The sequence below is a fragment of the Ambystoma mexicanum genome, chromosome 7q (genome assembly GCF_040938575.1).
Source record: "Ambystoma mexicanum isolate Mex_15411 chromosome 7q, UKY_AmexF1_1, whole genome shotgun sequence".
In the NCBI taxonomy this organism is placed as follows: Eukaryota; Metazoa; Chordata; class Amphibia; order Caudata; family Ambystomatidae; genus Ambystoma; species Ambystoma mexicanum.
In genome coordinates, this window is record NC_090941.1 from 541,289,250 (window position 1) to 541,433,428 (window position 144,179).

Genomic DNA, 144,179 nt, shown 5'->3' on the forward strand with positions numbered 1-144,179 from the left:
CCACAAGAAAGCAGGCGGTAGTGTCCTGCGCCTGAAATAAATGTGCGCCAAAATGTGCGCTAACAAAAAGCACCCATATACAGCTATGATGAATGATCCATACTGTGGCCCTCTAGGACAAATGAGGTGCAAAGGGGTACCGACAAACACGGACACCCGCTGTGTGAAAAATAGCGTGTGCGTGTATTACGGGGTTCGCGGGAAGTTCCACACACGATTGGCCTGGGCACGTGTATTTCGGGGTGCGCGGGAAGTTTCACACGCGAATTTGCAGGGTACGTGTATTTCGGTGTGCGCGTGAAGTTGCTCACGCAATTTCAGCAGGGTACGTGTACTCCGGGTGCGCGGGAAATTCCACACGCGAATCCAGCAGCCTACGTGTATTTCGGGTGTGCTGGGGAGTCCCACACGTGAATTGCCGTGTGGGTCCTCCCAGCTGTTCTCTCTACACCCTCCACGGCCCCTTCAGGCGGCCCACACCACAGGGGACTACCCTGGACCCCTGCACATGTCCCGCAGGCAGCCCATCCACCATGGCCATGCCCCCTAGCCAAGCCACATGTCTCCTTGCACTACTGCCCACCAATGCATGTCTCCCAGCACCCCCACCCCCCAGAATCCAGGGGCACCCTCCACCAGGCCCCCACTCATGTCCCCCTGCACCCCCACCCCCGAGCATCCAGGGGCACCCTCCCCCAGACCCCCACTCCTGTCTCCCTGCACCCCCACCCCCAAGCACTGTAGGGCACCCTCCACCAGGCCCCCACTCCTGTCTCCCTGCACCCCCACCCCCTGCATCCAGGGGCACCCTCCACCAGGCCCCCACTCCTGTCTCCCTGCCCCCCACCCCCAGCACTGTGGGGCACCCTCCACCAAGCCCCCACTCATGTCTACCACCCCCTCCATCCACCAGCAGTGCGATTTGTCTGGGTACGTGTATTTCAGGGGTGCGCGGGTAATCTTACACGCAATTTCATCAGGGTACGTGTATTATGGGTCCGCGTGAACTTCCACACGCGATATCAGCAGGGTACGTGTATTACGGGGTTCGCGGGAAGTTCCACACACAATTGCCCTGGGCACGTGTATTTCAGGGTGCGCGGGAATTTTCACACGCGAATTTGCAGGGCACGTGTATTTCGGTGTGCGCGTGAAGTTGCTCACGCAATTTCAGCAGGGTACGTGTACTCCGGGTGCGCGGGAAATTCCACACGCGAATCCAGCAGCATATGTGTATTTCGGGTGTTCCGGGGAGTCCCACACGTGAATTGGCCATGTGGGTCCTGCCAGCTGTTCCCTCTACACCCTCCACGGCCCCTGCAGGCGGCCCACACCACAGGGGACTACCCTGCACCCCTGCACATGTCCCGCAGGCAGCCCATCCACCATGGCCATGCCCCCCAGCCAACCCACATGTCACCTTGCACTACTGCCCACCAACGCATGTCTCCCAGCACCCCCACCCCCCAGCATCCAGGGGCACCCTCCACCAGGCCCCCACTCATGTCCCCCTGCAACCCCACCCCCGAGCATCCAGGGGCACCCTCCACCAGACCCCCACTCCTGTCTCCCTGCACCCCCACCTCCCAGCACTGTAGGGCACCCTCCACCAGCCCCCCACTCCTGTCTCCCTGCACCCCCAGCCCCCTGCATCCAGGGGCACCCTCCACCAGGCCCCCACTCCTGTCTCCCTGCACCCCCACCCCCCAGCATCCAGGGGCACCCTCCACCAGACCCCCACTCCTGTCTCCCTGCACCCCCAACCCCCAGCACTGTAGGGCACCCTCCACCAGGCCCCCACTCCTGTCTCCATGCACCCCCACCCCCAGCACTGTGGGGCACCCTCCAGCAGGCCCCCACTCATGTCTCCCACCCCCTCAACCCCCCAGCAGTGCGATTTGCCTGGGTACGTGTATTTCAGGGGTGCGCGGGTAGTCTTACACGCAATTTCATCAGGATCAGTGTGTTATGGGTCCGCGTGAACTTCCACACGCGATATCAGCAGGGTACGTGTATTACGGGGTTCGCGGGAAGTTCCACACGCGATTGCTTTGGGCACGTGTATTTCGGGGTGCGCGGGAAGTTTCACACGCGAATTTGCAGGGTACGTGTATTTCGGTGTGCGCATGAAGTTCCACACACGACTGGGCCTGTGAGAGTGGGCTACGTGTATTCTAGGGGTGGGCGGGAATATTTACTCGTGACTGGGCCTGGGAGAGCGTGTTACGTGTATTCCTGGGGTGGGCGGGAAGATTTACAAGGTCGCCTACAACGCGCTAAAAAAAAGGTCCAATCCGGAAACACGTACGCCAGCATGAAGCAGGCGCACGTCCCGCGCAGCATAAAAGAGTGCGCAAACAACAAACAAGCTCAGACGCCAGGATGAATATACCGTTCCTAGCAGCAGTGGCCGTGGGATACCACAGGAGGAGGAGAAGGATAGTCAGGGCCAGAATCTTCACACCCAGAACCAGCCTATTTGGTATGCCTGATGACCAGGTGTATGGGAGGTACAGGTTTCCACCACACATAATACTCGACCTGGTCAGTGAGTGGGAGGATGACCTCACATCACCCACCCTGTGCTCCCAAGCACTCAGCCCCCTGGAGAAGGTCCTCAATGTACTGCACTTCTTGGCTACCGGATCATTTCAGCGGAAAAGTGCCATAGTGGGGGGGTGTCACAGGCCACGCAGTCACGGTGCCTACACCAGGTGTTGGCCATCATCACTGCACGCCCATCAGTTCGCAGGCACATATACCTGCCCAGAACACCTGCAGAAAGGCAGGCTGTCAGCCAGGATTTCTACAGGGTGGCACAATTCCCCAAAGTGCTAGGTGCCATTGATTGCACCCATGTGGCTCTACGTCCCCCCAGGGCATCTGAGCACATCTATAGAAACCGCAAGCACTGGCATTCCATCAACGTCCAGGTAGTATGTGATGGCAAGGGAATCATCACCTCAGTATATGCAAACTATCCAGGGTCCACCCACGACAGCTTCATTTACAGGATGTCAACCCTAAACCGGGACATGGAAGCTGGGCGGCATGGCAATGCATGGCTGCTTGGTGAGTATAAATGCCACAGCACACGCATGCATGACAGATACAGAGTAATGTCACTACCCCACTAATGATCCCCATCACCACCTCCCCAGGGGACAGTGCCTACCCTCTGAGCACCCACATGATGACGCCAATTCGGAACCCCATCATGCCTCCCGAGGTAAGATACAACACAGCCCATATTGCAACCCGGGGCATAGTGGAGCGCACATTCGGAGTGCTCAAGTCACGCCTTCGCTCCCTTGACCGTTCTGGCGGGCAGCTGTTATACGCTCCCCCAGTAGTGTGCAGGATCATAGTGGCAGCATGTGTCCTGCACAATGTTGCAACACGCCGGGGCCTGGCTCTGGACATGGTGGTGCCGCCACATCCCCAACCACATGCACGCCCGCTGCGCATGGGAGGGGAAAGGGCACGGGGTGAGGCAGCCCGTACGCCGCTGGTGGCTAATTACTTCACATAGAAATCACACCCCTGTGGAGTGCACACAGCCCTGGCACATACCATCTGACAATCAATGATGACTCAATCTGACAATTATGATGAATTAAGGGACAGTCAACTGTCAGAACCATAGCAGCCTGAGATTGTTCATCTGGAAGTGTCACAATGTGTGCATCCCTACCTACACAAACACCACCAATGCAGTGTCATCAAAAGACACACTTCTATGCAGCAAAAATGAATACCCACTTGCAAAATACAACATGAGAACAGTGCCATGTCACCCAACCCCTCCCCGGCACCACCACACAACACACCATGGCATGTCATGCTATGTGAGAGCAAACAAATTAATCCCCACAACATGACACAAGTGTCACAAACTACAATGTCCCTAATGGAAACTGGCCACACATGAAATGCTCACAGTAATGCAGGACCAACAACACACATTACCAAATACTTACCAATAATACTAATCACCTACACAACCTCCAACCTACCATAAGCATGACAGTACAGACTTAAAAAATTGGTAGCCTCACTACCTGATAATGCCAGCACTTCGAACACTTCCAACTGTACATTGTTAGCGCCACGCAAAAGTGTAGGTGCACTGCTTACAACATGGACTCCATTTCCAAAGTAGACCGCCTTGTGAAGACCTGACAAATGGACCTGCAAATTAGGAGGATGAGATGGATGCAGAGGCACATATCAATACACCATGCAGTGTACAATACGACAACAATATGCACTAGGAATGTATACACAGTATTGACTACAGACTGCCCACACATCAAATGGGAGTCCAACGTCACCATGTAAGTCAATGTCACTTGGGCACACCCTTTGCAAGCCCAGGGAAACGGGAAGCAGGAGGGGTGTGTGTCACACAAACCCAAGCATCTGACCCAAATTCAGGACAAGCCTGCATGTGCCCAGCCACAATACAGCGTATGCCCACAGGAGCCACACAAGGCAACACACTGTCCAAAAAATCAAAAATCAAAAATGGCCATGAATGGGCCAGGGGGTTGGGCAGGCCACATAAGAGGTCCGAGGACAGGGTGCACACCAAAACCCACCTTTGTGGATCTGGCGAAAAAAAAACACCTCCATGGGCTCATGGCCTGCACGGCTCCCGATTGTGAGAGATTCGCTGCTGTCGCTCTCCTCACCCTCTGCAGCTGCATCAGGAGGTGGTGGCACTATTGGAGGCAGCCCACGCAAAGCCCTAGTCTGGTCCTCCATGGCAGCAAGCATGCGGGTGTGGAAGGTCTGGTTCTGGAGGATAATCGTGCGGAGGTCCCCATGCAACAACTCACAGGATGCCCGGACCTCCTCCCTAGTTGCCTGCATCTCAGCTGAGAGCGTACGTGTGAGCCGCTCCAGCTGCTGTTCTGTCCTTGTGTTAGTTGAAGCCTCAAGCTCAACAGGAGTTACCCTTAGCTGATGGAGTTCCACCCTCGGGGCTTCTCTGTGGCCCTGGGACTCAATAGAAATGGCTTCCCGCAGAGTCTCCAGTGGCGCTCGCCTGTCCCTGTTGGACGCCAACATGTCCTCCCTGTGTGACTGGCTAATGGAGTCTGTTGCCTGCTGTAGTTGTTCAATCAGCCTTTCTTGGGGGACAATGGAAGTGGCCACCCTATCCATGGCCTGAGCCATCATCTCAGATGATGCTGCCTGTTGGTTTGCCATAACGTATATGGATTGCTCCCATGCGGTATTGCCAGGTGGCGTACGGCCACCGCGTCGGCGGGCACCACAACTGTCTGGGGCAAGGCGAACTGCGCCTTGCTGTGCCGGCACTGCCTGAGGCTGCAGGACTGAATTCCCCCTCTGATCTTCTGGCCCAGGAACAGGATCAGATGTTGCGGAGTGTGACCCTGCATCCGTAACCACCAAAGGCGGACCTACCAACACTGACATCCCCATTGCGGGTTCTACCTCTGGTGCAGGTGGGTTGGACAGTACAGAATCCCTCCTAGAAACACTTACCTGCGACGGCACATAGGTCTCATCATCCGAATCGACACCTGAATAGAGCTCGGGGGAGGTGCACCCAGAGACACCCCTTGAGATGATGGTCTGCAGCAAGTGTGGGTTCTCACCCACCACCACACCACATCCCTCACTGGTGCCCGGTCGGGCCTGAGACCCCTCCTGGGTCTGCACCATCTCCACAACCCCAGCAGTATCAAGTGCGTCATCCCCTGCAAAGACATGAAAGAAAAGAAATGGGAACAGGCATTAGCACCATGGCACAAAATTAGGGCTGAGAAGCAACAGAAACAGTACTTCATTGACACATGTCCCACATGACTATAACCCTCCCATGCATACACCGTCACTGCGTATGAAGGGGAGGCAAATGGCACACATTGATGACACCAAGATGGAAGACCAACACATTTGCTGTATGCTGGCTAGCAGTGCCATCATACATTGGCCTGTGATTGGCATGTCCAATACACATACATGACACATGCCATCACACAGATGGCATGTACCATAGCCATGTCACACATGTGACAATAGGACTGAGAAATGCCTAGTGAAAGTGGTGGAATGCAGACAATCAGCCTGAATGAACACAGAATAATACGCAACTATGTTGTGGCAAGATGACACTTCAAGGGCAACTGGCGTGAGGTTGGGCTGAATGTCTACTGTTGCCAGAAGGGATACTGCAATACCCAAATCCTGGTGCGCAGAATGTATTGGATGAAGCACATGGGTGACCCAAACCACTCAGGCACACGCACCTTCACCTGGCACTCAATCAGAAGCCCTCACACACACACCATGCACATGGATGACACACACATGCATGTGCACTCACCGGACAATGCCTCGTAATCTGGCAGGTCTCCCAAGCCTTGGATCTGTTCCTCCGTGACGTAGGTCCCAGCAACATACTCATGTGGAGTGAGTTCTATGTCCTCTGCTGGAGACGCACCTCCAGTCACTAGAGTTGCAGCATGACTTGAGGCCAGATTTTTCTTTGCCCTGCGCTTCAGGTCATTCCAGCGCTTGTAGCAATCATTAGCTGTGCACCTCATGAATCCAAGGGCACTTATGAGGTCCGCAATGGTCTGCCAGTGTGGCTGACGTTGTGCAGGTGTGGTCTTGCATCCTGCAGTAATCACCATTTCGCTGTCATGTACGGACACATACTCAACAAGTGCATCAAGTTCGGCATGATTGAAGCTAGGCTTCCTTGGTGGGCCGGACTGTGTAGCCGTGTCTGGGGCATCAGCCTGTACTGGACGAGCACTCTTCCTCTTCCGCTTGGAAGGTGGTGGGGATCCTGAGTGTCCTACGCTGCTCTGGACACTAGGGGCAGGAGCCCCGGTGGACTGTGGACTAGGAGTGTGGGAATGAACACTCACCATGGGACTTGGTGCAGGCATTAGCTGAAGTGTGATGTAGTCAGGGGGAACGTCAGCAGGATGGACTGGGACCGACACTGTCCTGGCTGGGAGACTCAGAGCTGGGGTGGATGGAGCCGCAGCTGCCCCTGCAGCCTCCCCACCCTGCCTACTGGGGCAGCAGATGACATAGCTGCCCCTGATCCACATGGCCTGGTGACACCAACGTGCACCACCACACATGGCCTAGACCTGCTGACCTGGAAGTCAGCCATGGAGTCATCCTGTGCCAGGTCTGGTGCCACAATGGGCTGGTCCAACAAGGGCTGAGCAGGGATGGTGTCAGCCATGTTACCCTCAATTAGCGGTGGGGGGCATGGGTGTCCCTGACTGGTCACCCACACATGGGGGTCTAGGGGCACCCTGCAAGTCCCGGCCACGTCCCCTACCGTATCCACCACGGCCACCTCTTGTGGCTCGGCCACCTTTGCCACCCTTACCGCGTGCTCACCTCCCAACCATGGCACTGATGTTGTTGTGCGTATGGGAGTTGCAGTAAACTATTCTCCTGGGCAATTGGGGGTCAAAGGGGTAGGGTACTAGATGGAATTCGTACCCTAGTGCTCTAGCAAGGCTGTATGTGACTCCTGGGGGAAGATGAAGGGCCACGCAACGCACAGGCACCCCAAAAAAGGGAGATAATGTGCACGCAACCCCTCCTAGACCACGTGCGTGTAAAAATAAACCTGCACTACGCTGTGGCACCCAGAAACACAAAAATGAACGTATGCATGTCACACGCAGCCTAGACTGACCTCTGAAGGGGTAGGCAACACACAGGGCAAGCACAGATGTTAAATACGTGCGTGACTCACCGTCTGCCAGGAAAAATCGCGTGAAAAATACGCGCGTGTGCGTGTTGGCAACACCCCCGCCAAAAGAAGAATTGTACACTGTCTGAGGAGACAGGACAACAGGAGAAGTGAACGCTGTTTGAGGAAACAGGCCCAGGAAAAAGACAAAAAGAGAAAAAGCTGTCAGAGGTAACAGGGAGTACGAACTTGGAACGCTGTGAAGTAAATCGCATGTGAACCGACAAGAAGCACAGATTTCACCCACTCGCTCTCCACGAAAAGCACGTACAAGGAAACGGCGTTCTACGTGTACCTTTTAAACATGCCCACACGTCCAGCGTCACTTCCGTGTGTACGCGCTAAGGCCCTATCCTCCAGTTACACAAGCTGACACTCTGACGTGCAGTCATAGGGAAATGGCCGCGCACGCACGTCACAGATGCGCATATTTCCACCAATTGCACGCTATGACACTCTGAAGTGCTTATTTTTTCTACGCACCATGGAAAACGCACGTGCGCGTAACGTCATAGACTCGCCTACACGCTGAGGGCCTTTGGGCCAATGAATTTGCGTACGTGTGCTGACGCGCTTAAGCGCTAAGGCCCTTTCCTCGAATTACACGCAGACGTGCTTGATTTTCACGTTCAAAATCATTCAGTATCAAGCTGCTCACGCGTAAGCACACGGAAGACCACGCTCCTGCCCAGAAGGCCGAATTACTGCCCCCCAGAGCCCCGAGCACGCTCCCACCTGCCATCTGCTGCTGCCTGATTGCCTACTGCCCACGTGCCCTGCCATTTGCTGCCTGCACATCAGCCAGGGGTGCTGTTGCTGTGACCACCCCTGCTGGAACCGAAGACTCCCGACTGGGATTCCATCGCTCCACAGACCAACCCCAGGACCCAGTTGCCCACCCACTCCTGCCTCTGGGGTTGTCATGTCGGGCACTGCAACATCTGACACCACTGGCAACCCCCAGCCAGAGAGGCAGAGGGCCACCAGCTTCACTGCCACCGAAGTTGGTGTTCTGGTGGAGCAAGTCCTGGGGCAGTATGATGCCCTCTTCGGAAGTTTGCACGCCGACAAGGAAGGACGGACTCGGATCTGGACGGACATCGTGACTGCCATCAACGCGGAGGGGGTGACAGTCCGACTATTCCATCATGTCAAGAAGCGCTGGGAGGACTTCAGGTCCAGGACCCTCAACAAGGCCCGGCGCCTCTTGAAGGCAGCGGATGCTAAGGGGCGCCGGGGCCACTTGTCGGAAGATCAGATGAGGGTCCTGGAACGCATATCCCCAGCGCTCCACGTCCAGGTCCTTGAGAGGCAGACCCGTCTGGAGTCGAGCGGTAAGTGGCCAAGAATTGCTGTGTGAGACAGGGCATGTTGCAGTGTGCTGGTTGTCTGATACTTGCCTGTATGTGTGACATAGGCCATGCACGCATGTGTGTGTGCAGGGACATCATGATCATGCATTTGAGAACAGTAATGTGTGAAGCACACGGTTGGTGTATGTGTTTAAATGCAACATGGGGATCCCTATGCGGAATGGACACATGAGAGCATGACAGTCTCTGTTCCTGGACATGGGTGGGGGTGAGGGATGGGTGCTGATGCCATGTGCATGTATGGTGTCCATGTCTGTGTGTCTGACCTGCGTGTCTGTGACTTGTCAATGCCATGGATGCATGACACATGTCTGTGACAATGTTCAGAATCACTGATGCAGCCTAGTTATCCTTGCATCCACTGTGTCTGAGGTGTACGAGTCCAGATGGATAAAAGTACGGTGAAGTGTGTGCATGTGATAGGCATGACCCATTATGCATGTGAGTTCATAAACAACATTGTATGTTTCAAGAGTCCCTTGGACATGTTTGCTAATGTCCATAGCATGCGCCATGCCTGTTACTGCATGTGTTTTGCCTGCACTGACCCATGTGTTGTGGAGGGACATGATGGAAGGGATCTTTGACAGTGCCACTCATCTGCTATTGCTTCCTGTCTAGGGGACCATTGTACAGTACCCTGATGCTTGTATTCTATGTCTCCCTCTACACAGCGCAAAGTGAAGAAGAGGGCGGAGACGGCGCTGTGGAGCTAAGCGGCGGGGATGCCCCCACGGCTGCAGCGGAAGGCGTGAGTGAGCCCCCACAGGAGCTTGCAACGGCGGAAGACGGGGTGGAGCCATCCAGGTTGGTGGTTTCCACAGAGGAGGAGGAGGCCGCTACTGAGCCGCACATGGGGCCTGGTGGGGGCATCCCTGCTGGTGCAAGTGGTGCAGTCCAGGGCCAGGGGCAGGAGGCAGCACAGGTCGCCGTGGAGGTGCCTGTGCATGTCACTGTCCCTGACACTGTGACTGCACCACCATGCACCAGCAGGGATGCCCTGTCCCAGGCCCGCCCGCAGGTAGTGGGGATGTCCATGTCATCTGACTCCCCTCCACCTGCGGACGAGGGGACCCCTGGCCGTATGAAGAAGGTCCTGATTGGTGTCGCGTTGCGCACGGGTGTCATTCGTGATGAGGTGCGTGCTTCCCGGGGGGAGCACGCACGTCATCACGAAGAGCACCGTGCCAACGTGGCCCAGTTGGGAGTGGCCATGGTCGGGGGTTTCATACATGTGTCGGGCACTCTGGCGACCCTCTCCTCCTCATTGGAGGCTATGCGCCAGTCATTCTCCATGCCGTCTTCCGGCCCAAATGCCACCAGGGCCCCCTGTGGACCTGCCCCGACCAACGCAGCCAACTCGGTGAGGATCCCATCCCTGCCACTGTCGGGAGTCGGAGGTCTAGCAGGGGTGGACACACCAGCAACTGGACCCCAGCAGATGGAGGATGTGATGGCATCATCGGGCAGGGCATGTGCACGAAGGCGTCGGTGGATTCCATCAGCCTGGATGCCGTCGTGCTGGCACAGGCAATTGCGTCGGAGGCAGCGGCAGGCTCGACGTGGGAGACATCATGCCTCGGGGCCATCAACATCAGGGGTGGAGGCATCGGTCGGAGGGCAGGAGAACCCTGGAATGGGAGTGTCTTCCGTGTGGGAGCAGTTGGGCCAGCAGATAGGTGCGGAGCGGCAGCGGGCAGAGGAGGAACGGCTCACAATGGTCAGGGCGGAGAACTCCATGCGGAGGGCGCTGAGGCGGGCAGAGTGCCTCGAGGGTATTCGCAGGGAGTTGGAGCTGGACACTGCATTATCCCTGCGAGACCTCGGGGCCAGGGAACATGCCCGCCTCCAAGCCATTGAACAGGAGTTCGATGATGCCCTGGCCCATGACAACAACCAGTGAGCCGTCGGACTAGCCCGCTGCCCTTGTAAATAGTTATGTAGTTGTTGTTAGGTTTCCTTTGCTTTTTATTTTTTTTTTTGGACCTTTTGGACAATGGACCGCATTTTTGTATATAGTTTTTTTATTAGGTAGTATTATTAGATAATTTTCATTTCTTCTGTTGGGATCATGGACCCTGGATTGTTTATCTGTATATAGTTGAGTGTTGGATTTTATTTTTTTATTTAGCATTTACCCATGGAGCAGTGGTTTTCGTTTTGGATTTTCCATTGGAATGACTTTTTGGAACTGTGACTTTGGACACCTTTCCTTTGAATTATGATTTGTGGTTTTACTTTATTTTACAGACATGCTGCTTTTGGTTTTTAATTCCCATTGGCGTTTGTTTATTTTTGATTCCATTTATGTTGCTTTTAATACATTTTCTTCATCAAACTTCAATGTGTAGTATCATCTCATTGGTTTCATGCATATCATAATATGGGTTTTGACATTCACTGACACCCATTGTGTGTATGTGAGAGACATGTGTTCATTTACATACTTGCCATTGGTGTTGTATCATGTAATTGCCATTTCTAAGTGGGTGGATGCAATACTTGGGTGGGTGTTTGGCATGTGGAGGCAGCCCATAAGGGCCAGGGATCTAGATTGTGATGACGTGTTGGCTGGGGCACATGAGTCAGGGCCTGGTGGAGGGTGCCCCTGGATGCTGGGGGGTGGGGTTGCTGGGAGACATGTGTGGGGGCATGGTGGAGGGTGCCCTGCACTGCTGGGTCGTGGGGGTGCTGTGAGACATGTGTGGGGGCATGGTGGAGGGTGCCCTGCACTGCTGAGGGGTGGGGGTGCTGGGAGACATGAGTTGGACATGAGTGGGGGCCTGGTGGAGGGTGCCCCTGACTGCTGGGGGGTGGGAGACATGAGTGGGGGCCTGGTGGGGGGGGCCCTGGATGCAGGGGGGTGGGGGTGCAGGGAGACATGAGTGGGGGCCTGGTGGAGGGTGCCCCTGGATGCTGGGGGTGGGGGTGCAGGGGGACATGAGTTGGACATGAGTGGGGGCCTGGTGGAGGGTGCTCCTGGATGCTGGGGGGTGGGGGTGCAGGAGGACATGAGTTGGACATGAGTGGGGGCCTGGTGGAGGGTGCCCCTGGATGCTGGGGGGTGGGGGTGCTGGGAGACATGAGTGGGGGCCTGGTGAAGGGTGCCCCTAGATGCTGGGGGGTGGGGGTGCTGGGAGACATGAGTGGGGGCCTAGTGGAGGGTGCCCCTGACTGCTGAGGGGTGGGGAGCAGGGGGACATAAGTGGGGGCCTGGTGGACGGTGCCCCTGGATGCTGGGGGGTGGGGGTGCTGGGAGACATGTGTGGGGGCCTGTTGGAGGGTGCCCTGCACTGCTGGGGGTGGGGGTGCTGGGAGACATGTGTGGGGACCTGGTGGAGTGTGCCCCTGGATGCTGGGGGGTGGGGGTGCTGTGAGACATGTGTGGGGGCATGGTGGAGGGTGCCCTGCACTGCTGGGGGGTGGGGGTGCTGGGAGACATGAGTTGGACATGAGTGGGGGCCTGGTGGAGGGTGCCCCTGACTGCTGGGAGGTGGGGGTGCTGGGAGACATGTGTGGGGGCATGGTGGAGGGTGCCCTGCACTGCTGGGGGGTGGGGGTGCCGTGAGACATGAGTGGGGGCATGGTGGAGGGTGCCCTGCACTGCTGGGGGTGGGGGTGCTGGGAGACATGTGTGGGGGCCTGGTGGAGTGTGCCCCTGGATGCTGGGGGGTGGGGGTGCTGTGAGACATATGTGGGGGCATGGTGGAGGGTGCCCTGCACTGCTGGGGGGTGGGGGTGCTGGGAGACATGAGTTGGACATGAGTGGGGGCCTGGTGGAGGATGCCCCTGACTGCTGGGGGGTGGGGGTGCTGGGAGACATGTGTGGGGGCATGGTGGAGGGTGCCCTGCACTGCTGGGGGGTGGGGGTGCCGTGAGACATGAGTGGGGGCATGGTGGAGGGTGCCCCTGGATGCTGGGGGGTGGGGGTGCAGAGGGACATGAGTTGGACATGAGTGGGGGCCTGGTGGAGGGTGCACCTGGATGCTGGGGGGTGGGGGTGCTGGGAGACATGTGTGGGGGCATGGTGGAGGGTGCCCTGCACTGCTGGGGGGTGGGGGTGCTGTGAGACATGTGTGGGGGCATGGTGGAGGGTGCCCTGCACTGCTGGGGGGTGGGGGTGCTGGGAGACATGAGTTGGACATGAGTGGGGGCCTGGTGGAGGGTGCCCCTGACTACTGGGGGGTGGGAGACATGAGTGGGGGCCTGGTGGGGGGTGCCCCTGGATGCTGGGGGGTGGGGGTGCAGGGAGACATGAGTGGGGGCCTGGTGGAGGGTGCCCCTGGATGCTGGGGGGTGGGGGTGCTGGAGACATGAGTGGGGGCCTGGTGGAGGTTGCCCCTGACTGCTGGGGTGGTGGGGTGCAGGGGGACATGAGTTGGACATGAGTGGGGGCCTGGTGGAGGGTGCCCCTGACTGATGGGGGGTGGGGGTGCTGGGAGACATGTGTGGGGGCATGGTGGAGGGTGCCCTGCACTGCTGGGGGATGGGGGTGCCGTGAGACATGAGTGGGGGCATGGTGGAGGGTGCCCTGCACTGCTGGGGGTGGGGGTGCTGGGAGACATGTGTGGGGGCCTGGTGGAGTGTGCCCCTGGATGCTGGGGGGTGGGGGTGCTGTGAGACATGTGTGGGGGCATGGTGGAGGGTGCCCTGCACTGCTGGGGGGTGGGGGTGCTGGGAGACATGAGTTGGACATGAGTGGGGGCCTGGTGGAGGGTGCCCCTGACTGCTGGGGGGTGGGGGTGCAGAGGGACATGAGTTGGACATGAGTGGGGGCCTGGTGGAGGGTGCACCTGGATGCTGGGGGGTGGGGGTGCAGAGGGACATGAGTTGGACATGAGTGGGGGCCTGGTGGAGGGTGCACCTGGATGCTGGGGGGTGGGGGTCCTGGGAGACATGTGTGGGGGCATGGTGGAGGGTGCCCTGCACTGCTGGGGGGTGGGGGTGCTGTGAGACATGTGTGGGGGCATGGTGGAGGGTGCCCTGCACTGCTGGGGGGTGGGGGAGCCGTGAGACATGAGTGGGGGCATGGTGGAGGGTGCCCCTGGATGCTGGGGGGTGGGGGTGCAGAGGGACATGAGTTGGACATGAGTGGGGGCCTGGTGGAGGGTGCACCTGGATGCTGGGGGGTGGGGGTGCTGGGAGACATGTGTGGGGGCATGGTGGAGGGTGCCCTGCACTGCTGGGGGGTGGGGGTGCTGTGAGACATGTGTGGGGGCATGGTGGAGGGTGCCCTGCACTGCTGGGGGGTGGGGGTGCTGGGAGACATGAGTTGGACATGAGTGGGGGCCTGGTGGAGGGTGCCCCTGACTACTGGGGGGTGGGAGACATGAGTGGGGGCCTGGTGCGGGGTGCCCCTGGATGCTGGGGGGTGGGGGTGCTGGAGACATGAGTGGGGGCCTGGTGGAGGGTGCCCCTGACTGCTGGGGTGGTGGGGTGCAGGGGGACATGAGTTGGACATGAGTGGGGGCCTGGTGGAGGGTGCCCCTGGATGCTGGGGGTGGGGGTGCAGGGGCACATGAGTTGGACATGACATGAGTGGGGGCCTGGTGGAGGGTGCCCCTGGATGCTGGGGGGTGGGGGTGCTGGGAGACATGTGTGGGGGCATGGTGGAGGGTGCCCTGCACTGCTGGGGGGTGGGGTGCTGGGAGACATGAGTGGGGGCCTGGTGGAGGGTGCCCCTGACTGCTGGGGGGTGGGGGTGCTGGGAGACATGTGTGGGGGCCTGGTGGAGGGTGCCCTGCACTGCTGGGGGTGGGGGTGCTGGGAGACATGTGTGGGGGCCTGGTGGAGTGTGCCCCTGGATGCTGGGGGTGGGGGTGCTGTGAGACATGTGTGGGGGCATGGTGGAGGGTGCCCTGCACTGCTGGGGGGTGGGGGTGCTGGGAGACATGAGTTGGATTTGAGTGGGGGCCTGGTGGAGGGTGCCCCTGACTGCTGGGTGGTGGGGGTGCTTGGAGACATGTGTGGGGGCATGATGGAGGGTGCCCTGCACTGCTGGGGGGTGGGAGACATGTGTGGGGGCCTGGTGGAGGGTGCTCCTGGATGCTGGGGGGTGGGGGTGCAGGGAGACATGAGTGGGGGCCTGGTGGAGGGTGCTCCTGGATGCTGGGGGGTAGGGGTGCAGGGAGACATGAGTGGGGGCCTGGTGGGGGGTGCCCCTGGATGCTGGGGCGTGGGGGTGCAGGGAGACATGAGTGGGGGCCTGGTGGAGGGTGCTCCTGGATGCTGGGGGGTAGGGGTGCAGGGAGACATGAGTGGGGGCCTGGTGGGGGGTGCCCCTGGATGCTGGGGCGTGGGGGTGCAGGGAGACATGAGTGGCGGCCTGGTGGACGGTGCCCCTGGATGCTGGGGGGTGGGGGTGCTGTGAGACATGAGTGGGGGCATGGTGGAGGGTGCCCCTGGATGCTGGGGGGTGGGGGTGCAGGGGGACATGAGTTGGACATGAGTGGGGGCCTGGTGGAGGGTGCACCTGGATACTGGGGGGTGGGAGTGCTGGGAGACATGTGTGGGGGCCTGGTGGAGGGTGCACCTGGATACTGGGGGGTGGGGGTGCTGGGAGACATGTGTGGGGGCATGGTGGAGGGTGCCCTGCACTGCTGGGGGGTGGGGGTGCTGGGAGACATGAGTTGGACATGAGTGGGGGCCTGTAGGAGGGTGCCCCTGACTGCTGGGGGGTGGGAGACATGAGTGGGGGTCTGGTGGGGGGTGCCCCTGGATGCTGGGGGGTGGGAGACATGAGTGGGGGCCTGGTGGGGGGTGCCCCTGGATGCTGGGGGGTGGGGGTGCAGGGAGACATGAGTGGGGGCCTGGTGGAGGATGCCCCTGGATGCTGGGGTGTGGGGGTGCAGGGGGACATGAGTTGGACACGAGTGGGGGCCTGGTCGAGGGTGCCCCTGGATGCTGGGGGGTCGGGGTGCAGGGGGACATGAGTTGGACATGAGTGGGGGCCTGGTGGAGGGTGCCCCTGGATGCTGGGAGGTGGGGGTGCTGGGAGACATGAGTGGGGGCCTGGTGGAGGGTGCCCCTGGATGCTGGGGGGTGGGGGTGCTGGGAGACATGAATGGGGGCCTGGTGGAGGGTGCCCTGACTGCTGAGGGGTGGGGGTGCAGGGGGACATGAGTGGGGGCCTAGTGGACGGTGCCCCTGGATGCTGGGGGGTGGGGGTGCTGGGAGACATGTGTGCGGGCCTGGTGGAGGGTGCCCTGCACTGCTGGGGGGTGGGGGTGCTGGGAGACCTGTGTGGGGGCCTGGTGGAGTGTGCCCCTAGATGCTGGGGGGTGGGGGTGCTGTGAGACATGAGTGGGGGCATGGTGGAGGGTGCCCTGCACTGCTGGGGGGTGGGGGTGCTGGGAGACATGAGTTGGACATGAGTGGGGGCCTGGTGGAGGGTGCCCCTGACTGCTGGGGGGTCGGGGTGCTGGGAGACATGTGTGGGGGCATGGTGGAGGGTGCCCTGAACTGCTGGGGGGTGGGGGTGCTGTGAGACATGTGTGGGGGCATGGTGGAGGGTGCCCTGCACTGCTGGGGGGTGGGGGTGCTGGGAGACATGAGTTGGACATGAGTGGGGGCCTGGTGGAGGGTGCCCCTGACTGCTGGGGGTGGGAGACATGAGTGGGGGCCTGGTGGGGGGTGCCCCTGGATGCTGGGGGGTGGGGGTGCAGGGAGACATGAGTGGGGGCCTTGTGGAGGGTGCCCCTGGATGCTGGGGGGTGGGGGTGCTGGAGACATGAGTGGAGGCCTGGTGGAGGGTGTCCCTGACTGCTGGGGTGTGAGGGTGCAGGGGGACATGAATTGGACATGAGTGGGGGCCTGGTGGAGGGTGCCCCTGGATGCTGGGGGTGGGGGTGCAGGGGGACATGAGTTGGACATGAGTGGGGGCCTGGTGGAGGGTGCCCCTGGATGCTGGGGGTTGGGGGTGCTGGGAGACATGTGTGGGGGCATGGTGGAGGGTGCCCTGCACTGCTGGGGGGTGGGGGTGCTGGGAGACATGAGTGGGGGCCTGGTGGAGGGTGCCCCTGACTACTGGGGGGTGGGGGTGCTGGGAGACATGTGTGGGGGCATGTTGGAGCGTGCCCTGCACTGCTGGGGGGTGGGGGTGCTGTGAGACATGAGTGGGGGCATGGTGGAGCGTGCCCCTGGATGCTGGGGGGTGGGGGTGCAGGGGGACCTGAGTTGGACATGAGTGGGGGCCTGGTGGAGTGTGCACCTGGATGCTGGGGGTGGGGGTGCTGGGAGACATGTGTGGGGGCATGGTGGAGGGTGCCCTGCACTGCTGGGGGGTGGGGTGCTGTGAGACATGTGTGGGGGCATGGTGGAGGGTGCCCTGCACTGCTGGGGGGTGGGGGTGCTGGGAGACATGAGTGGGGGCCTGGTGGAGGGTGCCCCTGACTGCTGGGGGGTAGGGGTGCTGGGAGACATGTTTGGGGGCATGGTGGAGGGTGCCCTGCACTGCTGGGGGTGGGGGTGCTGTGAGACATGAGTGGGGGCATGGTGAAGGGTGCCCCTGGATGCTGGGGATTGGGGGTGCAGGGGGACATGAGTTGGACATGAGTGGGGGCCTGGTGGAGGGTGCACCTGGATGCTGGGGGGTGGGAGTGCTGGGAGACATGTGTGGGGGCATGGTGGAGGGTGCCCTGCATTGCTGGGGGGTGGGGGTGCTGTGAGACATGTGTGGGGGCATGGTGGAGGGTGCCCTGCACTGCTGGGGGGTGGGGGTGCTGGGAGACATGAGTTGGACATGAGTGGGGGCCTGGTGGAGGGTGCCCCTGACTGCTGGGGGGTGGGAGACATGAGTGGGGGCCTGGTGGGGGGTGCCCCTGGATGCTGGGGGGTGGGGGTGCAGGGAGACATGAGTGGGGGCCTGGTGGAGGGTGCCCCTGGATGCTGGGGGGTGGGGGTGATGGAGACATGAGTGGGGGCCTGGTGGAGGGTGCCCCTGACTGCTGGGGTGTGGGGGTGCAGGGGGACATGAGTTGGACATGAGTGGGGGCCTGGTGGAGGGTGCCCCTGGATGCTGGGGGGTGAGGGTGCAGGGGGACATGAGTTGGACATGAGTGGGGGCCTGGTGGAGGGGGCCCCTGGATGCTGGGCGGTGGGGGTGCTGGGAGACATGTGTGGGGGCATGGTGGAGGGTGCCCTGCACTGCTGGGGGGTGGGGGTGCTGGGAGACATGAGTGGGGGCCTGGTGGAGTGTGCCCCTGACTGCTGGGGGTGGGGGTGCAGGGGGACATGAGTGGGGGCCTGGTGGACGGTGCCCCTGGATGCTGGGGGGTGGGGGTGCTGGGAGACATGTGTGGGGGCCTGGTGGAGGGTGCCCTGCACTGCTGGGGGGTGGGGTGTGCTGGGAGACATGTGTGGGGGCCTGGTGGAGTGTGCCCCTGGATGCTGGGGGTGGGGGTGCTGTGAGACATGTGTGGGGGCATGTTGGAGGGTGCCCTGCACTGCTGGGGGGTGGGGGTGCTGGGAGACATGAGTTGGACACTAGTGGGGGCATGGTGGAGGGTGCCCCTGAATGCTGGGGGGTGGGGTGCTGGGAGACATGCGTGGGGGCATTGTGGAGGGTGCCCTGCACTGCTGGGGGGGGGGTGCTGTGAGACATGTGTGGGGGCATGGTGGAGGGTGCCCTGCACTGCTGGGGCGTGGGGGTGCTGGGAGACATGAGTTGGACATGAGTGGGAGCCTGATGGATGGTGCCCCTGACTGCTGGGGGGTGGGGGTGCAAGGGGACATGAGTTGGACATGAGTGGGGGCCTGCTGGCAGGTGCCCCACAGTGCTGGGGGGTAGGGGTGCTGGAAGACATGCGTTGTTGATCAGTTATGCAAGGTGACATGTGGCTTGGCTGGGGGGCATACCCATGGTGGTTGGGCTGCCTGCGGGACATGAGCAGGGGTGCGGGGTAGTCCCCTGTGGTGTGGGCTGCCTGCAGGGGCCGTAGAGGGTGTAGAGGGAACACCTGGGAGGACCCACATGGCCAAATCACGTGTAGTACTCTCCGCGCACCCCTGAAATACACGTACCTGCTGAATTCGCGTGTGAGACTTCCAGCACACCCCTGGAACACACGTACCCAGGACAATCGCGTGTGGAACTTCCCGCGCACCCCTGAAAGACACGTACCCTGCTGAATTCGCGTGTGAAACTTCCCGCGCACCCCAGTAATACACATACCCCGCTCGCACAGGGCCAATCCCGTGTGAAACTTCCTGCGCACCCCAGTAATACACGTACCCTGCTGAAATCGCGTGTGAAACTTCCCGCGCTCCCCAGTTATACACGTACCCCGCTCGCACAGGGCCAATCGCGCCTGAAACTTCCCGCGCAGCCCAGTAATACACGGACCCCGCTTGGCGTTTGCTGTTTGGCAGCCCTGTAAACTGGTCCAGGGTTAGCGCAGACATTTGCGATGAATTGGGGATTTGGATGGATTTTCCTTGCGCGAGGGCGTTCTTGGGGGCGTAACTGGCGCTGCTGCAGTGTCGCTGCACCACTCTGCGCCAGGGCTGGTTTTGGGGGCTAAAATCCATGAATACGCTCTGCGATGAAATGGATTTTATCGCACGTGGCTGGCGCAGTGTATCGCACGGGGACACTGTGCGCCAACCGCGTGCCCCACTTTTGTGCGAAATTCTATGAATTACCCTGATAATTCCATAGGCCACACCCCGTTTAAAGGTTACTTATGTGTGGAATCAAGAAGGCCCTAACCTTGGGGAAGGCAATGGAGCACTGTACATAAAGGACGCGCCTAGGGTAGGCGGGGGACAGTATGTTATGTTATACAGTTAAAGGCTCTTTACGGTTGTGGTTTCTTGGTGCTCTACGTGGTTTCTTGGCACTGTTAACTGGTAAAATGGTCAAAGTATTCCAAGCAAAAAGAAACCACACCCTTCCTGACCACTGCTGAACAGACTGAGGCATACAGGCAACAAACAGTGCCGGCAACTTCCTCAGGAAAATGGTGGGCCCTGGAACTTATTTTTTTTATATAAATTAAGCACTGTAGCAGGGGACACACTCCCCCACCAGTGCCCACAGTAGCAACAACCACACAGCGAGGGCAAGGGAGAGCAACGACCAAAGAAGGCTAAGCCAGGAAGAAGAGAGGGAGACAGAAGGAGAGAAGTGGAATAAATTATAAACGAGGTGCAGAGTGTCATGTGGTACCGAAAGCAAAGAGCAGGAGCTTTGGGGTGCAGGGAAGAGAGAAGGGCTCTCAGTGAAAAGCGCCACAGCACGGTTGTCATTTCACCAAAATGCCAGGAGTAGCGGAAGTGGCATCACACGACCCTTGACCTCTGATGGCATCACAGGAATTGATGTCATTTGACACCACCCCGAAGTGACATCACAGGACTTGATGGAACACGAGTCACGACCTTTCACCCCTTGGCAAAACAGGAAGTGGTATCACATAGCATTGTTCCTAAGTACACTACGAAACACATTGTTACAATATCACTATAATGTGATATACATTTCATACAAGAATAGAGAACCATATGTATCTTTAATATCAATGTATATACGCCCATATTACCAGATTACTGTGAATGCAAGCAGACATCCAAAGCCAAACGAGAATGGTGTGTTTATTATATAGCACTTACGCTTAAGCGCTGTATTTAGAACAAATACATACAATATCACCCAACCTGTACTGGTACTCAGCTGCGACCCCTGGTGACTCCCAAATGACATCACTGCGACAGAGTGCACTCACTGGTTGCTGACTCAAAGAAATAAACAAAACTCATACTTGCATCAGAACCTTTTAGTTACATATTCTCAGCTCTCACAGTAGAGATCTTCAAATGTACTGATTATGTACAGCCGTCCTACATAAAAACATGGCCTTTTCCTGTTAATCCTCTTAATGTTCCTGCACCTCTACCTCTCTTCTGGGTGATAGCCCCCTCCCCCAACTCCTCCCATTGGCCTATCCTGATCTATTTAAGTATCTTGTAAGCTTCACACTCTCCTGCCTGAGGGCGCTCCTCTTCCCATGTCCCCGTGCGTCCTCTCCTTTCAGGCCTCGAGGCGTTTGCCTGTCTGCTCGCTGTTTATCCCCGTTGGACAGGGACACATGAATCTATAATGGCCGTGCGTCATGCCATTGTTTGTCAGTAATTGCTGGGCTGTTACCTTACTTGGATTTCTTGTGTTTTCCCTAAGGCTGCCCATAATCCCTCTTGGTGAAACCAGCATCTGTACTGATTGCATGTTAAAAAACATTACATAAACTATCCCAAAAATATATTTTCAGCAGGGAAGCTTCAGGCGCAGAAATGTAAACAGAATTGTCCGGAATGAAAGCTTCATGAGTATGTGGAGTTCCAGTGGTGGAACAAGCATTTTCAACGCCCGAATTAATGCTATGGAAACTGCTACTACGCTATCAAGGGCATGGTGGGAAATATTTTCAGAACCGCAATGGGAGTTTTCACAGAAAATCACCTAAACTCCTGTTATGTAAAGCCAGTGCCTTTAACAGAGAGCGCTAGTTAACATGCAGTCACAGGTTCAAATCCTTCACCCTTCTCTGGCTGCCTCAGACATCAATCTTACAAGCTATTACATTGTGTATAATAGCTGGGTAACATTAACAATTATTATTACAGCTCTTAGAAGCGGGAGACCAGCATAAAGGGCTGTATAAAACGTTATATTACTATTATAAGACAGGGGTCTGCAACCTGTGGTTCTCCAGATATTTTGGACTACAATTCCCATAATCCCTCCCTATTGACTAGATTGACTTAGACGGGAGTCGTACAGTCATAGGTTGCAGACCCCTGGTGTAAGGTATATACGTCGGCTGCCACAAACCTCACAGTCATCCAAAAATGGCCCAACAACTGGGTGGTAAAGCACAAATGCTTCATTTAATATACTGTAGCACCGGTGTCTGAAACCTGAGTCTCCCAAATATTTATGACTACGAGTCTTCTAGGAAGCAGTAACTGCTAATAGTTGAATGTGTTCTTCTGTTTCTCATTCTTATGTTATACGCCGTCCCTTTATGCATATTCTTTTTATGACCAAAAACTCTCGCAAGTGACCACAAGGCGACGGGTGCTATTAAAAGCTCCAAAATATATAAATAATTCATGCTTGCTCTTGAAAAATACACATTGATAATAAAGGCTCTCCCAGTTTCAACTCCTTGAGCATAGTCAGCAACTTTTCTACGAGAAGCTGCATCAAGAGCACCAGCAGAGAAAGGATGGAGCTCTACATTTCAAAACAATGCCATTTTGCTGCCTCACTGCCCACATGGGCACCTGTAAATGACAGCACTGGGTGCATTTTCAGAAATATACCACCTAGAAGCCATACAAAGAAAGTATATGTGTAAATCAGATTGTCAAGAAGAAATTAAGGTTAGGAACAAGGTCAGTGAATAACCCGTGAATCAGTGGCGAAGGCAGCTTTTGGGGGGAGTCACTGATATTCACTCATGGCAGGTGAATATTTTAAGTGGGGGACCCTAAACATTTTCCCAAATTAGCACAGGCGTCAGAGCTCGAAATAGTTAAGGAGAATTTGGGGGGAGGTTCTTCCCTCAGAGAAGTTTTTTAAAATAATGTGTTGAAATGGTGCATTTTACAGTACAATTTTTTAGAATCAATTGGGTGAAAAGCATGCAATTTGCAATTGGTTCTCCACAATACAATACAAAAATACAATAATTGCCGTGATTCGTGGTCAGTCACAACTGGTGAATATTTTCAGTGGAGAGGCCTAAATATTCTAATTAGCGTAATCAATCACGTGAAGCAAGAGAGCTCAAAATAATTAAGGGAGAATAGGGGTTCTCCCCCAGAATATTTATAAAATATTGTGTTCAAATGGTGTATTTTACAGCACAATTGTTTAGACAAATGGGGTAAAAAGCCACATTTTACAATTGGTTATCTAGGGTAACAAATTAAACAAATCTAGTGAATTCCATTTCACCAGGAACAGGAACATTTTATAACATGTTGATGTGTCTGCAGACACACTCTATCTGTGTTAGTAATAATGATCACTGCAAATCATTTTCAAGAGGCTTTGGCCATTATCTGTCTATGCCAATAAAAAAGTCCCTGTAAATCAGTTTCAAGAGGCTGCAGCCTCAGTCTGTTATGTCCTTAAATAATGCCCACTGTAAATTACTTGCATGAGACTGGGGCCATAATGTAGATGTGCCTATGTTAATGATCAATGTAAACCACTTTCATGAGGCTGTGGCCACAATTTATATCCATGCTAGTGGTTGATGGAAATCGCCTGAATCAGCCTGCACCCACAATCTCCCTTTGCCAATAATTATGATCAATATAAATCACCTGTATGAGATTGTGGCCACAATCTATGTAAAAAATACTGGTCACTGTAAATCCTTAGAATGAGCATGCAGCCAGGACCTATAATTATCAACAATAATAATGGTCAGTGTGAATCACTTGCATGAGGGTGTGGGCAGAATTTACATATGGCAATAATAATATTCAATGTAAATCACATGCATAAGGCTGTGGCCATAACATTTCAATGGCAGTAATAGTTCACTTGCGTGTGGCTAAGCCTGAGCCCACAAAAGAAAACAGCATTGCTACTGTGGGCCCCCATTATACAAAAACATGCCCACATTGCATTGATGCTCACACTCAAACCCAGACAGTCACTCACTCACACGCACACACACACTCAGCCGGAAACACACACACACACAAACACACACACACACAGACACACACACACACGCCTGACACTAACATACTAAACGTGGAGGCAGCTTTGCATGACAGGGGGTCGGACTGCTCCTGATTAGCCACAAGAACTATAAATAGTCGTAGGTCAATTAGGGCTGGAGAATATTTTCAGTGGAGGGGCCTACATTTTCCCCCAAATTAGTGTGTGTGACAGAGTGTAGTGAGGAAGTGCAACGTGAAGTTTGAGGGATTTGGGGGTGGTCCCTTGGAAAGATTTTAAAATCATGTGTTGAAATGGTACCTTTTACAGTAGAAGTATGAGTAAAAATCAGCAAGAAGCCATACAATTCACAATTGGTTCTTTAGGGTAGCACATGAAAGATAATCCTGTAAATTCCATGTCACCAACTGGACACAGGAGCATTTTAAAACATTTTAATGAGTCTGCCGACACAATCTATCTGTGCCAGTAATAATGATCACTGGAAATCTCTTGCATGAGCCTGTGGCCACGGTGTTTCTATATCAGTAACAATAATCATAGTAAATCGCTGAAAAGAGGCAGTGCCCACAATCTGTCTATGCCAAGAACAATTTTCACTTTACATCAGTTGAATAAAGCTACATCCACGATCTGTCTACTCCAAGAATAAACTTGAATGATGCAGCGGACAGAATCTAATAATTGTTGTCTTAAATCACTTAAAGGAGGCTGTAACCACAATCCATACCAATAATAATGGGCATTGTAAATCTCTTGCAACAAACTTCAGCGATAATCCATCTTTGCCAATAATAATGGTAAATGTAAATCCCTTTCATGAATATGCAGGCAGATAGTACGTATGCCAATAATGATGGTATGAGCCTGCTGCCAGAATCTATGTCAAATATCAAATGTCAATAATATTGGTCAGTGTAAATGACTTGCATAAAGCTGTAATTTGTCAATGCCCGTAATAATAGACATTGCAAATCACTTACATGGGCTGAGCCTGAGCCCACAAATTAAATCAGCACTGCTACTTCATGCCCTCCAGCATACATACACATGCAAATGTTGCATTCATTTTCATGCTCATACCCACACACTAACTGACTCACACTCAGACACATGCATGCACACCCCCACACACACACGCATAGACACAGACTATTTGACACTAACACGCACACATACACATGATGCACAGCTACCGACTCATTGAACTCTTGCACACACACATGTACAGACACACTGCATAAATCACATACAAACCCTCCAGCATGTATACATTACAAATAAATGCATACATTTAGGTATTTTGCTACACAGCAAAGCTTCTCTCCAGGTGAAGGACAGGGAGCGGGCAACAGGCACAACTTAATACAGGCAGTGCTGATGCACACAGAAGACACTCTGGCACTGCTATCAACATGGTTGCTGCTAAGCAACCTAGAGGCATACAGAATGCACACATGCACCATTCACTCTGTTGTGCATGCTTTTATTTTATACAAAGTGCGTGCCTTTATTTTATACAAAAAAAATCATAATGTGAGTGGTGAGCACCAACTCTGCAGGAGGCAGGGTGGGTTGCGGGGTGAACCGGGCAACGGGAAGGGCCAAGTGGGGCGACAGCCTCACCTGCCCCCTTCTCTGACTCCACCACCGACATAAATGAGGTTAAATCAGAAAACTGGAAGCATGACCTACGCTTTGTTCCCTGCTTGGACAGATGGTTCATTCAAGTTGTGATGCATACTTCTGATAGAGCACATTGGGGGAAGGGTAATGGCTGTAGTGGTGATCTCTATCAGAATGTCATAATCAAACCTCGATTTTTCCTAAGTAATCCGATTTTTTCTCGAAGCAGTTCATTATCGCCAGTATAATATTACAATTATATTCAGAATGGTGAAATTCACAGATATGTTTCTCAAAGCCACGAAGAGTAATTTTCTGAAAAATATGAGATAAAGATAATACATTTGGTTTAGCACTATGGATATTAAGTGCTCCAGGTATATTAGGATTCAATAGGATCTGCATCCAGGAATGGCAGCAGTTTCACTTCAAGATTAAATGCTTCACTGCGCGGACACTGCCTCTTCAAATTCAATCCTGATGGTCATCGTGTCACTCACCATTCAGATAGGAAAATATTCTGTGACAGGGCAGTATGCTTTTATGTGCAGCAGTAATGTGGATACTTGTGCAGGTGTGAGTCTAGCAGGTTGATATAGATTGATTAATATGATCAGATTCAATCTTGGGTTTTTGCAAGTAAACACAAGATAGAAATTGTATGTAAGCACTCAAGGGCCCCCATTATGAGTCTTGTGTGTTGCTACACGAGAAAACAGGAAGTGGCTTAGATGACTGTATAATTCTCAGCGTAAATCATGTCAACAAACACAAGCAAAATGGAATTCTGCGAGTTTTTTAATTAAAAATGCAGACTATTGACAATGTAAACTGTGTTTACATTACAAAAGGTTTGATATCAGAAAGTTGATATTAGTTTTAAAAGTGCAACTACAAGTTTCTTCCCCCAGGAAACCACACACGTAGGAAAGACACAGTCTGGGGAAATAGCTTCAGAGGCACCCCATAGTTTTTGGGAGCATTCATCAGGGAATGATTGCCTCAGATCTACACTTCCGCTCTTCTTAATCACACAAGTGGCTTTTCAGTAAATTGATTGGTCGGTTTTTTTCATAATTAAAGTACATCATTTGAATATCTGAGCATTTAACCATAAAATTGCAAGACACTGAGTCGTCACTTGTGAAGGAATCACAGGAAGGGGCGACTCAGAGATACGCTACAGAGATACATAAGGTTACAGAGATACGCTACAAAGATACTCTACTTTTCAAATTATTATAGGTACAGTCAAGAAGATATGGCCAACATAGTACCCTTTCCATTTTCTATCTGTGTTTAAATGAATTATTATACAAAGTCAATAGAATACATGCATTTTAATGTTACAAACACTTTCAAGTACAAGAAAGGTAGCTGACCAGAGAGAGATTTAAATCAACACTCACTACTGGGAAGTGGAATTCAAGTTTCCAATTATTTATTTTATTGTATTTCATTGTACTGTTGTTTTGTGTAGTGCCATCAGAAATCATTTCACATCAAAAGGGGAAAGAAGAACATGGTAGTGAATTCAAACAATCCAGGTGCCATAAAGGCATTGATTGGTCGGTTTTTTTCATAATTAAAGTACATCATTTGAATATCTGAGCATTTAACCATAAAATTGCAAGACACTGAGTCGTCACTTGTGAAGGAATCACAGGAAGGGGCGACTCAGAGATACGCTACAGAGATACATAAGGTTACAGAGATACGCTACAAAGATACTCTACTTTTCAAATTATTATAGGTACAGTCAAGAAGATATGGCCAACATAGTACCCTTTCCATTTTCTATCTGTGTTTAAATGAATTATTATACAAAGTCAATAGAATACATGCATTTTAATGTTACAAACACTTTCAAGTACAAGAAAGGTAGCTGACCAGAGAGAGATTTAAATCAACACTCACTACTGGGAAGTGGAATTCAAGTTTCCAATTATTTATTTTATTGTATTTCATTGTACTGTTGTTTTGTGTAGTGCCATCAGAAATCATTTCACATCAAAAGGGGAAAGAAGAACATGGTAGTGAATTCAAACAATCCAGGTGCCATAAAGGAGTAAGGTACATTCCTAACTGAGATTGAACATCTTGAAAAATGAACAAACATTTAGAAAAACATTGTAAGGGCATTATAGGGACCTAAATTGAAGTCTGGGGGTCACTGCCAGAGGTGATTTCGAGCCAAGTCAAGGGAGAGAGTGTAGAGGCGACTCAAGTGGGGGATCAGTCTGGGTTGGGTGAGTGGCTCCCGCAGCTAACTCCAGGTGTCCGGGAAGGCTACCTTTAACAAGGTTGATTCACAGATATGTTTGATTAGCTCAGATGATTTCACAATGATGGGAGGCACTCACATCTTCCAAAATTAATTAATTACACTACATTTAGAGCCCGATTCATGGAATTATTTGCGCTGAAAGTAGGGAACTTGCGCAGCAAACTGCGCGCAAAGCTGTGTTTGTCAATTCATGGAACCGACTGCGCAGGACTTTCTTGGGACTTGCGTGGAGTTTGCACAGGCCTGGAACGTCTGTACGAGTCGACGAGCGCCTTGTGTGAAACTACACGCAGAGTGTGGGCCAGGCCTGCGCATCGACCAAAATAGGGGGCCAACATGCAGAATGAGGAAGAACACGCAAAAATGTGGGCGTGTTGAGGGACGGTACTCGGCGAAGCAATTGCATGCTCGTTGCTGCACAAATATAAACATATTTATGGATTTGAACTGGGAACGTCATGTTGCGAAAAAGTACACGCAAATCCCATATGTGTTAGGCAGAATCCTATGCAGTTCATTAGGGAGCACTACAGAAGATTAGGACTAGAGGCATATGCAATACATCCCCTTTGGTATCACTCCGTACCACACAGATTTAGTTGGTAGCTGTGGCTAAGCAGTCAGACTTATCTCAAGAGGGAGATGAGCAGTATTCAGGGTTTACACAATTGGTCTACAGTACTATGGGACAAGAAAACACTGACTAAAGCTTTGTATCAAAAAGAATATATATATTTATTTTACATACTCTTAACTCAACACACAAGTCACTATCATTAAAGCAAGTTAAAACGGTCAAGAAAAGTATACACAACTCCTTACTTAAATTGTAGACAGGTTTGAGCAAGAATGAAAACGGAGCAAAATGGCACAGTGTAAACCAAGCAGAAATGGCACTCTAACAATTTCTTCAGAGGGAGGGAAAGGTCAAGTTATACAGGGTTAGACTCCTAAACACACCAGCAACACTTCCCAATCGGATTAGGAACAAGTTAGGCACGGTAGTACTTTAGCATAAGCAATACTTAGGTGAAAACCGAGCAAAATGGCACTTCAACAATATATAAAGGGGAAGGAAAAGGTGGTGATAAGAGTTTACGTGCACTAACACATTTCTTGATGAAAAGCAATCTAGAGAAGGCAGTTGTAACAGAATTAGCCAGAGTCAATAGGCCTGTACCAGAGTCAGTGGTACGAGGCAGAGTGCCCAGGTTCAAACGGTTCTAGTAGCTTCAGTCAAGTCTTTGTTTAACGGTTGAAAAGGAGGGTGCAGAAGGTAAAAAGACAATGTTAGACGAGAGGGACGGCCAGCCCAGAAGGCAAGTAAAGGATTTAAAACACCTTTAGTAGTACCCAACGAAACGGGAGGCCTGGCGGAACAATGTACCTTAAAAGTGGAAGAGGCTCCGGCGGTGGCGGTAGTTCCTGGCAGTTCCTGCAGTTTGGGAGATCCAGCAGAGGAAGAGAGGCTCTCGTTGTGGAGGAAGGTTCGAGTCACTGCACTGCCCAGGGAAGAAGCCGGCCGCAGTGATGCAAAAAGGAATAAAAGGTATGCTCCTTTAAATCGTGGTCGTGGTGGACGGGTGCCTGGCTATCCGGTCCCCTAGTGCTTGGCACTGGCGATTCGACCAAGGCAGGTCTGGGAACACGACTGGCGAACTGGTTGGCCCCACCAGCTCATGGGAAGAAGGCTCTTGCAGGTGAAGATCTTCTCTTGTCGTTGGAGAAAAGTGGTGAGGATCTGCAGCAGGGCTTTGCCAGTGGTTCAGTCATTACAGATGTCTTCGGCTTCTCTCCTCTTCGGATTTCTCAGATCCAGTGGCAACGTCTCTCTTCCAGTCCGCAGATCCCTGCTTGTATGCAGAAAAACCCCCATTCAAACAGCCTAGCTGTCACTCACACAGCGGGGTGGTTATCCTGGCAGGATAACCCCCCCAGTCTACCAGGGCAGAGTGCAACTTGGGTTGCTTAGGCAACCCTGTCCAGGGTGCCTACTCCCCCTCTCACACATCCTGTCTACCCCAGACTCACTGGTGCCTGAATGAGGGCTTCTGTCCAGAAGCCCGCCAAAAGGACGAACAAAGGGCCCCAACCACGGTTTGGATTACAGAGAGAGAAATACGAGAAAGAAATATTATCAAGCATCTGGCAAAAAAAAAACACCGGAGTAAAGTTAATAATAAAATGACCCTGCGGTATGTTAAAGGCTATCATAAAAAGTGGTAACCTCGAACAATGGGAAAATCCCATAGGAAAATATTTACGGTTGAATATTAATGGTAGTAAACACTGCCACCAGCCAGAAATTTTGGACAGAGGGACTGGACTGTACCCACTCGAAAATGAACATCAGGGAAAAACTATTAACCCTTCCCAGTACCTCCATAGTAAGATGGGTTGTACTAGTTTTGTTCACAACTATTGATTAGCAAAGTCAATGGTAACTTTGCATGCCCTGGGAGACAGTAGTCAGTGGGAGACAGTAGTCAGTCCCAGGGTATGAAGTCTATGTTTTGGGGTCACTATGACACCCCTGTGTTACTGCATGGAGGGTGCTGTGTAACACACATGAATAAGATGATACCTATGGGGGTGAGAAAAACCCCATAGACCATAAGCACAAAAATAGCCTCAAACACACATCAAAAATATGCCTAAGAGTGGGAAAAAGAGACTCACTCTTAGCAGGATAAAAAAAAGAAACCCTGGAAATCCAGCAAAGCTGCTGGGGCACTCTATAGGTAAGGGACATTAGCCTTGAAAGAGAATTCTCCCTAACACTATGCCACAAGATAGCAGGTGTAAATGTCAATGTGCATTCAACACGCATAGGAACAAATGTGTATAAAGCACACAATAATCACAAAATTAATGTCTACAGCCATGATGAATCCAGCTGCACGGACACCGCAGGAGCAGGAGGATGTCCAGGGCCCAGATCTTCACAACACGCACCACACTTTTTGGATGCCTGATGTTCAGGTCTATGGCAGGTACAGGTCCTCTCCCATGTAATCCCAGACCTTGTTGGGGAGTGGGAAGATGGCCGAACATCACCCACCATGTACTCCAAGGCCCTTAGCCTACTTGAAAAAGTGCTGACTGCACTACATTTCCTTGCCACTGGGTCCTTGCAGCAGACCACTGCAGTAGTTGGTGGGATATTGCAGGCCACCCAGTCATGCTTTCTACACCAGGTGCTGTCCTGTATAACAGCATGTGCATGTGTGCACAGGTGCATATATATGCCCCAAACACTGGTGGGAAGGCAAAAACTCATGCAGGAGTTCTATGCAGTTGCATGCTTCCTCCGAGTACCAGGTGCAATAGACTGCACCCATGTTGCGCTACGCCCACTCCAATTGACAGAGCACATCTTTTGGAACAGAAAACACTGGCATTCCATCAATGTGCAGGTAGTGTGTGATGCCAAGGGAATCATCATGGAAGTCTATGCTAATTACCCTGGCAGCACACATGACAGCTACATCTTCCGCATGTCACCTCTCCATCGGGCCCTGGTATCTGGAAAACATGGCATCACATGGCTCAATGGAGAGTATGGATGCTCATCCACATGCATACACGCCACCCACTAAACAATAGACCCTACAAATAAATGTCAATGACAACCATGTACACATTTTCTGGGGACAGTGCCTACCCGCTGAATACCTTTATGATGACACTGATCCGGAACCCTACAACACCAGCTCAGGTGAGGTACAATACTGCACATGCCACTAGGGGCATAGTTGAGCACACATTTGGAGTGTTAAAGTCACAGTTCTACTCCCTTGAGCACTCTGGTGGGGTGTTGCTATATGCACCACCAGTAGTTTGTAGAATCATTGTGGCTGCATGTTTCCTGCACAATGTAGCCACACAGCACGGTGTACCAGTGGACATGCATGTGGGACACCGGCCGCACCCACAGGCACCATCCTTGCTCATGCCTGACCAAAGGGCACGTGGATAGGCTACAGGCACACAGCTGGTGTAATCATACTTCACATAAATATCAGCCCCACAGTGAAGTCACCTCCCAGGTTCAATAATCGGGTCCTATCCTCTATCCCCAAAACAACACCCTGAGAATGTGCCACCGGGAGTGGAAAAATGTGTGTGTCCATTAGACATAAAACAACATGCACAAGCAGAGGCCCCAGAAAAAACGTGTAATTGGGAGTATACCACTAACACTGTGTGAAGTATGGAGTGAAATCATTCTGGAGGCACAACAACTGTACAAATGCCAAAAATATAAGAACAATTACAAATATGTTGAGAATGAAAAATGCATGAACCAGGCAACAATCAAATATTAGCACCCGGACATTCATGCCCACCAAAATATCAATACCACCAATTCACATAATCAAAAAACAATCTGATTAAAGACCTGTGTGACCATGTGCACTACAGGCACAAACATATCCATGCAGCTGTGAGCGTGCAAGCAGGGGTGCAAGATTGCACATGTGACATACATATTGGGAGTATGGATACATTGTCCCCATATCAAAACAACCACTAAATAAAACACAATTTGTAAGTGACCAAAAGTGTTTTTCACACCCCAAGGGCCACATTTACAGAAGCGCAAAATAATGGTGCAATCACACATGACAACAGCCTATGACTCATGGCCAAACACATGTGGCAATGCTTAAACGAACACAGGCATAGCAACTTGCACCAACAGTGTCCATGTAGTGCACCCAAAATCACACACAACAAGCAACAAAGTTACTGACCACCGTCACATGGACAACAACAACTGTATTGCATGTAGACACCAAACCACACACATCAGACCACAAGTAGGATGTCATAGTACAATATAGATGCTAACAAACTCAGGCAATGAGAGCTCTGGATCCACAATGTGTGTTACACAACAATTAACATTTTAATTGGCCACCGCATTCCCCAACAAGCACCATGCTCACAATACAGAGTCACATCAAAACGTTAATATTTAAGCATTACAAAAAAATGCACAGCAAGAGAAATGCACATCTTACCTCATCCCATGTGAGCCAGCAGCAGCTGGACTTTGAAGTCCTCCTAAATTCTGCCGAACTGTAAACCAACCAACACGATTGCAGTGCCCTGTGTATACATCCAGCATGAACTCCCTCCACAATTGCTTCATCCATCATTCCACTGAAAATTGATCTGCAGAGAAATACAAATCAATGTGAGGGCAGGCAACACCTCCATGCACCCAGGCATATACCAACATGTGCCTCACTAAGTGACCTGCAAGAAATGCAGCTCACCAGTCTCCCATCACCATGTGTCCTGTCACACATGCAGCCACATCCACCCACCTCACGGCAATGAAACAATTACCATCCCCACAGTGACACCTTACCCCCCCATCTCACGGTGACACCTTAACCACACACAACACTAACACTGCCCCCCCGAGTGCCATGCAGTGAAGGAATATGTCACACTTATCTAGCATGACACTGAGAGGACCCCCAAAAAGAGACACGTAGGGGAAGGAAACCCAGGAGCACCGTCATAGTATTCTCAATGCCATGATATGCCTGTATACCATTCTTTCCTTAACGGCTATATTTCTGATGGGTTTTTTAACAAAAACGTTTTGCTGGGAAAGAAAACGACGAAAAATATAGGTGGGAAGGACATATTAAGGGTTGGGGGGTTGGGAATAGTAAAAAAAACAATAGGGGAGGGGATGGTTGGGGGGGAACATCCCCCAAAATAAAACGTTTTTCGATGGATTTTTCCGGCAAAAGATTTTCATAAAAAAAGAGTTGTTTATGAAAGAACATAGAACTGACATGCCATACCCTCATCAATGCGGCAGTGGGACAATGCAGCAAACACTGTCAGTGTAGCCGATGATGAAAAGCCCAATATGAAGTGAAACAAAAATCTAACCAATTGCACAAAAGACAGGATCATGCAGAAGGCAGCACTTCACAGAGGCAGCTGTCGGACTGGAAAGCAGGGCACCAGGTCAACTGTCCTGAAAGACACAAGCAGACATGATAAAACAATGACAGACGCCAAGGACAAACACACACAAAATGGAGCAGGCAACAGGAAAGCAACACAACCACAAAGGCCTACAATGACAACCACCCCTAATAGGATCCTGCAACCCGAACCACCATCAATGTGTGTCCAAACCTCATGTATATACACACCAGCCTAATAACATAATGTGTGACATGCACCCATGATGCTGGACCCCTACCCACAAAAAAACAAAACAAAACCAACCACACACAGTGCCAGACTACCTGCCACAAACTACAAGGCAAGTGACACCCTGAGTGCCCTTCAACTGCATGCACAGGGTACCCACCTGGCTTGCAACAACTGCATCACACCTGGAGATACATTTATAAATCGCGAAGACATGCATTACAACAATCAAAAGATGCTGGACATTCATGACAACTCATGTAGTGAACAACAAATTTAGCTTAGAACACCCAGTGTACTTGGATCACAGAGTGCAAGAGGTAGACAGGGCACAAAGTGACACTTGACTAGCATTGGAGTGGAGCGGGAGAGACAGTTAGGGACAGGAGAAAAGCATTTCAAGGAGGAGACTGTCTGAAGCAGAGATGAGGACGGACATGTCGGACAACCTCGGGATGAAGATGTAGACATGAACACCTCTGGAAGTAGCATCCTAGTTTGAGAGCACGGAACGTACAGAGATGGAATTGCACCACATGTAGTAGTCCATGAAGGACAAAAGAGCGGGCAGCTAAAGTTCAAACTGGCATAGAATGTGCACATGTGAAAGGTCAATCATCAGCTCTACATCAGAAACAATACGGGCAACACCCAGCATGGCATGCAAATCACAAAAATACCCATGTACGCCACATCCCTGCTACAAAGGCACTCCAAACATATACCCAGACCATACAACAAACATACACACCTAAATGGACCTACAGACAACATGCAGCCATTCACTCACCCCCCGACACACCACACACCCTGATTGAGGCTGTCCCAGTAAGTGAGCATGGATTTCAGGATGCACTTGCTACTCACACGGGGAGAACAGATGTAGACACGCTATGGGGAGTGGACAATCTCACACATGCATAGGTCGCCAGTGTGGGCATGCAATGTTCACTCACTGACATTGGCAGATGACATGACCAATGAACAAATCAATGAACATGGAACACACCCTGGTGCAGATAACTAACATAATTAAACACTGTAAACAAGTCTCATCATTGCGTAACACAGAAGCAGTCAGTAATGGGAACACATGCCGACATTTGGCCAACCCGACATGCATCAAGTGTGACAAACATGTCCTGTTGAGTCAATGCAAGTAAAGGCCAGAATGATTCTCCATAGGCTACGCAATGAAGTGCTGCAGCGGAGGAGGAAGAGACATGAGAATCAATGTGTGTGGCACATGTTGAACAGTGGCAGGTCTGGGCAGGTCAGGTAAGTGGAAAAGGGATTGTATTGTGAAGGGGCACAGAGAGTACACATGCAGGCCACTGTAGAAACATTGTGATGCGAGTAGTTGAAGGGTGGCAGTAAGGACATATCATCACTGTTGGTTATGCAGATGCACAGTGAATGCATGGCATCAATCAGTACATACATTCAGACTGAATAACATACTGCCAATGGCTAAAGTGTGTATTGTGTTGTCCATTCACTTCCAATCATGGTGTCAAGTGCATCCACCCAAACAATGCACACGCATCGAAGTGTAACTGCACATACTCACACATGCATGTGTACAGACTCTCATCTGCCCAGACATTCCCTGTGACACAATGTTAATCCACCAGTATCTCAAGATGTGTACAAATGCCATGGTGACCAATAACACTGACACAAAACGCAAGACAACAGTACACATGCTTACCTGCTTACTGACCTGGCATGAAGTGGTTCCCTCATCTCCTCCACCAGGAACTGTGCATCCAAATGCACGATAAGAGGGCCAGTGCCTGGCAGAGGGCATGGGGACCAGGGATCTGAAAGTGTGCCGGGTGGACCTCCCATGGAGTGCAGTCACTGCATGATTCTGTAGTACTGCAAAAACACAGGACAATGCATTACAACAGCCATATTTCACAATCATGCAGACAGCACATATACAGAAAGATTCACTCAACCCAATGTTACCTGCACATGCCCTCCAGTTGACCATGATGCAAACATGCCAGTTGACGTCACTGTGCTTGGCTGCTTGTCCACAACTGCATTCATCATGCCCCCGAGAGTGCAACTGCACATCTCAGGTCCAAAGAAATCAAAAATAAAATAACCCATCATGGACTGGAGGGAGTCAACATCCACATGAGTGAACACAAAAATAAGACAACAAAATAATGGCCCTCCATGTGCTCATGGACCTCACAGCAATGGTGGACGAGGAGTTTGATATGTGCTTGGACCCCCATCATGCGTTTGATCTGCAAGTGGCTGTGGTGTTGGAGCCCTACCATGCAGTGCTGCGGCCTGGTCTTCAGTGGTCACGGTCAGCTGTGACACTGTCAAATGCACCAGCAAAGTGTGGTTGTTGATGTCTCCATGCATTCCCTTCAGGATGGCTGCAGAGTATGTATGGGTGCACATCCGCAATGTATTGAGTTGTTCAGAGAGTGTCTGCCTGAAGGCATCCATCTCCTCAAGTATCAGTGTCCTTGTGGCTGATGAGAGTTCTTCATGGATGGCAGTTCTCATGGCCTGCATCTCACACCTCAGGGCCTCTCTGTGTGCCTGAACATCTGCATGTAGGGACTCCTGCAGACACCTTAGATCAGCCCGTCGGCCCTCGATGTTTACTTCCATTCGCAGTCTGTGGGAGCGGCATGAGGACCACATGACCTGCAGCTGTTGCGCTACCTGGGTCACTGGCGGGGTCATGGACTTGGCCATTTTATCCCCTATGATAACTTGTCCAAAACATTCCCACGTTGGAGGGGGACGTTAGGAAAGATTTCTCTTTACTGCATCTTTCCTTCCATTTTTATGGAACCCCCAAACTTTATGCTTTTATTTTTGAATCTGACCTGTACTTTTTGCAGTGCAATGAAGCCTTAGGCTTCACCACACTGGCCTTTGCTCATATTTTATAGTGAAACTGATATGCCCTTCAGGCTGTCATTATTGGGAAATCCTCTTTCCCTTAGTCTTGTTACTGTGTTATTACTTTTGGTACTTTCGTATCACTTGTGTTAACTTTTTATCATTGTGCACAGCAGCTTACACTGCAGTACAATGGGGTGCATTTTTGTTTTGCCCTAGACTATCACCCAGAGGATTTTTGGTTACTCTAGGTGTGCTAAAACTATAGGCTGGTGGCAGCAGTGACTTTTACCCACTTTTTGGGGATTTTCATTTTAGCTTTACTGTGTTTACTGCATTTGGCTACTAACTGTGGCTACTAGTCAAACATGGCCGTGCCACGAGATTTCTTGCCTGTTCTTTTGCCATCTTGTTCTTTAGCTTTCTTCCTGGCCTGGGGGGCCAGGAAAATCCATTTAAGGACTTTCAGTGCCTGGGAAAGCAGGAAGCTTTTGGTGGGCTACTGGAGGGCTGTGCGTGTTATCTGGCAGGATGTGGGCTGGATCTGACTGACCCCAAGCTACAAACTGGTTTCAGTGTGTCTGAGTGGCATGCATGAATGTTCCCACCAGTGGTCTGATTGGACCACTTTTGGGGTGTGTGTGTGTGTGGGCTAGTCCTGCTATTGGCTAGTGGGAGTTCAGCTCTTACTTGGATTTTAGGAAGAAGAGGACCCCTGCACCCATTCTTCAGAGATCCTGGAGAAACCTGAAGGAGCCAAGTATCCTGTCCAGCTGTGAGACCCACGAAGAAACCTGAGACCTGACTGAAGGAGGCCTGGCAACCAACTTCTGCTGCTATCCTAGAGGAGTCCTGTCTTGCTCTTGATCTTTAGTGAAGGATTGGATTGGAGGGGCCATCCATTTCTGATGGTTGCTCTGTGTCCTGTCAAATGAAGCCTTCAGAAGTGCCTCGGAACCGTCCTGGGGCTGATGGTGCTGCCAGCATCATTGTACTGGGTTTTGGCCTGCAACTTGGGAGATCCTCAGCTGGCCCTACAAGACTACCTCCTACAAAATATCGGCATCCTAGCATGAAGGGGACACGAGATAGTAGGAAAAGTCCGACCATGGCTGCTGAGTCCTTGTACGTCACCCTGCTGCAGTGACAACTGTCCGATATAGCTTACCTGGCCCGAGTCCCATCCTGAGAGGGGTACTGCATTGAGTTTTTCTGGATTCTTCGAATGAGAGTCCTTGCAACATTGCAACAGTAAAAGACACCAACCGGAGATCAGCTCGAACCTGCAACCCCTGTGAATCAAGGACTTGGTGAGAAAAGCAACGTTGGACCCTCTTCCTTTGTTCTGCCAAGTCTGGGGAAGAATTGGAGTATGGGGTAAGTTACAGAGTTTCTAACCTACCCCTATACTCCCAGTATAAGTCAACGGGCTTATATAAAACTTAAGTATGACAATATTGGCTTTGCCATTGCTTGCTTGCACAAGACATCTGTCGGTTGGGGCTACTTTTGAGCATTAGTCAAACTTGAACCCTAACCCTAAGAACCCTTCACTGGACCCCAGAGACACTACCTGCATTTCTTCCTGCATTTTAACTTCTGTGGAACTGTAACCTGAACTATTACATAAAAGGCACCAGGCAAATTAGGGCTGGACAATTTTAGTTAGGGATCAGCTCTGTGGACCTTTTTGTGCATAATACTGTTATAACCTTTCCTTTGCAGTAGTTTCTGGTGTGTATTATGCCCTATAACAAAGTGAATGTATATATGTATTTAGTTTAATAGTGTTGTGTGATAAGTCTACCTGCTAGTAGTCATTTCTCTGTAGTGTGTTCTGGTCAGAAATAAATAGCTGTATTTGTATACATCCAGTCTAAGTGTAATCTGTGATTCCCATTGTGTGACCTCATTGTGGACCCTTTACAGGCTCACCAACTCTGACAAACTTAGCTTAGACCGCCTGTCACTGCTACCTAAACTGGTTTAGCTACAGCTTCCCAGAGTTGTCCCTGTCACAAAAGAGGTTGGCCTTCTATATATCTGTCCACCAGGCCAGAGTATAGAAAATCAGTACTAACAAGCGGCACACAACATCTGCTGCTCCCCCTCTGTTTTCTCCGCCTGCAGATGTCCCACACGTGTGTGGGGGGCCCACGGAGGCCTGATGCAAGGATCCATGCCCATTGCTGTGGTGCCCCTGTCGTGGGCTGCAGGTCAGAAACCTTCCCTTCAACATAAGCCCCAGGACCTGAAGCCAAATCCTGGGAGGCTGGCCTTGCAGCCGTAACCACCGCAGTTGGGGGGGGCTAACCAAAGACTGGCTTTGTGAAGCCAGCTGGCCAACCACTGACTCACAGGCCCCATCTGATCCGCCTTTTGGGCTACTCACCTGTGCCCTCTTTGAGGGATGCACATCAGGTTCAGCATCAAAGCCAGCTGAGTCATAAGAGTCCGAAGAGTAAGCAGCTTGACTCAGGATGGTCTAGAGCACCAGTGCGTTCTCACGACCTACCACACCACGTCACCCACTGGTGGTCTGACGCACCATGAACCCTTCCTCCTCCTCTTCCTCCTCATCCTCTGCATCTGGTCCATCCTCACCTGCACATGCACAGAGAAAGACATATTGAGAAATGTTGAAAGGGACAACAATGCACATATGCTTCAAGGTGCAGTCTAACAATAAATGGCAGGACATGCAGCAATCAGACATTGTGCATTCACACACTTTGTTCAATACAGCATTTGCTGACAAGTTACCACCACCCCTACCCACAATGGCCATGCCAGCATTGGACACATTGACATTCAACAGTAGAGTAAACGCAGAATGAGGGGCCTTTCAACTGTCAATTCGCCATACATAGCAGGGGAAAAGTAATGCACATGTGACATTTGAATATTCAGTGCCATCACATGGCAACAGCCAGACATCCTTATCCACAGACAACACCACAGCCAAAACCTGACACACTAATCAGGTCTGTTGCAGGGAACTGGATACAATGAGGACATGCATGAGAAGAAAAGGGAAAAAGCCCATTAGCAGGTGCAGTTGAAAGTGTGCCTTATGGTCAAGGTCCCTGAAATGCAGAGAGGCGCGGAGTGGATTGGGCAATGTAAATAAGGTCCACTGAGCCACAAGAGGGTGAAGGTAGTGGCCCCAGAGTGTGTAACTGTAAAAGGGAGCAGGCATCATAGTGAGTGGGCTCTCTGTGTCACAGGAATTGAGTCACTGTGGATGGTGTCGGTGGACACTTCTGCAACTCCACTCTGGGAACACCACAAGGTGCATTGACAAACATCTGTGATATGCATCGTGACAAATAAACCCATAAGTGCAGGTGACAAATGGAACATGCAACTCTGCATGACATGGCATAAAAGTTAAACTTTGTCTGCATGCACCTGTCTAGCAGTGCAGAGTGAAACACAACAAGAATGTAGCACTCAAAAGTACAAGTAGGTATTACAAGGTGCACAAGTGCCATGGGAGTTACCTGTGGGGGATGCGTCCTGTCACACAGACATGTGCCACAAATGGCAGCCACACGGGGGACTCCCAGTATGATGGCCATTTGACAGGAGTCTGTACATCACAGGACATGCTTTACCCAGGGCTGGCAGACAAATGCAGCCAGATGTGCCAATACACAGATGATGTGGGTGATGCATGATTGTCAAAACACTGGAGGCGCAATGACGGACACTCACCTGATGTGTCCTCATAATTCTCAAGGCCTCCTACGCCTTGCACCTGCTCAAGGAGGATGAATTGGCTGCTCCTCCTCTGCTGGACCCCCTCCGGTTGTCATTGCAGAGGCCAGGTTGACACTTAACTTGTGCTTGGTGCGCTGGGTGAGAACATTCCACTGCTTCCCAACCTGTTCAGCAGTGCGCATCTCCACCTCTAAGGCATTTATATTTTCTGTGACACGCTGCCAATGCACCATACGTTGTGCGTGTGTATGTGTGCTCCCCGCATACAGGCACATGTCATCACATAGTCAATGAGGACCTGTGGACACCACAGGCGTAAAGGATGAATGGAAGGCACACCAACGTATTGTCCTGGGCAATATGAGTCAGGGAACAGTCTATGTGATGTACGACGTGAATGTGTGGTCCAGCAAAGCTCAAATGTACCCGAAAAGGGAATAAACTGGTACACGATATGCAGTGGCACCCTAAAAACAAAATGCTTATGTGATACCTGGAAAGCTTCCAATAATTGAAAAAGCAGTACGCAATACGCACTGGCACACTGAAACACAAAGATTGCATATGCGGGACCCAGAAAGCTTCCATCAAGTAAAAAGAGTGGTATACGATACACAGAGGCACCCAGATATACAGATATTGCGTACGTGACACACTGTATGCCTCATAAAGTATACAATTACATTCACGTATGCGCAGAGGCAAAACCCCTTCCACCCACCACAAAGAAAAATTGGATATTTGGAGGCAATGATTTTGTAGCAAAATGCAAATACAACTTTGTAACTCCTCCAGATCGTAACCTTCGTGCACAACAAGTGATGAAATTTGCTTGACTTATCTTTCAGCATCACTGCCGTGAGCCGTGTAGGCGTGTCGCATAGGTGCACAGTGTCACCACATGCAGGGCATAACTTACGCGTTTAGGGCCTTTACTCTGCTATCGGCAGCTGCAGATCCAACACACACACCACTGTTCCTCCTGCCTAAACTGCTGCTGATTTTGCCTCCTCTGGCCGCGCTTTGCCTCATTCAGTCCTATAGTGCTGCTGCCTGCTCGAGAGTGGGTGCCTACCTGCAAACTACACTGTCTTGGTGTGCCAGCTGCCCCACTTTTGCCTGGACTCCTGTTGGCCTTGCAACCTTCTCCTCTGTACTTTCCGTGACTTCAGCCTCTACCAGCACCGCTGTTGCTCCACAAAACCTACCCAGGTCCCAGGAAGCCCATGCCAGCATCGGGTGTGCCATGTCTGCCCCATGCATGTCATCTGGGGGAGGGCAGCACCCCCATGTTGAGGCAGAGGGTGGCCAACTTCAGCAACACTGAACTTGGCATCCTGGTGAATCGGGTTCCTGGGAACCAATGATGCCCTCTTCAATCCAGCTACACAGCTGGGCACCAATGCAAGGCAAAGGATCTGGGATGACATCACAGCTGCCATCCTCATGCAAGGGGTGGCAGTCTGGCCCAGGGAAATGGTTCGGAAATGCTGGGGCTACCTCAAGAACTGCAGCCTTATCAAGGTGTTGGCAGGCCTCTCCACGGAACCCACCGTGGAGGTGTACCGTGCTGGCTGCCACTGGTTCAGCCAGATACAGCTGCGGGTACTTGAGAGGTTCTGGCCAGACCTCCACTCCCGGATCTCAGTCATCTGAATGCCGCTGGTGATTAGCTATGTGGGACAATGCTCTAAGGTGCATGTGTGGCTTGCATGTTTGCAGATGCCACATCCTGTTTGCGGCTTGTGTGTGTTGTGAGACACAGCTGATTGCTGACTCATGCATACAATGCCTGATGCAACAAATGGCTTGCATTGGATTGGAGGGGCTGCCTGAGGTAGAGGTGGAGGAGATGAAGGCTGATCGGTGGTGCCAGAACTTGAGAGGGCTGTCTGGGGTAGTGTCAAAGGTGAGTAGGGCTGGTGGATGGTGTGAGAGCTGCCTGTGGTAGTGTCAGAGGTGAGGAGGGTGTAGAGGAGGTGCCAAGTACCCCACCCTCAACCACCTCACCCCTAATGCCTATATGGTGGGAGCCAGAATGCGAAAACCGTGCAGTACCAGTGGGTATACCAATATCTAGGAGATTCCTGGAGGAGAAAACCATACCTGCATACAAGAAAATATGATGGCCATTTGAATGAAATCCCGGAAGAAGCAGCGCAAATGAATAGCAAAGACGAATGGTGACGTCACGCAGAGCTGAGCTGACGTACAGTAGAAAAGATGCTGAGATCAGAGAATGCAGATATTCTATAAGGCATCAAGAAAGTATCAAAGATAAGTGGCATCTTGGGATCAAGATAAAGAAGCTTATGCTACAGAACTGATAGAGTCATGAAGTCATTTTACACGTGTATAGATGCAAAAGAAACAAAAGCAGACGAAGTAATACTAAGGCTAGCTTTGTAGTGAATAAGTTGCGGCAAGCGCCAACCTATATGTATGAATCTGAACAAGTGAAGGATGGAAGTTTTCACTACGTATTGTAGCAGTGCTGGACTTTAGAAAGAAGGCCTAATTTCTAGTGTGTCGCAGCTAACAAAAGTTGAAATAACAAAGTGAATCTCAAAAAGGCGAGGTTGGATGAGCCATGAAGCCAAGCCAAGAAGCCAAGGTCTTATCAGGCTGGATTGAACTGATATCGATACAAAATCGTGTGAAAGAACAGCTCCTGTTTAGAAGACATGAACAAAACAAGGAAGACATCAGAGGTCTTTTAAAAAATAGTATTCTAAAGACAGCAGAAGCTCGAAATTATGGTCTTCAGTCACGTAGAAGGATGAAGTTGGACGAGCAAAATGCTCACACTTACGCATGAGGATAGCGCTGCCTTCACTCCAATGATTTCTCCACAGTACAGAACAAACTCAAGGCTGAGCTTCAAAGCCTAATTGGCTAAGCAGACCACTGAGGTGATGATAGATTGATATGCTAATTGGTGGGAAGCTATGGTTAAGATGAGCTCACCAGCTGTCATGAACTAAGGGAGAAATGAAGATTCTGTCATAAACTAAGGGAGAAATGAAGATCTGCCCCTTGTTGACTGTCTTCAATCTCAAAACGGTTCAACAGTAGCAACATAGACCGTAGATAGAAAAACCTTCCCCCCAAAAGCGGGGCTTGCAGGAGATGAAAATACACCTGACAGGCCAGGGGCTTGGGTGAAAAGTCAGAAGCAGCAAAAGAGCTAAGGGAAAAAAGGTAAGTTCACAAGATCAATGTCATAAACATTGAATATTGGAAGATAACCACAACCCCCTCTTGTAAAACCCAACTCTTACCTGCAATGAACTTGAGAAAGGCTGTAAACCTACTTGATTGTGAAGGTACTGACGTTAAACAGAAGAAGTTGATGCAAAAGGGAACAAAGTTGTAAAGTCCGAATAACCTAACCCAAACGGCACAAGGGCGCAGCCAATATTGTCCACACAAATCCAAAGGAAACAGCAGTGCATCCAAACAAATTCCCAATGAGCAGCAGAGTTCACCAAGAAGTGTTGAGATTAAAGTGACACAAAGGTATACCAGCAGAGTGTCCAGTTGTCACTTAAGAAAGAAAACAAATCCCAAAGTGTACAGTGAGCTAAGGCAGCAGATTGTCCAGAGGGCGTGAGGGTACACACAAGAGGTGTGTCTGCAGGTGCTCGGAAAGTACCGAAGTGAAGGAGAAAGCAGCAAGTTTGTGAAAAGAACAATTACAGACTCCTGTGACGAAATGCAAGTTCAAGCAATGAGTTCGGGAAGCAATAGACCTGAAGCGAGTCTGCCGAATGCGCGTTACACTAAGGGCTATCACAGGAAGCAAGGTCGAGGGCAGGTAGAGATTCAGCAACCAGGTAAGCAAGTCAGAGGGAAGGGACCAAGCGTCAGGAATCAAGAGCCAACAGAGGCGAGGTAATCCAAAAGCAGTCCAAGGTCAGTATAACGGAGCAGGGGTACATAAACAAAGCGCAACTTAACAGGAGGAAAAACACAGTTAAGGAGCACTTGAGAAGCGTTCTCTTGCTGTACTTATGGTTTACCTATGGAGGATGATGGGAGGCATGCCACCTATGGATCACGTGACTCTCCTTGAACCAGGAACACTGGGAGTTGTAGTTTACCGGATAATGCCGAAATGAGAGGCGCCAAGGTAATTTCCAAGTTTTTGTGGCAAAGTGCTTAGAGAACGCAGCCGGTCGCCAGGTTGTGACACCAGCACCTGAAAGGCCAGCCTGCGTGCTGCTAGACATGGGTGGAAAAGTACTGACGAAGGTTAGAGTGCCAACCAATTGTAGGGGACTGCGTAATTAAGGGTCCTATAGTTTGTGTAGCCAATGGGACGTCGTTTATTTATTGACGTTCATAGTGGTCATTTTGAGGGGAGAGCTTAGTTGCCTCACCTGATGTTAAGAAGCCTATCACTTTCACTCATTATGCCATACTAGTATAGATCATATACTTAGATGTTCACTAAGAGCTTATCAGTTTTTGATGTATAAACTCAGTTTTTTATGAAACTCTTTGAGTAAGAGGATCGAGCGAATTCGTTGATGTTCGTTGTACTCCCTGTTTTATATAATTGACAATAAAACAGCTATGCTTTGTGCCAAGTAACAGAGTCATTTTGATTATTGATGTATGAATAAAATCTGCATCCCCATCCACCTCCAGGGTAGTTGCTACTCATCTTAAAGGGCTGAGGCTATTCAATTCACTTGGTAGCAGAGGATGGTTTAAAGAATCCATCGACATGAGTAAACTTTGGAGTCCCAGCAATATCGCACAACCTCCGCCATTCGGCTAACAGGACGTGAGGCACCCCGTGGATAGTAGTTTAGTTTAAATTGCTAAACTCTTGCAAGTAGGGTGTGACAGGTCCCTCCGGTTTCCGACAGAATCCCCTCCCACGGTCTACAAGAAGCTGAACGAATGGGAAGTTGAAGAGGCAGTAAAAGAGGAGTGCAATCCCGAGAGTCAGAAGACGAACAGGTGAATGGTGAGTAAAAACTGAGAAAGGTATCAAAACTGTTTATGGGCAATGAGTGACAAGAAGTGATAAGGGAAAGACGTGTAATGGAGGGTGGTGGGGCAAACGTAACTTGAGAATAAGAGTGCTAAATATTGAATAGAAAATTGCCTTGTGAGAGGCCAAGCAATTAAGAGGTATCGTGAGGAGAATACCACAATGATAGAAACGCCCTGTGTCTGTGTTTTAAAGAACGTAACAGAAGAAATCTGAACCTAAAATCCCATAGCGGATGACGTAGACGATGAGTTCGGTTAAAGACGTAACTTAAAGAGGTAGATTTAAACTCTGTTGAAGTATTGATGTAGAGGGCAACGAGTCTTAGAGAAAAGATCGTAAGAGATAAGAGAATATTGTGATCGTTCGAATATGTCTGTTTGTTCTGTTTTATGTATTTATGTGTTGGTGATCAAGTAATAGTCAAAAGTGATTGATGAGAAAAGAAGAAACACAAGGTTGAAAAATGTAATTGTTTGTCTGAATTTAAGTTGATGGTGTTTATTTAGCAAGATTAAAGTAAAAAATGTGATTGAAAGGGATTGGAGCCTGCGACGATTGATGCACGCTCATTGTTTTTCTGAAACGTATTGTTTTTTAAAATCTGTGACAAAAGTAAACGAGTATTGATGGTCAAGAGTGACGAGTCAAAAATGGAGGATGCTACTCAACTTGTGCACCTCTGCAAGCAATTGCTGAAACATGCACCTAAGCTTAGACAGTATACTGCGGAATGGGTTAATAGAACCGCGGACAAAATGTTTATGCCATGGCCGCAAGGAGGGTCACTATCGAAGGTAGTCCTGCAGCATATGATGACATATACGGGAAAAAAGCTAGACAAGCGACTAGCGAGCTTAGAACTTTGGAAATTGTACCAGTAGGAAGGAGAAGAGCCAGTTCCTATAGATTGGATACTTAATATATGCAAAGAGGGGGGTGAGGAGCCTTCTGCTCCACCACCCCGCCTGAAGTAGACACAAAAAAAAAAGAAAAACGATGAGTTATACCCATTGAAGGAGCTTAAAGAAGCAATAGGGTATAGCAACCCGGCATATGAGTCGCCTGGGCAAAGCGGTGACAAATACTGAGAAAGATGTAATTCTTAAGGTCCTGAGGGACAAGGAGAGACGCGACAAGGAGAGAAGTGATTGAGCAAGCACATCTTTAGATATAGGAAGAGAAATAAAGAGATGGAAGGGAGAAAGAGATAAAGCTGATGAGTTAGCCCTTTTACAGAACGAATGGATGGGTGGACAGATGTTGCTCAAACTCAATGTTAAAGGCATTGAGGATGTAAGACAAAGAGAAGTTCAAGATGGGCAAGATAAAAAGGATAGAGAAAGGGAGGAATGATCGAAAGAAGAAGAGGCAAAAAAGAAGATATAGACAAATACGGGAGCAGTTATATCAAGATGAACAGTTGAAGAAGCAGGAAAGAGCAGTGGAACAAAGAAAACAAGATAACAGACAAAAGGCAATTGATGAACGGGAAAGGTTAGAAAGAAAAAGAATTGAAGAGGAGGAACAGAAGTTAAGGGATAAGAGAATACAAAGATGAAAGGATGAGGAGATACAAAGGGCAAAGGAAAGAAGGAATATGAAGAAAAAAGAGTAAGACATGGTAAGAGAGGAAGGAATATGAAGAAAAAAGAGTAAGACATGGTAAGAGAGGAAGCAAGGAAGTGTAGAGAGCTTGATGATGACATAGAATGAAAAAGAAGGCAAAGAGCACGCAATTTCGATCACCTGGAGAAAGAGGCAAGGAACCCTGATCCAGAAGTAGCATGGGAGGACATAGAGGAGTTCCTCTCATCAGAATACGAGACATTACCAGGCCGATCTAGAGTAAATCTAGAGAACGAGTTTGACTCTAGAAGCATTGGGGAAGCGATTGATAAAGTTTATCATGACATGAGAGCCCAGAAAGAATTAAAAGGGAAGGGAAAAAATGATCGACTTGACAGTACACAGCTATATGATACAGAGGGAGCCTCATGTAGCACAAGGCCCAAGGAGTTGTCTTTAGATAGACTGACTCTATACAGAGGTGAAGAGGAGAGAAGTTATATGAGTTGGGCAAAGGAAATGTCAAACAAAGACAGAGACACCTTCCGTGGAGAAAAGAGAGGTGTCGTATGTGGTCCTGAGGGTTGTTTTACCATGGATAAGGAAGTGAGATGGTCAGATTTAGACATACCTATACCTCAGACGTCAAAATAATTGGCGCAGTCAGAGCAACCTAAAGGGCAACCCCATGGTGAGAGGGGGAGTCACCACCTTATGTGAGCAGATTAATGTCACTGCCAGGAAGAAGGCAGTGTAGAAATATTGCCCCGGCCTTGAATAGACAGACGATGGGAGATGAGAGTGAGTTTCAGGTTTCACAGTTTTCCCTTGCTAGAGAAAGGGGGAGCTAGACCACAGTATATACCTTTGCCCCAGATGGGCAAGGATAATTTAAGATGTAAACTTCTGGGTTTAACTTCTGGCGCTGGGAAATGGATACATGAATTATAAAAGATGACAGGAGGAAATACATTGGCAATAGGGGACATTAAGGGTCTCCTGATTGCCATCCTTGGAGAGAGAGCTGATGACATTTGGTCCAGAGAAGGGTATGCTGGTGTTACTAAGGTTAACACTGCTCATGATGGAGCACCATTCAATAACTGCAGAGCGGCAGTCTGGAAAGTGCTTAGAGTACTGTATCCAGACACGTCTGCTATGGGAGCTATGATGGCAAAAAAGATGCAGGAAGGGGAAGACCTGCTTGTTTACATTCAGAATTTCCAAGAGGAATGGGCCTTGGAGACATGCAAGGCTTGGGGGAAATCTATACCTGTGTTCTATCATATATTATGCCAAGGGCTGCCAGACCCAGTACAGAAGCAGCTCAATAAGTTAGTGGGTATGGAGGCAAAACCGTGGTCAGAAATTCAGCTGACCATTGCACATTATTGCAGACTCTTGCAAGAAAACAGTCACAAAATAAATGATACTAGGAAAGGCAAAGTGGCAATGTTAGTGCAGAATAAGTTATCTACGTATGCCATTGAAGGGGCGATGATAACTAGTGGAGATGGATCAAATTCACAGCAAGTAACAAACATGCCGCAGGTGAATAATCAAAGGCAGATTGATTAGGGCAATAATGGATTTGTTCCACGAGGAAGAGGAGGATTTCGAGGTAGATATTTCCAATATAATTAAGGGAATTGGCAGAATAATCAGGGAAACATTCAGAGCAATCAAGGTAGGTTTCAAAATATGCAGAATGACAATCAAGATATGCAGAATGGGCAGAATAGGAGCTTTCCGCCTCCTATATGTTGGGCATGTCAAGGGTTTCAGCAGAATGGTCAATTTTCACGAGGGGGGACTTCAAACCCACCTTCGTATTCACAGCAGAGTGGAGGTGGGTTTGCTCAGAGTCAAACAGTGCAACAGGCACAAGCGCCAACAATGAAGCAAGGTTTGCAAACGCAGCAAGCAGCAGTGAATCCACCGCAAGGGCAGTCGCAGCATTCACCTATGCAGATACAGCAAAGCACAAGCACAGGGCAGTTAATGACTCCTATGGTAGGGGGTGTCACTGTAGAGGGAGGGAATCCTTTTACATTTCATTTCTGGGGTAACGTTATTGACATAACGTACTTTTCTGAGGATACTTTGTGATTTGGGAAATACTTGTAACTTGAGAAACTTCCATTGTGTGTTTAAAAGTTTTAAAGTTTTTCTGGTCATATTTGCGCAACGAGCAAGCACTAGTATTTTGTTTACTTTCCTGCATTACTATTAGGAACGACAGTTCCCAGGTGCCCTTGCCGCCTACTTCCAGATACGTCAGGCGCTTTCAGCGCCAGCGCTTTCAGGGGCAAGCCGGTCTGCGCCGGTCCTCGCCGGTCCTCGCCGTCCGCGGTCTCCAGGGCAGAAACCGCTGCCCGTTTCCTCTCATAAACCGTAGTTACATCTTCACAGGCAAATATGGGGATGCTCCCCATTGACAAGCTCACATCAGACCTGTGTAAGTATGCGCGCATTAAATTGGTTAAAAAAGCGGTGGACTCCGTCCTTGACCATACCAGTCAGGACACTAGGGAACAACTTGCCATCAAAAGGCCCGCTAAGAAGAAAAAACTGATCGCTCCCCCCCGGAACGGCCCCGAGCCTCACCCCTCAACTAAGCTAGACCTAAAAATTTGCCGGCTAAACACATGCTCTCTTAATAAACATGCACAATGTTGTCATGACAGGATTGTCGATGAACAAATAGACATCTTCTGCATAACTGAAACTTGGCTTAAGGACCCTATCGGCCCCACCTGCGACATTGTAGTACCGGAAGGCTACTCCATCTTCTACTCAAATAGAGATGAAGGACAGGGGGGTGGTGTTGCAGTCATTGCAAGAGACTCCATCCACATGTTCCCCAACAGCATAGCATGCACAGGCTGTGAAATACTGCACCTCAAACATACCCCCACGGCTAACAGTAGCCTAAACTTGATCGTACTCTACAGGCCTCCCACATCCACTCCAGACTTCAATGACGAAATAACTCACCAACTTAACATGCTCAAAGGACCCAACACAGCCACATTAGTCACAGGAGATTTCAATCGCTGGTATGGCGATTCTAAGGAAAAAGAAGCTGGTAAACTACAAAGATCCCTAAACAACATTGATTTTGAGATCAATAACCAAGAGCCCACAATGGGCAATGGCCATCTTCTTGACTGGGTCATCTCTAACAATCTCGAAACTCGAGAGTTTAAGATGGAAGCGTGCATATGGTCAGACCATCACAGCATATCCTTTCACATCACTCTGCCCCTTCCCAAACCTAAAACCCCCAATCGCCCCACCCTCTCGACATATCGTAACTACAAAAACATCGACAGGAGCCATCTCATACAATGCCTGGCTGAGGTGGATAAAAACCAAGCTGAGAATGACACCTGTGAAACTATGCTAGCAAATTTACTCAGTCATCTCGAAAAACTTACGGACCAAGTAGCTCCCCTCCAAACCAAGTCATCTAGATCCATCCAAAAAAAACAACAATGGTTCTCCAAAGAACTAGCAGAACAAAAACGGACAAACGAAACAGAGAAAATGCTTGGCTAAAAGATCCCTCATCAGCCAATAAAGCCCTCTGGAAGGAAAGCAAAATAAAATATAAACACATGATAACAGAGGACAAGAAAAACTTTTATAATGAACAGATTTCTACAGCCGCTAACTCCACCAGCAAACTGTTCAATATTCTTAAATCTATAGAAAAACCTAAAGCCATCACCCCTCCTTTCCTACCTTCACAAGAAGAATGTGATATTACTCAGATCGCCTTCTTCAACAAAATTTCTAACCCAGGGACACTATCTTAAACTCATTGACCAACAAACAAACGACAGTCACCTTGCCAGTTTATTGAAACTTTTAAGTTCGCAGAGATCAACAGCAGGGAAATGATCAAGCTACTGGCATCAATGAAACCCACGACATGCGCAGAGAACATCATCCCGCCCAAAATAATATTGGACAACACAGACATATTCGCCCCCACCTTGACAAAGATCATTAATGCCTCTTTTAGAGATCAGAAAGTTCCCGATGCCATCAAAAAGGTTACAGTAACCCCCCTGGTAAAAAACCCAATCTTGACCAACGGGACCCGAACAACCTTAGACCCATAACAAACTGCAACTTCATCCTCAAATTCATGGATAAGATTGCCACTATGCAACTCGAGACACATGTGGAGGAATCAAACTCCCTCCACCCACAACAGTCCGGTTTCCGCCCTGCACACAGTACCGAGGCAGCCATTTTAGATCTTCAGACCAAAATGCTCGGTATTATTGACAAGGGTAAGACGGGTCTTCTCATCCTACTTGACCTCCACGACCACAACTTACTCCAGAATGCTTTAAAAAAGTCCACCAACTGCTCTGATGAAGCCATCACCTGGATAATGTCCTTTTTAAAAAACAGAATATCCAGGGTGCACTGGGGGGACAGGTTCTCATTGGAAAAAGAAATCCTTTGTGGAGTCCCCCAAGGGGCTAGCATGTCACCACTGCTGTTTAACCTCTACTTGAGGTACCTATGCCTTCTTCTCGACCATATCAACACCTATTTCACTAACTACGCTGATGATACGCAGCTTGTATTTGAACTAAGTGGCAATTATCAGAAAGACAGCGAGCAACTCACCACGATATATAACTACGTGGAGCAATGGATGGACTCCAATTCGATGTGCCTTAATGGGAAAAAAACGGAGCTCATGATTTTTGGCTCATCCTCCGCTCGAGCTAAGCTATCCCCATCCTACACATCCTCTCAGATCAAAGATACATCCATACCGGTTTTAGGCAAGGTTAAAACCCTCGGTATGCTGCTGGAAGCATCGTTGGGGGCGGATGCCCAAGCACAATACATTAAGAAAAGCTGTGCCTACCACCTCCGATTAATAAAAGCCATCAGACCCTTTATATCAGAGGACAACTGCGCGACCATAGCAAGAGCCACCATCTTGTCGCGCCTCGACTCTGGCAACGCCCTAGTCCTGGCTGCCTCCAAGCAGTGCCTACAAAGTTACCAAGTTGTACAGAACAACGCCGTAAGAATTGTCAAGCTTAAATCTAGAACAGAGCATATCAGCAACTCCAGAAGGGAGCTTCACTGGCTGAAAATTGAAGATAGGGTGCACTTTAAGTCCTTAACCATTGGTCATAGATGCATTCACGGAAAGGCACCAACGTACCTAAAAACGAGGATCAAATCATACGTTCCCAATAGAACACTGGGATCGTCCCAACTTGGCAAAATTGCAATGGCCCCACACAAACTCAAAAGCGGCCTAGGCAGAGCCTACCCGACTCTTGCAGCCAGTCTCTGGAACAACCTTCCGGATCACCTTCGACTGGAACCCAACTATACCCGCTTTCGCAAAATGGTAAAAACCCACATCTTCAAATAAACTGCTACCTTTTCAACCCCCAGTCAGAGTAATTTTTGTGTTCGTCCCGTCCTATCTGTCCTACCACTTGTCTGTTCTGTCTTTGTGTTCCTGTTTCTGCGCCCCGAGGCTCGCGAGCTTCCGGCGCAAAATAAATATTAAAATACATAAATAAAAAATAAAAATAGAGGGGGCTGTCTGGAATAGTGGCAGAGGGGATGGGGCTGGTGAGTGGTGTCAGGATTTCAGGGGGCTGCCTGGGGTAGTGGCAGAGGTGAGGGGGGCTGGTGGGTGGTACCAGGACTTCAGGGGTTGCCTGGGGTAGTGGCGATGGTGAGGAGGGCTGATGGGTGCTGTGAGGTCTGCCTGGGGTAGTGTCGGAGGTGAGGGGGGGCGTGTGGGTGGTGTTGGGACTTGAGGGTGCTGCCTGGGTTAGTGTCATAGGTGAGGGGAATAGGTGGGGGGAGTGAGGGCTGCCTGGGTAATGTCAGAGGTGAGGAGAGCTGGTGGGTGGTGTGAGTGCTGCCTGGGGTCGTTTCTGAGGTGAGGGGTACAGGTGGGTGACGTGAGGGCTGCATGGGGTAGTGTCGGAAGTGAGGGGGGGCTGGTGGTTGGTGTGTGGACTGGAGGGTGCTGTCTGGGGTAGTGGCAGATGTGAGGGCGCTGGTGGGAGGTGTCTGGTCTTGAGGGGTTCTGCCCGAAGAAGTGGCAGAGTTGAAGAGGGCTGGTTGGTGGTGTCAGGCCTTGAGGGGGCTGCCTGGGTTAGTTTCGGAGGTGACGGGGACTGGTGGGAGGTGTAAGGGCCACCTGGGGTAGTGTCAGTGGTGAGGGGGTCTGGTGGGTGGTGTCAGGACTGGAGGGTGCTGCCTGGGGTAGTTTCAGAGGGGAGAGGAGCTGGTGGGTGGTGTCTGGACTTGATGGGGCTGCCTGGGGTAGTGGCAGAGGTGAGGGGGGCTGGTGGGTGGTGTGTGGACTGGAGGGGGCTGCCTGGGGTAGTGGCAGAGGTGAGGAGGCCTGGTGGGTGGTCTGAGGGCTGCCTGGGGTAGTTTCAGTGGTCAGGGGGGCCGATGGGTGGTGTGAGGGCTGTCTGGCATAGTTTTGGAGCTGATGGGGATTGTGGGTGGCGTGTGGACTGGAGGGGGCTACTGGGGTTGTTGTGGAGATGAGGAGGGCTGGTGGGTGGTGTCCAGACTTGAGGGGGCTGCCTGGGGTAGGGACAGAGGTGAGGAGGGGTGGTGGGTGGTGTGAGGGCTGCCTGGGGTAGTGTCAGAAGGGGGTCAGGTGGGTGGGGTGGGGGCTACCTGGTGTTGTGTCAGTGGTGAGGAGAGCTGGTGGGTGGTGTGAGGGCTTCCTGGGGTCGTTTCTGAGGTGAGCAGGATTGATGGGTGATGTGAGGGCTGCATGGGGTAGTGTCGGAAGTGAGGGGGGCTGGTGGGTGGTGTGTGGATTGGAGGTGGCTGGCTGGGGTAGTGGCAGATGTGAGGGGGCTTGTCGGAGGTGTCATGTATTGATGGGTTCTGCCTGGAGAAGTGGCAGAGGTGAAGGGGTCTGTTGGGTGGTGTCAGGACTTCAGGAGGCTGTCTGGGGTTGTTTCGGAGGTGAGGGGGGTAGTTGGTCGTGTTTGGACTGGAGGGGTTGCCTGGGGTAGTGGCAGAGCTGAGGAGGTCTGGTGGGTGGTGTCAGGACTGGAGGTGCTGCCTGGGGTAGTGTTGAAGGTGAGAGGAGCTAGAGGGTGGTGTCTGGACTTGATGGGGCTGCCGGGGTAGTGGTAGAGGTGAGGGGGGCTGGTGGGTGATGTTTGGACTGGAGGGGACTACCTGGAGTAGTGGCAGAGATGAGGAGGGCTGGTGGGTGGTCTGAGGGCTGCCTGGGGTAGTGTCTGAGGTGAGGGGGGCTGGTGGGTGGTGTGTGGACAGGAGGGAGCTGCCTGGGGTATTGGCAGAGGTGAAGGGGGCTGCTGAGTGGTGGCAGGACTTGAGGGCGGCTGCCTGGGGTAGTGGTGGAGCTGAGGGGGCTGGAGGGCTGCCTGGTGTAGTTCCAGAGGTGAGGGGAGCTGGTGGGTGATGTGTGGACTAGAGGGGGCTGTCTGGGGTAGTGGCAGAGGTGATGGGGCTAGTGGGTGGTGTCAGGATTTCAGGGGGCTGCCTGGGGTAATGGCATAGGTGAAGGGGGCTGGTGGGTGGTGACAGGACTTCAGGGTTGCCTGGGGTAGTGGCGATGGTGAGGAGGGCTGGTGGGTGGTGTGAGGGCTGCCTGGGTTAGTGGCTGATGTGAGGGCTGCCTGGGTTAGTGGCTGATGTGAGGAGAGCTGGTGGGTGGTGTCTGCACCTGAGGGGGATGATGTGCAGCGGGGGTATGTGCCAGCACTTTGTGTGCAGTTGGAGTTGGGGGGGGCGGTTCACAGGGGTGCAGCCATTAGTTACGTGGGACCACAAGCAGAGTAGCTGAGGTGCAGCCGTTATTTACGTGAAACCTCGTGCAGAGTTGCTGGGGTGCAGCCGTTACTTACGTGGGACCTCACGCAGAGTAGCTGCAGTGCATACATTATTTACATGGACCCTCGCGCAGAGTAGCTGGGGTGCAGCTATTACTTAGTGAGACCTTGCCCAGAGTAGCTGGAGTGCATCCATTACTTACGTGGGACATCGCCCAGAGTGGCTGGGTTGCAGCTGTTACTTACGTGCGACCTCGCGCAGAGTTGCTGGGGTACTGGATGTTGTCTCAGAGGTGGACACGGAGCTTTGCGGAAAGGTTGGTCTTCTGCTATGTTTTTGGTTTGCGTGGGGCATGTTTTGGGTTTACCTCGTGCAGCTAGATTCCACTTGCGTGTCTGCTAAAAATGCCTGTTTACATCCATGAAAAGCAGGGCACACATTTTTTACTATGCGCGGAGGTGCGCGCAGTGTCATTCTCGGCACGCTGCCTTTGCGGGGTAAATGCACACTTCCATTAATTCTGGCCCTTTGGGTGTGTCACAACCCAGTGGCTGCCCAACACGTTACATTGTGCAGGTTTTATCGTATCTTAAACGTCGCTCATCCAGAAGACCCAAGAATGGTGGGCATCTATTTAATACACCGATTTCAACAATTACACTCCGCATTTACAAAGGATGTCAAACAAAGCAAAATTTTATAAGAATAACACAGCCAACACGTAGTTCGACCATAGGTCTTTTCCAGACTGTACTGCGTTCCTTAACTTAGCCCCACTTTTGGTTCATTGAAGTGAGCTGAATTATATGGATGATTACACCGCCAGTGCGGAAAAACAAAACTCTCTTGTCTCTTGCCGGTAGCCAAACATTAAGGATATCGCTGAAGGCCAAGAGGTTTTCTGTGGGATAGGTCGTATAAAGGGTTGGGGGGGTCGAGAATAGTAAAAAAACAATAGGGGATGGGGGATTGTTATCCCCCAAAATGAAAAAAAATACATTGTTCGAAGGTTTTTTCGGTGAAACATTTTTGCAAAAAAACCTGTTGAAAAAATAGCCGTCGATGAAAGAACATAGAACCGCAAATTCCACTTGCATCATGTTCATGGAGTTCACCGTTATACTGGAAACTGGCTTGTAGGAGATGCACACGTGTGAATATAACCACCCCTAAAAAAGAAATGGTGCAGTTGTAACAGGCCTTCCCTTACTTGGCAGGTATAGGATCTGGCCACCAGTTCAGCCATTGTACCTAGAGCCAAGTGACCAAAGTTGAACTTGGTGTGGCTCTGGACACAATATGAAAAAAACGATAAGAGAGGCTGCATACCAGGTCTTGCCAATTTGCGGGCAGCAAACAATAGGCACTTCCGAGTAGTACTTCAAGTCCATGCTCCAGGTTGGACACCAATAGCCACACCGGAATGAGAGACTTTCTGTGTTATAGTTATGAATACATGCAGCTGTTCCCAAGGGAAATGTCAGCCATTCCCTGCATCTCTGCCTGTGAAGACACTCAAGGGACCCTCTGAGCATGCACTACACCCTCAAAACATAAGTTGCATGTACGACACCACTAAAAGGTTAGCAGTTGACACCAGAAAACTACATCCGCAAAACAATAAAGGGGCTTTGCTACACCACACCAACAAAGATTAAATGCCCTATATCTCCCATTTTGAACAAACAATGTAGTCACATGACTAGAGGAGTGCCATCAGCCATCTTGGATTTGCAATGACAGTCCCACAAAGGAAAGGGGCATCCATGTTGAGATTGGGCAATCAGACTGACATGCACTCTGCCATTTAGTCAGACAGCATACTGTGTGGGACCAATGATATGCAGCCCTGCGGTCTGTTATCAAATGGACTAGCATTCATCCGGGAGATTCCTAATGGTGAAGTGAACTTATTAAGCCGAAGTCTGTACCACCTATTTTATACACATACTAGGGTGGAATTCTGGTTCATAAAAACGTCCAATTTTAACATTACAAGCATGTTTCCTGTCTTCAGCTGTAATGATTATAGAATACACCAAAGCCATGTAAGCAACCTGGGCAAAGTAAATGGGTACTATAAATAGCAAAAAGTGGCATAGAATGAACATCCGCCCCAGCCACTGACAGAATATGATTACTCCTGTGGGGGTTGCAGGTCGAGGTGATGTTGATTCTACTTAAGCAGAACTAACAGAAGGATACATACTTCCAACTTGTGAGCCCTACAAATTAATGCATTTGCCAAATGAACCTATGTTAAAACTTCACATGTAGACAACTAAAGTCGGAGCCATTACAGCTCAACTAGGGCTGTTGCACAGTTACACATGAAGGTAAGACAAAGGTTAGGCATAATCACATGCAGTACCCTTGGGGAACAATACATATAATTAGGACTACAAGTGTAAACACAATTTCACCTTTGCTACAAGCCTGTACTACACAGTAAAGTGGTAGCGATGGCTGAGCAGCCAGACTTATTTCAAGAGTTTACGTGAGCAGTAGAACAAGTTACACAAAGAACCAACACATACAGTGATTCAAGTAAACACTTACTCAAGGTTTCTTGGTCAAAGAATATACATTTATTTACTCAGTCATTTAGAAAACATTACTCTAGCATAAGCAGTTCAATATCACACATTAATACACCACAAAAATCCAACCGGTAAGTAAATGAACAAGTTCAGCTCAAAAATGAAGTAGGAGCAAAATGGCACTTCAGATACTTAATAAAGGAGGGAAAAGACAAGGTTATGAGAATAGATAGCCCAAATACATTCATAGGCAGGGAAAAGGGTTTCAATTAAATACAACCAGCAATTCTTCTCAACAGGCCTGGGCCAAAGTCAATGGTTCAGAGTCTTTTGTATAGGATAGCAGAGTTCTGGTAGATAACGGTTAAGTCTTTGTCACAGATTTTTAAAGGATTTGGCTAGGCGAAAAGTTTGACGAATGTTTAGGGAAGGACAAGTCTTCGTAGTTGAGGAAAGTTTCACGCACTTTCTCGATGGCTGAAAATATTTCCAAACCATTTGCACAGTACCTTGTCAATGAAGAAAGCTGTAGCTGAGGCAGTTGTTCCTGGCAGTTTGAGCAGATCTCGCTGTTCCTGAGCTTCAGTCGTGGGGACAAGAAGGAGGACGTTGGGAAGTTCCTGCACTGCCCAGGGAAGCTGTAGCAAGACGTCAGTTTAAGGTGTGAGTGCCTTAAAGTCCACACGCTGGTTTCCTTCCCTCTGGCTATCTGGTTTTCAACAGCACTCAGATGAAAATTCGACCAGAATAGGACTTGTCCAGGTGGCTTGTGAGTTGGTTGTTCCCACCAAACTCAAGGGAAGAAGTTAACCTTGAAGGGCTTCTCTGTCGTCAGAGTTTCAGGCAATTCGGACCTGCAGCAGGGCTTCACCGGTCATCCAAGAGTTGCAGCAGTCCTCTTCCTTCCTCTCCTCTTTGGTTCTTTTGTTCCAGTGGTTGAATCTGCTTTCCAAGTCCCAGAGACCTGCTTTTAAACAGTTTCCCCCCATTCATTCTGGCTGTCACTCACCCAGCAGGGTGGCTGTCCTTGCTGGACAGTCAGCCAGCCAATCACATCAAAGTGCATTCAGGTCTCCTATGAGACTAAGCACAGGGAGTTTCGGGCACCTCCCTCACATCCTGTCCACCCCAGACACTCTGGCACCAGAGGATGGGCTTCAGCACTGAAGCCCGTCAAAGGGCACGAACAAAGGGACCAAACCTGGTTTGGCACGCAGAGTTAAACACAAGAAGGACTTTTCCTAAAAGAAATGGCGAAAAAAGATGACCGAAATCTGTTTTTAGAGTTAAGTCTGGGGCGCCATATTGAAAAACATGGCTGACCCGATTTTTAGCTACCGTTGTTTAGCAGTCGTGAAAAATCACGGTAGTTGATCTAAACCACTGCCACCAGCCATTTAAAATAGGAAAAGGTAACATTTTACTGTTACATGAGTGTTTTGACTCAGGGGAAGCTAAGCAACCCCTCCAGCACTCTATTGGAAAATAGTGGGCCTCATTACGAGTCAACCCCGCCGCCACCGTTGTTTCCATACCGGGTGATCTCGAGTCCTGCAGGCGAAGGTGTCATTCCTGCCAGGTCTGACCTGGCGGGTTTAAAACCGCCCGCCTACAGGCGGACGTGGAAACACCGGCACCATCACGAGATCGTGCCTGTGTTGGGAATGGGGATTTACCGAATTCCGCCTCCGGAATTCCCAGGTTACCGGGGTTGTAATGCCCTGGTAATTCTGGGAATCACGGAGGCAGAATGGTAATACGAGTCTGGCGGTAACCGAGCCGGAAAAACCATCAGGTTACCGCCAGACTCGTAATGAGGCCCAGTGTGTGCTGGGTCAGTAAATTTTAAAAGACTAGTAAATTCAATTTAACTTTACATGCTCTGGGAGATGGTAGTCAGTCCCAGAGAAGGAGGTTAAACCTTTGGGGAGTCTGAAAAGACACCCCTGTGCCACTGCACTGAAGGTGCTGTGTGACAGACAGAAAAAGATGATGCCAATGCAGTTGTTTTAAAACTGCATAACCAAAGAACACAAAAGTAAAACACATTGAAAATGAAAAGTTCAAAGCCCCAAAATATAGCAAAAGAGCTGGAGGTCTCTAAGGTAGAGGGAATTTAGCACTTGTGTGAGAATTCTCCCTAACAACAAGGACTCGTGAAGAGCTTTCAAATTTAATTTCAAAGGTAGGCGCAAATGCACCAGAACCCTCATCAAGAAGTTTCTTCATTTGCTCAAGAGCCACTCCAGAGCTTTGGAAGTATATTGAGAAGTGTGGACATTTAAGTCCTCAGCGGCCGGGTGTAACCTACGCCTTTGGCAGTCACACACCTGCACGCATTCCGATAGCATTCCAATGCATGGCACATACATACCACATGCAGTGGCAGCCGGAGAAATGTAACAACACAACAACCAAATGAATTTACCATCAATACCTCAAGCGACACACCTCAACAAATGCCTGGTGGCACTTAGTTCTATATGGGAAAACATGTTCCATGTTGCAAAATCCGTGAATTAGAGGCAAGTTCAATAATGGCATTTTAAAATATATTTAATGCTGGGTCCTGCCAACATTATTTTCCATTATCAACCCACCCTTTTTATTAATCAGACCAGAGGTGATAACATGATAATGCTGTTTTCCTTTTGTAGCTTGTCCTTGGGTGCTCCCTTTTCAGGGTGCAAGTAGACATCACGGCAAGTACTTGCTATCATGCAATGCATGTTCTTTGAGAAATTAATATCGAATGATGAGTGAAAACCCCACTAATTTTGTTATATGTTGCTTTGCAGAATCGGACAGTGCTGGAATATTAGTAGCCGTGATTGGCAACTTAATGTGCTTACCTTCTGCAACTACTGTATGCCAAGTGCATTTGTGAATGCTTGAAGATGGCTCTACATTATTTCTAATATTGTTTTAATGGGAAATTAGTTGGAATTGCCAATAGTAATTGTCAGCTAAAAAGTACTCTCCATGGATAACTTGGGGCACTATTTTTCATAGACAAATATATTGTTGGGCAACCGCTTCACTTGTTTGAGATGTTCTTTATCATTTGGCCATTAAGTGCCATTCAGTCAATCACTCATCTTTATTTCGCAGATATATAGGAATCAATGAAACATATAAACATTTGCGTAAATACATCCTTAAATCGCATGAGTACGTCATTTCATTCAAGTGAGTGCAACTGCCTTCAATGGGATTTGCCTCTGGCAGCCAGAATGCACTGGCAGCAGCCATCATTGCAAAGGGCAGGGGTGCATACATGCTTCTGTCTTTTCTGGTTGTCCACTATCGATCTCTATCAGTATTCCCTTAGGAATCAATGAAACATATAAACATTTCCGTAAATACATCCTTAAATCGCATGAGTATGTCATTTCATTCAAGTGAATGCAACTGCCTTCAATGGGATTTGCCTCTGGCAGCCAGATTACATTGGCAGCCATCTTTGTAAAGGGCAGGGCTGCGTAAATGCGTCTGTCTTTTCTGGAAGTTCACTGTCGAGTTCTATCAGTATTCCCTGTTTTGGGTCTCTTTTGAAATTGCTGAAATTCACATGTTGACCACTGAGAACTTCAGTGCAAAGACCCATTTTGTGAAGTTACTTTACATTTGAATTGGCCGTTCACTCCAATGGCACAAAACTGACGAGTCACGACGACACAGGCAAGTTTGCACCTATTAGTAGTGTCAAACCTCTACAATGTTGGACACGCTTTAAGAGATATAACAGTCATTTAGCTTGCTTGTGTTTGGCACACTGTACATGGTTCTCAGCCAATCAACATGCTGGTGAATGTCAATGCTGGGAACTCCAGTAAGCTTATGAGGCTACCAGTCCACGCTATGCAAGCCTACATACCAGAAATCATTATTATGAAAGTCATTGATCATTTATGTTGGCCTTCATACCAGACGTCTCCAGCTACTAAGTGGTTCACCAGGACCCAACATATATTGCATGACATCATCCTGCTCCTAAGCGCTTCAACACTGAGCTATCCTTCCTTCAAAATGTTCACAATGTAATGGGCTCTGAATGTAGGAGTTAAACTATGATATCAAAATATCTTATGCCCAAGGGTATCGGTATATAAATGTATATACCTGGGGACCGATTGATAGCGTATCTACCTATGCCAAGCGAGAGCATGATTCAATCACTCCATGGCTCAGCGACGACTGGCCGGAAAGAAACCAGGATTTAGATTGTAACTGACTTCTAATGGCAATACTGAGCTGTTGAAAGATGGCTGCCTGGAAATAACAAGTATGCCCATGATAGCCGAGAAGCATGTTCCTGGTTGCACATGCAAGAAAGGGAGGTTAGCGAGGGGTCTTGCAGAACCATAATGTTTACCTTGCCTGCCCCGTGCACATCTGTATTGGCCGCATATCATGGCCGACCTCAACATCACCTGGCTCACTTTCCATGGATTGAGTTCTAGCTGCAACAGCTTGTGGGGTGCCTTGCCTGCTGTGTGTACCCTAAGTATGGTTTTCTGCTAGAGACACCATGTTCCCCATATATTCACATCTCAGTTCCGAATATCTCTTGTGGGCATATATTTTCATTGATGTTTGTATTAAAAAAAATAGCATTGGTGTGATACCATAGAATTAGAAAACATTTTTATGTTATAACATAGTGATTGCCACAGAGTCCCCACAGCCATTGCTGTGCCCTCGAACCGTTGCAGGGGGGTATGTGCAGTACTGCCTGGGTGCGGATTTCAAAGATGATAATCTGACATTGCATAATTAATGGCAGTACATAAAATACTTACCATGCCTTTTGGTTATTGCGTCTTGACATTAACATAACAAATGGCGGCGCTTAAGACACATTTCCGGTTCCCATTTTCGGGAACATTTGCAACACTTAAGAGAGTGACAACCTGTCTGGGCCTAGTAAACATGTAATGCTAACATGGGAGATGCTGCTCATCACTGCATCAGCATAGAGGTCTACTCCTTACCAGAGCCTGGCAGCATAGTAAGCCTTCACATTGCAAGGCGAATGGTTGTGGCGTGATGTGTGAAAGGTTATGTCAGTTGCCAGTGTCGGACGCGCATCTGGCTGCATTGACGATGACGATGACACAGTGTGAGGTGAAAGGCTCTGTGACTGGAACCTTGTATGTGGTTCCACTTGATGATTGCTAAGGGATGCCTGTTGAAGCTGTGTGCAATTTCAGCCCTGCCTTTCCTTTGCTGGTGAAGTTTTGTTCTGGATCTTTTGATAACCATTGCTAATCATTGGCCACCACTGACTAATGTGAGGGTCTTGCTTTGGCTCTGTCCACGAATAACTGTGCAGAAGGGCCTCCGTTGAGACAATTGGGTAAATACGCAACTCCCACCCCACCAAAATATGTTTCCTTATGACGTATCCCCAATCAGATGTCCCTTGTGTAATGATCAAACAGGTAGTAGTGCACCCTGGAGGTAACAGTGGGTGACCAGGCCCCATCCAACTTGGCCAACTGGAAGTTACAGGGAGCCTTCAACTGATAGATCCATTGCTGACTGGGCAAGACTAGATGGGTTTTTCTGGCAAAACATTCTTGTTTAATAACCCATCTAAAAAATAGCCTTCGATGAAAGAACGGTGTACGGAATTTGCATCTGTTGCATTTTTGACTGTCTGTGTGTGTATTTCATTTACGCAAACGCTCATCATTCATTCTAAATGTGTTGTCTTAGTTTCAACATGGGAAGGGACAACTCTTCTCAGTGATATTTATCACAAGTTAGTCCACGCGCTTTACTCATGAGTTGTATCATAGAGCGGGCAGCAGAGCATGTTGGTTCCTGCTGTCTTGCATTGTCCAAAGCAGTATCTAGTCAATTCATCTAAACCCATTGCATCTAATACCATTCCATCTAAATGTTTCCATATAAAAGATTTCCATCTAATGCATGTTTTTGGGGGGTAAAGGGTTAATTTTTGTTCAGGTGCATTTTAAAGGGTAAAAAACAGGGTTTTGGGCGGGCGGGGGACCCCACTAAAATAAAAAGAAAAAAAAGAAAAGAAATGCATTAGATGGACATTATTTAGATGGAAAACTTTCGATGGAATGGCATTAGATAAAATGGTTTTAGATTAAATGACCATAAACTGTTCAAAGCCCACAGGAGCCAAGCACAGTTGTGTCGCTTGCTGGTCCTGCATTCCACCCCCATGCCATTCTGGTGGCGAGTACCGTGCTCTTCTTCAGCTCACAAAAGAAGCGGGCAGCGGAGTGGGCTGTTTCCTTCTTTTTTGCTCTTTTCAAAGCCCACACAAGCTGAGTGCAGTGATGTTGTTTGCTGGACCCACCCTTTATGCCACGCCACACCTGTGCCTAATACCACGCTCTTCTTTGGCTCAAGTGGAGCAAAGCTGACAGTAGAGTGAACTGTTTCCCACTGTCTTGCATTGTTCAAATCCAACCGGAGCTGTGTGCAGTGGTGTCACTTGCTGGACCCGCCCTCCACGCCCATGCTACAATGTCGCTGAGTACCGTGCTCTTCTCTGGCTCACAAACGCAGCAGAGTGGGCTGTTCCCCACTGGAGCCATCCTGGATAGCTGGAGAGTTGGCAGTCTTACTCCTTTGGAACACCATCAGATCAGCTACCAAATAAATAAACTGACCATTGCACCTAAATTGAAAATGAAAGTGAAATTGAATTTGAGCCAAATACAGAGCCCAATCGCTTTGTTCCGTTTATTAAGCCCTCATATAACTTTTTTTTAACCAACCCTCTCATGAGGACCATCCATGTCCAGTGCAGCAGGAGCCACATTGTATGTATCCTGATCATTTTCATACAGTGGTCTGGTGTCTATCAGTTCTTGATTTTGATGTACTCTGTCTTACCGAGACTTGATTTGTGGCCAGTCCTGTTATGAGTTTTGACACTCTCCTTCCTGATGGCTACAAGATCCTCTCCAAACCCAGAACCAACCATCCCGTTTGGGGCGTAGCCTTGATTTTCCCAAAGTGGATTCCTGCTTCTATCATTCCAATGCAGGGCTTCTCTTCCTGTGAATGCCTGGTCTGCAGGGTCTCTATCTCTCCTGGCCTCTCTATCACTGTGGCTACTATCTACAGCCCGCCCGGCCCAGTCACCCTCTTCCTCTTTGAGTGGGCTGATGTCTCCTCCTCCCTACTTGCCTCTACTTCTCAACTTCTTCTCCTTGGAGACCTGAACATCCACCTGAATGCTACTAGCCCCTCTTCAGGACTCTTTTGCAACCTCTGCAATTCTATATATATCCATCCCTCTGGCCTGACTCACTCTGCAGGGCACACCCTGGATGTTCTGATCTCCTCAGACCTTCTCTTTTCTAACCCTCCCACCACTCCTCTCTCTTGGAGTGACCACTTTCTCCTTTCCTTCCATCTCTCCCTCTCTATCCCTCAGATCAAGCTGACCACTGCAGTGCCCCCTACCTTCTTGGTCATCCGACTCATGAAGCGTGTGTCAGTGGAGGCTTTGGCCTCTACCTTCTCTCCTCCCCCTGCACCTTTGGCTGACTCACACCCTGACACGGCCCTCTCTAACCTTCATCTCTCTATTTCTAACACTCTGAATGACCTTGACCCTGTCATGAGGATCCGCTTGAAGCCCAAATCCAAGTGCAACTCTTGGTACAATTCTGACCTCACCACCCTTAAACGCAAGTGTAAGGTGGCTGAGAGGAAGTGGAGGGCATCAGTCGCACCCCATGACAAACTGGCCTGCCGCCTGCTCCAAAGGCAGTACAAACTCTCTGTCCTCTGTAAGAAGAGAGCCTATATCCAAGCCTGCATCTCTGCAGCATCTAATAACTCTGCCAAACCTTTGAAAATCTGCAAGGAGCTGGCCAATGCTGCTGCTGTCTCTACCACTCCTATTCCCTCCCAGACCCTCTGCATGGCCTTGGCCTCTCATTTTACCACTAAAACTCAGGCCATCCTGTCCACCCTCTCTTCCTCTAACTCCTCTTCTTCTTCCTCTACCATTCTGGGCCCGTCTGTGGCCGCCTGTCCTCCTCCTTTCTCCTCCTTTCCCTTGTTCACCCCTGACAATGTTTCTAGAAAAGTCTGATCTATGAAAGTCTCATCAAAGGAGGTTCTCTCCTGCTCATCCAGAACATTCAAGGGCCACATCGATACCATTGCTCCAGCCTTTGCCAATTTCTGCAATTATTCCTTTGCCACTGGAACCTTCCCTTCCGCCCTTAAGCACTCCCTTGTGCGCCGTCTACGGTTAACTATCGCCCAATCTCCATCACTCCTTTTCTCAAGCATTAACGTCAAATGCATGGTCCCGGTTGGTAAAGGAAGTTGTCAATGAATTGTGTGATCTGGATAGTATCTGTGCCCGGCTGGGTGTCGTTGTTGTCTATGGTCTCGCGGGGATCAACTACCAACAACCGGGACCACGCATTTTACATGAATGCCTTGAGAAAAACCTTAAGGTTGAAACATGTGTCGTCACTAGTAAACTGAAAACATGTTGCTTTTTCTCAAACCCGTGGAAGCCTATACCAACTAGAACGTATGTCACAAAAGTGACAACTATTGTCAATTGAAGCACGGGGCAAAAAATAAAAACCAACAAATATTGCAAACACAAACAAAGTGTGGAAGTTTACATTTCTTGAAAATGAAGTATCACTTTGGCAGCGCCAAGATATAATTTGTATCTCATTCACACAAAAAAGTATCCATAACACTTGGACAGCAGGAGCTCTGTCCTTCTGAGATCCACATACAGGCAGCAGACAAAAAACAGAAGGCGTCTAAGTAAGCACTGCGTGAAAACAAGACAATAGCGCAGAGATCCATAGTTCCCACAAGCTCTAACCACCTCTCCTCTGATTAACTGCAACTCAGTCTTTCCTTACTGAGTGAAATGGTACATGGTAAAACTTTGAGTTATTGGTTAGTCCTGCGCTTGTCTGGAGAATAAAATACATTATTAAGTTATGGACATTATTGACTATGTCAGACCAAACCGATGATTGGTTATTACTTTATCTTTTCTTGACCTCTGGGGTGTATGATTTTACCCCAAGCTGTTTTTATCTGAATACATAATCACAAATATATTGACAAATGTTTTAATGTCTTATTTTACTACTTAAGTTTGCCAACTTTTTCTCCTTCATAGGAAACTGATCAGAAGGAAAGTGACAATTTACCCTCCTTCAAATAGGCCTGTAAAACTCTTGGCAGCTGCGAGTAAACCTATTGCGGAGGCTATTGTCCTGATCAGTGAAAGAGAAACTCTTCTATACTCATTGGATCAGGACACAGGAAATCAGACAAAGGTTGGTATCCAATCCTCCTGTAACTGTGGCATCCACTCTAACTCTACTGTTATTGAGGAAGTCGATGCTAATAAATGCCCCCACCTAATATCTACACTAATTGCTGAATTGAGGTTAACAATGAATCAAAGTGAAGGGTATAAGGGAAAACCCCAAGGTAAAAGGCAAGCCAACCACTAGCAAGATGATAACTTCGCCTTTATTAATGACCATGGGTGATGCACTAGATACTTCTGAAGTCGCTAAAATGGCTTTAAGGAAGGTGGACAGAACTATGCCATCCCGGTGGAACTCTGTGATCTATTTCCAAAACAGATTCCCAATCCCAATGGAAGCACCTCCCTGGGTGATATTCCCGATGGGGAACCATGGAAAGCAACACATTGTACACAAAATATTCCTGTCCTAAATAGGTTTGAAGCACTAGCTATAGAAGATGAGATGCCCACCCTTCATTTAACTCTGTCTAAACAATTAGCTAGTCTAGAAAAAGCTTGGTACATTGCTAACTATTAACAAAGAAATCTACAAACAGACCATGTTGAAATAGATACTAGCTTGGTAAAGAATACTCTTAAGACTCCCTCAATTGTTGCAAGCCTAGTGTGCCCTACGAAGATCTTAAGTCCTATGGGACCATCCACATCTGGGTGTACATGTTCAGTACGGATATCTGATGAAATAGTAAATGTAAGAGAGTTGGTTAACACCATTAATAAAGAGATCACTTTTTTTTAAAGCATAGAAGGTCTGAAATACAGGCAATTTGAAACCACAAGTATAGAATTACTAAGATACTAGAACATACTTGCAACCAAAAATTAACAAACAACAAGGTTCTAAGATCCTTTTTGGGGTACAAATAAAACAGACCCAGGTGGAGTCCATCTTCCATTTCTATGGCTGAGGAGGCAGCGCCAGGGAAGAAATGGGAGTGGTTGTTGGAGGAGTAGGTAAGTTGGGGTGAGGATTCGGGAAGGGATGGTGTGGATTCGTGGAGAGAGGGCATGGGTGCAGCAGGCAGGGAAGGTGGTGAGGAAGTGTACTGAGGATATAGGAAGATGGCACCCTCGAGGGAAAGTGCCTGACTCCGGATGGATTGTGAATTTATACGTGAAATTTCGTCCTGTGTTTCTGACATGCTGATTGGCTGGTTCTTCTGCTCAGGTTCTAATACATGTGAACGATACCCATAAGGGTTTAGAGTGATTTACATGGTTTAAAAAATGGTAATACATAATTCCTACAGTTCTGGAAGGAATTCAATAACCTGCTCTTCAGGGAATACATAGGAGTTACGTATGTCCTGATAACCCTAAGTATACACTACACCAATAGTGTGAGGTATCCAAGTTTCCATCACCTGTAACCTCTCCTTCGACAGACCTCCATTAACCCCAAATTACTTGTACAGTGCTTTGTTGCTTCCTGGCTATATATCTGCTATATCCATACAAATTGACATACACATACAAGCTAGTGACTCTCCTAGAAACCCTCACAGCTGTACCTCGCTAACGAAGGTCACTTGAGCTTTATGTTTGCAAAATCAAAAAAGCTGCCCCCCCACCCCCTGCTCCTTTCTGGCTTACAACCATTCTTTGCTTAAGGTCTTAATCCCACCCTTTACAATGCCTCTGTCTCCCTACTAAGGAAATTGACTTTGGATTGTTTGTTCATGTCATTCATTTACACCCCTCTGAAAAGAAAAGCCATCGTCCCTAAATTTGCCATCATTTGTTTTCTTACCGTTTTTTTTTTAGGACGTTGCTGGTGGGACTCCTAGATTCCCCTTCACCGCCCAATGCTTTGCTTGTGCTCTAAACACACTCCAAACCTCAAACAGGTAGGTTTTCTTTCTAGCCAACTCCATGTTCTGTGTGCCCACTGTAGTCCACTTCATCGAGATCACTGGTTTTCATAAATTTAGCAGATAAACTGGCCATCTCCACAGTCTAACATCACGTAGAGTTGTAATATATATTCAGCAATACCTAGATCCAAATGGTTGCTGTTAGCCAATCAAACAATTTCTGCTGCTGCACAAGGCAGTCCCCTTTACATCTCCAGAAAACTTTGTCTATATTCAGTTTGCCAGACCATTAGGGCCTGATTCACAAAGCATTTTGCAATGGAATTGCGCCATTACAAAATGCTTCTGTGAATCAGGCTCTTAGTTTGACATGCATTAATTTCTTCATGTCTTTACTTTGTCTGCATCCTCACCTTGTGAAGATGGCAGTGGTTGTGGTTAAGGTTAGCTTAAGGTTAGAGTTATAGGGCGACAGGGGGGAAAAATATGGGGTCGAGAACAAGGGGGGTTTACAAGGGCTGTTCCCCTGTAATGACAAATTGAATTCTAGGAGGAGTGAAAGGCAGGAGAAGTAAAGGTATGGCGGAGTAAGAGTGTCAACGTGAATGTATGGCAAGGTGAATGCAGGCAATGTAAAGACATACATCGGCTGGACAGCAGCGTTGTTATTCTTTTCTCTTGGCTATTCGACTTGTCCAGATCTTCAATACTCTTCGGAACCTTTCGTTGTCAAGGCTGCATTTATTTCATTGCCTTTATTCTTTTCTTGCTATTATATTCCATATTTCTTTCTGTTATTATTTTAATTCATGACATTATAATGATGGTTCTGCTGACTGTTAAGAAATTGTGGGATCGTCTTTTATAAACTGCCAATGTACTCACACTACAATCTTGACCTTTTGCCTATTCCACAGGCTGTAGAATCACTCAATTCTGATCTTCTGGGTGAAATGATTGAGAATATGGAGGACTTGGAGCATTGTCAGCACCAGCCTCCCAGATCCACTCTGAGCACCACAGCATCCACACCTAGTGCTGGCCAACACTTCATAGCAATATATTGTCTTTTGACAGTGCTTTAAATGTGCAGTCATGTGCAGGATCTGGATACATGCAATTTGATTATTTGAAAATGCACTTCTCAGTGGCAGTGACATCATTTCCATCAGGCAACAAGAGCTCCCGAAGAAAGCATCTTTCCGTTGTAATCACTGCCTTCCTGGCCTTTGTAATGGGTAGGGAGACAGCCTTCTATTGTGTGGTCCAGCCCTAAATGTTTAGGCCACCATGATCCAGGAAAAGGGGGTTTGAGGAAAGACTTATTTGTCTTGCTGTTGCTGACTAGTTACCCACTCCCATCAATGTTGGGCAGTGGATAGTAAATCTATGACCATGATCAATTTAGGTTGCCATTGCATGCACAATGACTAAAGAGTTATCCCACAATATCACAAAGCTCATTGCTCCAGACTGGGCAGAACATGTGACTCGATGTTGCGTTTCCCTTGATACACTATTCTTTTGCACACATATTAGTTCATGGATTTAATATCAAATACTGTTTTCCTCAACATAAATATCCATTGACATCTGTGGGACATGTACATCCAAGGGATTGGTGAATACTCTGCAGCGTCACCCATGCAATGGGTGCCACTCCAGTGAAATAACAATTCCCTTGCTCATATGTAATCATCAAAGACATCATTGCAAAACAGTATGCTCTATCATGTAAGCAGAACATCAGCCCTCTGTAATTGTGTTGTTCAGTGTCTTTCAGCATTCAGACATACAATACTGGAAAAAAGAAGTTCCATGTTTTTTTTTAATCCGAATTTGCAGCTCCAGTCCTTGCCCCCAGTTTTATTTTCACAATTTCTCTGGGCCTTAGCACACCCAGTGATTTTACATTGGGTACTTATAGTCCTCGTATCTGTTACTGGGCCATAATGGCATTAACAGCTCATTGCCTACAATACCCAGCGTGTGGAAGACTCCTCCGTCTGCTATCAGCAGCGAGCGTGAGTAAAGTAACAGCAACAGGCAGGAGAATAGCCACAAACAGTGGACCAGGTTTATACCAGGGAAGCTGTCCATCACACGCTGTCACTACAAACAATTTGTGACCGGTAAAATACATCAACAAAGAGGTGCTTTTCGGTCCCGGACACTGGATAAATCACGTACCCAGCAGTCCCAACTCAGTGGTCCCAACTAGATGGTGCGGATCACAGATTTGGCACTTTATGTGAATGGGGAACGAAATTAATCTTCTAAGAAAATATGATTGTTCTGAAGATGGCCCAACAGTTGTTTTTCTGACCACCGCAGACAACGGTGGTACTCCATCAAGGGCCAAAACATATCTCGACCTAAAAGTGAAACAAAATGTTTTTTCCTATGTCATGCATATCAAAAACAACCAATATGTTGGAAAAAAATTCAAATTGTACAACCCCGTTTTTGTAAAAAGTAGGAGTGGTATGAATGGTATGATCGCTTTGAGTAGAAGTTAACAATGTGTTTTAAAATGTTTTTATAAAACAACATTAAGGAGATAAATGATTTTGTTACATTGGATTCAGTCGAAATGTTTTTTTCCCTACATGGTGTTTCAGTCTGTATAATAAGTATGCAGTCTCTCTGTATCTAAACCTGTGTCTGCACAGGATCTCTAGAGAGAGGTAGTCAGTCTGTTATGCACTTTTTTTCTCTACAATACTCAGGGCCACAGGCCTTTGCCATCTTGTATGGCCCTCAGAATGCTGCATTATCGTTGAAATAAATTACTGACTGGTGTATCATTCCAAGCTGTGTGTATTTCCGCATGCATGCAATTGTGTTATATGGGTTTTAATGCATGGGAGATGAATAGCCAGTACTTATAATTGTATGGCTCACAGCCATTGCAACCATGTCCTCCTCTGCCACAAACTCTACACTTTTAGGATGGAACTAAAGGTCTAACTCATCACCCAGTAAACCCTCCATAAGACCTTTATATACCCTCTACCTGCAAACACATTCCTTTTGTGTCATGTCTCGATGTGCACCCTTATTTACTGACACCTGAATACCCCCATAGCCCTGAATATAGCCTTTAAAAAGTAAAAGTCACAATTTGCATTTGCAATCTGCCTCCATATGTAATCCCTTTCTGTTATATATATAGCACTGGTTTGTCTCTTAATAACCTGTGGTAATGTTATGTTATGTTACTTTTCATTTATATAGCGCCTTATGTGTATTGGTATGATCTCAAAGCGCTGCCAGTAATGCTCAGCACTGTTGGGTAGTGCACAGAATCTCGGTCCTGAATGCTCTTCCGAAAAATAAATAAAAACATGAAAAGGGATATGAACAAGGACAAATATCTTTAAGATACACACAATGTAGGCACTCAAATATACACAATTAAAGGCGTTTCTCGGGGACCAAAGATATATTAACGCAAGCAAAGTACAATTGAAATGGCCTTCAAGACTTTTAATGGTAGGTCTATGCCAAATAATCCAAATTGATATAAAGCAAGCTGTTTACAATGATCAACATGCCCAGACAGTAAAACATATCTGTTTTAATTAAATATCACTGTGTACACCCAGTTCAGCAGGCTACAACAAGATACAAGTCAATACATTGCACTCAGAAGTAATCCAGTTGTGAAAACCAATGTAACGGTAAGTAAGGACGAACATAAGGCACAGGTGCAACAATATAGATACACAGAATAAATGGCATATGGCTAATGGACTACAATTCATAACAAAGTATTTAAAAAAGAAAATAAGAATTAACAAAGACTATATTAAAGAGCAATGTAGCAATTGGAGTGCTTCATCATTAAATCGAACAAGTGAAAAATAGAGAATTAGGCCCTTATGCAAAAGAAAATCAATGAGTTTAATTTGCAAACCAATCTTAAATCATTCAGGTAAGTCCGGTTGGTCGAACAACAACTGCAATGGTGAAAGTATCAATAGAACCTGTCAAAGGGGTTTTTGGTCCAACTCGTAGAAATGAAGCATTAGGGTATTCAAACAACAAAATCCCAGAATAGCATCTGTGCTGAGTGGCTGTACACTACCACTGAGCAGGAAAGCTCTCAATAAGGAGAAGAGTAAAGACAACACATATGACACTGTAGGAAAATAACACAGATCCAAACAGAGTAATTTGCACCAGGGTCGCTGCTAAATCCATTAAAGATCCGGGGCTAGAGCAATGCCATGGAAGGTTTAGACGTCACATAACTATATCATCTTAAGGGACGCGTTGCGTCGCTCTTTCAAGCGTTAATATTACATACTAAACTACTCATATTCATTTGGAAGTAATGCTAACATGTAGCTAATCTACCATTCCAAAGTGAACATTCATCCAATAGTGGTAGGTTATACTTTCTGAGGTTATATAAAACAAAAATAAAGAAAAGCTTTTGTACAGGACAGCCAAAGACTTACTGTGGATTGAGAAAATTGTATTTAAGCAGCAGCTGGAGAGCTACCTGTTTGCCACATTCGCCATACAGTCACCTGCTGCTGGTAATTGGGCTGCCAAACTGACTGGGGGTAGCTAGTGGGCTTAAAACGTGGTGGAACATAATTCCTTTAATTATACAATGTTGAGAGCCAGCGCAATGAGCGAGACTGAACTTGACCTGGGAGGAACAGGGGGGGTATGGGGGGAGGGATTTTCCCCTAGTGAGAAACGTTTTGAAAAAACCCTGTCAAAATTACACATATTTCAGCATGAATTTTCAAAAACAACCAGAAAAGTACTTATGTTTTTTTTTTTTTGTGTGATCTAAAGGGCTACCGAATACTGAACCACTAACAATTGTTCATGTGGCTGACTGTGGTGCTGGTCAGAGTGGTGTTTTTATTTATTTTATTTTTTATCTATTTACTTGTACCGCGCCGAAAGCCCGTAGGCATCTGGCGCCAACACAAAGACATGGACGGTAACCTACCGAGTGTGGAGAGTTGTGTTGATGTATATGTGGTGGTGGGTTAGTGTGGTGTTTGGGAAATTTAGTGCACACCTTTGTCGTCTATTGGTGTACATTCCATTGTATAACCTATGTTTTGCTTCTGGAGTTGTGTATCGAGATGTGTTGCTAGGCTATGGGATGCTATGTTAGGCGACACTATGCCATGACACAAAATCAAGGACCACATTATGTAGTCAGTTTCCTGAGCCCTCCCTTCATACTACACACTGACACCTCAAAGACATTACAACTCTAATGCTACTCAGCCTTAGATGAGATTGTGCTACAATGCAGCTGGATATGCACCATGGAATACAAACTGACAAATCCATATATTCACCACATCACAACTACAACAATATCATGCTGGCAGGTATCATCAAAATGTGCATTTTGTATAGAAAACCGATAATGTTCCGGGTCAATGCGCACCCATACATGTCAGCACCAGAATGACATGTCAGTACCAGAATGCTCCTTCTGCAGTATGGACCCAAACACATTGCTTTTTGCAATTTCTACCATTTATTTCCACAATCTTTGCTACCAAGAACTGTATATTTATTAGTTATCTATCACATTATTTTTCAATCCATTTCTTCCGATGTGCATAATTTCACTGATTGCACAACCGTTTGCACTACTACATTTCATTCAAGCTCCAGCATTTGATATATCAACAAATGTTAACATTACATGCTCAAATCATCACATCATAAAAGACCCTTGTCCAGTTTTCGAGGAGCAAATTTGTCCATCAGTGTGAAAACATGTTATGTTTGCTAAATGGCAATTATTTTCAAAATAGGTGGGTAGCATGACAACCTAGTTTAATAGCATCCATTGGGGTGTGTTTTGGCACTCTTGTCCTACTTTTGGACACATCATGAGTAGGTTAACCTGACATTTCAATCTACCAGCATATTGAAAGTGATCTGTTATGAAAAAGGGGGGGAACACAATAGAACTTGTGGCTCTCTCTTTCGTGGCACCTAAATGGATGCCAGATTGGTATTGCAGATACAGAATGTACATGCAAATAATGTGTGCTTTTCTAACACTAGGGCACATATGTCACTCTGTGGCAAAAGCTAGCACTTTAAAAGGTTTGATACTATAACAGTCTTGGGATTACATATTGTGCTGGGAATGCATATTAATTTTACCAAAACTGTGGTGTTGAGATTTATTTCAATTTTAAGGGTTAAGAGATGTAATGCATCTGAATTCAGGTGGAATAACCCTCAAAATCATAAATGAGTTGAGTAGCAATTTATAATTGTATCATTAGAACTCTAACTTCTGGCAGTAAAGTTTTGTCTTTTTTAATACCTGTGACAATGTGTGGATTTTAATAGCCGATCAATATTACTTTCTCAATAAAGGATTGCTATTTTTTGGGTGAATTAAGTGTTTCTGTCTGGTTTGTTATGATTCATGGTGATTTTGACTATTTCATATTTCTTCTATGTTTTAGTTTACTAATAGGTATTCTTTAACACAGGCATAATTCATTAAACGTTTAAATTACAGTACATAATCGTGTTGTTTTTCAAATGACTACTATTTCTAGTTGGGTTGCTCTTAAAATGTGACTGTAAGCACAAATAAACCTAGATTGTTTGTTCATAAGTGATCACTTTTCATAGGAGTTGGGGAGCGATATAACTTGTAAAATGCCTCCAACTTAATGCATCGTGTGATGTTCTGCACAAGTGCATCCTTACACTTGCTCTTGTATGATTATGCTGAAAGACCAATAATTCCATATTGCCAGCTAGCCTTTTGGTTGTAGCCCCTGAGCTTCTATCTGGAACTATAATTATAATTATAAACTCATTGGCTTCCATTTCTCGAGAATGCGACATGGGAGTCTCTTGAAGCGAGAGGAGTTTCTGGTTACCTCTTGGTGGCGAGCCCCAAATGCTATTATCATGTTGCCTTTTTTTGCAGTAACAATCAGCCTCTCTTGGGTTTTCCTGCCTGGACCTCAGCTGACATATTACAACTTCTTCTCCCGGGTATATAACACTACTCTGTGCCCCTCGTCGAGAATCAGCTCTCTCCTTCATTTTCTCCTTTTGCTCCTGATCACGATCCTTGACTTGTTCTTCAAGAGGTGTGAGTGGCTGATGACTTGAACCTTCTGGCAGTCTTGTCATTGTGACTCTTTGGAACATAAGATCGGAGGGACTGATGCCTGTAGCGCTATGAGGGGTGTGGCGATAATCTTGAAGAAGTTGATATAGTGCCTGCTCAAAAGGTTTATTGATTAAATTAGCTATCTGCAGTGCTCTCTTGATGTTGGCCATAAATGTTTTAATGATTCCATTGGCTTGAGGCCAACGTGGGGTTATCTTACAATGTAAATCCCATGTATTTTGCAAAGTTTTCAAAATCATAACTTGTGAATGGGGGTCCATTGTCTGACTTTAGCACTTTTGGTATTCCATAGATGGACAATATTTGGTCTAATGCTGGAATGAGACATGTCGCTGTAATGGAGTCAATGAGTTGTGCATCAGGAAATCTAGAGAGTTCATCAATGACAACTAATACATATTTTCTATTTTTCAGAGGTCCAAATAAATCTACTGCTATTTCTTCCCAGACACCTTCCGGAAGTGTGGACATTTGTAGATGGTTTGGGTCTGGCAGAGGAGCTACTAGTGCACATAGGTCACACTTGCCAACCACCTCTTCTACCAGAGTGCCCAACTTTGGAAACCAGAGTTTCTTGGAGGATATCCCCCAGTGACCTTCATGAGTTACCATGACCACATGTTTACATAATGAAGAAGGAATTACAACTTTAGAGCCTTTCATCAAGATGTAGTCATCAACTACTGTCAACTCTTCCTTTACTAGTTCCATCGCCCTGATGTCTTCTTTAACGGTATCATGTTCTTGTCTAGCCTGTTGCTTAGCATGTGACAACCGGTTGGTTTTAATGCAGTGAGTCATGATGGTTAGAGCTTTATCCTCTTTTGACTCTTTACGTATGGTGGTCTATTCCACTGGTAATGGTTGTAGATGATGTATGAGGTAGTTGATGTAATTATCGCCTACCGATGCACCTGTGTGGGCTGAGCCTATAGGGTGACTGGAAAGGTAATCTGCTTCTTTCCCAGGGCAGTGAATGATATCGAATTTATAGTCTGGAAGGCGTAATCCCCATCTGGCAATACGGAGAGGCATTCTCGCCTTGGGATCACCAAATATTGGAAGAAGTGCATGATGATCAGTGATAATTGTAAATGCTTTTCCATGTAAGAAGAGGTGAAAATATTTGCAAGACCATACCACAGCTAAACTCTCTTTTTTTGCTTGCGAGTAAGCTTGTTCTGCTGTTGTTAGGCTTCTGCTTGCATATGCCACAACTAGTTTTGCAGAGGGATTTGTAGGGTCACACTGTGTCAAAATGGCACCCAGGCCTACTGGGTTTGCATACACTATCACTTTTGTTTTCCTGCCTGAGTCAAAGTATGCCATGTCTTCAACTTTGGCAATGTTGTCACGGATGGTCTCAAAGGCATTTTGACACTCAGAGGTCCATTCAAACTGTTGATATTTCCGGGTGAGTAGGCGTAGTGGATTGCTCACTGTCGCATAATCTTGTAGGTAACGTGAACAATAGCTTGCCAGACCAAGGAAGGAACATAGTTCTGAGACATTGTGTGTCGGCTGTGCAGAGTTCAGGGCAATCACTTTTTCAGGGTCCGGTTTCATTCCTCTTTCTGAAAATATGTGTCAGAAAAATCTGAGTGATTCTCTTCTGAATTCACACTTTGTTCGATTAAGTTTGAGACCTGCTGCTTCAAGAACTGCACACACTTTGTGAAGAGCAGCATCGTGGTCCCCCTTGGATTTTCCATATAGTAGCACATCATAAGAGTAATTCAGACAGTTCGGGATGCGGTGTCAAGATTTTGTATTTCTCCAACAATGTCTCTTACTGCAGGACCCACTGCCATGGAGAGCGTGTTTTTAATCCTGGTGTCATCTTGTAGTCCAATGGCACCTACATAGAAATGAAAGTCACGTAGCCGGGTTGCCCATCGTGGCCCTAAGCTGCAGGTATCCCTAATGTCAAAAGCATTAGGTAGATGTAGAATTTGTGAACCTCCATTGGTATGAGGTGTGGTCGCAAGTGATGGACCTGCCCCTGACATGGAGACAGGCTCTTCCCTTGACATGGTTAGATATTTGGTCCCTCACAGGTGCTTCTTCACAGTTAAGACTTATCCTGTTTTGTTTTATGTATGTTTTCTTTAAATCAGTGTTTGTTTGACTTTATTTTCCTGAGGATATGTTTTTTTTGTTTTTTTTACACAAGGCTGAGCTAAATTGCTTTAACGTGCAGGTTTGCGAGTTGTCACACGTTAAATGCTCGGCCACACAAGGCTAAAGTTACTGTGCTGCGTTTATGTAACATTTCACTTTTCTTTTTCTCTTTATTATTATTAGCGCCAGGCTCCCTTTGTTTCTCTTCCTCCTACCCCCAGTCTTTTTTTTTTCTTGTAAAGTAGGTCTGAGGGAAAACGTGCGTTCTCATGCAAGTATGCAACGTTTTGTTTTCTTTCCTTGCCAGTACTAGGCTTCCAATATCTATATACTGCTTAAATACCTGTCATTCTTGTCCTGGCCAGCAGCATATGGAGGCGCAACAACATGCGTTATCCAGTGCACGGCCGCACCCTCCTTGACAGCTTTATCACCTTATGACGCACTGATTTTGTGACGGTTTTAAATCTCGTTCATCTGGTGATCCTCGTCGCCGAGTGTAAAGTCCCCTGTGTGCGCACCACACAGGACGTACATGAACGGATCGACAAGTGGGGCCCCAAAAGGGCCATAAATACGCGGACAGGAAGATGGGTCAAAACATATCTTCTTTATTATCGACTGTCATGGCAAACTGCCAAAACACATCCCACATGATCCCTTCATACAACCCCCTCCATAGCCCAACATCCCTCATGATGCCGTTTGGGCCAAACTCACAGCCGCCCACATAACGATGTGGGAAGGCAGTAATAGTCACGTCACAACGTGACAAAGACCCAGCGCTATAGCCCCACTAGATCCCTCTTAGCAATGTCTCTGATGTGCACCAACATCAGTGTTGTTCCTTCAGACCAAAAAAAACGAATGCAGATGAAGTCTCCTTTATCAGGAGCAACATCACTGGCCTGGTGCTTCTAAACAAAAAAACCAACCTGAATATTCTTAAATTAATATTTAAAATACTACTGGGTGAACAAAGTGAAAGTAAAACCTTAGGGTGATTAACAAATAGACACAGAAGATAAACAAGAAAAAAACACTAGTCAATGAACAGAACTAACAAAACCAACAATTTAATGAAAAATAGAAACCCTGAGGAAAAAAAGGAAAAACATACTCATAAGTCTTCATAACAAAGACTAACAATAAGACACAGGGCTCACAAAATCGTATATTACAACATATAAATAAATGAAGTGTAAAGATAATCTTGTGAACACCTTCACATGTCTTCCAATTAAAACAAAATCAGAATAAACGTATTGTCAATGAAAAACACATTAACTTCAATTTCTTTTTTAATCAGGCTTCAGACATTTCCACGGAATGGAGTAGGCCCTTCCAGACATTAGAGAACAGCACCAAGAAGTTAACTCTGGCCAACCTGTCATGCTCACCTTCCTTGACCTATGAGCAGCTTTCAACAGAGTTGAGCCTCCAATCATACTCACAAGTCTCCATGACAGGTTAAAGATCACTGACTCTCCACTAGCACTGACAAAACCCTTCTTCTCTTTCAGATCGCAGCAAGTTAAAATGTGTCTTTTCTTATCACTTTACAACAATCTTGACCTTGGTTTTCCACAAGGCTCATGACTGTCCCCAAGCTCTTTACTGCCTATATGAATTGATAAAATCATACTACCTAGACTTCTAAATTTATACAGAGGACACACAGCTTGTTGTGAGGACCAGTAGACATTCTAAAAAAGCAGCTACTTCCCAAAGACCACCATTTGAATCCCTCCCTAATTGTCTAGCAATACATACATGGATGAACTTCAGCAAATGTTTCCTCAATGGAGACAAATCAGAAATCAGAGTTATCGGCCCCCAAATCCATCATCTCTTTTATCCACCTGGCCTCAATGAGGTCCAATGCCACCTAATGATAATGATTTGTTATTTATATAGAGCCTTAATCCAAAGTACTGTACAGAGAACATAATTACATACATATTTACATACATTAATCATCCCAACCAAAGTTGGTACTCATTTATCCACCTCGGAAGGATGAATGGCTGAGTTGGCCTTGCCAGTATTCGAACCTGTGACTTGCAGATCACACTTAGATCGCAGCAGCTATCTTCTACATCCAAATCAGTTAGAAACTTGGTTTCCACTTCAATGACAAACTGGTCATGCACACAGAGATCTACTAACTAATCAAATAATGCAGCTTCTAACTTAAGCTTTCCTATAACATTACACATTTAATTTCCTACACTCAAATTGCATCGCTTCTCGAAATCATTATTCTATACAAGATCGAAAATGGCAAGATTTTGTATGCTGGCCGCCCCCTTTCCTCACTGGTGAAACATCAAAACATCCTGAACAAATATGCATTTCACTGTTAGACCACACAACCACCTGTACTCATCCAACTTCATTGGCTTCTTGTCGCCTACAGAATCAAATTCAAACTTCACTGTCTGACCTGCAATGCTATCCGTGGCAAAGACCCATCTACCTCAAACCCCATTTCAAGACTTATCTGCGTACAAGACCCCTCATGTCTTCAGGTCCATTCCTCCTAGATTTAGCACAGTTCTCCAAACGGCATCTATGAGGTCGTCATTTTGCAGATACGGATGTCATCATCTGAAATCACTAACATCTCATCTTCGCCACGAGGTCCACCATGATCACTTCCGATGATGCCCAACAACTCTTCTTTTCTTACAAGCTTTTTAATGGTCCCCTCATGCTCCCTATCTGCCATCTTTCTCTCTATCATGCTTTGAAGTGATCATCAAATTGCAGGGGCACGCTACAAGGAATTTAAATAAACAATTAGATCCACAAGGTCAAAGGGTTTGCAGATACATGAACCACCAAGATTTGCTTTGTATTGTTTTTTTATAAGTAAAACATGTTCAACGGCAACCTCGCGAGAGGGACACTCCTTCTTGGAGAACTTGGAATTTCATCTGTCCAACAATATGGCCTTTGCTGATGAAATGACTGGACTAGTGGTGATGTGCAGTACGTCCTGAAATTCTTATGGTATTCGTTACATCTAGTTTTGACTTTGTGGTTTGTTTGATGTAGCGGATATCAGTTGCAGAATCACATGTAACATGGAATTTCAGTTGGATCTGCTCTCAAGTGGATTAATTAAAAAAATGATCTCTCTTGGTGTTACATGTTATTGAAGTTCCGACACTGAAGACATAGAAAGGTACCATAGCTTGGTACACACAAACACCTTTGGTTTGATTGTTATGGCGTCTCTGCATCACAGGAAGATCCAAACTGTTGCAATGGCAGTATGTAAAAACTGATGGAGAAAAAGAACTCAACTAGGTCGGGTCTGTATTTAAACACTGCCAATTACAGTTCAAACATACACTTGATCGACAATGTGGTGATAAAGGTGATCCCTGGTGACTGGTGTTTAGGCAGTTGTTTCAAAAGTTGACTCATGAGAAATCTGTGAGCAATTTCAAGTTTTTTGTGCCAATGATTTATGATAACCGTGTGTATGTATATTCTCACACACTGTTCTTTGTTGTGTACTCCAAAAAGTATTATGAGACAAAAATCATTTACATCGCGGTAATTAACAGCATGAAACATTTCCTATGGAAAATCTAGGATGAACATTCTAATACCATACTGCAGTATTTCGATCACTACTTTTAAGATATAACTTGGTGACCAATTTCGTTTTGAGAATTGAAACATTAATGACCACTATTCTCTCTGGCCAGTTTTGTGCCACAGATATCCCAATAAAACTATATATTCCAGTGCAGGAATATTATGTTATGTCGTCTAACATTTTTGTTATGGCTGCAAAGCACTAAGGGCTTCATTACGAGTTGGGCAGTAAGTGGCAAAAGTGGCTGTAACGGACCGCCACCTTTACCACTCTGCCGAATTAGAGGTCCCAGAATATAGGTTCTAATTCCACGGGCAGATCTAGCCCTTGTGGAATTACCGCTGAAAATCAGCAGAATTATACCTAGCGTTTGTTTGTTTGTCTGTTTGTTTTATTATTTATAATGCGCATCAGACCCGGGGGTATCAGTGAGCAGCAGTTACAAGATATGCAAAGCTTAGTTACATGATTATGGTATAACATACCTTACTTACAAAGCATTCATTACAGGAAAGGTATATTACAAGTGTTGCAGATAATACAGGATAGGCATAGATAATTACAAATTTTGCAGACAATGTGTAAAAGAGTTGTGGTTGCCACTGTGGGGGTAGCCAGTCGTGAGACGCGAACAGGGATGCATTACATACAAGGCATAAAATGTTGATTGTTTGCCGTTAGCAGAAAGTCATTGCTAGTTGCTGTACCGGATTCAAAATTGTGCATTTAGTGGTCATTGGAGTTCAGCAACAGGATGATGTTAGTTCTACAATGTTGGTAAGATTGGTCTATTCTCGGTATAGGAGGCAGGGAGTTCCATAATTTGGCCGATTTCACAGGGAAGCTGTGGCCTCCAATTGTGGGAAGTTTGAATCTGGGGATGGACAGGCGATCTCTATTTACTGATCTGGATGGTCTCAGGGAGGTCTGTTTGTGGAATCTCTCAGCAAGGTATATGGGGGAAGCTTTGTTAAGAGATTTGTGGGTGAGCAACAGGGTTTTTAGAAGTATTTTGTCATTAGTCCAGAGTCAGTTATTCTGACGACTGCTCTCGGAGATGTGATCTCTTCTGGAGATGCCTAATGCTGCTCTAAGGGCATTATTTTGTAAGGTGTGGATTCTTCTGATGGTGGATTAAGTCGAACCTAGGCAGAGGGCGTTGCAGTAGTCCAGGCGGGACAGAATGAGGGCTCTGGCCAGGATGGTGCAGCTGCTGTTAGAAAGGAATGGCTTACAGGTTCGGATAAGTTTACATGTATAAGCCGTAGAGGACGCTAGTGAATTAACCTGTTTGGCGAGAGTTAAATTGAGATAAAAACCCAGTGTTTTTACCTCGTGTTCTACCTTAATGCTATTGCCGTCAATTATGAATGAGGAATAGTCAGGTCCTAGTTTTTTTAGGTTTGAGGGGGTGCCCAGGATGACGAGTTCTGTTTTTTCATCATTTATGAATAGACCATGCCTGGTCATCTATGCCTGGTTGATGGTGTACACTCTGTTCACCAAGGCTAAATCCTTGTCATAATCCCCTGAAAGTGGTAGGAGTATCTGGGTATCATCTGCATAGTTGGTGTAGGGGATACCGAGATGATCCAGATCATTGAAAAGGAGCTTGGTGAAAATATTGTACAGTGTGGGCGGGACACAGGATCCCTGTGGCACACCGTGATGTGTGTGTATGGGTGATGGGTATGGGGTGAGATGCTGCTAAAGGCGAGAAGACTCTCATTGTTCTACTGCTTAGGAAGGATCTGATCCATGTGATAGCGTTGTTGGAGAAGTGTGCTGCTGTGTCGAGGTGGTTGCATAGAATTGCATGGTCGACCAAGTCGAACGCAGACGATAGGTCTAGTAGGAGGAGCAGAGCTGATTTACCACTATCGACTTGAGTCTTGAGATCGATGAGGGCTGTCTCCGTTCCATGTTGAGGACGGAAGCCTGATTGTCTGGCTCCTAATAAATGGTGTAGTTCCAGATATTTTTGTATTTGCATATAGGCCACCTTGTCCAACATTTTTAGGAGAAAGGGCACTTTAGTAATTGGCCTATAGTTAGTAGGTGTAGATGGATTCAGGGTTGTTTTATTTCAGCAGCGGGAGTACCCTAGATTGTTTAAGGTTGGTAGGGATGATACCAGTGGAGAAGGATGCATTGATAAGCTTAGTTATGAAAGGTGATAGGTCTAGGGCCGCGTTCTTGATGAGCTGCGCAGGGCAGAGATCACCCTAACAGTTGGAGGGTTTGAGGGACAGAATGATTATTTCCACCTCAAGAATAGATACTTTGGAGAAGTTGAATCGGGTAGGTTAGATTTCATTGGTATTCCCAATTATTTCAGGTGGAGGGAGGTCGTTTAAAGAAGCTTTTTTATTGGATATTTTATTTTGTAAGGTGGATATTTTATTGGCTAGAGCATGTTGCATTTCTGAGCACCATTTTTTATCTTTGGTACATGTGTCTGGTATTGCTTTGGGCGTCTCTGTTTCTTTAAGAATGGTAAATAATTCCTTCATATTGGACTTGGCTTGGGATATACGAATGTCGAAAGAAATTCGTTTAGCTAGACATATTTGTTTTTTGTAGAGGGATGACACTTTGATAAGATTGAGTTTGTTCGCTTCTGACGGTAGTAGTTTCCAAGCTGCCTCGCAGTTTCTTTTTTGTTGCCTTAGGTTTTTTATCAAAGGTGTTAACAATTTATTCAAATGGATTTTCGGCTTGCTTGGTCTAAGTTTGAGGGGGGCGATCTGGTCCAGGGAGGAGGCCATCATTTTTTTATACTCCTCGACCATGCTCTCAGGGTCAGTACTGTCGGGCAGCAAGTTAAGGATGGGGAGTGTGGCAGGGATAAGCACCTATCCACTGTGATACTCCTTTTGTTTCTAGTTAGTTTGGTTGGAGCTCTGGGGGTGGGTGGAGGTGGGGGTCTGTTGGTAAAGAGCATGAATGAGAGTAAGTAGTGGTCAGTCCAGGCTAGCAGTGAGATAGAGAGGATGTTGGCATGGCAGTTGTAATCTGCCACCCAGTCGAGTATTCTGCCTTTGTTACGGGTAGATGTTTTACTTCTTTGGGTGAATCCAAGTTCTGATAGAATATTTGCTGTTGCTAAGGCAGGCTGGTCTGAAGGGTCATTAAAGCCCAGATTAAAGTCTCCAAGTAGAAGTACTTGCATTGAACTTTTAAGATTACTGGATAGGATGGTGTTCATATCATCCTCAAATGTCCCCGATGGGCCCGGGGGGCAATATATCAGATGGATATTAAGGGTTTGGGCATTAGTCAGTGGTACTGTTACGCTCACCTGGTATCCACGGGGACGCCACTCAGCCGGGTTGGTTGCTGGTATCTTCTTCCCAGATGTGGCCTGCGGGGAATGTTCTGCCTGAAAATACAGGAGGGCTGTGTTCAAGACTGACCGACTGAGGTAAATATCCTCCCACCACCCTGTGTGACTTCAGCCCCTCTGGGCCCTCTCCTCACCTTGTTGTGGAATTAGGCGTGCTCTCCTTCCTGCCTTCTTGGCATGGGCGCGTTGTCTTTTCTGGGCGTGTACGGCCAAGTTACTTCACTGGCGCGGGTCCGCTTGGTGTCTCTCAGGTAGGTCTTATTGCAGCTTTTGTATAGCGTTGTTATTCTTGCATGCCTTTCTTTGTTTAATAATGTCTTTTTTCTCCCTTAGGTGTGTGGAGCTTCAGCGTGGCGAACTGGCTGAGTTGGGCCTCGCCGGTAAATGATGGCGTGTGATGTGCGCTACGATGTGGTAAGTAAGCGTTATGCGCAGCGCTGCATTGTCTTGCCTTTGCTGACCTGTTTTCTTCTTTCCTTGCAGGTCGCAGTGTTCCCCCAGCGGGTGTGGAATTCCAGAGCGATGCCGGCCGGAAGGCGACCAGCCAGGTAAGCTTCTTGTGCAGTTTGTGGTTTTGCAATGTCTAATATGCCTTCTTTAATATTGTCCTTTCCCTTCCTCTTTCAGGTCTTTTCGGTCCGGGAGGCATGTGGGACCAGAGGAAGCTGTTCACAGGAGCTGCGAGCGGATAATAAGATGGAGATTGCAGGTAAGATGCTGCTAACGATGTTCCTTTTGTCTCCTTGCAGGTTTGCTTCTCCGAGGCTCGTGGGTATCGCAGGACATGGTGAGCGTCACGTTGCAGACTGCAAAGTAACATGAAGCGTGCATTCTTGTTCGGTGTGGTTTAAATAGCCTCAACAAAGTAGTCCAGGTAAAGTAGTCCCTAGGCCACCACACACAAAACACTATACCACATAGCTTGGTTCCTAGGAGCCAAGCTATGTGGGTGCCTCCATGTTGGTTGACGGCCCCAAATGAAAAAAGTAGTCCCCTGCACACATGTTCTTCAAGGTGTATGAGCCTGGTGCCATAGGCGCCAGGACTGGCCCTAAGAGAGCCTTGGGAGCGGATGCCAGGCCTTCAAGGCCTTAATAGAGACCCGAGCCCTGATCCCACCTGGCAAATGGGCTTGCCAATGGGGGTCTGGGTTGAGGGTCGTGACAGGTACTTTAACTGATAATAATTCACATGATTTGATGTCGATCGGGGTGGCTAATCTCATGGAGAGGCTGCATTTGCAGATAATGGCGATACCTCCACCTCTGGATCCTTGTCTGTCTTTTCTCAAAATAGTGTAGCCGTCAGGGACTGCTAGCATAAGCATAGGACCTGCTGCAGTTTGTAACCATGTCTCGGTGATGGCGAGGAAGTATAGGTTATGACTCTGGATCAGGTCGGCATTTTCCGTGGCGTGTGCTACTAAGGTTCTGGAGTTTATTAGAGCTCATTTAATAGGAAGGCTCGTAGCAGTTATGGTTGTCAGTTAGGGAGCTCAAAGGGTTTTAGGTTTACAGTTCTGGGCTATGCAGTTTTATGTCCTACGGAGACAGTTGTGCATTAGGTCTGTGCTTGCAGGCGTTGGGCTAGGCAGGATTTTGGGAATCCTTTTTCCTATAGTGGTAGGAAGTGAGCTAATAGCAGGCTCAAATATTTTGGCTAGCCTAGCTCTAAGGCGAGTGTTCCTAGCCTTGGTAGTGCAGGGATTACTTGGTATTAGGGGTTTAGAATCATTCATATCTAAGAATTTTTTGGTAGTAGTATTACTGGCCAAATAGGAGGGCACCATGGTGGATAGATTCCCAAAGGTTGGGTTGGTAAATGGAATTTCATGAGGTAGATCATAAGACTCTGTATAAGAAATGCGATGTAGACAGTCTGGCTAGTGGCTGTAAGGAGCATACTAGTATTTGGTGGGGGTGTAAATTTCTAGGGAGCTGGAGCCTGAGGGCGAAAGGAGAGCTAATATAGGTATTATTATTAGCAACATAGAGCAACTCTTAAGTAGTAGCAGCAGCACTTGAGCCTCATGCAATATTTAAGATAATGGCATCAGCACGAAGCAGCATTTTGAGTAGGGGCACCAACATAATATGGCATCTGACGCATGCAGCATTCAGGTAGGGTCATGGGGCAGCGTTCAATAGTGACACTAGCAAAGTTCAGCAATGCAGATTAGGGCAGCAGCACAATACATCAGCAAATCAGAGTAGGGCCATAGTATAATGCACCATTCAATATAGGGCACTAGCATAGTATAGCAATGCAGATTAGGGCAGCAACACAGTACATCAGCAAATCAGAGTAGGGTAACAGTGAGGTGCAACATTCCGGATGAAGTTACAGCGCAACAGTTCAGGTTAGGATAGTGCAGCATGCGGAGGGACACTAGCAATGACATGGCCACAGCACTGCTGAGAACATAAATGACGGGCATCAATAATGTTTAAGGCGGGTTACCGACGGGCTGAGGCTTGTGTGATGGTAAAGTCTTTGTCCGATGAACGTACCTTCGGTATTGTGCAGCGGCCAGGTGTCTAACAGGGGCTGGGAGCCTGTTGTGAGTCTGCAGGTGCCGGTAGGTAAGGATGCGATCTGGTCGGCGAGGGCTGCCCTCTGGCGATGATGCCGCTATGGTGAGGGTAGGTGGTAGGACGCATGTAAGAGTTGGACAAATCTTATGGCTTGAGGCTAGTTATAGTGCAGTTAACTTAAGGAAGGGAGGTTAGGCAGTGGAAAGTTAGTTAGGGGCTCATCTTGAGGATGCAGGTTGGCAGAACACGAGCTAAGTTGGATCGCCCGAGCTCGGCAAAGCTTGGTTAGGCTCTGTCAGGTGCAACCTTTTTCGGTTGCCTTCGTCGGGGGCTGGCTTACGCCTGCCGGTGCCCCACGATAGGCTATCAGGCCAGGGTAGGCCAATCAGGAGCCAGCTGGGCTCAGAGGGAGTTAGATTTGGTCAGAAATGCGGCGGCAACCATCTTCGAATGGCACAAACCTTGTGTTTTTGAATGCCGTATTTAGTTGCTGCACACTTCGTTTTCTTAGCCCAGGATGCTCAAGGGGCTAGGAATGGGCATGCAAGCAGCACGAATTAAATGCCTCATTTAAAGTATTCTAGGGGTGGAATTACTGCCAGAAATGTAAATGGTAATACTGTCACATTACAAGTTGAAATAGTGCTGAAAATACTGCCAAAAAGGGGGTGGTAATTCTGCCAAAAACACAGTGTAGTTACCTCCACCTAAAAGGAACCAAGTGAAAGGTGGAGGTAAAAGCATCCAGGTGATGAAAATGAACTCACAAGTGCCAATAACAGCCCCCAAAATGCCCCATCCTTCCACAAACAAACTTCCAAGCAACATGCAGCTACAACCAGACATGAACTACAGCATTCACAGCCTACAGCAGCATGCAAGGCAACAGCAGGGAAGTTTACAGGCACCACAAAGGTGGAGGAGACATGTGTATTGCGGAGCCCGCCCATACCACATGCCCATTATTATCATTATTATTATTATTATAGTATAGGATATGAATTGAAAAAATGGTCTGCCAGTATGTGTGTCTGCGCCTCTAAATTGGGGATTTTAGCCTACATGTTTCCTCTGGTATTGGTTGCTTAATGGAAAAGGGGCTGCATTGCAAGAAAAGTAAGCCGTAGCATACAACGCTTATGGCAAATACATTATTTATAGAATTCAAGAGACAAGGATCCGTTATGGATGCGCCCTGGTTCATTAATTAATGTATTCATCAAAGAGAGAAATAGATTCGGTATGTGATACAGTGTTTATTGTTTTTTAGCTTTACATTTTTTTTTATATTCATTAGTGTGTACAAATTACCATAATGAATATGTAGACATTTACATTTCCACAAATTGACAATATTATAGCCACGTGTTTCATCCATAGGGCTTTATCAAGGGTAACACATTGTTATCTCCATACCCTTCGATAGTATTGCACCCCTATGGACAGATTCAATCCTGTAATAACTGCTATAGGTCTTGGTGCCCAAAACAGATCTATATTAAATTCATGGTCATTCTAAGTGTTTGGAAAAAATCGTGTTGTTTCTCTGATTCAAATTATATCTTTAGATTCCATTTGGTCAGTTTGGCACTTTAAAAAAAAAAATCTTTATTTCGGCATGCAAATGCCATAAATGTGACAAACATATACATACATAACCTTGCTATAAAACAGCTGCAATAAAATGAAACAACATTTATAAATCACAGAAATACATATAATACAATAAATACAGACTGAGAAAAAAAGACAGAACCCTCAATAAATCAAAAACATTCAAAGTAACATACAATAGCTTAAAATAACTCATATATCAAAACAAATACAAAAGAAATTAATAGGTACATTAAATTCCAAAATCGGCCAAATAAAGCAGATCATTAACCTGAGGCAAACCCCTATCTAGAGTGGGGAGCCAGTTACACTAGGCTTCAGAAGCGGGATTATATGACGTTTCCTCAACCTCAAGGCTCAATTCAAGTAAGAGGGCATTACTCAAGCCACATAAGGAGAATCACCCTGTAACAAATAACAAAGAGCAGGTCGAAACTGAACAGAATTGAGCTGTCGGAGGACAGGCAAAATTGTCTGCTGACGAATGGAAGACTACAAAGGGCCCAACCTACCGGTAATAATCGCAAAAAGGACAACTGGGCGAGTTGCCAAAACCCCTCCACTCAACTGTATCTGTTCTTATATTCAGTAAGTCGAAGCAAGCCCTAGTAAGAGCCCACAGATCAGAACATCGATCACCCAAATGTGAGAAAGGGTTGCATAATATCCAAGGAGCTAATCATCGTCAGCCTTGTATTGGAAGGAATTTGAAGAGCACAGGATTCCTTAAAACATGTAGCAAAAATGGGAAATTGCACACTACGGTCTATAGAAGAAGCACAGATAGAAACTCTTTATTACAGTTTCAGAGTTTCCACCCTATATCATTAAAAGCTAACCTTCTGTTTGGACAGCATTTACCTTTTAGGCGTAACTGCTCAGAAGTAGAACATTATGAGACGCAAGCAAAGGTACTAATGACCCGATTGCGAGAGAGAGGCTATCCGAGAAAACATTTGAAAAAAATCAATGACACGGGCAAGAAACATCCCACAAGAGATTACACTGCAACAAGATAAAAGAGCAATACGAGAAGAGCACATTACAGCAGTAATGAGTTACTCATCCAAATTCAACAGGATTAAAAATTATATTTTGAAGCTGTGGCCTATCCATAATGTGGGCACTCCCTATTTACCGTCCCCATGTTTTGTAATTAAACGCAGGAAAAACATTAGGGATACGTTGGTACAATCATACCAGCCTAACGCACCACCCGTCTACCTCATTACTTGTCAATGTAACCTGCTGCATAATGCTATGACCAGTAGACCGATTAAAAAAAGAATACAAGGACGGCCACAGGGGGCATGTGGATGGAGGATGCGAGTTAGTGCTCCTCCGTGTTCCAGACGCCCCTAATTCGCAAATGTGCCCCCATTTGCCCCTCAGATGATGTCCCAAGCTCTACTGGTGGAATACTGAGCCCGAGGAGCGTTTATCCAGCAAAAACCTGATCGAAATCGCACCGTGGAAGCCTGAAAAAAGTGTATATTGACTTCGGAGCCTGGGACCTGAAAGCAGCGCGTTGTGAGCTTCCCGCCCGCACCGGAGCACCGGCTGTCCAGGCTCCCTGGACAGCCGGGCACCGCAGACGTAGGAATCTTGAGGGACCAGGACGCCACCAATGTACTAGCCGGCATGGGGGCTCCAGTTGCTGCCCTGTGTGATGGAGTGGTCTGCAGTGTTGGAGTCTCAGCTCCACCGCATGGACCCACACACCCCTGGCCCTGTGGATCTGGACAAGGTGTATGCCAGAGAAAAAGGTAAGCGTTGCCCCTCAAGACTGACAGCAACACAGAGGGGGGCCCACAGAGCCTATGACCGGGGCGGGCAGCCTTGACGTTGCAACAGAACGGCGCACTCACCGAGAGACTTGCTTCCTAGCAGTTGGGTTCAGGTGCCAGCCCTCGCTTTTGGGCCACCTCCCTCCTTCGTTCGTGACAGGTGCCTAACTGCGCTGGGCTGGTGCAAGCCCCAATGGCGATTCTTAAATAAAGCCCGTAAGCAATCATTCTCCCCAATCGGCCGTACGGACTGAGCAGCAGCCTTCAGAAAACCATGTGCACCGTGCACTCTGCTTGAGGCACACCGCGAACACAGCGGGTTCCAGCACAAGGCCCGTGCAACATAGGCACAGAGGCTAGGCCTACTTGGAAGGACCTCCAGCCCCAGAGACCACCGGAAAGGCAAGGCGACCTCCCACATGAGTGGCAGCCACTCTCGCACCAACAGACCGCTCACGTGGTGGTGCGTGTGAGTGCCCCACACTTGATGCAGCTACCCCCAATCCAAGGAAAAAGCACTACAACCTCTCTTACAGTGGGATATATGTGCGACAGCACCAAAGGTTCTCAAGAGGTGATTACAAGGTGCATTACCCTCCGGCAACCCGGAGCACCACCACTGAGGCACTGCTGCAAGGCAAGGGAGGCCTAACAATAGACAATACAAAAGAATGCCTGAGAAAAACAGTATAAAGTGGAGACGCCAGAGCGTTGCGCATCAGGTGTGGGGCCCCTCTTGAGGGGCGTGGGCCTGCCTCATGGAATAACAAAGCCTGCCTTAACGTGACACATATAGGAGGTTGGCCCTAAGCAATCAGAAGAGCATCTCTATCTACGAGCCCAAAACAGCAAAGCCTACTCACGCAGGCAAAGGCCTGGAGGCCCCAATACGCATCACACAGGAGCAATCAAACTGACAAGAGTCCACCAGTGCCTTGGCTCATTGGGGTGCGTCAAGATTCAGAGCCTTAGGGAAAGGGAGAGAGTAGAACTCCGGACCCTCTGATTGGGCAGCCAGAAGAAATCAAGCGAACATAGTGAGGAGGTGTCCCCGTAGCTGGAAAGTGAGAAACCTCAGATTGAATGTAGGCATAATGTGAACCCTCGGGCCATGCAGGAAATCGAGGGTGTGTGGCCCCCAGCCTGGGGCGTGTGTCTGCCCGTCAAAGCTGAACAAAACCAAACAAAGTTGCCTTAAGGTGGCCAACCCCACTGCGACTTGACCGGAGAGCGCCCCCACGTATGCCTCTCTATAGAAAATACAGTTACTTAGGAAAGCAACAGTCCATGCAAAGACAATACAATGGCGACAGGGAACCAGGACAGAATGGCCACCAAAGGAGACATTGCCTCATTTCTAGAGGAAATATGAGGCATGCAGGCCGATATTGGTGGTAAAGTGGATAAGATCAATGTCAGACTTGACAAAATGGAGAAGAGACTTCAGGAGGTAGAACACAACCAGTTCTCCCTTGACACCATAGAAATACAAATGGACATCCGGCTAGGTGAAATAGAACAGCGAGAAGCAGAAATGGTCCTAAAGATGGATGACTTTGAAAACCAAGAAAGGAGGAACAACCTCTGCTTTTACAGAATCCCCCTGAAAGAGGGAGAGACGGAGGGAGACCTCAAGAGTGTGAATCATCGGATTCCGCATGAACATTTTGAGGACGACTCCATTGATGTCACGAAGATCGAAAGACTCCACAGAACTGTTGGACCGACTGGAGGCTGGAGATCTGTTCTGGTGTGTTTTCACAATTACCCCGATAGACTCAAGATCCTAACGAAGACCATAATGAAAGGATCAGTGATGATGGAAATGGCTTGCATCTCTATATTTCAAGACCTATCATCCCTCACTCTCGCCAAGAGACGTCTATGCCAGCCCCTAACTAAATGGCTTAGGGATAAAGGAGTACGGTACAGATGGGGATTTCCCTTTTCAATCACCTTTGAGCTAGACGGACACAAACACAAACTCATTACGGAACCTGAGATTAAAGATGTAATTCAGGAACTACTCGGTGAAGAAGGTTGTGTCTCGGCAAATGGGACAAAGGGTGAGGGCGACGCAGGTTGGAAGGTGAAGGGTCCAAAGAGAAGAAGGATTCCAGTCTCGAAGAAGTTTATCAAATTAACTACATCCTGACCCAATGCTTCATGAAGAGGCATTCGATTTTGACAACGGCGCACTGCAGTGACATGCTCGCACAGACGTATATGTTTGCAGGTCATCGATGGTGAGTGAAGCATTGCCTTGTGGGCAACGAACATATGAGTCGCACACAGCCCCAAACGGGGCCAAGTAGGCTAAAACAGACTAAGCAGAGTTAAGAAATGTTTTAAATGTTAGAGTTAAGCAGTACGTAGTTAAGTTAGAGGAAATGGGGCACCCATGAATGTGATGTTTGGAGCAGGGGTCTGGATAAAGGACCTCGCTGGTGGCTCGGACTCAGCTTGTGATGTTAAGTAGGAGGGACCGGGCGCCCCGAAGGGAGGTGGGTAGCGGGAGGGGAGGGAAAGGGTTGAGAGGGGGGAGGTGGGACATGATAGGGAGTGGGAGGGATCATGGGGAAAACTCATTCAACAAAAAGGCTCAAAAAGCATCTGCTACCATTTTTGAACACGCTAAAATTGTGGGACTTGTTCTTTATGGGGAAGTCTCAACAAACTAGACCCCCGGTACCAGTCTTTTACAATTGACGTAACATCATAATAGTCTCAAAAGAAGTTAAAACATTGGGAGTGTATCTTGACACCACACTCTCACTCAAAAGACAAATCAACGCCATTATCTCATCCACTGCTTACACTAATAAATTAATGAATGCCTGTAAGCCATTTTTATCCACCAACAGCTGCCTTACACTGGCGAGGGCTCTGATACTGTCCAGAATGGATTATTGTAACACTCTCTTTCTTGGCACCACTAATGACAATTTGAACAGATTAAGGGTTCTCCAGAATAACGCCCTTAGATGTGCCCTCAACCTTCCCCGCAAAGCCCACATCTCTACCCTTAGAAAGGAAGCCCATTGGCTCCCGATCCACGACAGAATCAAACTACGATCACTTGTTATCATACACGAATGCCTCTCCCTGACAGCCCCACGCTACCTTTCGGACAAATTCACTAGACACAGCACGGTCAGACCTACCAGAATATCATACCTACACCAACTAAACATTCCCAGGTTCAACTTGAAATCCGCAGGGAGTGCAAACTTCCATGTGTTAGCAGTGAAATGCTGAAATGCCCTTCTCACAGAAATCAGAGCTGACCCATCATTTTGGTAATTTAGAGCCAAGGTGAAGGCGCTACTTTCTAGCCTTCTGTAGCACCTCCTAGGACATTGCCTGACACAATTCTAGCCCACACCACAACTGTGCCCATCTCGCAATGCTAACGCCTCTTGTATATTCGGACCACAGTGTAACCCGGTCCAGTATGTTATTCCACTTTTGCTTTTTATCACTGTCATTGATATTTATGATTGTGTAACCTTTGTAACCTTATGTTTTATAAGACTTATGCGCCCAGTTACCTCAGGGTTTGGCCGCGCTATACAAATAAATAAACTAAACACAACTAAGTGAAGCCCCTATACACCCCACATGGCGGCGTTAAGGACAGCCTGAGTATGTGACCACCTCTGTGTGTGTACATTGAATGTCAAGGGTCTAAACTCACCCACAAAAAGATCCTAGTAGCCAGAGAGTTTAAAAGATCTGGAATGGATGTGTTATTCTTACAAGAAACCAGATGTCAGAAGGTAGATGAACGTAGGATACAGAGTGGTCTCATAGACGGCACATATTGGGGCTCGACATCATTAAGAGGGCTGGGGTGAGCATCCTGATGAGAAATGGGTAGAGTGTTGCCAGTAACAGGCATCATAGAGAACATACAGGTCTCCCTCGCCACAGATTATGCTCCGAACCAGGGCCAGAAGAGATTTTTGCAAAGGACATTAGAGAAAACAATGGTGCAAACACAAGGTCATCTTATACTATGGGGGGACTTCAACATATGGATGGACTTAAGGTTAGATAGGCAAGTTGGACGGGAAGTGCAGCCGGGGCTCACGGGTCAAAGAGAGGTGGAGTTAAGAATGGCCTTGGAGCTCTATGGCCTGAGGGACACCTACACCCACAAGAAAAGGGCTTTATTTTTTACTCGCCTCCCCGCGGTACTCTTACAAGGATTGATTACCTTTATGTTTACAGGGATCTATGGGAGGTAATGGAAAACTCACATATCCACCCGATCTCATGGTCGGACCACGGTATGTGTCCATAGATATAAACTGGGAGGATCTGTGCCCCCAGAGTTCAAAATGGTGATGCAATGACACACTGTGGAAAGACCCGATCTTCAGGGAAGAATTAGAAAATGAAATTGGGCAATTCTTTGTGACCAATGACACAGGGGAAGTGAATAAGACTTTGGTCTGGGACGCAGTGAAAGCCATGTGGAGAGGTATCCTCATCATGGAGGGAGCCCGCAAAAAGGGAGAGCACACGCTCATAGAGAAGAGGCTTACAGATAAAATAGTGGTGACAGAGAAACTTGCTGAGTCCTCCCCCATGGACAGACAGAAGTACCTAATGGAGACCAGAGGCTTAATAGAGGAACAAAAAATATTGGAACAGGGTAGGATCATCCAGAACCTACAGTTCCTCAAACAAAAATTCAACGAGAAAGGGGACTAAGCTGATGCCCTCCTGACAGCACGATTACGAAAACAAAGGGCTGATAGGTGGGTGGCCGAGGTGGAGGGAGCAGATGGTAAAAACATGGGCACAGCAGAGGGAATTCAAGAATTGTTTGCTTCATTCTATGAAGCTCCATATAGCAGTGCAGGCACAGCACCAGCAGGTGCCATTGATCGCTACCTAATAGAGTCCCACCTCGCCTCCATGTCCGAGGCAGAGGCACAGGCCCTAGAAACCACAATCACAGGAGAGGAAATACAGAAATCCATTGGATGCCTTAAGTTGGGGAAAGCTCTGGCTGATGATGGCTTCACCCCAGGCTTCTATAAGACATTTCTAACAATTCTGACCCCCTTTTTAACAACACTCTTTAATAATATCATGGAAACAGGCAGGGTACCCGACTCCTTTGCCCAGGCTTTTTCATGGTGATACCCAAAGAAGGCAGGGACCCAAAATGCTGTGGATTCTACTGACCAAATTCCCTATTAAACATCGATGCAAAAATATACGCACAGGTCATTGCAGCTAGACGGGAGGGGCATCTGCCTAAATTGGTACACTCCAACCAGGTGGGCTTTGTAATGGGACGCCAAGGGGCAGACATCATGAGGAAAACTCTCCACTTAATAAATTAAGGCCAAGGGATACAGGAGGACCCCGCCCTTCTCTCGATAGACGCCGAACAAGCGTTCGACAGGGTGGCATGGGACTTCCTAGACAGGGTCCTGTCAAAGATAGGACTGGGGCCGAAAATCCTCCAGGGCATTAGAGCGATCTACTCCTATCCGAACACCTCAGTAGCAGCTAATGGGGGCCAGCCAAGATGGTTTAATTTGTCAAGAGGTACCAGGCAGCAGGGCTGCCCGCTGTCTGTGTTACTTTTTGTTCTCTCTTTAGAGCCACTCGCGCAAAGGCTAAGATGGGATTAGAGGGTGGAGGGAATTGTGGTAGGAGAAAAGGTATATAAACTGGGGCTTTACGTGGGCGACTTATAACTTCATGTAACAAACCCGCTTACATCTATCCCAGCAGCGATTGAGGTAATAGAGGTATATGGTTGACTGGCAGGACTCAAGATTAACAGCGGAAAGTCGGTCCTCTTCCCAATAAGTAAAAATAGAGAAGCAGAATTGGAGCGGTTTGCTCCCCTGGTCATGAAAATAAGCTTGAATACACTACGATACCTGGGCATCAATATCACTAGAGACCTTGGTGGACTATACGAGGCAAACTCCCATTCCCCCGACGACGGTCATAGAAAAAGACCTTGAACGGTGGAACCGCCACACAATTTCATGGAAGGGTCGACTCAACGCTATTAAAATGGTGATATTACCTAAGATCTTGTATCCCTTCCAAATGCTCCCCATACAAATACCTGATGACTACTTCAGAAGAACCAAGGGTTCCCTGACACTCTTCTTGTGGCAAGGCAAAAAACGAAGGGTCTCCAACAGGCTATTGCACTAGCACAAGGACAATGGCGGGGTGGGGCTCCCAGATCTATACATGTATTATAAAGCCTCTCAGTTGAGAGTCCTGATCCCACACCTTAGGCAACAGGAAGACTTGCAATGGGTGGGTCTTGACAACCACCACCTCCACCCTGCAATGGAAGGGGAATGGCTATGAGTCCCCTGATCAAAACTACTTATGAGGATACGAGTTTACCCCATACTGGGTACCCTATGGAACATTTCGTGACAGGGAACGGGGATGAGCGGTGTCACAACCTGGCCCTCTCTGCTGGGCTACCTGTGGGTTCCAGGTGTCCGAGGCGCCATCCCGGATCCAACGAGGTACCAAGTGTGTTACGAGGCTGGTCTAGAAAGGGCAGGTCAGCTCTGGAAATCTGGATCCTTTCTTACCATACAGGAACTTGAAGAAGCGCTGGGGCCACTTCCAGTATTCTTATATCTACAACTAAAGGGCGTCATGAGCAGAGAAATATGGAAGGACAAAGAGAGCTAATGCCCTTTGAGAAAGTGTTCAACACTGACACCGGCACCAGGGGTTTAATAGGCTCAGCCCTAATTGAAAATGAGAGATCCCCAGACGATAAATTAAGGGAAAAATGGGAAGATGACCTGCAAGGGAACTATCCCCAAACAAAAGGCTCCAGATGTGTAGAATAACCTCACAAACTTCAATCGCCGGTCATTACAAACTTCATTGTATAAAACTCCTCCATAAATGGCAATATGACCCAGTTAGATTAGGAAAGATGTATCAAGGAGTGAGTCTCTTTTGTTGGCATGATTGTGGGATGAAAGACAATTACTGGCACATGTAGTGGGGTTCTCGTTGTACAGTTATACTGGGACGAGGTCCTAAATTGGATCAAAGATCTAGATGGGGTGTCGAGGAAGAAAGAACCATTGTTAATACTGTTTGGATTAGAGGAGCTGGAAGATGAACTTAACAAATGAACACATATGGCACATGGTCTATTAGCAGCAGCCAGGGCATGCCTTACCATGTTCTGGAAAAGAGCACTGCTTCCAAGGCAAGCAGAATGGATCAATGTAGCTCGCAACTTATATCGGATGGACCGTCTAACTGCGGGCATCCATGGTGACCAGAGCTCTGTTGAAACAGAATGGGCTGACTTTTGTGCACAATATGACTACTGAAACAAGGCATGCAAAATCAGTCAACCATGATACAACCCCAGTGAGTTGTAAACAATGACACATATGCTGATGAACGAGTGCCCATCCATTTATGGTGTAAATGTTCCCCACACAAAGTCAATAATGTCAGTGGCAAATGTCTGAGCCTGCGTGAATTGAAAATGATGGGAAGGAGGGAGAGGGCAGGAAGGGGAAGAGATAGAAGTAGAGATGCACTTGCATAACTGGTTCATTTATTTTCTCATTATGTTGTTGTTGGGCTATGTTGTAGACCATGTGTTGCACGTGTATAATATGACTTTGGAAACTTAATAAAATTCAAATTAAAAAAAAGAATACAGGATCATAAATCATGTATACGAGCCAAACAAACTAATGCGCCTCTGGTGCATCATTTCCTGAAAAAAGTCATACTGAGTTAGATCTGAACTGGACGGTAATAGAAAAGGTGATACGCCTGCAAGGAGGCAGTGACACACATGCACTGCTACTCAACAGAGATGGATATTCCATCTCAAAAAGGATCAAAAGGGTCTCAACTAAAATATAATGTGGCAGACATTATCCACTCTTTGAAATTATGGCCATACTATGTGTTTTATAATGACATAAAGTGACATTGAAATGGGCAAAACAGTAGGTGATCATGAACTATGGTCAAATAATTGGGGTCTATACCCACAAGGGAACACCACAATGAGGAATCACCTTACAAATAGAGAAAATAGCAGGGCCTAGTGATCTGTGTTTCAATAGTCCTCGAATGTCTATCCAAGGAATCTCTCTACAAATTATGGGTGGCCTCTGGTTAGTCCTTATGAGCCACAAGAGATGAATTGTGAGTTTATCAGGAAGTAACAGTATGTGGCTAGATTGATACAATTTGTTATACGGCAGAAACATATAGGAATGCTAGCATACACACTTTGTAGAATCCGCACCAAGATGGTGCCCACTTTCACTAATGTGCAAGACTCTCCGGCTCCCGTTCTAAATCTAAGCCGCAACCCTTTGGTGCTCCGGGGAGTGGGGAACAGTATCTTTCATGAGTACGAACCAGTGCATGATGCGCCCTGATCCCCCACTCATATGGTTACTTCAAAGTCACACTGAGTACAGCGTAGGGTAGAGGGCTACAGTGCACCATGTAAAACATGCTGCATATTTAAGCAGCTGAGTCCCTGACCTAACAGAGGTTCTGTATGGCAGAAAGACCACGAGATGAATATTCAAATACTTAAATATATTGAAATGGGACTCGTGTGTGAACACCAATGAAGTACATCAAGACTCGATTTAATCAAGACCTCATACTACCACCACTATCACTGTTCAACCCACGTTGAGCCACACAAACTGTAAGTCTATGTTATGTTAATGATAGCTGAGTGTTTTTTTAAGAAAAGATATATGTTAGAATCTTTAGAAGAGAACACTGACTGATTGATTGCATGTTTGCATTTTCAGGGTTCCCCATGATGTGACATAACTCACCACAGACGCTTAAGGTGAGATTATGTTGATTTCTCTGCCAGTAGGCGACTGGCACTGGCAGAGTAAAGTGGTTGTAATGTTGGCTACACTGACAAAAATCCATTGATTTTAATTATAATTCTTTGCAGACTGTCCTGAAGAAGGTGGTAATAATTAATCAACCACCTGCACTGGAAGACTCAAAGTTATTGGAGGCTCACCAATAATTGCCATACACTAAATAACAGCAATCAGTTTTGTCCGGGTAACACGCCACTCAACTGATTGGTGTAGTCTTCTAACATAGTAATTCACCTTTTGTTATGAAAAAGTGTTCTTTTAAATCCTTATCTGGTCCAAAAAAATAAACTGTGATGTTGGCTATTAAAGTGAAAATGTTGCCATTAGTATACAAATAGGGGTGAGGACTATGGACCCACTCTTTTTATTGGAATAAATACTGTGTGAGAAGAGAAAGAATAGACAGCAGTGAAGAGACTGCAGGTCTAGAATAACAAAACAACAAAAAACATCACTTTGGTTCCTGTATCCTATCCACTGATATACAGGCGGCCCAGCAGCATATCCTAGGGCAAGGATACATGTATAATGTGCCTTTCTCTCTCGCACAGTATATTGCAAGTTTATCTCGTCCGGTATCTATATTGATTACAGTCAATTTCACAGTCTGTGGAAGTCACAGCCAGCTAAACATTAGGTTTGTCTGCCCTATTTTTGTGTTAAAAAAAAAGCATTCATGTACAGACCAGTAAACTTGGAAACCATCATCGTCACGTGCGCAATGATGCACAAAAGTTGCATAGGGCGGAACATTTCGTTGCCTCCACATGAGGACAATGCACCCCCTAGCTCTGATGATGTTGCAGATGATAACAGGAAACCTCAGTATAGATGTGAGAAAGTGAGGGAAGGACACATTGTCCTCCAGGACATAATAGAGAACTACTTTTGAATACACACATATGCACATGCCACTATGCAGTAAACATGCACTAATGTCATATGCATCACTGAAATGAAAGGACCACTGGATCCATTGCCTGTAGTCCAAAGTGATTTATTTTATAGTTACATACCCTCATCCACAATAGCAATTCTCTCCCACCACCCTCATCCCCAACACCAATTCCCTCCCACTGCGTGATCCCCAACACCAATTCCCTCCCACCACTTTATTCCCACACCAATTCCTTCCAACCACCCTAATCCCCAGCACCAATTCCCTTCCACCACCCTCATCCCCAGACACTATGACAGAGACATGTCCATGGCTACTTTCGCCCGCGCTTGTCATTGGTAGTCAGAATAACCTGCAATACCCTTTGGGAACACTACAGGCAATTAGGACTACAAGCGTAAGCACAATTTCACCTTTGGTGCATGCCTGTACTACACAGTAAAGTGGTAGCGATGGCCGAGCAGCCAAACTTATCTCAAGAGTTTAAGTGAGCAGTAGATCAAGTTACACAAAGGACCAACAAATACAGTGATTCAAATATACACTTACTCAAGGTTTCTTGATAAAAGAATATACATTGATTTACTCAGTGAGTTAGCAAACATTACACTAGCATAAGCAGCTCAACACCACACACTAATCAACCACAATTACACAACTTGTAGGTAAATGAACAAGTTTAGCTCCCCTGAAGTGGGACCAAAATGGCACTTTAGATACTTAATAAAGGGGTAAAAAGACAAGGTTGTAAGAATAGACAGCCCAAATACATTCATAGGCAGGGTAAAGGGGTTCAGTTAAATATAACCAGCAATTCTTCTCAATAGGCCTGGGCCAAAGTCAATGGTTCAGAGTCTTTTGTATAGGATAGCACAGTTCTGGTAGATAACGGTTAAGTCTTTTCCACAGAGATTGGAAGAATTTGGCTAGGCGAAACGTTTGACGAATGTTAAGGGAAGGACAAGTCCTTGTAGTTGAGGAAAGTTTCACGCACTTTCTCGATGGCCGAAAAGATTTCCGGACCACGTTTGCACAGTACCTTGTTAATGAAGAAGAGCTGTAGCTGAGGCAGTTGATCCTGGCAGTTTGAGCAGATCTTGCTGTTCCTGTGCTTCAGTCATGGGGACAAGAAGGAGGACTTCGGGAGGTTCCTGCACTGCCCAGGGATGAGGCTAAAAGCTTTAGCAAGACGTTGCTTTAAGGTGTGAGTGCCTTAAAGTCCACAAGCTGGTTTGCTTCCCTCTGACTATCCGGTTTTCAACAGCACTCTGATGAAAATTCGACCAGATGGGGACAGTGTCCAGGTGGCTTGCGAGTTGGTTGTTCCCACCAAACTCAAGGGAAGAAGTTAACCTTGAAGGGCTTCTCTGTCGATGGAGTTTCAGGCAATTCGGACCTGAGCATGGCTTCACCGGTCATCCAGGAGTTGCAGCAGTCCTCTTCCTTCTGCTCATCTTCGGTTCTTTCATTCCAGTGGTCGAATCTGCTTTCCAAGTCCCAGAGACCTGATTTTAAACAGTTTTCCCCCATTCATTCCAGCCTGGCTGTCACTCATACAGCATGGTGGCTATCCTTGCCAGACAGCCAGCTGGCCAATCACGCCAGAGTGCATGCATTCAGGTCTCCTAGGAGACTAAGCACAGGGAGTTTCGGACACCTCCCTCACATCCTGTCCACCCCAGACACCCTGGCATCAGATGAGGGCTTCAGCACTGAAGCCCGCCAAAGGCCAACAAACAAAGGGACAAAACCTGGTTTGGCGCGTGGGGACAAACACAAGAAGGACCTTTCCTAAATGAAATGGCGAAAAAAGATGACCGGAGTCTGCTTTTACAGATAGGTCCTGGCTGACCCGATTTTTAGCTACCGTTCTTAGCGGTCGGGAAAAATCATGGTAGTTTGATCTAAACCACTGCCACCAGCCATTTAAAGTAGGAAAGGGTAACATTTTACTGTTACATGAGTGTTTTGACTCAGGGGGAGCTATGCAACCCCTCTAGCACTCTATTGGAAGATAGTGTGTGCTGGGTCAGTAAATTTAAAGAGACTAGTAAAGTCAATTTAACTTTACATGCTCTGGGAGACGGTAGTCAGTCCCAGAAAAGGTATTTAAACCTTGGGAAGTCTGAAAGACAACCCTGTGCCACTGCACTGAAGGTGCTGTGTGACACACAGAAAAAGATGATGCCTATGGAGTTGTTTAAAAACTCCATAACCAAAGAACACAAAAGTAAAACACACATCAAAATACATGAAAGAGTGGGAAAAAAGGCTCACACTCTTTGCAGGTAAAAAAAAATGAAATCCTAGAAATCCAGCAAGGTTGCTGGGGGTCTCAAAAGGTAAGGGAAATTAGCACATATTGAGAATTCTCCCTAACAGTCATTTTCTGGTGTAGACGGTGGGGAGTGAGACAGCATTCTCCATGATCTTGTACCGGAGTGTTGGCGACAGAACTCTCAGTGGGACTGGCAGCGATAGAGCTGGCTGCATCACCCCAGGTTTGCTGAAGTGTGAGGGTGATGGCCCTCAGGACTGTCTCATTGCTGGCTGACATGGCCTCTGTGAGCTCCTGCACTGTCTTCACAACCAGCGTGATAGCAGCTGTGCCATCAGCTATATGCCTGCTCTGCCTTTCCATGGCATTGGCCTGTCCATGGCAAATTACCCTGTTGTTTCTCTACTATCCTCTCCATTGCCTCATGCTGCTGCTCAATCCCACTGAGCCTCTCCCATATTGTTTTCAGGGTGATCTTGGGAACCGGGATGATGGGTTGAGGCTTTGTTCCTTCCCCGAAGGATGTGCACCATGCACAGGTGTGCCAGCCCCATCAGTGCAGGTGTTGAAGCCACTGTAGTGCACAACTACTGGATAAGGGTGAAGGTGTATTGAGGATAGTGGACAGGATGGGAAGGGGAGTGGAGAATGGTTGGCCAATGTCCCTGCTGACCATAACTGGGGCACTTATCATGGTGACAGTAAAAGGTGCAGAACATGCCACAGTGGAGGTTACTATGGGCACAGTGGTGGGAATTGCAACAACCACTTTCTGGACAGTAATGATTGTAGCCAATGCAGTAGTTTCTTCAACAGTTTAATTGATGTCTGTGGTGGGGATGGTGCTGGTGGTCTATGCCACAGGCTCTGTGGATGGTATTGTTGTGGGTACCGGCAAGGAGATGGCTGTGGACGACTTGCCTGCAGGTTTCTGCTGAATTGCAGATCCCTGCTCTGCGTCCTTTGCTGTGTGGCAAGAGGATGGCAATGTAGCGGAGGTGCCAGATGCTAGGGAGGGTGTAGTGGGTCCCTCATCTGCTGCTTGGCTGCCTGCAGTGCCTGTTGCAAGAGATGTAAGACGCTGTCACTTAACATGTACCTTACAGGACTGGCTAATATATTCATCCTCATTGTGAGTGGCTGGATGTCACTCATTCGGTACTGTGTGTTGATGTTACACATGGGCTCGCTGTGAGTGGTATCCTGCCATACATGCACGTTCATGTTGCTGCTATGGTGTGATGCTGTGTTTGACGTCTGAGTTTATGGACAGGTTGGCTTGTGCACATTCTTACATGGTCATGGTATTTGTTTACATGATACATGTGGTCAATCTGCATGCCACATGTGGGACTTGGGAATGTTTTGACAGAATGTTCTGAGGGCTTGTAATGTGCCCCCTGATTGATGTGTATTTCATCTTGCATTACCCTTGTGGCAGCTGTTGGTTGGCACCGAATTATATATTTCTGACAGACATGAGATGTCAATCTGTTATGTAAATTGTGCATCACATGGCTGTCTGCCCAGACGTGGTAGTCATGGGTCTTCATGTTTTTGGTCCACATGTGTATGAGGGAGTCGACCCATGGTTACTGAGTGGGACTGCAGACCTGGTAGTCAGGGGTCTTCATGTTTTTGGTCCACATGTGTATGAGGGAGTCGACCCATGGTTACTGAGTGGGACTGCAGACCTGGTAGTCAGGGGTCTTCATGTTTTTGGTCCACATGTGTATGAGAAAGTCGACCCATGGTTACTGAGTGGGACTGCAGACCTGGAAGTCAGAGGTCTTCATGTTTTTGGCGACATGTGCATGAGGGAGTCGACCCATGGTTACTGAGTGGGACTGCAGACCTGGTAGTCAGGGGTCTTTGTGTTTTTGGCGACATGTGCATGAGGGAGTCGACCCATGGTTACTGAGTGGGACTGCAGACGTGGTAGTCATGGGTCTTCATGTTTTTGGTCCACATGTGTATGAGAAAGTCGACCCATGGTTACTGAGTGGGACTGCAGACCTGGAAGTCAGAGGTCTTCATGTTTTTGGTGAAATGTGCATGAGGGAGTCGACCCATGGTTACTGAGTGGGACTGCAGATCTCATTGACACGCCATGTAAAATGGCACACCGTGTAAAACATCGCTTTTGAGTATTTGCTGTCATCATTTGCAAACAGAATGTCAACATGTATGGGTATGTCTTTACTTCAGCACTCATTGCTGGGGCCGCTGGATTGATTGCTAACATTGCTCGTGCGATGGCGTTAACAGTGTATGCCTTGCTATTGCATATTGGTTATGTAAATGGAAATTGGCTATACATTTACTCACCATGGTCTGCAGGAGTTCCGGCACCGACCTCAGCCGCATCTATGCCTTCCAGGCCAGGATGGAGCTGACTGTCTCCTCCCATGGGATGACCTAAAGGGGCTCAACTGTGCCTCCGCCTGTGGCTGCTGTGTCCATTCGGTGTTGTGCTAGCATGGAGTGTACCCTGACTTTGAGGTTGTTCCACCTCCTTTTTAATGTCCTCAATGTCTCTAGGTACCATCCCTACTGCTGCCACCTTGTCTCGCACTTCTTTCCAGATGGCAGAATTCCTCTGGTGTGAGGTCTTTTCGCTCTGGGCCCCATACAGCTCCTCCGAATGGGCCACAACCTCCTCTAACAATGCTGTGAGCTCAGCCTCTGTAAACTTTGGCTTCGTGAAATGCATTTCTGGTGCTTTCTTTTCCCCACCCATTTGCCAATCTCTCTCAGCCTTGGATGGCTACAGGAAATAGGTTATTTTCAATGCATTGTGTCTTTCAAGTTGGCTGCCGAGCAGCTTCCCATTTCCTTCAAGATGCTATTTCAGCCAGTCCTAATATTTTCAATATTTGGTGTAATTACTGTTCGATAATTCCTTCAAATCCTTTGGCTTTAAAGGTATCTGTGCGAAATATTGGCAGAATTAACACCAAGCAGTGGATTTTTGTGGTAATTCTATGAGGCAGAATTACTGTTACCACTGATAACGCTAATTCCGCATTAATAACGGCAAACACGTAATGAGGCCCTATGAGATTTCAGGGAATTTAGTAGACCATAAAACTTGAATATTTCATGGCATATGTGATAGTGCAGGGTTGTGTGTGTAAGGGCCAGTGCACTTCTGCATGTGTGTGTTTGTGAAATAGAGCATCAGTGCAAGTTTTTAAGTGTGTCTGTGTATTAGTAAATGCTAGTAGTTTCTATTTGCAATGCCCCTGTGGTAGCTCCTGAACATATAATCCCAACCGCCACCATTTAAGGGAATTGCTAAGGCATATGATAGCACAAAGGTAAATAATGCGAATACCTCTGCATTTGATGGATGGCAATATCTGACATGCAGTGGGGGTACCTTGCCATATGATAGAACTATCTGGCACATTGCATGACTATGTGCGTTTTTCGTTCATGTCATTACAGGGCGATAGTTTTGGTTCACCAGGATATCATGGCATTACACAGAATTTGACGGGAAGGCTAGGAGTACCTGGGCATACTAGTAATGTGTGTCATGTAATTGTAGTGCCAGGGCATAAAATACTATTAGCTGAGCCTATGGTGAACATTCCTTGGCATATGAAGAAAATAACTGCGATGTGCTGGGATTAAGTAGCATATGATCTGGGTGCCTTCGGCATATTATTGCAGTTGTTACATTGCCTTATGATAACAGTTCACTGTATTTCTGTCAGCGGAGGGTTATGTGGAACCCTGCAGCAGTGCACTCTTGCATGTGTCTATGTGTGTAGAGTACTTTCATGCAAGTCTGGTGCACACGTAGCCGCCCAGACTGAAACATCTGACGTACCTCAACACCTCTGCCACTAGCATGCAGCGACCACCACCCGAAAGGAATTTGGTATAGCTGGCCACACATAGACTCAACAACAGCATACTATCTCTAACCCCCACCAGCACCCACCCACGTGTCTGTCCTCTCTTGGGCTGCTTAGTCGGGCCTTGCCAGCCACCCAAGTCATAGAACGGCAACATGCACACACGCATCTACTAAACTAAACCCCTAGAACTTTCCAACCACACCGACTACGGTCACCAAGGGCATTCAACCGAGGAAAAAAGCACATTGAGGCCACACAAGGGGGGAAAGAGCGCTATATAAATATACAATACAACACAAGTGTGAGAATTAATGGATGTCAGCATGTGGGGGGTTGTTGAGCATGTATAAGTGCTGGTGTTTGTGATGCTATGTTTGCGTATGTACATACATGTCTGAGTGCCAGCATATATATGTGTGTGAGCATACATGTATGAGCATAAGTGCAAGTGTATGTGTATGGTGGAATATATAGTGGGAGAACATGGGTATATCATGTCAATATGTGGCATGTGAGGGGAAGCATGGTGGGACTGCCATGGCATAGGGGGTGAATACCTTTGAATTAGCTGTCAATCCTTGAAATAGAAGAGGATTAAATGGGCTTAAAATGGAAATATGTTAGGAGAACCTGGTTGTATGATTACAATGCATGATGTATGGTCTCAGTACCTGGTCCTAACATGGTAGTGCCTGGCAAATGATGCATGTATGTGGGTGAACATTTGGTAGAAACATCTGGCATAAAATATGTGAACCTTCAGAAAATGTATAGAGAGAGTGGGAGTATTTGGCAATATGATGACTATACATTGCATAAACAGGCCAGATCCATGCCTCTAACTTTCTCACTTCTGGCCATCCCCTCAACCTCCCCTCCATCCTCCTTGATCTCCGTTCAGTCTGCAAACTATGCATCACCTGTCCCCTTCTAGCACTTTCTAAACTCGATATTCCAGACACTGAACGTGTCTGGGGTGCTTTCTACTTTTCTGATTGAACCATCCCCATCTCACTGATTGAACCTTCCGATCTCGATGATTGAACCTTCCCCATCTCCTTGAATATGGAAATCACAGACTTTTGCAGTGCATTGCATTGATGGTTTTCCACCTTTGTGCTGCATTCATATACATTCTTCATATTGTTTGTAAAGGGAGCAGCCTGATCCATGATGCATGGCTAAAAACGGACAAATAATGATCCAGCATTTCCCTTCCTTCACTCTCGGCTTGAACAGCTGATAACATTCAAGAGGGAGGCCAGAAACACAGAAGAAGGCAATCTGCCAGAAAAGTGCATAGGATCAGCCATTTTGTAGAATCCAGGACTATTTCGTAGGTTTGGGCTAAAGTTGTACAATGTATGTAAGAGCTCCTTTAATCCACCCTGCCTAGTGCACTCCTTTTCTTCCACCTATGTGCTGCATTTTTATGTGTAAAGGCAGCGGTCTTCTCCTTTGCGAAACTCTGGCAATGATTTGTGTATATGGGTCACGCTAGTGTGCGTGGGTTATACAAGTATTTGAATGGGTGTGAAATGGCATTCTGCAGTACCATGGAGCAAGATCGAGGAATTGGCATATACGAGGGCACTGCCACAGCCTTTAATATACAGCACTGAGGAAGATGCACCAATATTAGATATACAAAGTCCTAGTGCTGTGGGCTGTTCATTGGTGGCACAGTGCAATCCGGCACTGGCACGTGCCTACAGCAGTTGATCATTCTACATGGTTAATAGTTGGCGCTGCACTGTCTCTCACAAGTAATGTACCAGCCAACACCTACCTCCATGTCACTTTTCCTCTGGTGAAAAATAGGGCTTCTAAAAGCCGAGCTAGTCCACTATTGCTGGTCTCTAATGAACAGCATTAAGCACTTGGGGGCCAGCAGTGGATGCATGGACGTGCACTCCTAAGAGCAGTTAATGGGGGTTCCGAGCAGAGTGCAAAAGTATCGGGAGTACAACCAAACCAATCCTGTGCCTCTGTTTCCTTTGATTCAGTGAAACATTGGGTTGTGAATCTGTGTTCCTTATTTTTCACAGGCCTTGCACCAGCCTGACTGTAGATTTGTAGTAATGATATCCTCTTTATGTTGCTGTATAAGAACAGATTTGGAAAGCACACACACGCATGTAATCCTAAATGTGTATTTGCTAATGCAAATACAATTCTGATTCTGTTTGTTGCTATTCACATATCTGCCATAGTACTCAAGTGTTTCATCACCTACAATGATTGCTAAACATTTATATATTTATAACATAGAACACAGATTTGACTCTTAAACATGTATGGTCCTGGACACATTTGTCTAAGGAACCCTAACAATGACAGCTGTTAAGCATATTCATACAAGACACAAAAATCGGGGGCGATGGGGGTGGGGGGGTGGGGGCAAATGAAAGGTTTTGCTAATGACACATCTCAGTGTAACCCAAACCAAACTGAATATTTATTTGTTCCTTCTGGGCCCAAGTGTGTATTTCTGTATTTACTGGGAACAACAAAGCATGCCAGTTTTTAAAGCAATTCTTACCTGATCATTTTCAATACAGAAACTGTACAGGACATTGGCCTCGTTACAAGTTTGGTGATATTTTGGTAGTAATTCTGGATTTACAGTTACCGCCTTTTGTCTGCTGGAATTATTGCCAGATTACAAGTGACAGTATGGCGCTGCTGGTCCCCATTTATGGAGTCCATGGGAATTTCGACGGAATTACCACCGGTGGTGATTGCGCCGTAATGGGAATTATTGGAATTACCTCCAGCACTTTGTGGTTTTTCCTCCACCCCACCATCAAAACCATAGTGGGCTCCATTACCGCTGCATTACCTCCCGATGGTGGTCAGTCAAAATCTCAAAAAAAAATCTCGAATGCCAATTATGCCTAAAAAAAAAAGTCAAAAAAAAAAAGTCGAATTACTCTTTTTTTAATTATATATTTATTTTGGGGTCCGGGATTAAAAAAATGGGTAAAAAAAAACAAAAAAAAGGAGGCTTGGGGGGGAAACCCCCCCATTTCGAATAAAAAGTAATTTAAAAAAATCGAAGTATTATGGGATACCAGTTTTTTCAAAACAGTGGTTGATTAAAGAAGACTTTGGCAGTCCTTTTTCCCCCACTATTGTCAGCTCAGTAAAATGAGAGAGTGAAGTCTCCCTCTAGCCCCCGCTCAGTAAAGTGGGGGAAAACCCGCCATCCCTCTGCTTCCTACTTCCCACCCTACATGAATGTCATTTGATAACGTCAGGAAAAACTACACGAATTTAAAGTAAAGTGACTCTTTGTACAAAAAAGATATATGCTGTATTCAAATCAAATTCTCAGTCGTGGTGTGCGCACTGGCTGATCATTCAGCAAATACTTTTTAGCTGAAACGAGTCCTTGAAGTCATGGTTGGACAGTAATGATGTGCCAATTTCTTTTTTAAAACAAGCATTGTCAAAAATGTGAGATACCAGACCTATTGGCTTTGCCAATGCTTGTTTCATTCACGGGCTATCAGCTAAATACATCTTGTGTTGTCATAGCATGGATAATTGCATACTCTGTGTGTTTTCCTTTAGCATTAATACTAGTCACATGTAAGCGCGTGTCTTCATGGCATCGTGTATACATAAACACATTTGGTGTTTCTGCTTAGGGCCAGGGTGAGGACAATGAAAGGTGCACGCACTGTCTGACGATTGCAGGCAACGTACACAAAATCAACAAACAACGTGACCCAGACATTTAAGAAACGATGTAGAAAATAATGCCAGGAGGAACCAAAGGTTTGCTTATTCAACCGAACACCCACTGCACAGACACCCACCATACAACCGATTTGATCATTATGCCCCTTCTGTACATGAAAAGGTCACTTACGCATGACTCGTTGGCGGCAAGCAGCACGCGCTATTTTGTTTTTCTTTCCAACTTGCTCTCCAGATCCCCCATGCCTTGAGGCTTGCCAGGGCACAGCAGTCCTTCCTTTCTTTCCTTCAGTCTTGTCTAAATGGACAACAGCCTTCCTCTTTCCTAATTAAGACTGTAAAGTACAAAGAGACGAAAAACCGCAGAACAAATCATTTCTGTTTCAAGGCATTTGCCACCAGATCCCTGATGAATGTTTGCTAATTAGCTTCTGGGCGGTTATATATTATAGTAAGGGAAAACTTGTTTGCATTGACTTTTTACAAGATTCCATTACTAATAATGACTTGCTGGACATAATTGGATGACATTTTCCAAAACAAAACTTCTGGCCAGGCCCCTCCAAAATGGACAATGTTGTGACAATTTGTTAAACAGTTGAAGTTATTAAGAAAACAACAAAACGCTGTTTTCGTCACACTCCTTTTAATTTTCCCATAGAGAAAAGGTACTTTTATTGAACATTCGTAGCGCTGGACGGATTTGCAACAGATAAGAAACAAGTTGAGCACAAAGCGTTGCAGATGTGCTGTTTTTGGTTTGGTGCAAACCTGTCCAGTACTTTTTAATGTCCAGTTCTTTTTAAATAATTGGACAGAGAAGGGGGTGCCCCTGGTTCCAAACTTGTTTATATATGGCCTTTGGTGCAGTGTAGCAACAGAGGCTTTCCAAAAAAAAAAAAAAAACACGTGTTTTATATCGATGCAAGCTGTTATTGCAATACGTTTGCTGTACGTTTGCAGTAATTTCACAGTAAATTTATAGGAGAACAAACAGAGGGTACCAAAAACTTTCATAATGTATGTTAAAATACCAAGGAGGACATTTTGCAAAAATGCCCATGCATGCAGGAGAACACTAGCATTAATAGTTGCAGGATTTTGCGTCCCCTTCTTGGAATTGTTAACTTTTACAAAACGTAGCTTAAATGTGAAGAGCAAAACGAGGCAAAATTGCCTTAACTCTTCATTTTTATTGTCGGTTTTAAAATAAATATAAATGCCATCTGCAATTGAGATTGTTCTGATGGAATCTTCTTGCTTTCATCAGGTGATAAAAGCTGGAAGATTCCATAGGACTCTGCTCCATGGGTTTAATGTCTGCAGGAAAATCATTTATTTATTTATTTTTTATTTTATAGGGCGATGACAAGGTAAACCCTACTTTCATTGGCATTTCTCAAATTCTATCGCTGATGACGTTTGACTCCTCCAACATATTTAGATGAATTTTTCCATTAAAACTCGTTTAACAGTTAAACAGTTATTAAGGGAAGAAAAATGATTTCAGCCTAGTTCCATTCATTTTCCCATAGAAATAAGTGCTTTCATTGAACACTCATAGACTGAAAACTGCTGGACATACTTGCACCGTATAAGAAACAACTTGGTCACAGAGCAATGCAAATGTGCCATTTGCTGTTTTGGTGCAAATATGTCCAATCATTTATAAAGAATTCTTCAGAGAAGGGGTGGCCCAAGGTCCCCAAAAAGGTTTATATATGTTCAATGTGTTGCGTAGTAATACGCTGTTGGGTGCATGCGTGAGCCAGAACGAGGCTCACGCATGCGCAGTGTTAATAAACACGGCCGGTGAGGCAGTTCGCGCCGGGGACCCAAACCATCCACATGTCTCCGGCATAGCTCCTTGGACGTATGTGGAGCGAGTGTGTGTGTGACTGCGTGGGGCCTCCCAACGCCCCCACGATACCCAACACTGGCGGCGAGGACAGCGTGGGAGCCATCCTCCGCTCCGGCAACGTTCTAGGAGAAGAACGTTGACTCGCGTCCACACGAGTCCACGCGTATGGCCGGCGGCCATCTTGGTCAACACGTGAAAGGCAGTGGTAGCGGCCCGTGAGGGTGCTCGTGCACCACTTGCACTTTTGCTTTGCCCAGCAGCAATTTTTGGAAATTCCACAGCCCTTACATTTACAGGGCTGTGGCACAGGTGACCAGGAGGAGGAAAGGGTGCAGGAAGAGCACCACATCGCAAGGGGACTCAGCACACCAGCCCAGCAGCCACAGAAGGTGTCCAGCAAGTACCTGTGAGTGCCATTCACCAAGATGGGGGAAGAAGATGACCTAGATGGTGCAATTGCCCCCATCCCACGCAGGATGAACAGCACACTAAGCCCCATGCCTGAATTTGATACCACAGGCCCTCCATCTAAGCTGGGTCCAAAATGGCTGCTGTGGGTGAAACGGCTAGAAATGTTTTTCACGGCCGCGGGGGTCACGGAAGATGCAGAGAAGATCGCCATCATGGTATACTCGGCAGGGGTGGAGGTACACAAGATCTATGACTCGCTGACCATCCCTGTGGCCACCTACATTGCAGTAAAACAAGCACTCAGGGATTACTTCCTTCCCATGGCAAACGTAGACTTTGACAGGTTTGTCATGTGCGCGGAGAAGCAGCGAGAAGATGAATCATTGGACAAGTTCTGTGCGCGACTCCGACACCTAGCAAGCTCCTGTAGATGGGGTAACGAAGAAGAGATGGTTCGTAACCAGTTGCTGCAAGGGTGCAGCTCCGGAAAACTGCGGAGGCAGGTTTTGAGAGAACCTGGGCTAACCCTGCAACAAATCCTAGACATGGGGAGAGCGTATGAACTGGCTGATGCCAGGGGGGCAAAGATGGACGCAGCTACTCATGTAAAGAAGGAGGAAGAAGCTTTTGCAGTCGGTCGCTATGCACCAGGGAAGGCAAGATGGGCGCCAAGAGGTGGAGACCCATCCACAGGTCACAGCAATGCTCCATCATGCCAATACTGTGGATCTGACCTGCCACATGTAGGCGAGTGCCCCGCCAAATCAAGAACCTGCGGCAGATGTGGCATTCTGGGACACTATGCGAGAGTGTGCAGGGCAACGACACCAGTCGCAGCGTCAAGAGGTCCGGAGAGAGTTGGCCGAGGCACCTCTAGGAGGATACGGGGTGTGTCGTCCATTGAACAGGTCATGCAATATTTGAACATCGTAGAAGAAGAGGAAGAGGAGGACGAAATCTTCTTCACCTCCAGTATCGCCAAAGGCCCAGGGAAACGGCGCGAGCCCACGTGCACAGTGAACATTGGGGAAACACCCACGCCGGTCCTGATAGACACTGGAGCGTCCATCTGTGTGCTAGCGACTGAAAATTACAACGCGTTGCCTGGCCCACCAGGGTTGGCAGAATCCACGGCACGCATATATGCTTTTGGTGGACACACTCAGCTCCCCATCCAGGGGGTATTCGTAGCACCAGTGACTCATGGACAGACCAGAATCAAAGCAAGATTCTTCGTCACAAGTGTGAGCCCACACTCACTCCTAAGTTGCGCCGCCGCTGAAGCGCTAAACATTGTCCACTTCTCATTTGCAGTGTACTGCGCCTACCTGGAAAACCTACTACAACGGTTCGAGACAATCTTCAATGGCATAGGAAAACTGAAAGCTGATCCAATACGCCTCAACATAGACGGGTCAGTGAGACCAACAGCTCTCAAACACCGCCGTATCCCGTTCCATCTGAGAGCACAGGTGGAGAAAGAGTTGCAGTCCCTGATTGACCGAGACATCATCGAAAGGGTGGAAGGCCCCACCCCTTGGGTCTCCCCAATTGTAGTGGCCCCGAAGCCTAAACAGCCAGGTGCGGAGCGCATCTGCGTGGACATGAGGCTACCCAATGTAGTCATCAAGAGGGAACGCCACATCACGCCCACCTTAGATGATATCGTTGGGGAACTCCAGGGAGCTAAAGTATTCTCAAAACTGGACCTACGATCTGGATATCACCAGTTAGAGTTACACCCCGAGTCCAGATACATTACGACCTTCATGACTCATGAGGGGTTATATCAATACAAGCGGCTCAGTTTTGGAGTCTCGTCCGCGGCAGAAGTCTTCCAAAATGCCATCAGGGGAGCTCTGTCAGGACTCAAGGGAGTGATCAACATATCGGACGACATCCTGGTCTTTGCCCGATCGGAGGCAGAACATCTGAAGCGCCTAGAGAACACCCTGGAAAGGCTGCGCACTCTAGGTCTAACACTACACAAAGAAAAGTGTGAGTTTCTGAAAGACAGGTTGGAGTTCTTTGGTTTCGTTTTCCATGCTGGAGGGATCTCCCCTGATCCAGAGAAAGTGAAGGACATCCATGAAGCCGCTTCACCAACATCTCCAGCAGAGATTAGAAGCTTCCTGGGGATGGTGAACTATTGCGGTCGCTTCATCCGTGACCTAGCCTCGCTATCGGAGCCCTTAAGAGCGCTCACCAGGAATGACGTCGCATGGAACTGGAGTGGAAAAGAGCAGCGGGCGTTCGATGACATTAAGAGCGCCCTATCAGGGCAAGAGACCATGGCTTATTTCAACTCGGCCCGGGAGTCTGAAATTGTGGTTGACGCCATCCCCGTGGGCCTGGGAGCAGTTCTTATGCAGGCGGACAATCAAGGAACCATGAGGCCCATCGCTTATGCCAGCAAAGCCCTCACCGAAACAGAGAGGAGATACTCTCAGATCGAGCGGGAGGCCTTGGCCATACTGTGGGGGTGCAAACATTTCCGCATTTACATTCTGGGGAAACTGGTTGTCGTGGTGACGGATCACAAGCCCCTAATCCCAATTCTATCAGGGACCTCGTCCAAACCACCACCTCGCATTGAACGATGGATGCTCTCGCTAATGGAGTACGGGGTCAAACTACGGTATTGCCCGGGAACACTTAACCCGGCAGACTATCTGTCCCGCCACCCGGGCTCGGGGAGGCTCCGAGACTCCATTGAAGTGGCCGACTGCGTAGAAGCCGTACACCTGGCTGTCGAATCTGTGCTGCCCATTGCCCTGGCCCGCCAGGTAATTGCAGAGGAATCCAACAGGGACGAAACGTTCACCAAAATCAGACAGGCGATAGCGAGTGGGGAGTGGCGAGAGGTCCTACAAGACAACTCCAGGAGGATCATAGGGGCTCAAAAGGACCTGCAAGCCCTCTGGAAGGCACGGCACAAGTTGACGGTGGCGGATGACGGCCTCCTGCTGAGGGGTCACCAGATTGTGATCCCGAGAACATTAGTTGACAAAGTCCTACATCTCGCCCATAATGGCCACCAGGGGATGGCCAAGATGAAAGCTCGTCTGAGATTAAAGGTCTGGTTCCCGGAGCTGGAAAGCAGAGTGGAGGAGTTTGTGAAGAACTGCATTCCCTGCCAAGCTGCGAGTCCGGTGGAAAGAGGGCCGCCAATCCAAGCAATGGTAAGGAGCGACCAGCCATGGGGGACGGTACATGCTGATTTTGGGTCCACAGGCCGGGGAATGTACTTTCTGGTGGTGACCGATCAGTGGTCACGATATCCCGAAGTTGAGTTGGTCGAGTCCACAGCCAGCGAACACACCATCATGGCGTTGGAGAAAATGTTTGCCACGCATGGGTTTCCAAGGGAGTTGTGCTCGGACAACGGTGCCCCGTTCCAAGGGCAGCAGTTTGCAACCTACTGTGAAGAAAGAGGGATAAAACATCGTAAGGTCACACCCCTCTGGCCAAGAGCAAATGGGGAGGTAGAGCGATTTATGCGAACGCTCAACAAGGTGTTCGGCATATCAATGAATGGAGGGGAAGATCTAAGACGCAACCTGTTCGACTTTCTCCGAGAGTACCGCTCGACCACGCATCAGTCCACTGGGGTCGCCTCGGCGGAGGCGCTCTTCAAACGGGTGCCAAGAGGATTGTTACCAGAAATCGAAGGTCGACATCCGGGAGACATCAATAACGAGCAGGTGCAAGCAGAGAGAGCCACTCAGAATGAAAGAGAGACCGCCAGGAGGAGGCTCCCAGAGAAAGACATTGCCGTGGGTGACACCGTGCTAGCGCGAAACAGAAGGCCGGAAGGAAAGTTGTCACTACCATATGAGACGCAGCCACTTGGGGTGACGCACGTCAAAGGGTCTATGGTCACCACTGCCAATGCACGAGCGACTGTCACCGGAACGTGTCCTTCTTCAAGCGCATCGGAACTGCGAGCTCGGAGGAGACAGTCACACCCGACCCGGAGCAGAATGCCAAGTCAACACTGAGACACGATGAACCGCCTGAGACTCAAGGGACGCCCGATGTACCTCAGGATGAAGCACGCAGGTACCCGAGCCGGGCGGGGCGTAGGCCGCCGCAGAGGTTCCAAGACTTCCTTATGGACCCTGCTTCGTGATCAGTGATACACTAACAGTTTAAGTTGTATTTGAGCACTGTTAATTCTATGTTTGTTCATGTTTCTGTTTCGGGGGGGAAAAGGAGGGATGTTGCGTAGTAATGCGCTGTTGGGCGCATGCGTGAGCCAGAACGAGGCTCACGCATGCGCAGTGCTAATAAACACGCCCCGTGCGGCAGTTCGCGCTGGGGACCCAAACCATCCACATGTCTCCGGCGTAGCTCCTTGGACGTATGCGGAGCGAGTGTGTGTGTGACTGCGTGGGGCCTCCCAACGCCCCCACGATACCCAACACAATGGTGCATTGCAGAAGTAAAGCTTTTCAGAAATGAAAGCTTCCATCTTTTTGTTTTTTACTTGATGCAAGCGATTATTGTGGTAATCCTGAGAGAGACGAAAAAGAAAGGTGCTCGAAATCATATTTGGAGAGGGGAAAGTGGTGTTTTCCCATTAGGGCAGCGGTGTTGAGGTGGAAAGATGACCACATGGCAAGTTGGAGCGTTTGGGGTGAGCTGGGATGCCCGATTGTGGTAGGATGTTTTCATTTTACCGAGCAAACTGCAGGAATCCCACAGGATTGTTGCGGTAACATCACTAGACACACCCGGAAAAAAACAACTTGTTGCTCGAAGCAGAGTGTTAAATGGGGTAATTTGAGAGTATCAGAGAGACTTTACACAAGTGGCTGAGTCTGGGGGCAGTAAAAGGAGGAGAGGGTGCGGTGTGTGGGGTGCCTGAGACTGTGGGACATTTTTTGCTTGCGTGTGAGAGGCATGTTGAGGAGAGAGAGTTGATGAGGGTTCGGTTGTCTGCGCAGGGAGTGGCTGAACTGAGTGGTAAGGCTTTGCTGGGAGGAGTCGGGGTGAGAGGCAGGGAGAGGAGCAGTGTGCTGCTAGATTTTGTGGGGCAGACGGGGCGGTGGGAGGAGTTATGAGAATGTGAGGGCTGTGTGTAAGTTTGGTGGGGTAGGTGCACATCATCCTTTTGGATGGGGAAGCGCCTGCATGGGTCCGCCCACACATTCGATAATAAGAAAGAAAGAAAGAAAGAAATTGCCATATGCTGTATAACAGCAGTAATTGGCATAAACTGTATTACTGTGGGAATGATTACAAGGGAACATTATCGCAGGAATAGAAGACCTCATTGATGTAACCATAGATTGCTAGCATGATCATTTCGTGTGGGAGTAAAAGAAGGAGGAAAAGGGAGCTGAAGGACCAATGTCCTATGGATCTCTGCCATAGTCTCTGCCATAGTCTTTTGGGCAAATTGGTGCAATATGTGTAGTGGCCGCATCCTTTGGGCCACAAGGAATATATTGCATAATTGTTGCAACCTGGACAGAGGACATGGTGGAACTGGGATCTGGTTACTTCCTATGGAGGGGGATATGGGCCACAGCTGGTAGGTTTGGGCCACTGCCTTCCCTATTTTTTAATAATCGGTGAAATATGTACCGTGGCCACAGCCGTAGGCCATGCCCTGTGGGTCCTGAAGAAGATGCAGCACAGCGAAACCCTTGAAATTCAGTGAAAAAAATAGTTACGACAGAGTTAAGATGATCTGATGTGTCGCAACAAAACTTGAAATTCAGCAAGTGTGGAAAGTGACAAATATCTAAATTTAAGTCCCCCATTTCTCGGCCCATCAGCACATACATTTTCAAGGGTTTCATTGCAATAAATGGAACCATCATTATTCTATTTTTAACTGAATATATATATAGTATAGGGTGGCAGTCTCCACCTCATAGTTAAGGTGAAAACTATGAGCCATAGAAAAATCCACAAATTCTATTGCTAATGACCTTTGATTTGGTGGACTGATTTGGATGACATTTCCCAAACAAAATGTTTGCCACGGCCCTCTGGCAGTGTGGAAACTTTGGGAACGATTCGTGAAAATATGAAAAAGTTATTAAGAAAGCAAAAAATCACTATTTTCGCCTACTCCTCGTCATTTTCCTATGGAGAAAACGTTAAATATTTAATCAGCCACCGTACAAATAACACTGGTCAGAAACAACTTGGGCACAAAGTGTTGACTTGATTTCCGAGACTGGTTTGGGGTAAATCCGTCCAGTAGTGTCACCCCTGTCAGGTCCGTCACTTAAATCAGATAGGAATTCCTGTTCCTCACCTAATTATTCTTGACTTGATGAAGACTCCTTATTCCTTCCCTTCTTCTTCTTCCTTGTGGATCTTTTCTTCTTGAAGAGATATGGCCTGCCCCGAAGGGAAGCCACTATGTCTGCCTAGATAATTGGCGGACTAGTGGCCCCTTTCCTGAGGCAGCCAGATAGGGCAAAAGCCTGTGTAGGCAGAAAAACCCTTGGGAGAGCCTGACTTAGGGAGAATCCATTCAGGGATCTGTCAGAGGTCTGGAGCGTGAAAGGCAGTCCTCGGTATACATGAATCAAATAAACAAAGCTGGAGCGAGTAAGAAGTAGCAGGGAGAATGAGAACCAGGGAACTCTAAGGGAATGGAGAATGCCTAGGAATATGAGAACCCTGGAGAAGTCAGCGAACCCAGGAAGGTAGAGACAAGGAAAAAGGGAGACCAGAGGCTCAGAGCACCGGCCTAAAGACAATGAGGTGACCGGTGGAAGCAGGAGAGAAAGCTCTGCTCCTTACTAGCAAGGGAAAACAAAGGGAGAGCGAGCAGGAGAAAGCGAGAGAAAGCAAACTCAGTAGTGCAAAGGAAGGGCCAGTACGGACCTAAACAGCATCTCACCTGTAAGGCAAACTGAAGGGGTTGTAATGTGCTGCCGCCCAAGATCGAAGTGTTCTTATCTAATACGGCAGCGTCCATGTTGGAAAACATCTAGACCGGCACATCACGTTTCGGGGACTGTGATGTGCAATTTCAATATCGGTCCCATAAGCCCACAGCTTGCCACGCATGACAAGTAGTTTTTTAAATATTTGATGCAGCAGGAAGTACCCCCTGCTTCCAAAAAATACATATCTCCCATGGTGCTTTACAGCAGAGAGGCTTTTCTGAAATGAAAGCCTGCCATTTCTTCCCAAAATTTTATTGCTAATAGATTTTTCCTTGATGAATGGATTTGACTGAACTTTCCCAAACAAACAGTTTGTAAAGGGCTGCTCCTAGAGTAGATATTTTGGGAACAATATGTTGAAAAATGAAAAGACTATTAGAAAAACAAAAAGTACAGTTTGTTTTCAGCCTACTCCCATTCATTTCCCCTCAGGGAAAAGGTGCAGTTTTTGAACTGGTGTAGGATGAAAACCGCTTGGCAGATTTGGACCAAATAAGAAACAACCTGGGCGCAAAGGATTGATTTACTTTCCTTGACGAGTGTGGGGTAAATACATCCAACTGTCTTTTAAATATTCAACAAAAAATGGGGTGCTCCCTAGTCCTCAAAACCTTTATTTCGGCCTTGGTTTTGCAGCAGAGAGGCTGAGGGAGGTTAATAAAATTTGACTTGCTGGATGGATTTGGATGACATTTTCCACACAAAAAGTTTGTCAAGGCCAGTCCGCCCCCTTCCCCAAGTTGGAAATGTTGGGAACAATTCATTAAACATTGAAAAGGTATTAAGAAAACAAAAAAACAGTTTTCAGCCTACTCCCATTCATTATCCAATGGAGAAAAAAGTGCAGTTTTTGAACATCTATATAGCAAAAACTTCTGGGCAGATTTGGACCAAATGAGAAACATTGTGGGCACATAGGATTGGATTAATTTCCTTGACTGGCTTGGGGTAATTCCATGCAGTATTTTTTTAAAATATTCAAAGAGACATGGGGGTACCGCCTTCTACTTAAAACTTTATATGTATCAGCCTGGGTGCTTTGCAGCAGAGAGGCTTTTTAAAAATAAAAAGCTAAAAAAAAATGTTCCCGATGCGTGCGATTCCTGTGATAATACCGGAAGAAGCCAAACATTAAAGACCGCAAAAAGCACTTTTTGGAGGTGGAAAAAAGATGCTGTCAAGCTTTGGAATTAACTCCCCCATGACCTTAGCCAGTCTAATCACCTTCTCAAGTTCAGAAAGAGACTCAAAACTTTTCTGTTTATGTATTCACTCTACCAATAGCAATAGCAATAGCAATCACATCAGGCTAGAGGTCAGGAGTGGGGAAAAAAGACACCATGTGAAGTTGGGGATTTGGGAGTGGGTTGGGGTTGGGGAGCGAGTTACAGGTTGAAAATGTTCTGTTTATTTGGGGAACACCACAGGAATCTCACGAGATTACTTCGGCAATGCCGCAAGACATGCTCAGAATAAAATGTGCATCACATGAAGCGATGAGTGATAAGGGGAAATGGGAGAGGATTTGGTAGGGAAACATCATGGTTTTCCCACGATAACAGGAAAAAATGCCCGGAATTAAAATGTCTTCTCCCCCTCACAGGGATTCATAACTTATTTTCAAAAGAAATGAATAAAAATATTAGTTGTACAATTGCTATATCTATAATGAAATATTTACTTTCTAATTATTAAAGGCAGCATGGTCGAGGAATTCACGTCTTTCTAGTGTTTCGCCTGACTAATAATCAGAAATGGGACAAACATGTTAAAAAAGCATACCTCACACTGTCCCGCAGATGCTCTACCATTGAGAATTTCTCCAAAAAGTTCAGAAACAATGTTGTAAACCCTTTTATGGAATTTTATAGATATCAGGTAGTTGAGGCAGCAGCCTATGGCACAGTGCTGTGGGACCACAGTAGAATTGGTCATCTAATTACCACACAAAACTTATTTCTGCAAAAATAAATGACTTATGCTCCCTATTAGTGCACCTAACCCTTTTTTTTTAACTTGGTCTGAAAATTATTGCCGAATAAACAAGGATCAAACAGCTGCTGTAGTGGCCAAAATCTGGTGCAACCAGGAGCTTGGATGCTATCGATATGATGAGATGTGAAGGTGCAACCAACCTGGTTAGCATATGTTAGATCCACATTGCACTTCTTGAACTTCAGCTGTGGGATGTGCAAGGGAATGCTTCTAAAGTAATCAAAGTGGATTACTGCAATTGGCAATGTTCCAAAACATTTACTGATTGTCTATCTTTGGTGGCTGGATGGGAGTATTTCATGCACAAAAAGCATGTGGGAATGCAAAAATGATCTTGTGAATATAACATCTCCATTTATGCACTATGGGTCAAAATTATGGAATTTGTTTCACGGTTAAAAAAGTGTCTTTGCACTGCCGACATAAACCCTGATTCATGGAACTATGCAAAGTCGTTTTGTACTGTAAAAATGACTTTTTACTGACTTTGCACTGACATTGCACTGCAAAAATACACTTTGCACAGTCCCATGAATCAGGGTTCGTATCGGCTCTGCAAAGTCACTTTTCAGCAGTGCAAAGTCACTTTAAACCGTGCAATAAATTCCATGAATTGGGCCCATTGTCTTTATGAAGCTGAGATTTAACATTCTCCCACTTGCTTCACTCACCACACTCACTAATGTGTGGTATAAAACAGGAAATGTTTGCTGTTGCTTTTTCGCCAACACGATTGAATCTGTTCAAAACGTCATGTTTACTTGCCCGGGCTACTCGCAAATTCACTGGAGGAACCTGCGATTGTGCTTAAAGAACCATGGAGTATGTACATTGTATAACGCAAAGGACCTCCATAGGATCTTTCCTCTCCCCGGTGTTGTGTTTGCAGTATCTAAATATTTAGTTATAGCTTTGAGAAGAAAGAAAACTAAACTGAAAATTCTGTGACTAATGTTCTTAATCAAAATCCGCTGGTCAATTTGTAACTTGATGTATTTTTTTTCTCACTAAAACTAGATGAATTTTATATGCTAGCATTATTTTCCATATATGGTATTTAATTGGTTAATTTGTATTCCGATTTAGTTTTTGTTTATCTATATATTTCTTTTTATTATTTTTTTTTTTAGTCTTTTTACAAACTTTTAAAAAAGATAAATGTTTCCATTTTCGTTCCAACTGGTTCAAGAATCACACTAGGATTGAGGCACTAATCTTTCTTTGGCCTGCTAGGCATCGTTGTTAGAGGTTAAAAGTGTCCAATAATTTATTCGGCCTCTGGGCCCAGCAATCTCTTTTCTAATGCTTCCAAAAAGAAAACCAGAGCATAAACTAGTTTCTTGTCCGCTCCATCGAACATCCTTTTCCACCAGTCTTCTGCGGATAAACAAGGTCTACCCTCCAATTGTTTCCCCATTAAGATAGTTCTTGTTTCTGATAGTTTTGAACAAAATAGGGTCAGATGTTTTAGTGTCTCGTTCTCAGAGTCTCAAAATCTACACAGGTAGACCGACTTTGGAGGTAGATGGCGTAAATTCAAAATTTCCTTAGTTAAAAATAAATTCATTCGAAATTTCATATAAATTCTTCACTTCTTTGCACAGGGAAATAGTTCCATATATCTCGGGATCGATCCTTTAGCTCTTGCTTCAGGTGCAGCAAGGTTCATACGTTGATGGGCATTTCGGGTATCACAGGTTACACACAATTTCTTTTTTACTTTGTTCGGGTTCTGTATCAGGGTTTCTTTATCCGAGTTCATTTGTTCTAAGAGAGCTAAACATCTACACTCCCAGTCTTTCTGTATTGAGTCTAGGGATGTTTTGCCTTTCGTTTGTTTCAAAATGGTAAATTGGGGGAGGTCGTCGGTGCCAATGATCTTTCTGTATAGAGCCAAGGTGTTCCATGTTACTGTGGCGTTATTGGATATCAGCCCTAATTCGTAGCAAGTACACGCAGTGGGGGTTCCTTTCGGTAGATGCACAATTCGGTTCCAGTAGGTGTTCTCACACCATGACCATGTCTCGTGCGCACATCCCAGCATGGCCTCTGCTCCAAAGATTAAGGATGGAACCACCTTTGCCTTATAATATTCAAGGGCAGGTTTGATGGAGAATTTACCATATTTATTGTTTACCATTGCACCTTGAACTGCTAGAAGTTTGCATTTTCTTTTAATCTTTTGGAGCATTGGTTCATCGTTTATGTGGGAACTGAGCAGGACCCCCAAATACGGTACCTGACTAACGCAGTTAATCAATTTTCCTCCAACGTCCCATTTGAATTTCTTTCTTCGTGATGATGTTGCGCCAGTTAGACTTTGGAGAACAAGAATCTCGGTTTTTGCAGCATTAATCTCGAGACGATTTTTTAGCAGTATAGTGTTCTAAAGCCCTCCGTTTTCTTTGTAGGCCGACAGGCGTTGTATCAATGAGAACTATGTCGTCGGCGTATAGAATGTGCCTAATGTGAGTTCGATTCACCTTTGGCGGGAAGGCTCTAACTTCGCCTAGGTCCTTCTGGACATCATGGATGAAAAAACTAAATAGGGTTGCTCCCAATGGGCAACCCTTCTTCACGCCTCTTGATGTCTTTATTGCAGTGGGCAAAGAACCTTTTTGGTCAAGTCTAATTTTCACTGTCGTTTCAGAGTAAAGTTCTTGCACTGCTTTCATTAGGCTCGATGGACATTAGTGGTCTATCATTTTAGTCCACAGCAGATCTCGATCGACGCTGTCGAAGGCGTGAGCCAGATCGACAAAGGCTAGATAAATCTTAGCTTTTTTCTTTATTGCCTCCATTTTTAGGATATTTAAGATCAAAAGATTAAGCGAACACCCAACTCCCTTTGTGAAACCAGTTTGCCGAATGTCCATAGCCTCTACGTCTTTAATCCATGAAGTTAAATGGTTCAAGACTTGAGTTGCAAAGATGTTCCCAATCACATCAAGTAGTCTAAAATTTTTAGGATCTGATCGTAAGCCCTTTTTAAAAATTGGCACGATCAGGGCACATTTCCAAGTTTCCGGGAGCCTTCCTTCCTTTATGATGTTACAAAAGAGGTTATAACAAAAGTCAGCCCATTGTTCTGGATTTTGCTTTAGCATCCAATTGGTCAGCCCATCAGGGCCTGGAGCTCTAGACAGGCTTAGACCTTTGATATTTTTCAGGATGTCGTCTTTGGAAATCTTAAAGTCCCACGGGCTATGATGTTCCAGGCTTTGTTGACACTCCTTTCGTTTGTTCTTAAATAGCTCAGTGTAGTGAGTGATCCACTGGGCCTCCATAACCAGGGATGCCTGCAGTGAACCTTGGCTGGCTTCTGTGTTATTTATTAAAGACCAAAAGGATTTTGAATTTTTTTTGTGTCACGATATGTATCATCACCTCAGTGTCGTTTTGTAAAATTTGATTTTCGTGGCCCCGTAACCAGGCTCTTTACGATGATTTCGCTTTTTTCCTTTCCAGCTGACAGCCTTGTGTGCAGCTCTTCTTAGCATCTCTTAAAGATTTCCTCAACACCCTTTTTCTGGCTGTTATTTCAGGGTCCTAGGCATGCTGGTGGCCAAGATTATATTCAGTATATTTCTCCAATAATCTTGGGTATTCAATTTGGTCCCAGGATGAAGTGTTGTTGTTAGCCTGAAGTGTGATTGCAATGTCAATGATGTTTTCTCTGTTAATAAGCACTCTGTTTAGATTCTTTTTCTACGTACCCTAAACCGGAAATTTGGATGGTTACTAAGTTGTGGTCACTCTGTTCCATAGGAATCACAACAAGTTCAGGTATTTTTTCCACAATGGCGTTTGATGCGTAGAAATAATCCAGAATCGAGGCTTTGGACCCTTGGTTCCAAGTTGCGTTGGGAGGGATGTCTCCTCTGATGTTTCCATTTAGTAGGGTTAATTCTCGGTCCTCCATCTCGTCGTTCCAATGCGGATTTAATTTGGTATGGATCTTTCGCTTTTCTGTTTGGTTTGTTGTTCGATGAAGTGTCAGATTTCAACTTTACACATTCCATGTTTAGATCTCCACATAGGATTAGGTTTGGGGCTACGCAGGACTCTGTTGTGCAGTCGATTGTGTCACAGATTTATTCGAGGAACTCTGATTCATCCATGGCAGCGTGCTGCCAACATACATTTATGATGTGCAAAATCGTTGTTTCATGGAATGGGCTTTCATTTAGTTCGATAGTCGCAATCTGCAAGTATGGGGAAGGATTTGCAGATTTAGTTTTTGGATTTTTTCACCATTATTATTAGTCCTGCCATCGGTCTACCCATACTTTGCTTGATTGCTGGATTCAGAACTATTTTGAAACCTTCGGCACAGGGCAGTTCTTGGAGCCATGTTTCCTGAAGACAAATTATGTCTAGTTTTTCAAGGGCGTGGGATGATCTCCCAAAGAGGTGGTTAAAACCTCTCGTGCTCCAGGATCCCATTTGTATTAATTGATTGATCTTATCAGATTGGCGTTAGAGGTCCTCGCAGTTGTTTAGGGACCCTGGCAGCCAACTCCAAGATCCTTGGGCAGTACCAGCCTTTTCAACACTGGAGTCTTTATCGCTACAATTTGCCACATTCAAGTTGTTCTTCGTGGTGATTTTGATTATTTTCATGGGGCTTCTGCGGTGAATGGAGTCAAGGGGTGGGATGTTTGCCACTACAACCTCTTCGTCTGTCTGGATAGGTCTAAAAAAGGCCCGAATTCCGTTCCCCGACGGGGCATCCAAGGGAGCTTTAATTTTTGCACCTCTGTTTCCATTTAGTGAGTTACTCTTTTGTGGTCTTGCTTGTAGAAATGTTTTCGCAACACAAACTTCTTTTATGTCGAAACCTAAAGAGTTTAGCTCAGAGGCACCATTCAAGTTGTAAATAAATCTCGAAGGAATGTGCAGTAAGACTCTGTCAGTTACAGACTCATCTACAAATTCAACAATTTTTATATCTTCTGTAGAAACTGCACGTAGTTTGGGGATGTGGCCAAGCAACTGGAGCACATTGCGTCTGTTCAAAATTAGCGAATCACCTGATCTGAATATACTCTCAATCAGAAGCTGATTTTCAATTGATGTACTAAGGCTCTTACTCTTGATTGACGAGACTCTACTTGCTTGGGGTCTCGTTTCGTTTCTCCAATCTTGAGAGAAATTGATTTGAGGAGTATCAAGTTGTTTTGAATTTTCAGGATGGGTCACTGGGCGTTTTCTTTCTATTTCTAGAGTAGACTTTTCTTTTCCTTCACTGTCATGTTCGTTTAGAAGGTTTGTTAGATCAGCTACAGGATCCATTTTCTTCAGGGCACCGGCACTTTTTTCAGCGATTGTCATAAATCCATTTTGACCTCCACAGTTAGAATGAGCTTCCTGAGGCTTTTCAGGTGGAGGGGTTGAAAAAGTACATGTTCTTTTAGAAGATGCGCCCGAATCCTGCGAGTCCTGAAGCGGATACTCACAACACTGTTCGTACTCCTCATCTGGGATATAGTCAATATCGTCTTCTCCATTTGTTTCCTTATCAATGGATTCTCTTTCCGAATCTACCTCATGTGTAGATAGGTTAGCCAGCAGTTTGATCATTCGCTCATCTTCATTTTTTTGATATTTTAATTCAGTTGAGATATTAGAGAGTTGAAGAGGTATTTTCTCACCAGCCTTTTGGTTTTTGGTGGCAGTTTCAGAGGGGTTATCGGTTCGATCTTTTTTTCGTTCAGTCAGTATTGTTACGTTTAGAGCCTTAATATTCCATAGAAATTTGTTTGAGTTTTTAGCCCTGACGTTTTTACTACTTTTTATGTTTTTTGTTTTTCTTGTTTGCTTCTGTGCCTTGCAGGGTTGTGCTTTTTTTGTGACTTCACCAGGTTTTTGCTTTTTGAAAATGGCAACATTTTTCTCCGTCAGTGCTATCCTTTCTTTGCTCACATTTGAAACTGCCAAGTACGGAGTTGTGGAACCCTTGGCATTTGCTAGAGTGGAAGCAACTGCTGGTGTGGCACACAACACTTCGATTAATAGTACGTCATCCGTCAGAGAAGTTGTTTCATCTCTCTGTAGCAAAGCCGCGTTTGGTTGTTTTACAGGAGGGGAATCGGTGCCATCTTCTTCCTGACTGAAGGCCGGTTCAGCTACTTTTAGGGATCAATTGCCTCTGGTCAAGTCATCACTGTCACACAAGACCCCACCTTCACTGGAAGGTTCAACAGGACAGGTCAACTGATTCCGACCGTTTTTTGCACTTGGATTATCAACACTCTTAGTTTGTTGCTTTTGTAGGATCAAGAGGGCTTCTCTGGCGACTTCTGCCAGAAATCGTTTGTCTTCAGAGTTATTCCTTAATTGATCTCTCAATAGAGTGTTTAACATTTCGTTTTTCTCGAGGCAATTAGATTCCTGTTGGTTCAGATCTTGAAATGCACCTTCCATTTTAATTATTTTTGGGTTTATTGTCGCTAAGAGGTTGTTTTGATCTCTGCAGGCTTCATTCAGGTGCTCATAAAGTTTAACAAGGGGGCCACTGTGATTGTCAATGCAGAAGTCAGGTTTGGCCGTAGTTCATTTATTACTTGCTCGACAAGGTTTGTACAGGACTACTGGTCATTGACTGGTTGAGTTCTATTTTGTCGTCTTGACACAGGCCGACGGATTTTTGGAAAGTCGCGTTCCATGAATGAGGTGTCTGTCAGACCTTCTCCAGAGGACTCCTCAGAAGTGGTTGAACTCTGAATACATCTTCTGCTTATTTTGTCTTTAGACTTTAAGACTGGGCTTATATCGTTTGCCTTGTTACAAGGTAATCTTTTTTGAGAACATGATGGAAAAGATATTGCACAGAGGTCGAGTTTCCTTCTTTTAGATGGAATGTTCGATTGACTCTGGCTGACAGAAATATTATAGTTAGGAGGCAAGTAAGCTGGGTTGCCCCCAACTCCCAAGCCTGCGGCTTCTTTAGTTCCTTGTTCTTGGGCCAAAGGTTTGGATTTCACATTGGTGGCAATTGAAGCATTTCTTTCTTTCAAGTTTTTTTGTAATTGATCTGCCACCATTAAAGAATTACGATGTTCAGATTTATTGAAACTAGGGATGTAACGGTATAACGGTATACTGTTAAAGATACCGTTAACCACTTAATTGAACAATAATAACCGTCACATTGTTTATACCGTTATAACGTTCATACCGTTCATACCGTAAAGTGTGCTTTTCAATCTGATTTGGAAAGGCTGCAGTAAGCAAGTGCTGCGCAGTCTTGGTCTTGCACTGTTGGATGTGCCGTCTGCCAAGTAGTTTCAGTTGGAGCAGTTTTTAATGCCATTCCATAAACCACACGTGCCTGACACAAAATCATTAAGTTAGCAATAGGAAGAATAGATACAGTGCCAAGATGGAAAAGGGTTTACTTTGGGTTGGCGGCTTCGGGGTTTATATATTTATAATGGATAATGTTCTCTAAACATATGGCAATGGGGGATTTCCCTGGTTCTATCATTGAATTTACATATAATAAGTCACACTGCGAAATTCACTCATCTCTGTGGGTATTCCCTGCTGCCATACCAAAGGGTAACATGTCTGTGATTACTGAACACCTTTTGGCCCGCAAGTAAACTAAAGGCTGTAACGTAAAGAGAGTGCGTGTGTGTGTGTTTGTGTGTGTGTGTGTGTGTTTATGCGCACAAGCGTATACTACCATCAGCCTCCATTGATCGGTGGCATGCAGGTTATCAAGATGGCAACATGTTCATCTTCACCAGTAGCCAGTGGGGGAGAATAAAGCCTAAATGACCACTTAAGAAAAGCTATTCAGTTTGCTTTACCAGTTGCAGCAGGGCCCCCTCCCCCTCCTCTCCACACGTGTGTTTGTGTTTGGTGGAAGCAAGGCATTTCAGTGGAAAGTATGTTGAAAAGCCCAATTCTGGCCCTGGGTGCCTGGTTTTGTTTGTGATGATAAATCTGTCAATTTATGACCTTTAGAAAATATTTGTTAAGATTAGTTAACTCCACCTGCTATACCGCGATAAGCATGATATACCGACATTTGACCAGAAGGTTATCGTACCATCATAAAACTAATACCGTGACACCCCTAAAAACATACTGGAGTTTCCGTTGAGGAGCATGAGTTACCTGCACCAAAACAGGCAGCCCAGGGCGAGTTCGTTTCAGGTGACTGCCGCGCGGGGACCAGCGCAGACTTTGCGCGAGTCGGAGTCAATGGCAGATATTGGGGAACATCTCAGGCAGCCTCCAGATTGACTCCTAGCACAGATTTGGAGCCCTCCAATTTGTTCAGGTGTATACTTTTCAATTGTGGTTTTGAAATCTGTGTAGTAGCGCCTTTCTTTCTAGACTGGCGTTTTTGTAGAGATTTTATCACTATATGCCATGTTAAGATTTTTAGTGTAGGAATCAGGGTTATGCAATGGAGGCATTGGCATTCCCTAATTTGAATCGCAGTTTTCTTTTGCTTCGTAGACGTTTCCCTTTTGCAAAGCGAGAGAAGAGACTCGTGTTCTCCGAGCCAACAATCCCATTTCTGGTCTTCAAAGTGTTTGGCGGAGTCGTATGTACGTTCCTTTTTTTCAAAATCCAAAATGGATTTTTCGAACATGTGGACCGACGATGGACCACAACACACATCCATTTGGGTAGTGATGAGCAGGCCGGAGGAGGCGGGGAGGGCCACACACAGCTCGGAGGAGCAACTTCTCAGGGAAAAATTAGTAGAGCAATTAAAAGGTTTGTTTATAGTGCAGGAGTTAAGGGGTGTAACAGGCAGATTACTTTCTTGGAGAGCAAGTCGAGGTATCTTCAAGGGTTCTATTTCCATTCTGGTGACTGGTTTGGAGAGGGCGTTGGAGAAGGCGTTGGAAAAGCCTGAAGGAAACGACTCGTCCGAGGTCATGACACGGGATAGCTTCGCCTTGGTCGCAGACCGCTCACTCCTGAAGCCTATAGCCTGAGTCCAGGGGCGGTCCGAGTCCGAGTCCGGAAACCACATATTGGGGGGTTCAAACAATTTTCCGCTCACAACGCTGTTTCATTGTCCGCCAGTCGCCAAAGTGCCTGGAGACCCTGGAACACCAGGAACACTCCGACGCGCTCCGCGTCCGGAGGTGTGTTTTTCAGCAGCAGTCTTTGGTAGAGCTGAAAGAGGTACTGCGACAGGCACACACAACAGCCTATATGTGTATTATTTTCAAATCTAGATACATTATGCATACAAACTCTTTTTAGATGGTATTTTAAGAATTTGTCTTTGGCTGTGATGCTATGTATTTAGCTTTTATGGTGGCAGGTAGCAAAATAAAGTACTCTTGACTGACTGACTTTCTGATTTTAATTTCTTTTCTATTAATGTATTTATGTAGCCTAAGTAACTGATGTCTTTTGTATATTAAAAAACATTGAATTCTTAGATTCTATACTATCGCAAAGCACACAGACACATACTTTGTTTTGTATGTGATTATTTTTTAGAAGACGAGTCATCTAGAAAATGATGTGTTCATGTAATGTTATTGCGGGAAGGAGAATTGCGAACATTGACAATTTTAATAGCGCTTACTGTTAAACATGTTTCTTCTTTGATCTGTGTGCTTTTTCATTCAGTGGGCGTGTGTGAGAACTGGTGCTGCTGGTGCTAAGTTTGTCATATGCCTGTGTGTTTATTTAAACTTTGAAACAGTTTTGTTGGCACTGTGAGCTTCTCAAATTGTTTTGCCACTCGCTTGCACACACGTCAGTCTTTGGCAGGTGTTGTAGGTTACAGAAAGCATTGTGTAACTACATTTTCCATAACTGTCTGTAATTCTAAGGACTGTTGATAAGCTCTACGGCAACCAGCGCCAGCATGTCATCAAGCCGCAGCTAGTTCATGCTGGTTAGTGCGTGTGAGGGCGGTGGGCAGCTGCAGGTACGCTGTCTGTTTATTACTTACCTGTCTGTGTCTACCACCCCTTTTATATGGGTTGCTCTAGAGCAGCTCATTATATACGTTGGAAGTGCATTCTAGGCATCTCTCTCTGCTGTCAACTCCCCTATTCACTCAGCTGAACCCAATTTGAATGATTTTAAGATTGCTGGGTCTAACAAAGCTTCCCTCTGATAATATAGCAACCTCGATCTAGATGTGAACAATTTTACTGATATTATACTTGATCCATCGCTGCAGCCTAATGCTTCCATATCTCTTCTGGAGATTGTTAATGAGAATTCTAATGCTTGTAATGTTTGTATCACTGTTATGTGTGCTGCAGGTACTGCCAATTCGTGCTTGAAGCCAATTCAGAATACAAATTGCATGGTTGGCGGTGATAACATTATCTGTACAGTGCCTTTTGAGGAGAGGGTCTTTGTTGAGCCTACAATTAATGTGGAGACTATTCTATTACCCATGGAAAACCTATGTACTGATTCTCATGAGGCTTTGCCCATTAAGGCTGGTACGAAAGCCTTGCTTCTGTTTACCTCAATACACGCTCGCTTGTGAAGCATGCTATTGAAGTTGCAGACTACATTAAAGATAATAGCATTGACTTAACATTTCTTTTTTTTAACTTAAATGTTTATTAACATTTTTTCATGAAATACATATTTCCGAATTTAAACTCAAACATCACAAACCTTCCTTGACCATATTACACCCCCCCCCATCCACCCAGCATGTTTCACAGTGACCATTCTACCAGTCAGGACAGTGGAACAGTGACATAAGGCAGAAGTACGAGAATTCATGGCAGTAAGGGTTCTTTGCATATCTCGTCGCACCCACCACGAAATTGGCCTGACATTGGGTTAAAGATTGTACATCGTAGAGAGTAACGTGTTGGAAATCATTGTTTCAGTCTCTCGCTGCCCCATTTCAGGATACAAATTCCCCAATCAACATGAAACATTTCTACACAATCATTAACCACAGCTGACAATTTTTCATATGTGAATATGTCCCAGAGTTTGTTCATCCAGTCATTTTTTGAGGGTGTGGAACTGTCTTTCCATTTTTGGGCTAAGGCAACTCTCCCAGCTCTCAACATCGCTTTACACATTTTTCAGAATCTGGGTTTGTCAGTCTCTTCGTCCGGAACACCCAAAAATACTTGTAAGGTTTCCAGGTCAGGGTATATTCCATCCGTGTCTTTTATCCAACTAAGGACTTGCCCACATTGTCTGGGGCAGAGGGGGGAAGATCATCGAACATCCTGGAAAGTCTCAGGAGTGGCAGATGTCAGCAATGCAATATTTGAAGTTGTGCTCCATTGCAGAGGTGTAAAGATTACCAGTGAACATTAGCTCATAAATCTTACCCCAGGTAATTTCTGGTATTTCTCGTCCTGTTTGTTCAGCCCAATAATGTCTAAAGTTCATCACTTTGTTTAGTTAAAAGAGAGTATTCCCTTCTCGAGATGGCTTCATTAATAACTCTCGCAAAAGGTGTATGGGGTTGTGAAATCTTGGAGTACCATGTTGGGTCGGACATAATACCTTTCAGGCGCAGGTACTCAAATACACTCAAAGAATCAGCTCCCAAGATCTCCATCAAGGAATCGTATTCAATGAAATGGTCCCCTGATAATAGTTGCCCGCTTCTTTCTAGCCCCTTAGCAGAACATTTTTGTGAATGGTGAAAGCCCAGACCACCAATATCTAATGGGGCCCCCACACAGAACTAAGCGGAGATGGCCAGGAAAAGAGGAGGCTATAAAATGTACCCTTTTTCCACATACTCCACATGACTGCAAGAGTTGGCTGTCTCCTAACCTTGTCAGGAAAATATTTTATTGGGGACCAACAACAGGTCTCTGACTTTCTTTGGGTGGTTATAAAGGTCCTCGATGTAAGTCCAGTAAGTACCTAAGTCATCTCTAAGGTGTTCCAACATGACACGTAATTGGACTGCTTTATAATACAGCCAAAAGGTGGGGAGGCTGAAGCCGCCAAAGTCTCCAAGAAGGGTTAAAGTAGCCAACTTAATTCTGGGCCTCTTTCCTTTCCACATACATTTATTTACGGACCTGGCGGGCAGAATGGCTGCCGCGAGCACAGCATGTCAGATGCACCAGCACCGTTATAAACTTATAAACAGTGCCGGTGCATCCGACCTCCCCATTCCTATTGAGCCGTATGGGGCTCAAATGGGAATGGGGAGCATCCTATTCCGGCACCTGCGAATGGGCAATTACCGGGGCATTCCTGGCAAATACCGGGTCCGGCGGGGCCGGAATGCCCTGGTAATTGCCCATTCGCGGGTGCCGAAATTATTTGCAAGTTTGGAGGTAGCCTGCCATTATTACAGGCAAGGCTACCTCCAAACTTGTAATGAGGCCCCCTGTCTTTTAATGGGCTTTCAATAAGGAGGTAGTCTATTCTTGAGAAAGTGTGGTGCACGTTTGAGTAATAGGTAAACGGGGGGTTCCACCCACAAACTTGGGTAAGGGAGTCCACCACCTCCAACTCTGTGTTGGTCTGTTGAAAACTGAGAGCCTTCTTGTACTGCATTTGGGACACTACATGGGGGTCTTCTCTTTTCCTGTCTAAATCAGGGTCCAGGACCATATCAAAATCACCTATTACAATCAGAGAGCCTTCTACAAACTATTGAATCTTGCTCTTCACTGAGTCCCAATATTGTTCTTGACCATCATTCGGACGGTACAAAGAGACCAAGGGAAACCACATTGCCTTTAGCTTCCTAACCATTACAAAGCGACCACCAGGATATTTTGATTCAGCTTTCAAGACAACATTTAGTTTGCTAGCCACTATTACTGCCACCTCTTTATTTTTAGACAGACTCGAAGCATGAAATACCTTATCTATCGACCTAGCTTCCCCTCTGCCAGTGTGTTTCCTGCAGGAACATGAGATCTCGCTTCAAACAGTTAAATTCACATATTGTTATGGATCTCCTATTCAGGGAGTTTACTCCTCTAACATTCATTGAACCAGTGCCATAGTATTAACCATATTAGGCATTTCGGTCTGAGACCAAATCATGTACCTCATCTTCTTAGTGCTGTTTAGTATGCAAACAGGTGCCTTAAACCTAACATTTCTAAACTTTGGTATCCCAACCTTTTGCAGAATGGTCTTGATTGAATCATACAACATGCAATCCTCCTTATGAACAAATAAACCCCAAGTCCCCCACACCTCCATCTGGCATCCGGACTCCTGGAGACATATGGAACATGAATGAGCCAGACCACAAAATGCAACCCCACCCTCGGGCTTTCTATTTTCACCCTATGACCTCTGAGCCCCCTCCAGTAAGCCCCCTTCCTTTGCAATTAACACGCTACCATTCTTCTTATGCAGTTAGGAGAAACAATCTCACATCATATATCGTGTAGTCAGATGGAAGAACATGAGAGGCTTGAGAAGCCTCCCAGCATTCTAAAGACAGTTGGGCTTGAGAAGCCTCCCAGCATTCTAAAGACAGTTGGGTACTTGCTCAGCTCCTAATGTTTGCAATGATTACTGTATCCTGAATCTATTGGAGCATGGTCGAGTAGCACTCCAGGACCCTCTCCAAGGAGGAGCTGAAGATTGTCTCGTCCCCTCAATACTGCGGAGGGACACTGGATTCAGTTTCTTAAATTTATGAAGACCTCTGACCCAGGGTCTATCCACAGTACCTTTACTTTTCGTGGCCTTACTCTGTGCACCCTCCGGAGCAGCAAAGGTGGGAACCAGAGCGGCCTCTCCAAGAATTTCCTGCATCACTCTGGTAATGTCGTCTTCTGTTATAAGGCTATATTTGTATCCTTCAAACTCGAAGGCGAGTGAGAAAGGGAACCCCCATCTATATCGTACTTCCTTGGAGCTGAACCATTTCGTCAAGGTGGTGCAGAGCCTTCTTCAGGTTAGAGTAAAGCGTGATAGGTTCTGGAATATGGTGATTTGCAACACTCCCCAATCTACCGGCCCTTCTTTCTTGCTATGTCCAAAATCTTTACTTTCTCCATATAGTAATGCAATTTAGCCAACACTGACTGTTGTCCATGGGATCCCCTCCTGCTCTGTGTGTTTATCGATGGTGGGCCCAGTGGTGTTATCATCATTGAAGATCTTTCTAATGACGTAATTATGGATTTTATTATATCGCCTTACGTTTCTCCCTCTCTTTCTGGAAAACCAAAAAATCTTATTACGATGTTCGTGGTTTTCAAAGTCTTCCATTTTCAAAGCACACTGCTCTTCCATTTTCTCCAATTGTGAGGTTCTCATATCCATTTGGGTCTCTCATATGTCAATCGAGGATTGATTTACCTCAAGCCCCTGGATTCTGCCATGCGTGTTGTCTACTTTATTGTCAGGCCCATCAAGCCGTTTGCTAATGTCCACTCTGAAGCCCTTTATTTCTTCGAGCAGTGCTGCCATGTCCTTCCTCATGGTTTGGGGGTCCTCCATCTCCGGAGATGCTGCAGAAGGCTCAGATTCCTGTGATCGTTGGTGTTTGACTTCATATTGATATTTTTGGAGTGAGGATGACCAACTCATGGGTGTAGGTTGAGCAAACAGTTTCTTTCGAATCAGCGAGTGTTCCTCCGGAGGAAGAGAGCATCTTGTGTCTGACACCACCAGCCTCCAATGCCCACCTAGTACACCTTGTGCGACAGGGTAAGTCAGCTCTTGGTTCGAGGCCTCGGTGTCATATATATATAGTGACTGCTTGTCCCGTGCCCACACGCAATCCAGTCCAAAGGTGACTCTGTGCAGTTGTTGCGGGGAAACGAGTCCAGATTTTGCTAGGCGATGGGATCTTGCTTGTTGTGGCCTCCTTGTGTAAGGGGAGAGGTGTGATGTGGTGTGGGTCGGTGCTTAGTAGGTACTCTCTAGAGGTAGAGTGGCCGTCGGGACTCCATGCAGGTTGATTCATTGACTGTGGGGGAGATGCAAGGAAGACAAGGCTGAAGCTAGGCCCTGGGTTATGTGTCGTTTTGCCTTTCTTAGGTATGAAACACGTTTTTGCCCTTGTGGGGGATGCTGGTAAGGAGCCACAATCACTGTTCACCTGGCTCCAGCCATAAAGTCCTTCCAAAGGGACCTCTATTGACGGGGCCCCAGCCTGCCGTGAGCCAACAGGGCGTAGGTGAGGGCTATCGAGCACACTGCAACCTCCCCAAACAGGGACCTGGGGGTTAATCTCCTCTCACCTTTGGATTCAGCCTTTGCATGAAGTACTGGAGCTCCATCCCAGCGTTGTGTTCTCTCCTCAGCGCCAATGTCATGACGAGTCTCCTCTCCCTCCGCAGGGGGGGAGACCTGTGAGCTCCACAGGACTGGCCCCTCTGCTGCTGCTACTGCGGGCCCTCCCAGGAGACACGCCACACTCTCTCCGGGGAAGGCAAGGACAGCACCGGCACCACTCTGTTCTCAGGCCGAGGGGGGAGGGGGGGGCGCTCTCCATCTTCCCCGCACTGGCTCATCACAGTCTCTGATGGTCCAGGGACACCCCTCGCCCCTATCAAGCAATGCAGCAGGTCTCAGGATCCCAACCCAGGGGGTCCAAAAGTCATAGAACACCAACAGCGGCGCTGCTTCATACCAGGCCTCTGTCAGACCCCGGGCTCAGGTCACCACTGCTTGGTTCCCACAAGCAGCTCGGGAGCAGGCCTCGCCACGGGCTGATGGTCCTGGGCCGTAACTCTGCCTATCTTAGGCTCTAAGACTCAGGAATACTGTCAGCTGGCACACAAGAGCTCGGTACAATGGGGGGGCTGGTTCCGAAAGTTAATGGGGGCTCTCTGGGGAGGCTCTATTCCCAATTAGGCCCTATGGATGAGTAGCAGCACAGATAGGTTAATGCATCTCTGCGACCCCTGTTGTCCAATGAGACTTAACATGTCTGATGGAGACATGGCTCACTGATGCGTCAGATCCTGAACTAGCGCTTGCTGTGCCTGATGGTTATTACCAGAGCTAGTGGTATTGGTGGTGGAGTCGTAATCATTTACTGGAAAACGTCAAATTATCATGGAAGATTAACCTGGGAAGGAATCATTAGTTTTTAAACTTTTGGTTAATCCCTGCTTATTTTATTGTTTTTTTATTTAATATCGACCACCCCAGAATAATTTATTGTTTGAAGAACAATTTCTTTCCGTACCTCACTCTTTTTTAAACCTTCCTCTTACTTTCGTGTTATTGGCGATTTAATTTATAGTTTAATAATACCCATGACCGCTCAGCAATTTCTGTCAGTCAGGTTTTGAGTAATCTTGAATTTCAACCGGCCATTCACGTTCCTACTCATCAAGGTGTCCAAATTCTAGATTGGTTTTGTACTTTGGGACATTTCTGCTTGTCTGTGGTCTGACCACTCTTTTATCTCTTTTTCCCTCCACATCTTTGGCCGCAAGAGTATCCTAGCTTTGGCAGTGTAGTGAAACGTAGTGTACATAAATTGTATTCACTCACTATGACTTTCCTGGAGTACCCTGAATAACCTTCCTACACGTTCTTCGTCGTAGGATGTTGCTTTGAGTTATCATCAATGTCTATCTTCAGCTTTTGACAATATTACTCCGCCCAGGAAGTGTGCAGCTATCAATACACAGTCCAGTATTGGTCAGGTCTCTTCCAACCCTTAAGAACTTTTTAAGATTATAAGAGAGCTTGAAAAGGCCAATATTAAACAAGTAGAATACTTTGAGAAAAACGAAGAATAGTGTGTGCACATTCAGCAGGCCCTTTTTGATACAATTCTTACACTAAGAATGGTTATTGCTAACAAGCAGCTATGTATGCCAGCCCCTGCAGCCTGTGTTTCAACATATGCACTTATAGTGCCTTCTTTCTTTTTTGAAAGTGTCTCAGAGCCTGAAGTTCTAAATGTTATTCAAGACTTGAAGCCCACCTCATGTCCGGGTGATCCCTGTCCTTCCAAAGTGGTAAAGGCGTGTGCATCTTTACTTGTTCCTGCCATTATGTCCTTTGTGAATGTTTCTTTTCAGACTGCTTTGGTCCCGGAATTCATCAAACAGGCATGTATCATGCCCCTTTTAAAGAAAGCATCACTTTCTTGGGAGAATAGCTCAGCGCAACCTGCTCACCTTGGAAGCAAGGCGACACGGAGCAACACAGGTTCAAACCGCACTTAGAAACGTCTGCGTATTAAGTGCGTTATAAATAACCTATCGTATCATATCATATCATATCATATCGCTTGATCCCAACATTTCAAAAGGATTATCGTCTGATTGCGAATGTTCCAGTCCTTTTAAAAATCCTGGACAGGATTTCCTATTTACAGATTCAGGCATATCTGGAAGAACATGAACTTCTAGGACATAGACAGCCAGGTTTTAGAGCAGGCCATGGTACTTACACAGCCCTTTTGGACCTCAAAGCTAACATGTATTGTATCATGGATAGTGGTAAAGTTGCACTGTTGCATTTATTGGACTTATCAGCAGCTTTTGATTTGGTTGATTGTAACATCATTCATACTAGAGTGAAGTCCTCAGCAGGCTATTCAAAACCAGTAGCAGACTGGATTTTATCTTTTTATAACCAAAACAAAACACCAGAGATTTTAGTAAGTCTTTTAAGGCCTCACCTGCTGAGTTTATGTTTGATGTCCCGCAAGATTCTTGCCTGTCACCCACTCTGCTTAATATTTTTAGCAAGCCTTTTTTTGAGTTGTTGGATTGCAAGAATGTTTTGTACACAAACTAAGCTGATGACCACGCTCGCCGCCGTGTGCTGCAGGAGCAGCACACCTACACTGGGAGCCACACCAGCTTGTAGGTAAGCTCCTGGCATGATCACGCTGCCTTGAAGCTTTCTGCTCCGTGCTTGAATCTCACGATCTGCCGTTGATTCAGCTGCATTATCCTGCAATCCGGCACTTCCACATTTAGAAGCGTAGCATTTGCTAACAGCTGATCGCTTCCCCCGCCGCATCTACCGTGATACACACGAGGCATTCCCAATACAAGACGGCCGCCTCCCAGATGCAGGACTCTGCCTGTTGATGTCCGCTCCCCTGCCTGACTTCCCTTGGCCCGGATTGGCCAATCAACTCTACTACTGTACCACCCAATAGCTGGCAGGCTATTAGCCGGCCAGCGAAGTAAGGCCAAGAAAGAAGGCCTTGCACTGACCGATCTGACAGAGCGCCACAGGCGCTAGGGGGCGCCATGCTGCCTGAACACCCTCTGCTCCACCTTGATTCTTAGGTGAGTCCCAAATAACCCCAATACCAGAAACTCTGCAAAAGCTCCTCACCAAGGATACCATGCACCCTAAAAATGACCTCCTAACTTTACTGACCCTTGCAAGCCCCTAGCGGTCCCTGATTGTGTATGCCTTTTTGCAAGCCCCTAGCGGCCCCTGATTGTGTATGCCTTTTTGCAAGCCCCTAGCGGCCCCTGATTGTGTATGCCTTTTTGCAAGCCCCTAGCAGCCCTTAACTGTGTATGCCTTTTTGCAAGCCCCTAGCAGCCCTAAACTCTGTATGCCTTTTTGCAAGCACCTAGCGGCCCCTGATTGTGTATGCCTTTTTGCAAGCCCCTAGCGGCCCCTGATTGTGTATGCCTTGGCCCCTGATTGTGTATGTCTTCTTGCAAGCCCCTAGCAGCCCCTGATTGTGTATGCCTTTCTGCAAGCCCCTAGCGGCCCCTGATTGTGTATGCCTTTTTGCAAGCCACTAGCGGCCCCTGATTGTGTATGCCTTTTTGCAAGCCCCTAGCGGCCCTTAACTGTGTATGCCTTTTTACAAGCCCCTAGCGGCCCTTAACTGTGTATGCCTTTTTGCAAGCCCCTAGCGGCCCTTAACTCGGTATGCCTTTTTGCAAGCCCCTAGCGGCCTCTGATTTTGTATGTCTTTTTGAAAGCCCCTAGCGGCCCTTAACTCTGTATGCCTTTTTGCAAGCCCCTAGCGGCCCTTAACTCTGTATGCCTTTTTGGAAGCCCCTAGTGGCCCCTGATTGTGTATGCCTTTTTGCAAGCCCCTAGCGGCCCCTGATTGTGTATGCCTTGGCCCCTGATTGTGTATGCCTTCTTTCAAGCCCCTAGCGGCCCCTGATTTTGTATGCCTTTTGCCAGACCCCTGCTCCACTGATACCACACTAGTGAACGGCCCAACTGGTCCCGCACTAACACTATCCTGCAACTGTTTACTAATGCAATCCTCAGCTTCCCTCCTTACAGCGCCTACACCTCTCCATACCCTGTCCCCCATCTTCCTTATTACACTCTCTCTCTGGGCTTCCAGCAGCCTGCTCCCTGCACACACAAGCCCCACATCACCACCAGACATCATGCACTCTGCCTCATCCACAACACTACACAACTCACTTAACTTCTGCACCTTTAACCCACCTGAACACTCCCTTAGGCATTACAGACTAAGAACCCACACCAAACCATCCTTCTCGCTCTGCAGCGCTCCACCTCCCACACGCAGCATAAACATCAAGCTCAGATATCGCACCCACACAACATTCTCACACTCACACCTCCCAGTCCACGCACACATCCCCTACCTCCCGGCGCCCAAACCTACACCCCAACCTCACTCACCCATACATGCACCCTCCACCTCACACCCCGTGAACACCGACGCTTGTGATGCTTCTCCAGCCAATCTGACCCTAAACTGCGCACTCATTAACGCACGCTCCATCCATGCCCATGCTATTGAGATCAATGACCTCATCACCACCCACAACTTAGACATACTAGCCATATCCGAAACATGGCTCCATGAAGCATCTAACCCATCTTTACACCTCGCCCTCCCTCAGGTCTACACCATCCTTAGACAGGACCGCAACACCGCCAAAGGTGGGGGCGTCGCCCGCATCTACAAAAACTCCCTGGCCATTAGACTGTGTAACCAACAATGGGACAACAACGCAGATCTTCTCTATGCTAAACTGGCTCTCTCCCTCAACTGCACCATTAACCTCATAGTCACATACAGACCACCAGGCTTCTCCCCAGACTACCATAAGCAACTCCTCCAAATCATAAGCAGCAACCTGAAAAGCTCCACTAAAACCATCCTGCTTGGTGACCTAAATCTGGGCCTAGATGACCCCAAGGATAAGGCTGCCGCACACTTAGCCAAGGATCTCTCCCACATGGGGTTCCAACACAAAGTCACCAAACTAACCCATTGCAAAGGCCGATCTATCGACTGGATAGCAGATCATAACTGCTCATCGGCGATCTCCTCCATCTCAGCCCTCCCTTGGACAGATCACTACTTCATTCAATTCTACATCCCAACCACACCCACCCGGAAAACTCCTACTTATGCCCTCCCCCCCACCAAAGTCAGAAGCTCTAAAAAACTCACGGATAATAACCTCGCTCCACTTCTTGATATCCCTGAACTAAAGCATCCTTTTAACCAAGAACCCACCTCTCTCGCAAACCTCGACAACAAGGCCCTCGCCCAAGCCATTGACTCTATCACCCCGCTGGAAGAAAAAAAAGAAATAAAATCCATGCACTCCAACTCCTGGTTCTCAGAAGAACTATCGGCATTACGCACCAAGAAACGAAAAGCCTTATCCAACTGGCAATCTACACCCAACCAATCCTCCCTCAACGAGTTCAAAGAAATCTCACAGACCTACAAAAATGCCATATTCAAAGCCAAATCCAAAGCATTTAATCAGAGAATTACCAAAGCTAGCTCCAAATCCAGAGAAATATTTTCTATGTTCAAAGAACTCACCACTCCTGAGTCCATTCCTGATGAAATTATCAAGGATGAAGCATGGTGCACAGGCATCCAGACAACCCTCCTTAATAAAGTGAAAACGCTCCAAGACAAAATAGCATCTCAACGTAATGCACTCAACAACCTCCCCATGTCCCCCTCACTCCCCTCTCACAACCCTCTCCTGCAAATACCCCTCTTTGACTTTAGAGAAGTTACTGAGCTAGAAGTCTCCGCCCTACTCAAAAGTATCAAACCTTCCACATGCAAAGGGGACATATGCCCACCTACCATCATCAAAGAGTGCTCAGAAGCACTCACCCCCATCATCACAGCTTTCATCAATGCTTCTTTCTCATCAGGAACCGTACCTCAATGCCTAAAAGAAGCCTGGGTTCGCCCACTCTTAAAAAACCCCTCACTAGATCCCACTGCCCCTAACAACTATCGCCCCATCACCACTGTCCCCTTCCTCCTCAAAATCCTAGACAAAGCCACCCATAAACAAATACAGCCATAACTTCGAAATCCATTTTATTCTAGGTAGAAGACAGTCAGGTTTCCGCAAAGGCCATGGAACCGAAACTGCCCTCCTAGATTTAAAGAATCAAATCACTAGTATAATGGACACAGGCAAGCCTGCCCTCCTCCTACTACTCGATCTCTCTGCAGCGTTTGACCTAGTCGACCATGGCATCCTCACATCTCACCTATTCAATGCTGCTCATTTTTCCCACGAAGCAACCACTTGGATCACCTCATTTCTAGAAGGTAGACCCATGAAAGTGTACTCTGACCAGGCCAACGCTCCCCCGACCACCATAAGCTGCTGAGTTCCGCAAGGATCTTGCACCGCACCAACCCTCTACAACCTCTTCACTAAACCCCTCTTTGACTTAATGGATTCTCTCGGCATAGCCTACACAAACTATGCCGATGACACACAAGTCCTCCTCCCCCTCAGAGGAGGCTATATCCAGGACACAGAAGCACTCCTCAATATCTACACCACGATACAAACTTGGATGGCTATCAATGGTCTTTGCCTTAACGGCGATAAAACAGAGATCATCATCCTGGCCCCCCAGCAAAATTCTATCCAAGCTCAGCCAAGACCACTCAGACATGCCTATCGACAACATTAACATACATGTCTCCACTGCCGTGAAGACCCTAGGAGTCTATCTTGACGCTACACTCTCTATGACAAGACAAGTCAGCGCCATCTCCTCCTCATCCGCTCTGACCACTACACTCATCTATGCCATAAAACCATACCTTACCGCTCCCAACTGCCTCTCCATCACTAGAGCCACCATAGGAGCTAGACTTGATTATTGCGACGCTCTCTTAGCCGGCACATCCTCTAAAAATCTAAATAAGCTCCAAATAGTGCAAACAACACACTCCGTGCTGCTATGCACATCCGTAAATCTGACCATGTATCGCAGGCCCGAAGAAATGCCCACTGGCTTCCAGTCAAGGAAAGAATCAATTTCAAAATACTCACCCTCACACATAAATGCATTAACCACTCTGCTCCCTCCTACTTATCAGAAACCATAATCAGGAAATCCTCCCTCCGGCCCATAAGAAGCCACCTTGCTAACCAACTCCAAGTTCCAACCATAAGAAGAGCTAAAGCTGGAGGCATTGGCTTCCCACACATAGCACCCAAGCTCTGGAACGATCTCCCCAACGCTCTCATAGCCGAACCCTCTCTGTACTTCTTTCGCAAATCCCTCAAAACTACTCTCTTTACATAATCTTCCCCCGCCCTCTGCCGCTGATATGAACTGCTCCTTTAATGCGCCATGCATGCACTGCTAGCTCATGTATCTAAAATTGCTAGCATAAAACG